Source organism: Lissotriton vulgaris, chromosome 1_1 (genome assembly GCF_964263255.1).
Source record: "Lissotriton vulgaris chromosome 1_1, aLisVul1.2, whole genome shotgun sequence".
Lineage (NCBI taxonomy): Eukaryota > Metazoa > Chordata > Amphibia > Caudata > Salamandridae > Lissotriton > Lissotriton vulgaris.
This window is the reverse complement of record NC_141685.1, coordinates 392,206,812-392,350,990: the sequence shown is the minus strand read 5'-3', so window position 1 is coordinate 392,350,990 and position 144,179 is coordinate 392,206,812. Positions and strand designations below refer to the sequence as shown.

Sequence of the window (144,179 nt, the reverse complement as noted above, 5' to 3'; positions counted from 1 at the left end):
TGAACACCCCACCCTTCCCTCGCTGAACTTGACGGCATGGCTACTGAATTCCTACAATGTGGGCTTCTAGGACTTCCACAGGAGTACATGAATATATTTAAGAGAATCAAAAAGACTGTCCACTCGGTGCTGCTCTGCATTCAAATAGCATTCAGGGGCAAGAGGAGGTAATGTTACCATATCTCCTACACTTGATCAATTCAGGTTTGCAGTTTGCTTCCATCAAAGTACACCTTGCAGCCATTACGGCGTACAGAAAGTCACCTTTCCAACCATTGTTCTTCAAGTTTCCAGTGGTTAAGGATTTCTTGTAAGGGTTAATGAAAGTCTTCCCACCAGTTTGTTCCCATTCCCCTCCCTGGGAACTCAACCTGGTTCAATCTAAACTCATGGGTCTCCTTTTTGAACTGATACACAGAACAACCCTACAGCCTCTTACCCTTTGAAGCTGCTTTCTTAGTAGCGATCACCTCTGTTCGCAGAGTAAGCGAAATCCAAGACCTCTGTTTTAAAGAGCCTTACACAGTCTTTCACAGCAGCAGGGTAGTGATGAGAACTCACCCTGCGTTTTTGCCTAAGGTAGTGTCTGACTTTCACATTAATCAGACCCTTTCACTACCCACGTTTTTCCCCAAATCCCACCACACCACCTGAAAGGTCGCTGCATTCTTTAGTCCTTAAAAGTCTGGAAAATCTACTTAGATAGGTCTAGGGCCCTGAGGAAATCTGATCATTTGTTTGTTAATTGTGGTTCCATTAGAATAGGATTTCCAGCTTCAAAATGATCAATCTCCAGATGGATAGTTTCTTGTATCAAACTAGCTTACCAATTGGCCAACAAATTCCTTTCGGTTACAGCCAAAGCCCACTCCACAAGGGGATAGGCAGCTACTGTGGCCCTGCTTCATAATGTTCCCATCTCTGAGATCTGCAAGGCAGCCACTTGAAGATCTGTTCAGATGTTCATGAGACACTACAGTCTTGATTTGGAGACCAAAGCTGATTTCCAAGTAGGCCAGGCCTCTTTGAGGAATTAGTTTCAATGCTGAAAACAGCAGCTCATGATTCCTTGTCATTTGTCTAAAAGGTATGGGGTGGCCTTGGTACTCAATTTAGTGCTTATGACTATTAATGAGGCTCCCCTGGAAGAGAAAGATAAGTAACTTGTAATCCTAATTCTCTTCCAGGGGTATCCTCATCAAAGTCTTAAGCAACCCGCCCACCTCTCCAGAAAAATGATCAAGCAATAATTCATCTCTATGTAACCTGATCTTCGGATCACCGTAAAGAACAACTTACCTAACTGTCATCCCCGAGGCATGATGGGAGGCAAGGGGTCATGGTTGCCTTAAAGGAACTGTGCCGGTTCTTTTGTTTTTAGGTCTCGTGACCTATCAATGCACATGCGCATTGATAGAGAAGCGAGACTATAGCGCTTTAAACAAACTTTACCTAACTGGCGATTTGGTGCTGTGCCCGTGCGCTTTGACCTAAAATGCGCTTGCACAGCATCAAATTGCCAGCCATCTGTTGCCCAGCTTGGTGCCGCTTCACCTCCTGAGCAACAATATGGTGTACAGAGTTCCCCCAGGAGAGCTTAAGAAATCTGGCTCAACCTGTAATTCTCTCTCATGAGATCTAGACAAGGGGTGAAGAGATGGTCTCAAGTGTGCAGTGTAGACCCATATTCCAGAATGAAAAGGTACCTCACACAGGCTATCAACAGGACCACAACTGTAGCCCCAGTCGATAGTTGTCCAGCCTCATCATCGGTGCCTTGCTCCTTCGGCGGGCTGGCGGTGCAATGCCCGTCGGGCAGCGTTGAAAGCTGCACTTTTAGTGGAGATCTTTAATTCTGGGCCAGCGGGTGTGTGCGTGTGAGGGGCCAAAGGGAGTGTAATAGTGAGCGTGGTGGTGAAGTCCAGACCTTGGTTTCCTGTGGGAGGGGTAGGTGCAGAGCAGCTTGCCTGCAGCGACGCTAGAGGGCTCCCTCATCTCGCTGCTGGCCCCACTTGGATGGCCCGTGAGGTTTCTAGGAGGAAACATTAGGGTTCCAGAAGGTCCCCTCTGTGGAACCATTACGATACGACACTACTTCAGGTCGTATACTGGTGTCCTGATAAATTTTTAAGGAACCGAGTAATTTATGAGCACCCAGGTCCTGATGAATCGCCCTTAGGGCGTGAAACATGTTGACCACTTCTTGCACACAAAGGGTTGAATACGGGTTGGTTCCATTACTTGCCACCCCTTAGTACCCCTTTCCTTTTTACTGAAGCAGGAAGCCTGACCAATAAATTGTTCACCAACAGGACTTCCCTGACTTCTTTTAACTTCACCACCACGCTCACTATTACACTCCCTTTGGCCCCTCACACGCACACACCCGCTGGCCCAGAATTAAAGATCTCCACTAAAAGTGCAGCTTTCAACGCTGCCCGACGGGCATTGCACCGCCAGCCCGCCGAAGGAGCAAGGCACCGATGATGAGGCTGGACAACTATCGACTGGGGCTACAGTTGTGGTCCTGTTGATAGCCTGTGTGAGGTACCTTTTCATTCTGGAATATGGGTCTACACTGCACACTTGAGACCATCTCTTCACCCCTTGTCTAGATCTCATGAGAGAGAATTACAGGTTGAGCCAGATTTCTTAAGCTCTCCTGGGGGAACTCTGTACACCATATTGTTGCTCATTGTTGTTAGGACGAGTGCATTGGACCCCCTTAAAAATTGTCCTACCTCCTTTCCCCTTCTTTTGATATCGCCGCTTCACCTCCTGCCAGATCAAAGGCTTTCACGGCCGGCCGGCCGTGCTTTCAGTTTCACGGGCGGCCTGCCGTGTAAAGTGCACTTTTTATTTACGATGCCCACCATACAGCCTTCTTGAGCTGTTCTTTTGATGAATGAATGTGGTTGCTTTGATTTCAATTTTTAGTCACTGAATGTGCGCTGCAGTGGATTTCTTTAGCTTAAAAGAATTGTTAAGTTATTGGTCTTTGTCAGTAATGCTCCGTTTCTTTTTGCACAATATATGCAGTTTGCAGAAGCACTATTTTTTGGGCAATGTGTTTTCTTTTTCACCAGCTTTCTTATTTGTCTTTTCATGCTCTTTATTTAGTTGTGTTGGTGACTTTTTATTAATCGGCTGTAGAATGTGCTGTATTCACACAGCTAAGTGGATAGTCTTATTTATTTCTAAATGATCATGGCTGGTTAAGGTTGCGAGTCAGCACAAAAGAAATCATTATTTTATATTGTATAATCCGCACTTGATGCATGCGGGTTCAATGTAATCCAACACCTCACCCACCACCACATCCACACCCACCACCACACCCACCACCACATCCACCACATCCACCACCACATCCAACACATCCACTGCATCCACCATCACCACTGCATCCACCACCACCGCATCCACCACCGCATCCACCACCGCATCCACCACCACCACATACACCACCACACCCACCAACACTTTAACCACACCCACCACCACTACATCCACCACCACTACATCCACCACCCCATCCACCACTACATCCACCACTGCATCCACCATCACCACTGCATCCACCATCACCACTGCATCCACCACCACCACATCCACAGCATCCACCACCACATCTACCATCACCACCACATCCACCACCACATCCACCATCACATCCACTATCACCTCCACATCCACCATGACATCCACCGCCACATCCACCACCACATCCACCACATACACCGCATCCACACCCACCACATACACCGCATCCACATCCACCACCACCACCACATCCACCACCACATCCAACACCACACCCACCACCACCACATCCACCACCACATACAACACATCCACCACCACCACCACCACAACCGCATCCACCACCACCACCACATCCAACACCTCATCCACCACCACATCCACCACACCCACCACCACTACATCCACCACACCCACCACCACTACGTCCACCACACCCACCACCACTACATCCACCACCCCATCCACCACCACCACTGCATCCACCACCCCATCCACCACCACCACTGCATCCACCACCACCACCGCATCCACCACCACTGCATCCACCACCACCATCACCACCACGATCCCCACCATCACCTCATCCACCATCACCTCCACATCCACCATGACATCCACCACCACATCCACCACATCCACCACCACCACCACATCCACCACCACATCTAACACGTCCACCACCACTTCCACCACCACCACATCCACCACAGCATCCACCACCACATCCACCACCACCACCGCATCCACCACCACATCCACATACACCACCACATACACCACCACATCCACCACCACATCCACCACCACATACACCACCACATCCACCATAACCTCGACATCCACCATGTTATGTTATGTTATTAAAAATTTATAAAGCGCACATACGCCCGAGGGCTTCTTGGCGCTGGAAAGATAAAAAACATAACAAGGGGTAAATCTGCCGGACGCGTTATTTTAAGTAAGCTTTTGTGAAAAGGTGAGTCTTGAATGCCTTTCTGAAGGCGAGAAGATCTTTACTCTGTCTAAGGGCTAGTGGCAGAGAATTCCATAGGGTGGCTGCTAGGAAATGGAAACTACTGCCACCTTGTCGTTTTTTCTTAAAGCGAGGGACTTCAAGAAGGTCTTTGTAGGCAGATCTTAGGTTCCGTGAGGGAGCATATCTACTAATCAGCTGTCTGATGAATAGAGGTCCCTTGCCTTGCAGAGCCTTAAAGATAATGCACCCGGCTTTGAATTCGGCTCTTTGAGCCACGGGTAGCCAGTGCAGGCTCTCTAGGTCTGATTTAATTGATTCCCATTTGGGAACTTTGCAAATCAGCCTGGCGGCCTGATTCTGCAAGTACTGCAGTCTTTTGAGTTGGCCTACAGGTAGGCCTAGGTAAAGGCTGTTTGAGAAGTCAATGTGGGAGAGGACCAGGGCCATGACTACCTGGATTAAGGCGGAGGGAGTGAGAAAATGGGCGATTTTCCTGATTTTCCTAAGTTGGAAAAATCCAGAAGAGACCACGGTTCCAATTTGAGATTTTAACGAAAGGTCCTCGTTAATGGTTATCCCCAGACTTTTTACAGTGAGAGATTTCTTGGGGGGGAGGCCCATATCAGACGGCCAGAAGTTAGGGCTCCAGCTGATTTCGCTCTTGCCGGGCAGGATCAGCTCAGTTTTCCCTGGGTTTAGTTTGAGGTGATTTGAGGACATCCAGCTCTGGATAAGAGTCATCGTGGCTTGAAAGTCCTCCACCGCGTTAGGGGAGTTGAGAACAAAGACGAGCTGTAAGTCATCTGCATAATTGTATTGCAGTGACTTTGTGCTTTCTCAGGGCAAAGAGAAGGGGCCGCATGTACAGGATAACAAGGGTGATAGTGACGAGCCCTGGGGCACCCCACAGAAGGACTTGACTTTGGCGGCAGAGAAGGAGCCCAAGCGGACAGACTGGGTACGTTCAGAGATGAACGATTTCAACCAGGCTAGGGCGGAGTCTCTGAGACCCGCCTGTTCGACACGGTTGATCAGAATGGAATAGTCAACCGTGTCGAATGCAGCGGACAAGTCAAGGAGTACTAGGGCTTGATGTAGATTGTTGTCAGCGTTGGACCTCAAGGTGTTCTGGACGGCCAAAATTACAGCCTCAGTGGAGTGACCAGGCCGGAAACCTGCTTGGTTGGGTTGGAGATATCCCGTTTCCTCCACGAAATTAGAGAGGCAGTTGGTGACATGCGCCTCCAGCATTTTCGATAGGAAAGGCAGCAAGGATATGGGCCGATAGTTCGTGAGGTCTAGCGGATCGATACCAGGCTTCTTGGTGAGGGGAATCAATAAGGCCTGTTTGAAGCTGCTAGGTACTGTTCCTGAGGTAAGAGAATCGTTGAGCAGGGGTATCATGCTGTTGGGCATAGCTCGACCAATTTCTTTCATAATTTGGGGGGGGCATCCACTGCCACATCTACCACCACACCCACCACCACTACATCCACCACCTCATCCACCACCACTGCATCCACCATCACCACCGCATCCACCACCACCACATCCACCACATCCACCACCACATCCACCATCACCTGCACATCCACCATGACATCCACCATGACATCCACCTCCACCGCATCCACCTCCACCGCATCCACCTCCACCGCATCCACCTCCACCGCATCCAGCACCACCACAACCACCACCACAGCATCCACCACCACAGCATCCACCACCACAGCATCCACCACATCCACCACCACCACAGCATCCACCACATCCACCACCACCACATCCACCGCATCCACCACCACATCCACCATCACCACCACCTCCACATCCACCATGACCTCCACCTCCACATCCACCACCACATCCGCATACACCGCATCCACCACCACCACATCCACATCCACCGCATCCACCACCACCACCACATCCACCACATAAAACACATCCACCACCACCGCATCCACCACCACCGCATCCACCACCGCATCCACCACCACATCCACCACCGCCACCACATCCACCACCACACGCATCCACCACATCCACCACCACATCCACCACCACATCCACCAACACTTTAACTACACCCACCACCACCACTACATCCACCACCCCATCCACCACCACTGCATCCACCATAACCACCGCATCCACCACCACCACATCCACCACCACCACATCCACCCCACCCACCACACCCAGCACCACTACATCCACCACCCCATCCACCACCACCACCCCATCCACCACCACCACTGCATCCACCACCACCACCACATCCACCACCACATCCAACACCACACCCACCACCACATCCACCACCTCATCCACCACCACATCCACCACACCCACCACCACTACATCCACCACCCCATCCACCACCACCACTGCATCCACCACCACCACCGCATCCACCACCACTGCATCCACCACCACATCCACCATCACCTCCACATCCACCATGACATCCACCACCACATCCACCACATCCACCACATCCACCACCACCACCACATCCACCACCACCACCACATCCACCACCACATCTAACATGTCCACCACCACTTCCACCACCACCACATCCACCACCGCATCCACCACCACCACATCCACCACCACCACCGCATCCACCACCACATCCACATACACCACCACATCCACCACCACATACACCACCACATCCACCATAACCTCCACATCCACCATGACATCCACTGCCACATCTACCACCACATCCACAACACCCACCACCACTACATCCACCACCCCATCCACCACCACCACCACTGCATCCACCATCACCACCGCATCCACCACCACCACATCCACCACATCCACCACCACATCCACCATCACCTGCACATCCACCATGACATCCACCGCCACATCCACCACCACATCCACCTCCACCGCATCCACCTCCACCGCATCCACCTCCACCGCATCCACCTCCACCGCATCCACCTCCACCGCATCCAGCACCACCGCATCCAGCACCACCGCATCCAGCACCACCGCATCCAGCACCACCGCAACCACCACCACAGCATCCACCACCACAGCATCCACCACCACAGCATCCACCACCACCACATCCACCACCACCACATCCACCGTATCCACCACCACATCCACCATCACCACCACCACCTCCACATCCACCATGACATCCACCTCCACATCCACCACCACATCCGCATACACCGCATCCACCACCACATCCGCATACACCGCATCCACCACCACCACCACATCCACCGCATCCACCACCACCACCACATCCACCACCACATCCAACACATCCACCACCACCACCACATCCACCACCACATCCAACACATCCACCACAGCATCCACCACCACATCCACCACCACCGCATCCACCACCACCGCATCCACCTCCGCATCCACCACCACCACATCCACCACCGCCACCACATCCACCACCACACGCATCCACCACATCCACCACCACATCCACCAACACTTTAACCACACCCACCACCACCACATCCACCACACCCACCACCACTACATCCACCACACCCACCACCACTACATCCACCACCCCATCCACCACCACCACCACCACCCCATCCACCACCACTGCATCCACCATCACCACCGCATCCACCACCACCACATCCACCACCACCACATCCACCACACCCAGCACCACTACATCCACCACCCCATCCACCACCACCACCCCATCCACCACCACCACTGCAGCCACCACCACCAACACCCCATCCACCACCACCACTGCATCCACCACCACCCCCGCATCCACCACCACCACATCCACTGCATCCACCGTCACCACATCCACCACCACATCCACCATCACCTCCACATCCACCATGACATCCACCGCCACATCCACCGCCACATCCACCACATCCACCGCCACCGCATCCACCACCACACCACCACCACCACCACCACATCCACCACCACCACATTCACCACCACATCTAACACCTCCACCACCACTTCCACCACCACCCCATCCACCACCACCACCACCCCATCCACCACCACCACATCCACCGCATCCACCACCGCATCCACCATCACCACCACATCCACCACCACATCCACCACCACATCCACCACCACCTCCACATCCACCATGACATCCACCGCCACATCCACCACATCCACCACCACCACATCCACCACCACCACCACCACCACATCCACCACCACCACCACCACATCCACCACCACCACCACATCTACCACCACTTTCACCACATCCACCACCACCACATCCACCACCACATCCAACACATCCACCACCACATCCACCACCACATCCACCACCACATCCACCATGACATCCACCGCCACATCCACCGCATCCACCACCACCACCACCACCACCACCACATCTACCACCACTTTCACCACATCCACCACATCCACCACCACATCCAACACATCCACCACCACTTCCACCACCACCACTTCCACCACCACTTCCACCACCACATCCACCACCGCATCCACCACCACCACCGCATCCACCAACACCACATCCACCACCGCATCCACCAACACCACATCCACCACCACACCCACCACCACCACATCCACCACCACCACATCCACCACCACCACCACATCCACCACCACATCCAACACATCCACCACCACTTTCACCACATCCACCACCACCACCACATCCACCACCACTTTCACCACATCCACCACCACCACCACATCCACCACCACCACATCCACCACTGCATCCACCACCACCACATCCACCAACACCACATCCACCACATCCACCACCACACCCACCACCACCACATCCACCACCACATCCAACACATCCACCACCACTTCCACCACCACCGCATCCACCACCACCACCACATCCACCACCACCGCATCCACCACCACCACATCCACCACCACCGCATCCACCACCACCGCATCCACCACCACCGCATCCACCGCATCCACCACCACCGCATCCACCACCACATCTACCACCGCCACCACATCCACCACCACACGCATCCACCACATCCACCACCACATCCACCACCACATCCACCAACACTTTAACCACACCCACCACCACCACTACATCCACCACCCCATCCACCACCACTACCACTACATCCACCACCCCATCCACCACCACCACCACCCCATCCACCATCACTGCATCCACCATCACCACCGCATCCACCACCACCACATCCACCACACCCACCACACCCAGCACCACTACATCCACCACCCCATCCACCACCACCACCCCATCCACCACCACTGCATCCACCACCACCACCACATCCACCACCACATCCACCACCACATCCACCACCACATCCAACACCACACCCACCACCACCACATCCACCACCTCATCCACCACCACATCCACCACACCCACCATCCCTACATCCACCACACCCACCATCACTACATCCACCACACCCACCACCACTACATCCACCACCCCATCCACCACCACTACATCCACCACCCCATCAACCACCACCACTGCATCCACCACCACCACCGCATCCACCACCACTGCATCCACCACCACCATCCCCACCACCATCCCCACCACCACCACCTCCACATCCACCATGACATCCACCACCACATCCACCACATCCACCACTACCACCACATCCACCACCACCACCACATCCACCACCACATCTAACACGTCCACCACCACTTCCACCACCACCACATTCACCACCGCATCCACCACCACCACCACATCCACCACCACCACCGCATCCACCACCACATCCACATACACCACCACATACACCACCACATACACCACCACATCCACCACCACATACACCACCACATCCACCATAACCTCCACATCCACCATGACATCCACTGCCACATCTACCACCACACCCACCACCACCACATCCACAACACCCACCACCACTACATCCACCACCCCATCCATCACCACCACCACCCCATCCACCACCACTGCATCCACCATCACCACCGCATCCACCACCACCACATCCACCACCACATCCACCATCACCTGCACATCCACCATGACATCCACCCCCACATCCACCACCACATCCACCTCCACCGCATCCAGCACCACCGCATCCAGCACCACCGCATCCAGCACCACCGCATCCAGCACCACCGCATCCACCACCACCGCATCCACCACCACCGCAACCACCACCACAGCATCCACCACCACAGCATCCACCACCACAGCATCCACCACCACCACATTCACCACCACCACATCCGCCGCATCCACCACCACATCCACCATCACCACCACCACCTCCATATCCACCATGACATCCACCTCCACATCCACCACCACATCAGCATACACCGCATCCACCACCACCACATCCACTGCATCCACCACCACCACCACATCCAACACATCCACCACCACCGCATCCACCACCGCATCCACCACCACCGCATCCACCACCGCATCCACCACCACCACCACATCCACCACCGCCACCACATCCACCACCACACGCATCCACCACATCCACCACCACATCCACCACCACATCCACCAACACTTTAACCACACCCACCACCACCACATCCACCACACCCACCACCACTACATCCACCACCCCATCCACCACCACCACCACCCCATCCACCACCACTGCATCCACCATCACCACCGCATCCACCACCACCCCACCCACCACACCCAGTACCACTACATCCACCACCCCATCCACCACCACCACCACCACTGCATCCACCACCACCAACACCCCATCCACCACCACCACTGCATCCACCCCCACCACCACCGCATCCACCACCACCACATCCACTGCATCCACCGTCACCACATCCACCACCACATCCACCATCACCTCCACATCCACCATGACATCCACCGCCACATCCACCACATCCACCGCCACCGCATCCACCACCACCACCACATCCACCACCACCACCACATCCACCACCACCACATCCACCGCCACCACATCCACCACCACCACCACATCCACCACCACCACATTCACCACCACATCTAACACGTCCACCACCACTTCCACTACCACTACATCCACCACCGCATCCACCAACACCGCATCAACCACCACCACATCCACCAACACTTTAACCACACCCACCACCTCCACATCCACCACACCCACCACCACTACATCCACCACCCCATCCACCACCACCACCACCCCATCCCCCACCACCACCACCACCCCATCCACCACCACAGCATCCACCACCGCATCCACCACCGCATCCACCACCGCATCCACCATCACCACCACATCCACCACCACATCCACCACCACATCCACCACCACATCCACCACCACATCCACCACCACATCCACCACCACCTCCACATCCACCATGACATCCACCGCCACATCCACCACCACCACCACATCCACCACCACATCCACCACCACCACCACATCCACCACCACCACCACATCTACCACCACTTTCACCACATCCACCACCACCACATCCACCACCACATCCACCACCACATCCACCACCACATCCACCACCACATCCAACACATCCACCACCACATCCACCACCACATCCACCACCACATCCACCACCACATCCACCACCACATCCACCACCACATCCACCATGACATCCACCATGACATCCACCATGACATCCACCGCCACATCCACCGCCACATCCACCACCACCACCACATCTACCACCACTTTCACCACATCCACCACCACCACATCCACCACCACCACATCCACCACCACCACATCCACCACCACTTCCACCACCATCGCATCCACCACCACCACTTCCACCACCACATCCACCACCACATCCACCACCACCACCGCATCCACCAACACCACATCCACCACCGCATCCACCAACACCACATCCACCACCACACCCACCACCACCACACCCACCACCACCACACCCACCACCACCACACCACCACACCCACCACCACATCCACCACCACATCCAACACATCCACCACCACTTTCACCACATCCACCACCACCACATCCACCACCACATCCAACACATCCACCACCACCACATCCACCACCACATCCAACACATCCACCACCACTTCCACTGCATCCACCACCACCACATCCATCACCTCATCCACCACCACCACATCCACCAACACCACATCCACCACCACTGCATCCACCACCACCACCGCATCCACCACCACCACCGCATCCACCACCACCGCATCCACCACCACCGCATCCACCACCACCGCATCCACCACCACCGCATCCACCACCACCGCATCCACCAACACCGCATCCACCAACACCACATGACCACCACCACCACCACATCCACCACCACCACCACCACCGCATCCACCACCACCACATCCACCACTGCATCCACTACCACATCCACCACCACCATATCCCCCAGATCCACCACCACCACATCTATATGTGTGTGTGTGTGTGTGTGTGTGTGTGGCTGTGTGTGTGTGTTTAGGTGCAAATGCAATGTTCTTGGATTTTCATCACAATAAAATACACTGAACATAATCTTCACAAAAGTTATTTACAAACGTTTTACGTATTGCCATTATAAATTACAATAACTTTTATTTAAGTATTAATTATTTACATAATTAAAAGCCATTGTAATTTGTAATATCAATACATCTAAGTCACGTAAATACAACACACATTGCATTACAAATGCTATAGGTGTCACATTTGCGAAAGTTAAAACTATTGACATTGTAACTGACAAAGCTATTAATTTTGCTATTTTCAAAACCAACACATAAATAAAAAAAGTGTCATTTACAATACCAATCGCTCAAACTTTCCTAATACGAGACCTATTGCATTTCCAATGCTTGTTTCTTCTGTTATGTTTTCAGTGCAGCCTATGAGCTAATAATGCCTATCCTTTTCCATTGCAGTTTGTACTGTTCAATAAAGGGAGAATGGATTGTCTCTTTGCTTACTTTTTGTTTATTTCTATAATTAAGATTAAGAGAGTTGAAAGCATATATATATATTTATTGAAACAAATGGAATTTATAGAAGCATTGTCCAGCCTTTTTGGTGAAGTCTGCATTTTTTAGTTATGGAAAAATAATATATATATGTTGTTGTATGTATGTATATATATATATATATATATATATATATATATATATATATATGGTTATATATGTTTTTTAATGTACTCAGGGATCCCCGCACATGGGCGTGAATATTCAGTGCCTATGACTTTGATGAGAATACCCCTGGAAGAGAACCAGGATTACAGGTAAGTAACTTATCCTTTTTTTAAATCACGTATAACATGTTTTATTGCGATAAGCAAGTTACTTAACTGGGTGACAAGCAGCTAAACAGCAGAAAGCTTCAGATGGCAAGTGTGAACCTTAATTCACATTTGCTATAGTACGTACACATATAAAGATGAATTCATACTTTAGATAGCATGCTCACTTATGCGTATTAATTTCTATTTTGCGAATTAGTATCTAAAACAGTATGTGTCCAGATAAACATGAATATATTTTAGGTACACAAGCCGTGCTTGGGATGTCTTCCTGTTTTCAAGTGCCTCTCCGAGCTGTTCCCCAGGCCAGCCTTTGTGCAGAGTGGCACTCCCCACAGCAGGCTCCAACTAGAGTACCCACAACAAAGGCAAAAAGAGGTATGAACTGTCTGCACCTGGCTATGACCAGCTGTGGGGAAAAAGAGACAAAAAATACCCTTCTCACTCTGAAGCCCTGCCCTTCACCCCGCTATCTACCAAGTGGCCGTGCTTCAGGAAAGCTGATTGGCAGGCCCTCTCAACAAAAGGATCTAATGAAATTTCTATAGAAGCTTCGTCTCTACTTCAGTGTCTAGTTTTCCTCCCTCTCACTTCCCTCCTGGTACACTTCCAGTGTCTGGGAAAACAACCTTACCCCTATTTTGTGAGGCCAAAATGGAACCCGCAGGCCTTTATTACTGTACATCACTTATACACAAAATACATATACCTCACTGGCCACAAACAAGCATAGCATATACTTAGGAATGTAGCTCTAGGTACCTTTCACATCATTGATTGCTCTGCTGTGCCATAGAAACAACCTGGAATGCGACTAGGGAACAAAACAAGGTAGAAATCTGACTGCGCATTGGCGAGATGCTTTCAGCCAGTGTCAAATAAGAATATATGATGTTACCACGAATACAAGTTCCACGCATGGCAATACCACGCGAATTTTAGTTCGCAAGTGGCTTTACCACGCTGGAATTTGCAACGATGGATTACGCCACGCATTTTAACTTCCATTAAACACAAATAATAAAGATTATTTTCTTACCTGACACCTTCCTGTCTTTCACCAGCAGCCCGTACTTCCATCCACCATCGAAACAAGCGTCAAAACACGTCTGCCAAAATTAAAAAAGGACTGCTGTTTTGACGTAACGGCACGTCTTTGGGGGAGGCACTTTCCTTTTACCTCGTTGGTCCTGAAGTGCGTTTTTTTTTATTTAATTGATCCGCTCCTTTGTTTATTTTTGGGGGGGAGACCCCCCCAGCCCCCCCAGCCCCTCCCCCAGCCAACCCCCGCCAACCCCCCAATCCCCCTAGCCAGAACGTATATGCGTGGCAAAGACTGGCGTTGAAGGCATACGCGTGGAAAAGACGTTTGCGAGGTAAGTGCCTCGTAGTAAACGTCACGCGTAGAAAAGCCTTCGTTGAAAATGATGTTTCCCGTCAAATAACACCTTTTTAGCGAGTGAGTGAAACTGCCTTTAAAACAGAGAATAGTGTGGATAGATCGTTAAATTAGACTTTTCTTTAAAAAGTGGTCTGCTTCACCTCCCCTTGTGCAGTATACAGATCCTGTACCAAGCGTACGACTATGTTTTAAAGGGCTGCCCTAGGCTTGGCACACAGCAAGCTCAGGCTCCTAATGTTTAAATGATGAGCACACTCAAACGTGCATGTTTAAGCGGTCTGCTCATGAAAAACTGTAGTGTTTTTTTATTTCTACAGTTTACATCATCAGATTATTTGCAATTCCAGAGAACTGACTCCCCAATACTCCGAAACCCTCCTCTTGATGCCTCTTTCTTTCTTCAGTGACTCCTCTTATCTTTCATCCTCTGCATGCATTCTATTCTATGCATTATTATAGCATCCTCTCAGTTTCATACCTGTCTACCTTGATGACACCTCATTTCATAGATCACAACTTCTTTAAAACTCCTATTCCTCCACCTAACACTACCAAATCTCAGCCAGCCTATTACACCAACCATTCACCTGAAACCACCTAGCCACTACTAATGAACTCACTTAACGGGTTTTAAAATAATAACTCTTGATCAATCTCATCCTCGTAATAATTACTTTTGATGTGTCTGCCCCCTGAAGACAGGATCAAACCAGTAGGAAGTAATAAATGCTTGCCCCAATATCCCATACTTAGGGTTTCCATCTATTTCACCGGCCCTACTGGTAAGTAAGGCATCAAGGCTGGTGCTGGAAATTAAGAAATGCCACAATATATTGGCTGAAGTAGTCAAGTGTTTATGGGGGGCGTTGGAGATTTGAACCTGGGAATTTATATCTTTGGATAACGGTAGGTTTGCGTTGAATCCGCAAGTCTACATTACAAGGCAGGATTTGAAATCATAAATGTAACTGTAATTGCATTTATATAGTGATTATTAACCCTGAGAAGGCACTGAAGAGCTTTACTGTGGGTAGCACACTACTCCATAACTTAAGTATTACGAAGTAGCCAGAAGGAATTTCAGTAAGTTTTTCTTGTATATAAGCAACAGCCCTTAGGCCACCACAAAACCTTCACAGCACTCTGTCCCAACGGTCACATTCCACAATACAGAAGGCTGGGAGTGTACCATGGAAATTGGGGAGGATGGAAGGGAGAAAAGAAGGGAAGAGGGTAAAATAAGATGAAATACAGTATTTACAAATTACAACACTTATCCTCCTTCCCCATAACCCAGAGGAGAAAGGAAATGTAAATATATTTCCACAATGGAAACATCGAAAAACCTCTGTTAACAAAGAACAATGTGAGCAAAAATAAATAGGATAAAAGGAAAATGACAAGAAACACTCAATGCTTAACATAATCCTCACACCATGCAGGATATTTACGCACCCGGTCACTGCGACGGATGGTATTGAGTTGAATGTAACTGAGCACCCCCCTTTTTTTGCAACTAGCAACACATGGAGACAACCTATCCATGCTCCATGTCCTGCCATCCTCCAAGGTTACATTTCCCCTCACCTTAACAATTTCCGTGAGCTTAGAAATCTGTGAACTCTCTTTCGTCCTAAAGTCAGTAAGTTTGACATATACCTTTTCACCAACTCCCCGCTTGCCTCTTTTAACACCATGTTTTTGATCATACCATCCCTTATAATTTTGTTGATGGTGTTTTACACAGCAACTCATTTCCTCAGTACACACCCACTTTGGTTCGCCTCCTCGCAACCAATTGGGATTTAATTTATTGCCCGGTAACCTACCTTTAAGCGCTAGAAAAGTATAGATGCCTGTGACTGAATTGGAGGTGTGTGATATGACCAAAGCATGTTCTGAAGAGCCTTATCTACATATCCTCCAAACATGTGAGCTAGCTGGATACATTCTTTAATCATACGATTAACGCGCTCCGCTAAACCATTTGCTCTTGGGCAATATAGAGCCGTCCTCAGATGATGTACCGACAATTTTTCCAAATATTCTTGCATTTCCACAAAAGTAAACTGTACTTCATTATCAGTACTAGTGGTACTGGAACACCCTCTAGTGAATGCATAAGTCAAAAAGTTTATCAATGACAACGTATTGATCCTGTTCACCACCCTGGTCATGATCCGATGAGAACGGTAGTCCACAAGCACCAACATGAACTTTCCATCCCAAATAGAAATTCTAAGAGGACCGATTATGTCCAACCCAAGCTTTTCCCAAGGTTTGATTGGGATGCTCACTGGGGACAAAGGAGCCGCCTTTGTGACTTTAGATTTGTCACTCATAGCACAGATTAAATAATCTCTGACCATCACTTCCACCATTCTGTCTATGCCCAGAAACCAATAAGAAGTTCTAACCTTGAATTTAGTAAGGCTCCTACCCAAATGCCCCTCATGAGCTAACTCTAAGATTGTACTCTACAAATCTTTAGGATGTACCAGTTTGCCCCCACACATGACTGTCATTAGCAATATTCAATCGCCCAAAAATCTTTGAGTTTCATCTAGACCACCAGGCTTATTGGGCCACCCCATAACAATCTTTTACTTTACCTTCTTCAGGGAAGAATAATTGACCAAACTAATTTCCCATTCCTCCTTGGAGAGTCCAAGAGAGTCCACCAGTAGCACCAACTCTGTTGTGACCTCACTCTCCATCCCTACTTCATCACAGTCATCTGGATAAGCAATCAGCAACGAAATCCGTAGTACCAGAATCATACTCCACTCTGATAATTGACCAAACTAATTTCCCATTCCTCCTTGGAGAGTCCAGGAGAGTCCACCAGTAGCAACAACTCTGTTGTAACCTAACTCTCCATCCCTACTTCATCACAGAGTCATCTGGATAAGCAATCAGCAACTAAATCCGTAGTACCAGGATCATACTCCACTCTGATAATTAACCAAACTAATTTCCCATTCCTTCTTGGAGAGTCCAGGAGAGTCCACCAGTAGCAACAACTCTGTTGTGACCTCACTCTCCATCCCTACTTCATCACAGTCATCTGGATAAGCAATCAGCAACTAAATCTGTAGTACCAGGATCATACTCCACTCGTAAATTTTACCCTTACAAACCCAATAAGCCACCTGCTTATGCAAGGAGTGGTGTTATCTCTGCCGTTAGTAGAGAATATATAAACCAGGGGTTTTTGGTTAGTGCAAACAATAAATTGTAAACCCCAAAGGAAAAACCTAAAATGAGAAATGGCCCATGCACACGCAAGAACGTCACGTTCCACAGTGGATAATTACACTTAACCTTCTTGATTGCCCTAGAGGCAAACACCACTATTTTTCCTTGCCACAATCAGGGTGAGAGACATCCCAACACCTTTACTGCTAGCATCTTTGGTTAACACTGTCCTGCGCTTCATGTCGAAATTGCCTAATGATGGAACATCAGTTATTGCTTTTATTGTAAGTTAAAAGTACTGCTGGCAGTCTTCATTCCAACCAAAGGGTAAACCTTTCTATAACAAATTCCTCAATGGAGTGAAAATGTCCGCAAAATATTTCACAAATTTTGTCATATATCCCACCAATCCAAGGAAAGATTTCACTTCTTCCTTGTTCACAGGTGTCGGTGCCTCTCTTACCGCCTTTACTTGACCCCCTGTTTAGAAATCGGGATCCCTAAATAATCCACTGAATCAACATCAATTTTATATTTGTCCCTTTTTACCTTTAAGCCTGCCTCCTTAAGTGCAAGACTTGTTTCAGGATGACATTGTGTTGAGTAGTTGAGGACCCATAAATCAGGATATCATCCTGAATACACAGTACGTTTGGTATTGCCTTGAGTATTTATATCATAATTCTCTGAAATACTGCAGCTGCCGATGCAAGACCAAACGGCATTCTGCTGTCCCTAAAAGTTCCAAATGGTGTAATGAATGAGACGTAAGTGATTTAGACTCAGGATGCAGCTCTATCTGGTGATATGCAGAGGAGAGGTCAATCACACTAAAGTGTTCTGCATCACCAATCTCATTCAGCCTCTCACTTATTCTTGGGAGAGGGAACCTGTCCACCCAAATATTTGCGTTGAGATCCCTCAAATCAACACACAAATGGATGCCCCTCCCCCATGATTTCTGAGTGACTACAGTTGGAGATAACCATAACAAAGTTTCTATTGGTTCAATTATACCTTGGTTCGCTAATTTGTCAAGTTCTTCTTTGAGAGGATCATGAATCAGAAGAGGAATGGGTCTCACCTCATGCACAATAGGTACTGCATTATCTTTGACCCTGATTTTGTGTTGAAACTTCTTCAAATGGGCAATATTCTCATTGAATACCTCTGGAAAGTCTTCACATACATCCAAACTGTTACTGTTTTCCTCAATTGCTAAAACTTGTTCTGCACTATTAGGATCTAGCCTAATTCCAAATTATTTCTGATGTGCCCAACCCAACAGGATTGGACCCTTCCGTGCCAGATAAATCTTTCCTAAGGTTGTACAGCCTTTGTATGATATTTGCATGTCTTAACATTCCCACAAGGGGTATAGGATCTGTATTGTATCCTCCTGGAATGACATCAGCTTTTTAGATGTTGTGGCATTTCCCCCTGAACTTTTCCATGAAAAGATAACAATTGAATAACGTGTAAGGTGAACACGAATCCGCATACACTCTGAGGTCTAGCCCATCTAAACCTATTTCGCACGTTGGGTGGTTATTTCCAGACTCTACAATGTTATCCTTAATTTGAAATATATATATTTGTTGACACTTTCACTCTCATCAACCGCCATATGTAAATTTTTCCTTTCAGACTTCAGACTTTTACACAACCTGTCAAAACGCCCCCTCTAATTGCATTCTCTACAAATGACAGCATGAGCGGGAACATTTACATTGTTAGCCAAAACGCTCTGTCTGGACACACAACGAGCAAAGAGGACCCTGATAGGCAAATATAGCTGTGCCCATCAGCGTGAAGAATGCCACTTTAAGAAATCACAGGCTTACCCAGTTGCGTGCGTGCGTTGGCCAACAGCCGCCGTGAGCACTACATTGGTAGTGATGCACACGTCCGTTGGCCGACGCGGCCACGCCCAATCAGTAGAACTCCTGCACCGCGGCAAAATTTGCGCCTTGGTTAAGGAGTTAATTCGCGTTGCCTGTCAGCTTGAAAGCGCTCAGTCAGGACACCCAAAACGAACGACACCGGCCTCTGAACGTTGGAGAGAGAGCAGTCAGCGCGATGAAGCGCAGAGCGAGCACGAAGTAAACTCCAAAGAAATTACTGCTCCACAGTTGTTGAACGCTCAGCTCGTATATGAAATGGCGCTGTCTAAAATGCTAGTGATGAACAGAAAACGTGGCCACAGTCAATAGCACGCCTTCGTGAATCCACCGAGCCAAGCTAGTTTTGCCTTTTTAACAACTCATACTAATCGGCTGTGCCTGACTGATAAAATGCACTAAACTGGCACACAAGGTAAAGTAACCAGCATGCAAAGACAGCTGTGCCAGTCTGTGAAGACTGAATAATGTCTGCCCAGTAATTAAAAAATATTTTGGGCTTCCATATCAAAAATAACTAAGGTGGACCTGTGTTGGAAGGTGGGTCTGACCATCTGAGCCGCCCAGATGTTTTGCTTTTTTGAACACCTATTTGTTGAGTTTTGAATGTAGGAGATCCTCATAAGTTGGGACTCGCCACAGTGAACTCATGATGAAAGAGACTGCATGTGGATTTTACTGGTGTCCCCTGGTTTGACTAGGCCGCTGCGCTGCAGCTGGAGTAAGTGGCACCAGGCTGGTTACATGCAGACACATGTGTAAATGTGTGTGCAGACATGTAGGGGCTGCGCAGGGGAGATTCCTGGCGTGCGCAGCCAAGGAGCAGGTGCAGATAGACTGGTGTGGCAGGAGTTATGCAGAGCTGTGTGGTGACATGGACTAGGCTTTATACAGTGGGAAGAAAAATGTCAGGGAAAGTCCGTGTGGTTTACTGTTTTTCACTTCATTATTCTATGAGGATGAGAGCACATGGGCTAGTTTCACTTTCCTAGGGCTTACAAGTTCCAGACATGCACCAAAGTCCACTGTAACTTATGTGAGAAGAAGTATTCTGCAGAGTCCAAAGTCATATTTGTACTGCTTTTGGGTCATCCAGAAATGTCATATTTCTCTGAGTCCGCTCATATCCAGGGCCTGGCTGGGGGCTGACCCTGGCATGCTGGATTTATGACCTTCCTTCCAAGGGTGAAGGCCTCCTCTCCAAGAAGCGAAGATGGGTGGAACTCCTGGCTAATCCATCGGCAGCTGTCACCTGATGCCAGGCACCAAGCTGCACTGGGGAGAAGGCAGGATGGGGGAAGGGGCTTTCAGAGTCCATGCAGTGGGAGACCCCTGGACGACGCCATCTTGAACCAACCCAGAGGCCTGGGCAGGAAGGAGGGAGCAGGGGCAGAGAAGTGATGTGTCTCTGCGTGATAGGGCAAACAGAGACTTCCTGCCAGCCCCCTCCCCAATTCTTTAAAAGACAGGAAGAGGAGCTCTCTCTGGGGTGTGGTCTACTGAGGAAGGCTGGTGCTGGAGCCTGGCGCCATGGGCAGCTGAAAGGAAGAACCTCCAGACTGGCCCAGGACCCTGCCTGGCACCACAGGTGAAGACCAGGACCAGTGAGCAGAAGCCAGGGCCTCTGCGCAGAGAGAAGTTAGTCCCAGGAGGAGAGCAAGGTGAAAGGCTGGCGCAGGGAGCCAGTGAAGTCTGCTCCCTGCTGAGTTCACGCCCTTGCAGACCAATAGGGCGAAGGAAAGTGCTTCCAGTGGCTTGGGAGCGCCATCAGGAGCAAGAAGAGGCCAGAATAGACCAGATCGATCGCCATGGAGCCAAGATAAGCCCCCCAGAAGGTAGGCAACCTTTGACCTCTGGAAGGACCGACAACGAAACGTGTGGGGCTCCGCCGCCGGTCCTTGATGTGACCCCAGGGTGGGTCAGATCCCAGGGGCTGCCCCCCAACATGAAGAAAAGCCAGGGAGCTCTGTTGCGCTCCACATGAAGGTGGCCAAGCGGGGAGCCAGGAGCCCACCCTGGCGATATGGGAGGGGGGGCGGACAGCGCCATCGTGCCTCCCGCAAGGAAGCCTGTAGGGGCCCGGGACCCAAATCCAGGCCCCGATGTGGAGTAGCAAAGCCGGGGAGCGCTGCCGTGCTCCCCGTAAAGATAGCGAGGGGCCCGGGACCCCATCACCCAGCCCCTATGTGAAGGCGGGGGACGGGGTGTGCCGTCGCACTTCCCCGAGGACCCACTGGGCCGAAGATAAGACGGGGAGCGCAGTTGCGCTCCCCTTGAAGAATGCTCCTGCGGGCTGGGATCCCAACTCCGGGCCCCGAAGACCGACTCTGAAGTCGGGGAGCATCATTGTGCTCCACGTCAAGACCTCCACGGGGAGGGGCCCTGGACCCCGACTCCGGGCCCCAGTGGGTCGTGCTGCACTCCCCTGTGGCTGGAGGAAGGTGGGTGGTGTGCCGTCGCACTCGCCCGGGGTCCGGCGGGACCGAGGAGAATCTCTGGGCCTGCCCACCGGAGCGGGCAGACCAGAAGCGAAGTGTCGGCTCCCTCGGCAGCAGGCGGGGGTGCTGGCCGAGTGGGGAGCCGGCGGGAGCCACTGGGGGTTGGCTTCCCGAGTGGCTCTCCAGCGAGCCTGCGGTACGGGGTTCCCGGGTGGGACCTGGAACCCAAAGAGGAAAAAGTGAAGGTGGCAAGGGCCCAGGTGGGACCGAGCCCCCGAAAATAAGCAGAACAGCCAGGGGTGGGCTCCCTGAGCCGTATCACTGACCTGGGGGTCCGGGTGAGACCGGACCCTCCAACGAAGGAGCTGGAGGCCAACAGCAGTGATCGCGGTTCTCCCCGAAGCAGCATAGTAGCCGCTACTATAATATGTACTGGGCTGAGGAGAAGCACCCCATAATGCCTTGCAGGCCCGGATCGGCCTGCAATGGGAAGCAGGTTTTTCTTGGCTTGTGGTGGCCCCAGAAGGATAGAATCACCGCAAGATGCGTGCAAAGGTGCAGGGGAGCTGCAGGAGCAATGCAGTCTTCCCCCAGCAAGAAGAGAAACAGTCCCCCCCAGCCCTCCCTAAGTCTCTGGGGGCTCTGAAGAACTAATCCCTCGAGGGCTCAGCTAGCATTTAATCACCTCCTGGGCTGAAACTTTTGTTTTACAGCTGGGGGTGTATTGAGAAGTGCATCAAGGGGTTAAGGGCTGAGTTGGGGGTGTCTGGAGAAGGGCTTCCTCTGGTGGTGAAGAGGTGTAATTGCACCAGAAAAACATTGACTAACATTTTTTTAGAGGGACTAAAAGTCACATGTGTTATGTGAAGTACCTGTGTAAGGTGATGTCATAAGCCAAATGGGGTTGTGTTGCTAGACATTCCTGCTAGGGTGTATGGCTGTATATGCTTAATTCTGGGATTTCATCAGTGATGCCTTTTAGAGGTTGTAATTGCAATGAATTATAAATGTTATCGTCTAAAAAGTACCTCATTTTTAAGGGATGCCTATACATGTATTCTTGCTGCTGCGTTAGGTGAAGAAGAACCCGGACTTTTAGCCCCTAAGATGTAGAGGTGTATACTTCATGGTAGGTATGGGATGCTCAGCCAGCATTATGTGTCAACAGGGCAGGTGTGCCTATTTTAAATGCTGGTTGTGGTAATGGGGTGGGTCGCCACACGGATGGTGCCAGTGTGCAGGGCCCTCTCTCCAGGTTATGTTCAACTAACCTCATTAGGGGGCAAGATGATGTGCATACATGGAAGTGGTGGTGCTAGACCCCACCCCCCTTCGGGAGAGGTGGAAATGTTACGTAATGTTACAAAATAATTCCAACAGCTTATGTGTATTCGTAAATTGGTGCACAGTATTGAGTAGTGTGTGTGTTTAAGTAGAGACTGGACAATTAATTATTGAGTTATTTCTGCGTACCTGTAAATAGTGATTACTAGCCCACACCACCTCCCTTGAGTAAGCCTTAGACTGCTCTGCAACACTACTCCCTGAGAGTCATGCGCTACACTAGGGTGTATGGTTCCCAGTGAAGGACAAATGTGATATGTTATTTGTGCAGGCCTTACAGATACTGCCTCGTTTTCCAAAAACCTGCATGACAATGCGGTAAGAGTAACGTAGTTAAGTTACACAAAATAATGAACTTGTCGCGCCTCACCTCAGTCGCACAGGTTGTGTGACTGCAGGATAACCAGAATAGATAAGAAAATTAGGAATCCCAGCACTTGAATTACACCTCATCAGACTTGATAACACAGCGTAACGTCTGTAAGCATTTGATTGATACTGCTTGCTGGAATTTCATGCTGGATCTTCACGCTGTTGGTGACAAACTTCACCTGGGGAAAGGGCTGGTCAAGCTGGTCCCCACCAGCGATCGACACAATGTATTACAAAGTAGCCAGAAGGAATTTCAGTAAGCTTTTATTGTACATAAGCAACATCCCTTTGGTGTCCACAACAGGTCAAATCCTTCACTGCGTGGAAGGGAAGAAAAGGGAAGAGGGTAACAAGTTAAAATACAGAATTTACAAATGACAACTCCAAGTTTAGAAGTAAACCCATTGGTTATTGTGATTAGCCATGTGCTCACAAGAAAAAAATGCACTAATTTACTCCAGTTACTTTGTGAGAGATGAAGATTTCAGGTCTCCAATTTAGAAGTTAGCATCCATGGGGAAAGACGTCTAAAATTGTCCTCTGTCTGCCAAATTTGAGGGCATGGAGATGAAAGCAAGTTATCCTCGATGCTGTATGCGAGATTTGATAGCGGTATACTTATAATTAACTTCAAAATATCGCGATGGATCCAGGAATATTGTGGCTAAATATTTCAAACGCGAATATTCCCGTTTTTAGGTCTCGCGCCTAGGTTGGCAGCGCGCAGAGCTGCTCGCGCAGGGAGAGATTTTTTGGGGTAGAGGGAATTTAGGAGAAGGACTTTTGCTCCCACCCATGCTTTCTATTGGGCAATGTCAATATTTATGTTAAACCCTGGCTTCTTATTACTGTTTAGCGGTTTTTGTTATCGCCCTATAGCTTTTTTGGACACGCCCTTGGAACACCGAGTCTACGGCGTCTCTGCATGTGACTACATTTCTTATCAGTCCCGCTGTTTACATGCACCAGTCGGCTCTCTGATTGGGCCTCTATTACAATCACGCTGCCTTCACACCGATATTACTGTCCCTCCTCCCCGCTGCAGTGAGGGAGCGCCATACGAGGGGGACTCCCAGGGACAGGGGGCCGTGCGTGTGCCCTCCTTTCTCGGCGTGTTAATTTTTTAATTAATTAGCCGAACGATTTGCGCGCTGGCCGCTTTTACTATTGTGGTCCTCTGATTTCTGCCTGCCGTGTATTGCCGCGAGGCAGGGACAGCCCATGGGTGCACAGGGAGCAGCAGAGCTGCAGCAGCCAGGCCAGCTAAGCAGGCGCACAAGGTAACTCCATGTCTTCAGGTCCCCCTGCACAGCACCTCGATTCCTTAGGACGGCGGCTGCGGTACGGTGACTATCGCACACTGTGACCTTGGTGACTTCAGGTCTTCAGCCCCCCCTGCACAGTGCCTCTATTCAAGGCTTCATGCAGCGTGAGGCTGCGCTGTGCTTAGGACAGAGGCTGCTGTAACTGTCGCACACTGTGACCTTTTGACAGGGTGTGGTGTGTGCCACGAAGCCGAAAGTGGTCATCAGCGCTTGAAGTGCAGGTGTGTGTAGGAGGGGACACGTCTGAGACAACGGAACTCTGGGAATGGCGTCACTTCCTCATTCTTTCCAGGTTTCTCTCCATTGTGTCGATACTCCTCCCCCCCGGCTCTCGGGCCTGTCCAGTCCCATGCTCTCTGCACTCAGCAGTCTCTTGTATGTAAGATGTCACTGGGTGTCTTCTATTGTCTCTCTAATTCCCCTCTAACTGCCTGTCTTCTTTCTGTCCCTCGGTTTCTTTTGTTTTTCTACGTACCGGTTTTTAAATAGCACCAGTGCAGCGCTAAACAACATGGTTTTTGCACCCTCCTAGCTGTCTCATGCTATCTAACACTATCTTTTGCTCTCTACCCTGTTTACCCCTTTTGTCTCTTGCCCCTGTACACCAGCAGGTAACATTAGCCCCATAGCCTCCGCAATGCGGAGGTCCCACAACCTTCAGGGGGCCCTCTCCAGCATTTTGCAGGGGCAGCAGGCCGTTGAACTGAAAGCTACGGACAGGGTCCAGAAAGTGGGTAGCCCCCTCACCTTTCGTTAAGCCGCTGCTCTGCCCGCTGCTCACTACCCCTCTGTCCCTCATCCCAGCCCATGCTCTATGTATCCTGTCCAGTCTCTCACTGACTTACTAAAAATATAGAAATAGCATAATTGTATTGTAATTGCATTTATATAGCCATAGCTTTATTATACAGTTGATATTAAAAATTATAATATGATCTAGTTAGTCAAGAAGCAGCGATCTTTTAGGTGTCTGTATTGGTGGACATTGTTAGAAGGTGTTTTCATGGTGAGGCATGATGTGGTCTTCTCTGTGTGCTATTGTCATGCGCTGTTCAAGCATCAGCTTAGAAGTGACTACTTAATTGTATTTCAGTGCCTGTTTATCCTACCGCCCCATTAGTTCTGCTCCACAGCCTCTCTCCCGCCCGTCACTCTCCACCCTTGTTGCACTATAACAGATAGCGAAAGTAAGCGGCAGCACCTCTTAAACAGAGCACTGTACCCCATGGTACCGTGGTCCCAGCACGGGCTGACCCAGAGCCTGATATAAAATACAGTTATTTCAATGCAGGCTAAAACCTAAAGTCTCAAACAATACCATGCACTTGTTTTCAGTTGCTATTGTGAAATATGGGGGTCTTACAGCTTAGGTGGAGCTCGTTTTCACCCTTGCACCATGTGTAGCTCTCCCGACCTCATTCCCTCCAACCCTCCCAGTGCTCCTTTCACACGTGGCCCCTCTAAAGTTGGTTACTAGACACAACATAGCTTGACATAGCCTGCACTATTCGAACAGGCCTCTGCCCCGGGCGAGCTGCAGAGCCTCGGGGTCACTTCTTCACTGCCTGTTGCTAGACAGGCCCCTTCAGTGGCCTAGACCCTGTTTACTGCTCCCACAGTGAGTGGGGGCGGGGTAGCCAGCCTCCGCTGCTGTTGGACCCACCACCATCCACACACAACCAACATGCACACTAACCTGCTGTTCTTTTTCTGCGTTGGAGCCACACATTACGCCTTGCATGAACAGTGACACGTGGAATCATATCTCGCTCCCAGCACACAGTGTGCTCCTGGGCATACATCACTTCTTCACCACTGCTAAGTGTCTATCAGAGTCTGTTCCCTTCGTCTTCACACCCCTCCCCCCTTGCGTACCATCCCACAAAGTCCACAACCACCCCAAAACATCTCAACCGGAATCCGCCCCAGTTCATCTCTCTCTGAGCCTGTCTCTGCTATCCCAGAACTCACAATCATGCTCCCCTCCCCATCAGTCTTTCCCGCTCCCCTCCCAACCTTAGGCCCTCTGTTCATCCCTTCCCCTCCTCCTGCAAAACTTTCGGAAACTTTCAGTGAGTTTTTATTCCCTCCTGCTTTTGGTCTAGCCCCTCCCAGCTCTGTCCATCAACCTTCCTACGCCCTACTGCCACAGTCATGGCTTATTGCAAAACTAGCCACCTCTTTCTTCATTGCACTCTCAATTCCATCATGCTGTCGGCCTGGTTCACCCTTGCACTATCTGCCCTCTCTTGCCTTCGGTGCCTTTCAGTTACTTTGTGAATAGAGAGAGGAACCCCTTGAAGTAGACAAGGGAATTAGGGTGTTATGCCTAAATCAAACAAAATGATTCCCTTGGGTCGTGTACAGGAGAAGCTAAAATTTTAGCTATAACACAGTTAAGTTTAAACACACCAGCTAAAAGAATAATCAAAATTTAAGGTACATAACAATTTATTGAAACAATACAAAACATACAATTACACTTGGGAAAAATGTTTAAAAAAACGGTTAAAATACTGTATAATTTTGTGACCAGCACAAAATGAGGGACAGACAAAACTCAATTGTAAAACATACAAATTGGAAATTACAAAGCGTACATTCACAGTTAGTGTTTCAACATCCCCTGGTGTTATAACCTCACAATCGTATATACACCGGGGAGGAAAAGCATGAATTGTACAAAGACTTGCGTCGACGCGTTTCGGTGGTTGTGCGTATTATTGTGTGCCACCTTTGTCAAGACTATTGTTTCGTTGTCTGTCGTGTTACTGGATCCTTATTGATGTCCTATAATAGATATACATACAATTAATTATCTAATATTAAATTAAAAAGAACTCTGTATAGTGGTATAACAGTAATTCAAAGGTACATTGTCTATCATATTAAGAAACAGTATTGTATTGTGATTCTATTTATACATGACTTATACATTCTATGACTTCAAAATTGTCTCTACATGCAAGCTCGCAAAAACACAGAGTAACTCAATTGTGGAGCTTGGTCCTGTTATCATCACTGGAAAGTCTCTGAAAAACCTGGGTTTTGACAAGATTTTGCAAACTGTTAGCCTAATGGGCACTAGCTGGGCGGGGACAGATACTGACAAGGACTCATATCCCAATATCTGAGGAAAAATAAGCCTGTTGGATACTAGGCATCTAACTCTCTAGGTTTTCGCTAAAGATGATATATGGTTGGTACAATATAGGGAGAGACATCAGGTATGAATCTACCTGCTATGTCTGTCCTATTGAGGTTCACTGAAACTATTTAAAAAGTATAAGAACTGCGAATTGAATTTCCTTGTTCAAGTTTTGTTGTTACCTGTATAATCAGGTTGGATTCCTAGTTGTATAGAGGAGATGAAAATATTTTCAGGATGAAGGAGCTGTTCTTGTTGGGCGGTTACCATCTAGAGGGAAAAGCATATGAACCGCTAGTTTGAGTAGGGGTTTGGATTACATCCTGTGTCTTTCTTATTTCTTTTGGCCTTATTGTTTGACGTACCTGTAGGTTTCTTATGCGTATCCTATCCTATAGTTATTTGGAAGAGATGAAAATACTTTCAGGCTGAAGGAGCTGTTGTTGTTGGGTGTTTAATCACCCAACAACAACAGCTCCTTCAGCCTGAAAGTATTTTCACGTCAAACAATAAGGCCAAAAGAAATAAGAAAGACACAGGATGTAATCCAAACCCCTACTCAAACTAGCGGTTCATATGCTTTTCCCTCTAGATGGTAACCGCCCAACAAGAACAGCTCCTTCATCCTGAAAATATTTTCATCTCCTCTATACAACTAGGAATCCAACCTGATTATACAGGTAACAACAAAACTTGAACAAGGAAATTCAATTCGCAGTTCTTATACTTTTTAAATAGTTTCAGTGAACCTCAATAGGACAGACATAGCAGGTAGATTCATACCTGATGTCTCTCCCTATATTGTACCAACCATATATCATCTTTAGCGAAAACCTAGAGAGTTAGATGCCTAGTATCCAACAGGCTTATTTTTCCTCAGATATTGGGATAGGAGTCCTTGTCAGTATCTGTCCCCGCCCAGCTAGTGCCCATTAGGCTAACAGTTTGCAAAATCTTGTCAAAACCCAGGTTTTTCAGAGACTTTCCAGTGATGATAACAGGACCAAGCTCCCACAATTGAGTTACTCTGTGTTTTTGCGAGCTTGCATGTAGAGACAATTTTGAAGTCATAGAATGTATAAGTCATGTATAAATAGAATCACAATACAATACTGTTTCCTAATATGATAGACAATGTACCTTTGAATTACTGTTATACCACTATACAGAGTTCTTTTTAATTTAATATTAGATAATTAATTGTATGTATATCTATTATAGGACATCAATAAGGATCCAGTAACACGACAGACAACGAAATAATAGTCTTGACAAAGGTGGCACACAATAATACGCACAACCACCGAAACGCGTCGACGCAAGTCTTTGTACAATTCATGCTTTTCCTCCCCGGTGTATATACGATTGTGAGGTTATAACACCAGGGGATGTTGAAACACTAACTGTGAATGTACGCTTTGTAATTTCCAATTTGTATGTTTTACAATTGAGTTTTGTCTGTCCCTCATTTTGTGCTGGTCACAAAATTATACAGTATTTTAACCGTTTTTTTAACATTTTTCCCAAGTGTAATTGTATGTTTTTTATTGTTTCAATAAATTGTTATGTACCTTAAATTTTGATTATTCTTTTAGCTGGTGTGTTTAAACTTAACTGTGTTATAGCTAAAATGTTAGCTTCTCCTGTACACGACCCAAGGGAATCATTTTGTTTGCCTTTCAGTTACTCTCAATGTCACAGTCATGTTCCCTCACTTACTAGCTGTCTCTTGCACACCCTCACTCTGGCTGTCTCTTATATACCTTCAGACTGTCTCTCACTTACATTCTGGCTGATTGTTTCCTCTCTCTGCCTTTCTGTCTCCCTTCCTTCACGCTGCATCTCTCTTGCTTGCAAGCTGACAGTCTCTTATGTGTCCTCTCATGACTGCCTTCTCTGAGTTTTTTCCCCTCACCCTACCAGTCTCTCCCTTGCCCTTGGTGCTTGTCAATTGCTCTCTCGCTCTGTAACTCCTGCTCCCTCTTTCACTAGCCATCACTTGTTTTGCTATGCGTGCATGGAGTTTCACTGTTCTTCATTTCATTTTGGTTCATTCAGATACCTTTCTTTGCATAGCATTCTCCGTGTCAAAAGTACATATAGTTTTGTCTATAAGTATTGTGTAGTGTTTATGTGTTCAGTCAGAACTCCTTTTTCGATCTCTTCCTAAATAACGCGTTCATACAGACATGGTTGCATTTAAAAAAGAAAAATAACTTGCCAGTGATTGCAGTCGGGTGAAGCAGCGCAGCCTTAGACCACATCAGTCAGTTAAATGTGAAAGACTACTTTAAAGAAACTGCTGCAACAACTTCAGACAACCCTTGGTAGTTTGCCTTGCTAACAAGCATTAACTCCGTTCTCACTAGACATTACACTACATAGTCAGCTGCCTCACTTCACTTGTTCAAACCACACACAACCTTTCTTCACTCATCTACACAATTCAGTGCATACTGAATCTCTAAATAACAATGCATTTTACTATTATAAAAGGCATTGCCATTTACAATGCCAATAGCTCAAAATCTCGCAATTGCAAGATCTATTGCATTGTAAATGCTTGATTATTTTTAGGTTTATATACCGCAAACTCGACACGAAGGTATTGGAGTACTTTACAAGCGCACCGGTTACGTTACACAAGGACACATTAATTAGGTCTCGCCTACGAAGCGCGCATGCGCTGCTTAGGCAAAAGACCTTAAGCTATCGGTTCGGCTTTTCAGCCAAAAACGTGCATGCGTTCCATTGCCTTCAATGGCAACATGTGCACATTGCGGGAGCGAGCTTGACACCATATGTTTGTAATTAACTTACAAATACATAGTGACCCTGGCTCGCTCTCGCAAAGGAAACGCTTTGTGTGCCTCCCACTTTGTAAACCCGCGGCAGTTCCGAGGAGCTGTCAGGATTGCGAAGGTCAAGAAGAAACTTCCCTTAGGTGTAATAGGGGTCACTCAATCTCGCTTACGCATTTAAAAAAAAGAAAATTCTAACCTGGAATGAGACATGGAGATTAAGTATCTCCAAGATGGCCGCCGCCTCCAACGAGTTATCTCTCTAGTCATTGTACCACTCTCTGTGTTCTATGAGGAGCGCTAAGTTTGGAATGTTGGCGCACTTCACTGAATCCATGAGTGGATTGAGACGTGTTTGAGAGAGTTTCCCGCAGTTAGTTAGTTAGGTCTCTTAGTTTTTCCTCGTCCTCGTTCCGTTGGGTTTTTCCCCTGTCGGAATAGACTCTGTTGTCAAGCAACTCTCCGACGCTCAGGTTGAAGAACGTGTGTTTTTTTACTTAACTTCCTACAGCGTTCCTCATTCGGCACAAGCGCAATAGTTATTTTGAAGTCCTTGCGTGTGACCGCTCTTCAGCCAGCAAGTCCGAAGAGTCTCACAGTGTATCGCAGCCTAAGAAGTGCGCAGAAAGATCGTTTTCAAGGCGAACTCCATTCAGTGCAGTCACAGGTGCGAGCAGGAGCTCCAACTCAGAGCTAATTGACTTATTATTGATTCGAGGCATGTGGGCTGCTGAATTCATATCTGTGCATAGATCGCCGCCTAGTGTTGGGTCCGGATGATTGCACATTGTTGTCCTGGAAGAGTCTTCGAAGTATCACAAGATAGGTGGCTCCTCCCCTCGACTACAGTGCTCATGGGCATCGACTCCATCCCCAGATTGTTTTTTTCTGCCATTGGGTTCAGAGGCATATTTGTTAACTCAAGTTCGGAATTGATAAAAAACTTTCTTTTTGGTCAAAAGACCTTTAGTATATCGTCGATATTGTCTTGCGATTGGTGCCTAGTTCTGTTCCTGCTCAGTTCCCGAGCCGGACATCCAGAGGAGCCGCGTGGCTTTTCGGCACTGAAGGCCCGGTCGACGCCAGAGGCCTTATCCACGAACCATCATGGAACAGAGCCCGTTCAAGAGGTGTCACGTGTGCAACTCGAAATATCCTCACATCGACGTCCACCCGGTGTGCAACAAATGCCTGTTGCCGGATCACGATGAAGCCAGCTGTATGGCTTGTTCTAGTTTCCGCTCCAAGAAGACGATTCGACTTCGACGCGCTGCGCGTAAGGAGGCCCAGCAGACGGCACCTGATCCGGTGAACATTTTCGATGCCGAGGAGGATGAGGGAGTCGAGCAGGAAGTTCGAGAGAACCTGTCTGATCCTGCATCGGAGATCGACTCCAGCTATGACGCTGATATTGAAATGGTCGATAATGAAGACGTCGTCAACGAGGTAGGAGACGACGATGGGGCCTTTGGGGCCGTGGAAGATAGCTCGAGCGAAGAGCTGGGCCCTACCGTTGGTACGGGGGCCGATACGCTTGATAAGGCTCAGGTCGAGGGATCGCCACATGGCCTTACCCAAGATCTTACACTGGGTTCTACAGCCTCGCCTCAAGGCCCGGCTTCGGACACTTCTAAGGAGCCACGGGTTGACCGATCGAAACCGAAAGAGAAAGCATTGATGTCTACGCAACCGAAAGCACTGGAGGCAAAATCGAAACCGAAAGTGCGTATTGCTTTGGTCGGCTCGAAGTCCTCTGAACTATCGGCACCGACGAAGCATAAAGGTGTTATCGACCCGTGAGGTCGCTAAAGGGTGTCGAGCCGAAGACTGGGACACCGAAAAAACTGGTCAAGGTCGTCGACCCGAAAAAATCGTCGCCGAAGGCCGTCGACACAGACAAAGGACTCGGAGCTCAGAAGGTTCTCGATCCTACCTGTCGAGCAGACAAGGCTAAGAGAGGTACGAATTTCGAGTCCACGCCTGGCGGTGGCTCAAAGGAACCCGTCGAGTCGACACAGCCGTCCGCCTCCTTCTCGAAACAGGTGTCTGAATCGCTGAAACTAATTAAGGAGAAGGCTTCAACTGTCGGACCGAAGGATACTCCACAAACGAAGCCTGCCATTAAACCTAAAAAATCGTCGGCGCCCATCCAGTTCACGCTGCCGCCGAAAGTGGTACCTAAGGCCTTCGCCCCTAAGACTGCCGTCGAAGCGTCCAAGAAGGTATCCACGGGGCCGAAGCCCACAACTGCGGTATTGGTCACGAAGCATCGACAACCTCCGCTTGTAGAGCAGTCGGAACAATTCATCGACGCCGACACGGGTAGACTTTCAATTTACAAACGAAAGATCGCCCCGGAACAGCCTATGGAGTCATACAAAATTCCATTGAAAAAGAAGAAGGATTCGACTACATCACCCGTTCTTGTCGAACCTGTATCACCACATGGCCAAGACACTGCTCCTATCTCGCCAATTTACTCAGATGTGGAGACAGGGGAAGGTGACCATAAGGAGTACAATTATCCTATAGACACTGATCCTGAAGATCACAATGAACCCTGGGCAGACGCTGCTGACCCAGGAGATCCACACACTGCCCCGGACAGTCATGTGTATGCTGTAAAAACCTCGCCTACTGAAGACTTGGCGGCGTTTAATGCACTTATTGAAAGGGCAGCCAAAAATCATGATGTCCAGCTCCATGCAGACCCTATTGAAGTGGATTTTTTGTTTGACACCTTTTCCACCTCAGAGAGAACTGTCAAGACTCTGCCAATGCTAAAGGGTGTCTTAAAACATGCTGGAGACATTTTTAAAGAGCCCACGAGGGCCAGGGTGATAAACCCCAGAATTGAGAAAAAGTACAAACCGGCACCTGTGGACCCTACCTACATCAAGGGACAGTTGCCGTTGGACTCTCTGGTTGTTCCCAATGCCCGGAAGAAGGCAAACTCGCAAACAACGGGTGATGCTCCTCTTCCTGACAAAGAATCTAAAGTGCTAGAAGCATCAGGGAAAAGGGTGGCAGCTCAAGCGGCCAATATCTGGCACATTTCCAACACTAAGGCACTCTTAGCCAGATATGACAGGGCCCATTACGATACACTTGAGACCCTGTTACAACACTTGCCAGATGAATATAAGGAGGCAGCAGAGATGCTCATACAGGAAGGAAAGCTTATTTCAAATGCCTCTATCAAGTGTGCACTGGAAGCAGCAGACACAGCGGCCAGAGCCATTAACACAAGTGTGATGTTACGGCGACATGCCTGGCTGAGAATCTCCGGTTTCAAGCCAGAGATACAGACCACCATACTAAATCAGCCTGTAAACCCTGATCACTTATTTGGACCAGAGGTGGACACCACCTTGGAAAAGATCAAAAAGGACACTGAGACTGCAAAGTCTATGGGGGCTCTCCAGTCGCAGCAGTTCAGAGGTGGTTCTTTTCGTCGCTCAAATAATAGAGGAGTTTCCAGAGGCCAGCGGTCCCAGCAAACACAGTACAATAAAGGTGGCGCGCAAACCACCTACACCAAACAAGGTAGAGGTGGCTATCGTGGAAACAGCGCCAAGGGCAGAGGTCATGGAAACAACAGCTCCCGATCCTCCGCCACTAACAAACAGTGATGTCTTGTGACTGCCCCCCGACCATACAACACCGGTCGGGGGGAGACTACAACAGTTCCTGCCGGTCTGGAAATTCATCACCACAGACAGGTGGGTCGGGAAGCTTATCCAGTACGGTTATTGTCTGGAGTTAACATCCACTCCACCCAACATACCCCCAAGACACCGTCCTATGTCCACAGAGCATTTGCACTTATTGCAGCAGGAGGTACTCGTCATGCTGCAAAAAGGAGCAATCGAGCTCGTGCCTGTGGAAGAAAGAGGTACAGGAGTCTACTCGCTGTACTTCTTGATACCAAAAAAGGACGGGTCCCTCAGACCCATACTGGACCTCAGACCCCTAAACCAGTACATTCTATCAGAACACTTTCACATGCTAGCAGGTTCTACCACTACTCAGTCATTGAGGATCCTCACAACATTGGATCTGAAAGATGCATATTTTCATATTCCGCTACACCCGTCACACAGAAAATACCTCAGGTTCACCATTCAAAATCAGCATTACCAATTCAAGGTCCTCCCTTTCGGAGTGATGCGGCACCCAGGGTGTTTACAAAGTGCCTGGCGACAGTGGCTGCACACCTACAGAGACAGAACGTTCACGTCTACCCTTATCTGGATGACTGGCTTATCCAAGCAAAGTCGGCCGAGCAGTGTGCCGCCCACATGTCCCACACCATTCACCTTCTTCACGATCTGGTATTCTCACTGAATTATCCAAAGTCCCACCTTCAACCCGCCCACGTACGGCAGTATCTGGGCGCGACAATAGATACTCTGTCAGTCAAAGCACAGCCAAATTCAGTGAGGATCAACAGCATTCAATTGCTGATACAAAAATTCAGACCGCAACACTCGCTTCCGGCACGAGTGTTCATGCAGTTGATAGGCATGATGGCCTCCTGCATCAACATAGTCCTGCACGCGAGACTACACATGCGTCCGCTTCAGGAGTGCTTCGCACGTCAGTGGAATCAGGCTCACAGACAGTTGAAAGACCTACTGTTGGTGACCGGTCGTGCATACAACTCTCTGCATTGGTGGAATCCACAAAACCTTTGCAGGGGCCGACCGTTCCAGGAGCCTGTGCCACAGATCATTCTGACAACGGATGCATCTCTCCAGGGATGGGGAGCTCATGTGCTCCACTACACAGTGCAGGGACTATGGACAACGCAGCAAAAGAAGATGCACATCAACCTTCTAGAACTGATGGCTATCTTCATGGCGATGAAAGCATTCAAAGTACATCTGTGCAACAAGGTTGTGGTGATCCGGACGGAAAACATGACGGCCATGTACTACATTCAGAAGCAGGGAGGTACACACTCTCCACAGTTGTCTCATCTGGCTCAGAGCATGTGGAAGTGGGCCATTCAGAGAAACATCTTCCTCATGGCGGAACACCTCCCGGGCAAGGACAATCAGATGGCAGGCTTGCTCAGCAGGTACAGCCAACAAATGCATGAGTGGGAGATACATCCATCAGTACTCCACCTGTACTTCCAGCAGTGGGGTCATCCAGAGATAGACCTGTTCGCCACAAAGGAAAACGCCAAATGCCAAAGCTTTGCCGCCAGGTTTCCACACCCACAGTCGCAGGGCAATGCAATATGGATGAACTGGTCAGGCAGATTTGCGTACGCTTTTCCCCCAGCACCTCTAATACCGCTGGTGGCACGCAAGCTGAAGCAACACTCGATGACACTCATCCTGGTTGCTCCGACGTGGGCACGCCAACCATGGTACACGTACGTTTCTAGAACTATCCGTGGTACCGCATCAAAGGCTGCACCTCACACCCAGGCTTTTGACGCAGAGCCATGGCGACATTCAGCATCCAGATCCGCAACAGCTCAACCTGGCGATCTGGCTCCTGAGGTCTTAGAATTTGGCTACCTCAACTTGCCTCCCGACTGTATGGATATCATAAGAGAGGCAAGAAAGCTCACCACCAGAGCATGCTATGCGACAAAATGGAAGCGGTTTGTCATTTATTGTGCAGACCACAACATCAACCCGCTAGACGCATCTACTCACAACATCATTTACTATCTGTTACATCTATACAAATGCAATCTGGCCTATGCTTCCATTCGTATACATTTGTCCGGCATAGCAGCTTATCTACAAAACAGGCAGCATCTCTCACTTTTCAGAGTGCCTGCCATTAAAGCCTTTCTGGAAGGACTCAAACGAGTCATTCCTCCCCGGACCCCACCAGCTCCTGAATGGAACCTAAATGTGGTCCTCACCAGACTAATGGGTCCATCTTTTGAGCCTCTACACTCATGCGAGATTCAGTTCTTGACGTGAAAAGTGGCTTAACTGATAGCGATCACATCGCTGCGACGCGTTAGTGAACTCCAGGCACTAACTATCCAAGAGCCATTCATACAGATTCACTCCAACAGGGTGGTGCTTCGCACTAACCCTAAGTTTCTTCCTAAAGTGGTTTCACAGTTCCATATCATTCAGACTATAGCCTGTGTTCTTCCAAAATCCTGGGTCAGTGGCGGAGAGAATGCTCCACACACTAGACGTCAAGAGAGCTTTAATGTACTACACAGATAGGACCAAGGATTTTCGGAAAACAAAACAACTGTTTGTTGCCTTTTCGCCACAACACAAAGGCAACCCCACTTCCAAAGCAGGTATAGCCAGGTGGCTCGTTAAGTGCATTCAAATTTGCTATCAAAAAGCCAAGCGCACATTAACGGTTCCCCCACGGGCCCACTCCACACAAAAGTTGGGGGCCTCCATGGCTTTCCTTGGAAATATTCCTTTAGAAGACATATGTAGAGCAGCCACATGGTCTACCACACACACATTTACTAAACACTACTGTGTAGATGTGCAATCCAAACAGCAGGCAGCTGTAGGGCAGGCTGTTCTAAAAACACTTTTTCAAACTGCTGCAGCTGGCACAGGCGGCTGCCGCTAATGGAGGGACTGCAATGTATTCTATGCACAGATATGAATTCAGCAGCCCACATGCCTCGAACCGAATATGCTACTTACCAGTATGCATCTGTTATTGGCATGTAGGGCTGCTGACATTCATATCGCCCGCCCTCCTCCCCGGCGCCTGTAGCGGTTGCAGCACTCAGAATTACTCTTAGCATGGTCATCACTCACGGTGTTACACTCCATCTTTGCCACAATGGCTAAAAACAATCTGGGGATGGAGTCGATGCCCATGTGTTTGAGTTTGAGTTTGAGTTTAAAAATTGTTTTATATAGCGCTCTTACACCAGCGGTTTCATGGCGCTGTAACTGGCAGATCTCCACAATAGACAAGGAAGGGAGGTCAGGTAACAGAGGATTAAATGAAAATTTTGCTGAAGAAGTAGGCTTTAAGTTTCTTTCGAAACTGGGAATATGGGGTTAGGGATCTGAGATCAAGGGGTAATGAGTTCCAAAGGGTTGGGGCAAGAGTCGCAAATTTTGAGCCCCCCACTTTTTCCGGCGAAACCGGGGAACTATCAGGAGGGATTGGGAAGAAGATCGGAGCTCCCTAGTTGGCAAGTAGGGGATAATCTCCGAAGAAATAAATGCAGGGGCCATACCCAATCGAGCCTGGTAAGTGATAGATGCAAGCTTGAATTGGATACGTTCCCGAACCGGAAGCCAATGTAAAAGTTTCAGAAGGGGGGTGACATGTGAGGATTTAGGAAGGTTAAAGACCAGCCGAGCCGCCTGGTTTTGGATCATCTGCAACCGCCTGAGACTATATGCAGGTATACCTGCATATAGGGCGTTGCCATAATCCAGGCGGGAGATGACCATCGCAAGGACGATCAACTTCAAGGCCTCAAAGGTGAAAAATCGAGAGACCTTGCGGATGGTGCGAAGAGACAGAAAAGAGGAAGAAACCACAGAACTAACCTGGGAGTGAAGGGTAAGGTGAGAGTTGAGTTTAATACCAAGGGTTTTGACCGAAGTAGAGGGGACCGGAGAGGGACCAAGGGAAGGGGGCCAAAAGAGTGAAGACCAGGGACTAGAACAACCACCCGTCAACACCAACTCGGTCTTATCAGGGTTGAGTTTCAGGTGGTTGAAATCCATCCAGTCCCTGATGAAAATCATAGTGGACTGGAAATTAGAGATAGAGGCAGAAGAAGAAGACAGATTGAAGACAAGTTGGAGGTCATCCGCATAGTTGTATACGGAGACCTCCATTTGTTGTAAAGAAAAAATGAGGGGAGAAATGTAAAGATTAAACAGAAGAGGTGAAAGGGAGGAGCCTTGGGGGACCCCGCACAGAACTTTCCGAAAGTCCGCAGTGAAGTCACCCAGGCGAACTGCCTGGGTGCGGTCCCTCAGGAAGGAGGACAACCAAACCAGGGCCGTACCCCCGATCCCCGCCGCCGCGACACGGGAAAGTAAGATGGTATGATCCACCGTGTCGAAGGCGGCAGAGAGATCGAGGAGGACCAGAGCCTGGAATTGATTGGTGTCCCTCCCCTCCCTGAGGTTGTCAAGGACCGAAAGGACTACGGACTCCGTAGAGTGTGCGGGGCGAAAACCAGCCTGGCGGGCAGCCAGTACCCCATTTTCTTCCACAAAGGTGCTCAGAGACCTGGTGACATGGCGCTCGAGCACCTTAGCCAAAAATGGTAGGAGAGAAATGGGGCGAAAGTTGGCTGGGATCGAGGGGTCTGCACCAGGTTTTTTTAAAATGGGTAAAATGATAGCTGATTTCAAGGGGTTGGGAACAACCCCCTGAGAGAGTGAACTGTTTAGTAAGTGAAGGGGAGGATCAGGGCAAGAAATGTAAATGTGACGAAGTATTTGAGCGGGACAGGTGTCAAGGGGAGAGCCAGATTTTACAAGGGGGATTAAGGATGTAAAGGATTCCTTGGTCAGAAGGGGGAGAGAGTTTAATTGTCCTTGGGAAGGAGGGCACTGAGGATCAACAAAAGACGGGGAAGGTGCAGGGATATTAGCTTTAATGGCAGCAATTTTATCAATGAAAAAGCTGTTCAGAGAGTGACAAAGGGCAAGGGAAGGAGAGGGCTTAAGAGAGGTACGATCTGAAAAGGCTAGGTTCTGAACAATCGAGAACATTTCCCTAGATTGGTTCTCGGCTGTGAGGATCTTGGAGGAGAAATAGGCTGTTTTAGCGGCCAAGATGGCATTCTTATATTGAGCTAATAGAGTGGTAAAATCAGCTCTTAAGATGGGACAATAGTTTCTCCTCCAGGCCCTCTCAGCACGGCGTACCGATAATTTGATGGTTTTCAGGTCATCGGTAAACCACAGGTTGGCATCTTTCTCCCGCTTGGAGGTCAGACGTTTCAAGGGGGCAATGGACTCACTGGCTGAGGAGAGCCATTGTTCAATGCTGTTAACCTGAGCCGAGGTGGAAAGCCCGTGTAAGACGGGATAGGAAGCACTTAAAAGAGCTGATAAGTTCGCCGGGTCAACTCTACTCCACGAGCGGACCCAGACATTTTTAGGAAGGGGGGCCCTAACTGGAGAACTGATAGGAAGAACAAAAGAAATCAGGTGATGATCAGACCAAGTGCAAGGAGAAATAAGAAGGGAGTCGACAGGGCAGTTCAAGGACCAAATCTGGTCCAAGATATGCCCCTTGACGTGAGTTGGGGAAGATACGTGAGAAACAAAATTAAGAGATAAAAGTGTGTCTGAAAACTCTCTAGAAGATGAACACTCTGCTGGGTCGGAGGGCCAAAAATTAAAATCACCCAGTAATAACACCGAAGAGTTATTGACCGAGAGGGTGGCTAACACCTCCTGGAAATCAGGGAGAAATCGTAGAGGCGACTGGGGCGGTCGATAAATGAGAAGACAGGTGAGAGGGGGGGATGTGGACGTGGTTCGAATAGCAAGATACTCTGTGGTGGCAATATCGGGGAGAGAGAGCAGTTGAAATGGAAGATCAGAACGGGCAATGACCGCGACGCCACCCCCCGTTCTGCCGGATGAACGATCGGCCCGAAGTGCATAGTAGGGGGCGGGCAATGTAGCTAGCAAGGTGGGTAGGGAGTCATCACAGAACCATGTCTCGGTTAAAAGGAGATCTGGTGCATGATGATCTAACAACACTGATAGTTCATGTGAATGAGCCACCGCCGATCTGGTATTCAGATAATACGCCTTAAGGGTCTTAACTGGGGCAGTATTGACGGCTTCTGTGGAAGGGGGGACCGGAATAGGAGAAGTGAATGAACAGGAACAGTGAGAAGGAGGGGATAAATCTAGCTGGGATATCCGTGAGTGTGTGGAGGCAGATAGAACCCACGGACCCTGTAGCCTGTGAAGCTGGGAGGAAGTGTAAGAAATGATTTGGGCAGGGTATTGTGCCCCTAACCCCGGTCGGCCGCGGACGGGCGCAGACGGGCTTAACTTAGGCGCAACTTCGGCGCATGTGCACTGTAGTCCAGGGCAGGAGCCACCTATCTCATGATACTTCGAAGACTCTTCCAGGACAGCAATGTGCAATCATCCGGACCCAACACTAGGCGGCGATCTATGCACAGATATGAATGTCAGCAGCCCTACATGCCAAGAACAGATGCATACTGGTAAGTAGCATATTCATTATTAGCAATCCAGAACAATAAGTGGCTGTGTAAATTAAGGAAAGGTGTGTTTTTGATATTCTCCTAGAAATAGAGCCAAATGCCATCAGCATCTCAACAAAAAGAGGAAGCCAGTTAAAAAGGTTTAGAAGAGTTCCTTGCGGCTCTTGGTAGGTATTGGAGGGTTTAGGATAAAAGCAGAATGTATAGTTAGGACTAGATAATGAATGTGCAGAGAATATTTATCTGTCTATGTTAGTTCTTACCAGAAGCAAGTGAGCAGTAAGGAGGCAGTCTTCTTAGAAAAAGAGTAGAGAAGACAATTAGAAGAGGAGCTAAAATCCAAGAGTACATTGGTAAGTGACTTATAGAAAACACGAATAGATGAAGGAGCGAGCAGAATAAGGGTTTAATACTGTTATTGTTGTTTAGTTTCTAGAGACCAGATGTCCACAGCATTTGTCTTGCTGAGGAGAAGGAATAGAAACAATTAATCTTGGCAGTCTCTTCTCTCTTTTAATATTTTATCCACTCCCCCTTCCTCCTTGAGGAGATATCTTGGAACACGTTAAATAAAGGTGTTTTGAGCCTCTTCTGTGGGGGCATTGGGAATAAGCATCATTCTTTTCCTGCGCAAGTATTGGGAGTTACAATCTAACAGGCGCGCGCACTTGTTGCTGCCAGTGCTGGCTTGAAGAAATGTAACTATGTCCTGCTCTCAGTGGTGATTGTGATCCAGTCTTTGATGCCAGTTGTGCTACACATATTCTCAAATTAGGGTGACGTAATGTTCGTTTGTCCCTCTACACTGGCCTTTCCTTTTAGGATCGATTATCTTCCATAGTCTTTCACTCACTCACCCAGCGCATTCTAACCCTCAGCCTGTTTATATCACGCTTTGCCCATCACTCTCATCTTGCCTTTGCTTTGCTCCGTGTGTCTGCAACACGTTCTCAGCAGTCAGTTCATCTCACCACAATCGTGACTTTGACTTTCTCCTCTGATCCTGTAGTGCTCGTTTCTGCTGTGTTTGCACGCATTTCTTGCTCTCTGTGCATGCGTCCCTCTCCTTCGGCCCCTCAGTCCATGCTGTCTCTGCCTCCCCTTGTCTGCAGAGGGCCCTTATTTTGGCTGCCTGTTTGTCTCTCGTTATCATCGCGGCCTGTCTTGTCTTGTGTCACTCTCTCCAGCCTCCCTTGAATCTCTTGTTTTCCCCTCTCTATCCCGTCTCTTCACTCCATGTGACCCTTCACTTGTCCTGCGTGTGCACCCATCACTCGGAGACTCCTCATTGTCAGCTCCCTAACAACCCTCCTCCCGTCTGTGCCTTGTTTATTGTTGTTAACGCTTTGCCTTCCTCTTTGCGCTCGCCCATTCTCTCCCCTCCGATTATGCCTTCAGAACACCACAAAAACATTATAATGTGACTGTTCAGAATCATTTCCCCCCCCCCCCCCCCCCCCCCCCCCATCTTCAATGATCTTTAGGGACCCTCCTTTTGTTATTGCAACTCATCAGTGTTTGGTTTTAAATCTCAGGCTTTTCTTTTGTGTTAGATGTTCATCCGCACAGAGATTTGTTTTATTTTGCCTTCTTGACACTATGCATGGAATTCAGCCAGGCAGTTTAACTTCTTCTCTGAAGGCAGCAGGGCTTTGCTTACTATTTTCCTCCTCTATCCTGTCAGTGCCTAGGTTTGCATTTCTAGTCACTCATTTTCATATGGAAATGTTCCGGGCTCACCCTTAGCTGTTCTTCTGGCTGAAAAGTGGACCCTCATTGATGCAGTAATTTCAGGTGCGGCAAGAACCATGATAGGGCTCAACACATGAAAATTCTAAACAAGAGAATGGCTTGATGAGCAGAAGACTTCCTTTCGCCCACAAAATCAAGACCACTCGCATTTCTTTATAGCATAAAAGGCCACTTTATTCAGGATATATGAATTCCCATCAGATAACCGTTTATTATTATTATAATATGTAATTTGGCAATTGAAAACGAAACCATTTGTCATCTTAACTTTTTAACTATAAATATGAATTCAGACCGAAACCATCAATATATTTTTTCTTGTATTCCAAACTGAAATGAACTTCCCCAACATTTTCTTTACATCCTTCCCCTCAATTGTTCTCTATAAGTTCCCCTAGCCCCCAACTAATGACAGGAGAAGCCCGCTCTAGACTTTTTCTCCCCGAGATTTTGCCACCCAGGAAAACCAAAGAGTTTTCCTGGCCCCACCCTCTACCTAATCTGAAGCGATTCACAATTTAGAATTACACCACAAATTGACTTGTAGCTCCTGAGCCAGCATATCCCTGATTTCCATTAAATAATAAGCTATGCCTAAGTGCGACAAATGTACTCCGTCGTCTCTGAAAAGGTGACCTTCGGTGCTTGTGATATTCTCATGCACAATACATTGGATCTGCACCACTGTACAAAATACCCTCATTGACTTATTCAACTTTCTCCTTGCTTTCTCTACTGCAGCATGACATCTGGCCTTTCTCCAAGATTGTCTGTAAATGAATTCAGTCCAGATGAGGCGAGTGGTCGGCCAATTGGTTTTCAAAACCGCTAAATCTAATTGCATCTTTTTGATGAGCGTTAGGCCAGATAAGTCCATCAAATCATTTTCTCCTAGATGGATTAATGAGATAATCCGGGCAACCTCGTACATGAAACATATTTGTTAGCGTTGGGAACAAATCAGCCCATTTCATACCTCCTTTGCCTTTCCACACCAATTCATGCTGGGAGCTGGGAATACCAAGAGATCCGTAAATCTGTTTCTCCGCAAAAAGAGCTGCCCATTTTACAAAAGAATGACCTACCATCCACGTTTGCTTTTTAAATTTCGATGTAACTCCCCGAACATTACCTAAATAAGAAAATGGAAATTAACCTACTGCCAAACAATTTACGATTGTCAATGCATATTATTTGCGTACATATCTTTTTTAACAACTGGATTTCCATCTGCCAATAAGTTTCAATACGTCCAGTCCCAGTCCCAACCTAGCTGCCTCTGTAGCCACCCCTATTCTGAATGAATGCGTGGCAAAATTTTGCGGGTTCTCTCCTAAGAACGTTAAGGCTCTTCGCAATACTGCTAAGAATTGTGCACTCGTTATTTTGTTCCCGTTCTCGTGAATGAAAATGTGGCCTTGCTGAAAAGAGCTTGAAGAAGAAAATTGTACCCATTCCTGCACTGGGCAGCAATGCGCTATCCCGCTGTCATTCAGAAAAACCCATATACCCCTACCCAACTGATCAGTTTTGGACCTCCTAACCCATATACCTAGTTTGTGCTCAAAAACTGAAATCTCTTGCTGCATAAACCCCGATCTCTCCCCAAACCCAAAACTTCTGACACCCTGAATGCACCAAACAACATCCAAATCATAGCCAATCTAAAACGCCCTAATTTCCAAACATCATAACAAAATAACGCCAGCTGCTCTAACAACTGTTGTAGTAGTTCAAAAGTAATGAGGGCCCTTAGCCGTTGAAAATTAACTGTCCTCTTCTTGAGTCCCCTCAACATTTTCCTAACTAAAATAGTATATACTGGATCAAAACCCCACAACAATTGTCCATAAAATGACAAACTCGCCAATTTCCCTGCAATGGTTGTGTGAGATAAACCCTTATCTATTAACATTAGAACAAAGTCACAAATATTTACACTCTCCTTTTCTGCTGACCCTGTCCCACTTAAAACCTGTTTATAGTGTAAAAATTCTTCCCATGCTTGTACATAACTTCGTCTAGTCGAAGGGACAATGGACTGCTCGACTAGCTGTACGATCCTCATTCCCCTAGGGCCCAAAGGTTGTGTGGCACCCTCGTTTTGCTGACATCTGCCCCCGGCGCCAATTCTCGAACTTCTGCCAATGAGAGCGGGAAAGGGCGTCAGCAATGGAATTGTTAACTCCAGGGACATGCTTAGCTTTGAAAATCATATTGAACTGCAAACTCAACAGCATGAACATCCTCAGCAATTGTAAAACTTTCACGTCTTTGGCTTTCTGGTTATTCACTAAATTTACCACTGCTGTATTATCAACGTGAAATAAGATAGATCTATTTTGGAATTCATGACCCCATGCCAACAGAGCAACAATCAAAGGAAACAGCTCCAAGAAGGCAATACTGCGGCCTTGATTCTTCCAATGCACCGGCCAGCTTTCGGCACACCACCTCCCTTCCCAGAATACTCTGAAACCACTTGATCCAGCAGCGTCAGAATAAATTTGTACTTGCCAAACGAAATCCTCATCTATGAATTGCAACGGTATTCTGTTGAAACTTTCCAGGACACACAACCACACTCTCAAATCCTCCTTAATTGCCTTAGTCATGCGAACTCTATGGTGTGGGAGAGAAGTACCTGATAACGCCATGCCTAACCGCCTACAAAATGTCCTCCCTGCTCTCACTACCCTACACGCAAAGTTCAAATAGCCTAACAAGCGCTGTATTTGTCTCAACGCAATTTTCCGTGCACTAGGACCAATAGCAAAAATTACCTGATTTCTAGTATCTTACCCTCTGGGAGGCGCGCTGTCATCTTCAGCGTATCAATCTCAATGCCTAGAAAGTCATTATCGGGCCAGGCCCCTCTGTCTTGTCAGGAGCCAATGGGACCCCCAAAGATTCTGTCAGTGCCTGGAATTGAGTGAGTGCCTCCTTGCAATGGCCCGACTGAGCTTTCCCAACAAAAAGGAAATCATCTAAATAATGACAGCTGACGCCTTTGGCACACACTTGAGAAAATACCCACTGAATGAACGTACTAAACATCTCAAAAAGCGCACATGAAGCCGCACAGCCCATTGGTAAAACTCTGTCCACGTAGTATTGGCCTTGAAAAAACATACCCAGCAGTTCAAAATCAGAAGGGTGTATTGGTAGTAAACGGAAAGCAGATTGGATGTCGCATTTAGCCATCTCTGCCCCGTCTCCCATCCACGTCACTAACGTAATCGCTTCGTCTACTGTGGTGTAAGACACTGAAGTATCAATTGCCGAGATGAAATCGTTAATGGAGCCCCCTTCTGGCCAGGACAGATGTTGTATCATCCTATACTCTCCTTTTGTCTTTTTTGGAATGACACCTAGTGGGGACACCCTTAAATTTGGTAAAGGACAGTGCTGAAAGGGGCCCGCTATCCTGCCTTCCTTGATTTCTGCGTCTAACTTACGATGAACCACCTCTGGTAACTCTTCAGCAGAATGTAAATTGTCAGCCCACCTACGATGACGGGGGCCCTGATATCCAAGCTTAAAGCCTTCATGGAACCCCCCAAACAATCTAGCCGCTGTGTCAGTATCTGGATACATGTCTAACCAAGGCGTCAAACTTGGCAATCTAACTGGTGTATGCGCCTTTTGGAAAAGCATGGAAAGGGGCGCCTCTTCCCCTATATGCCCAGTCTTTCTGTTCGTTAAATCTTTGTTGGTCACTGAATCTTTGGCCGCCAAAACCTCCTGCCGGGGAACCACACTGCATGAGTGGATGACTTCCTCCACACTGCGAACATTCGTGTTTAAAGCAGGACAATTGTCTACTACACATCCCTCTATTATAGTTCCAACAGGCCCCCGTCCCAGAGCTGAAACCCCTTCCCCATGCACCCGCCCCAGATTGAGTGGGACGCCAAAGAAAGGGCCGGTAAGGCACTGGCAAACCGCTTGCCATGTGTGTCGTTGCCAATGGGTGAGAAGTGGACATCCATTGGAGCCAAAGTTCCGAGTCCACGTCCCCCCACAGCTTCTCAGCGCATATACTAATACGAGCTCTAAATTCTTCGTCATAGTTCAACCATGATTATCCCCCAAAAATGCAGCTGCCCTTTCCTGACTATATCCATGTATTTATAGAGGGCAACTGACCTCTCAGGATATTTCTCACAATAAATACTTGCATATATCAGGAAAGCCGAGGTCCAGTTTTCAATGGTACGAGGAACCCTGGGATGTCGCGCTAACTCCCATTCCTCTTCTTTTGAATCCTCTTTAGCTTGCACATCCCGGTGTAGTAACTTGAAAACGTCAACAAACTCATGGTTCCATATCCTCTGTTTGGTTTTGTCTGATAAGTGCGTCCCCAAGGGCATCGCAAGACCCATGTAAGGAAGCCTTCGTTTAACATTAAGGGACACTGTCTTATCAGAAACTTCGTCTTGTGCCCGCCCTTCTTCTAAAATAGCTGACCTATTCTGTGACTCTCCTGTACCCATTACGCTAAGCGGTGTCAGAACTCTCGGTGATACAGACCCGTCTACCAACCCACTCTCCCCACCTTCAATCTCCTCAACAGGTTTTACACTAGGTCAAATTCTTTCATTCCCCCTTTTTCCTTGCATCTCATCCCACGCTGCCCACCAATGAGGCTTACCGTGAGGTAACTGTTCCACTCTTTGCTGTAACTCTGTTCGAGACATCCGCTCTTGATAATCTCTCGGTGTTAGTTCTGTATTAGAAGAGTCCGCACTTGACTTCTGAAACGATAAAAAAGATTTTTGTGTTGCCCCCTCCCCCCCTTTTTCCCCTTTTGCTTTATATACCATACCTGAAACTGTTTGTTTAGGAACATTTATGCTATGAAAATTATCCCTGCCCCGTAGCGACAGCCCATCCTGCTCTTTTGTACCCTGTCTAAACTTGTACCGCATCTCACTAGTACTGGGACATACTCCGTCCCCTACCCCGCCATCAAAGGTTGTCCAAGCCGAGCCAGAACTCCGCTCCAGAGGTCTGCCCGACCGCACAAAATCCGCTCTAGATTCGCTACTATTGACATAATCAAGCTCCTCAATGGACGGTGATACATTAGAGGTAGCCGCTTGAACAGATGGTACAGTAAAAAAAAAACACCCATCTGCGCGTCAGAAAGGTCGCGAGAACCTTCCTTTGTAATTTTTTCCTTCTGTCGTGTTGTCACCAGCAGAGTTTGGGTGCTCAACCCATACCCACTGTCCTTCCTGGCTCCTGTTCTGGGTGTCGCTCATGTCCTACGTTGTAGACGGTGGCAGGCGAGCGCGTGGGAATAAATAATCTGTATCCCATCTCCTTACCGCCGAGCATGAACGAACTGTGTCTCTTCCTTACCCAATTCCTTCGTAATCTCCTCCTTCCTCCTCACTGTCTGATTCTAAGTCAACCTCCAAGTCACTTGTACCCTGTGGCTCTAGACCTACGTACATCTGTGTATGTGCACGGGGTCCCCCCTTTTTTGCCAATGGTTGGCACCCTACTCCTGACTCTATGGTTTCCTCAATCCCGCTCCTGTCCAGTGGCATGTTACTCCGTGTCCTGGAAAGGGGCACCTCCTTAATAGGCTGTGCCACAAACTCTTCTCCCTCCTCGCTGTCGCTGGAATAAGCCACAAATGAACCTTCTCGCCCCCTTTCTATAAAAGTCTTACTCATGGCGCTTGACCTGTTATCCTGACAAGAATTGTCAAATCCCTGCGGAAGGCGCTTTAATGGGGGTTATGTAGGCATACCTGGGACCCCCCAGCCCGCTTTGGGTGACTACCAGTTTCTTCACAGCCTTTTCCTTCCCTTTTCTCTTGATGGCTGCCCTCTTTTTAATTACTGGAACCTGCGCACTCTCATCAGCAAAGTCATGTATGTCATCCTCCAGACTCACCGCTTTCTGAGGTGTGAGGGAAATGCCCCTGCGCATAACCAAGAAGTTCCCTGTTGCGCCAAGTCTTGCTGTCCCTTCAGCGCCTGTGCTCAACGAGCGCGCTCTCCTGCCTCCTTTTTTGACATGCACTGACTGACAAGCTGCTATCTCAGACTTCACCCCTTTTGCCACTTTCCGCTGTGGAGTACGTTTGGGAGGGAGCATCTCCTGACGGGCAGCCTGCGTCAGCATGTCCCTCTCCCCTCCTGTTAAATGACTCTCAAAGCTGCCACCAGCTGCTCACTCATATTCATGCTGGCGAAAAATCTCTGTATTTATGGCAACCTCTGCCCCCTATTATCTCGAAGAAACGACCTTGTGGGGCTGATTTCGCTTGAGGTGAAAACCTCGCCGTCTTTTCCCTTCCTGCGCCTCAGCCTACGCCTAATCTCCTCACAGACTCGCGTGCGCTAAACTTCCCGAACGCTCCCTTCCTATCTCGCGCATGGACTGTTCCATGTGCGGGAACACCCCATGGGGAGACAGCTCGCGCCGCTCCCCCTGAGGGCCCATAACAGAAATAGTTCACAGAGGTGGATTTGAGTACATCAGATAACTTTTTTTTTAATTTCTCTTCCTGGCCCTGTCCCCCCACCCCCTCCTGCCACTCCCCACCCCCCCCCCCCCCTCCACACAGACACTTTTCATGATGCAAACAATGCAGATGATAAGGCTATAATTAGCAGAGACAAGTGATTCATTTAGAGCCTGTAAGCACATATGGATGGGTGCGGTCATTTGCACTTGCATCCAAGCATTGGCATAGCCATTAGGTCTTGCCTTTGGGACCTTATAAGTGTTATCCAGCACAATATTCTTGGTGCAACAACATCAAGTGTTGCAAGGCTAAACACTTATAAGGTCCAAAAGGCAAGACCTATTGGCTATGCCAGTGCTTGTTTTTTTGGTATGCACAGGAATATTAAGTGATTTGCCCAGAATCCCAGGATGTGGACGCGACTCCGAGGCTTGAACTTGGCTTCTCAGCTCCACAATCGGACATCTAGCCGCATACCATATCCTCTCCCCATACAAGCCACAAAGTATTAGTAGCCTGATAATGTCTACCCTCTGATAAACATGCGGCACCAGTGCCCTCGCTAAAGTCTTCTATAACATGTGTCTGCCCGTTTTTTTACTGTAAAAAATAAATCACAGAACTAACATTGTCTTATTCGCGCCCCTGTATTTGAATGACCGTAGAAGAATTCCACTTCAAGATGGCTGCCAAAGAAAGGTACTCGCTCGCAGGCTTTTAACACGAACCTCCCACTCTGTGACAGCAGCACGGTGGGATTGATTGACTAGAGGAGTGTAGAGAAACAGCCACAGATAGTGAATCAGAGAACAGGAGAAGAGGTGTGCTGGGGTGCAGTAGCATTTCTAACAGTAGAGTTATACCGGCGCGAGGGTAGAAGAGGATCACACAGAAGTAGGCTGAAAACAGTCATCTGGCCATGGTGGTAAGAACTGGTGCACGTCCTCTTCAAGTTCTTTTTGTGGTTTTACGTCAAGTGCCCTCATGTCTTGTATTTACTTTTCAGCTACTTTTAACTTTTAATACCAGCACGTTGAGTGCTCGAATGTTGCACCCGTACACATTTTTCCCTGATTGCAACGTGCAAAAATGCAGGCAACAAAGCCCGAAGCGGTGGAGCTGTCACACATCACGTTGCTGTATGGCGGGCGTTGCATTGATAACAGCTGCGTTTTATTGCATTTAGTACATACTTTGCTTTGTATGAGATGTGACCTTTAGGTGTGCTTGCTCTGTTGAAATCTATTGCCTGTGTTGAGCAGTATTGCTATATACTTTTCGGTTGAGACCATGTGACTATGTTTCTTAGTGCTAATAGTCCTGTCACTCCTTATGGTGGCAATTTGGCAACTATTTTTAGCCTATTTGCCAGTGATGGATTTTGACCAGGTGGCTTGCATGGTGGAAACACTTTTTGCCTCAAAATTGTGGTGGCAGCTCTTGAATGTGCCAAGGGTTGATAGCGCTTGAATTTGAGTGTAGTGACAGCTCTTGCTCGCGTGTATTTATGTTATTGTAGTGGCTGTTCTGCATATGCGTTATGTTTATGCTAGTTCTCTATGTGCATTGTAGTTACAGCTCTTGCGTGTTTTTTCTTAACCCGCATGTTTGGACGAGAACTCGTGTACGAGCTTGTTATGGAGTCTGCTTTTTCCTCTGTGCACTATGAAGAGAACACTGTACTGTTTGTCTTTTGTTGATAGCTCTAACCACTGTGGTGATGTGACAGGTCATGCCAGTGAGTGTACATTGTGGGGACAGGTGTTACCTTCTTGTTGTATCAGCACAATTAGTATGACCTCAAATAGGGCAGATACTCACATGTCGCCCCTTTGTTGCTTGCTCCTTGTGTAGCACGAGTGATGTGGGGCCCAATGCTATCAAGGAAAATTGCACCCCCCCTCTGTGCTAGAAACACATCCTTAATTGGAGTGCTGTGCCCCTCCGCACACTATTGCCCCAGTACTGCTGCACTAATAGTACTTATGGCTCCTTTAATAAATATGAGTCTCCATTTCTTAACACCCACAGGGCATTTCTCTGAGGAAGTGGGGAAGCTGTCTCTGTCCATTTGTAAACGAAAATATTAGAGCCCAAACAGGACCCCCTTCTCAGGGCCATCTGTTTGATACTATGCATTGATTTTACTCCTACCACTTTTTCCTGGGCTATTTCTCGTAGACCCTAGGGGTTTGGATGATTGTAGCAATGCCATGCAAGAATTAGAAGTGTGGCATGTAGTCATGGTCATGGCCACATGTGGAATGTAGAATGTGTAAGGTTAGAAACGTTGGTTGTCATTTGCAGTTGTGGAGAGGAAGAGCAGCGAAGAAGTAGCTGCTCTGATACATAAAGAATAAATAATTGTAATCTCTATTTGAGGCTCTCTGTCGTTATGATCAGGGCTCAGAATAAAGTCAAGTCAAGTTAGAATTTATATAGCGAACTACTCACCCAGAGGGTCTCAAGGTGCTTGAGGGAGGGGGGGAGCTTTACTTGTCAAATATCCAAGTTTTAAGTTGTTTCCTGAAGGAGAGGTGGTTCTGTGTGAGGCGGAGGTGGGTGGGGAGGGAATTCCAGGTCTTGGCCGCTAAGTAGGAGAAGGATCTTCCTCCCATGGTGGATCTTTGGATGCGTGGAATTGCGGCGAGGGCTTGATTGGATGATCGGAGTTGGCGGGTGGGGGTGTAGAAGGACAGGCGCGTGTTGAGGTATTCGGGCCCTAAGACGTAGAGGGCTAGAATATGACCCTTCTGGCCTCCTCCCTACTACCACTTTGACATACCTGAAAGGAAATCTACTTGTAAACAGAGGTCACAGTTGGCTTAGTGTATGGGGACTAAGGTTCTAATTTGTTGACAAAAACAGCTCTCATACTTTAGACACACTTTTTATCATATACACTAAATCATTGTGCGGCAGCCTATCTTATACTGTTTGTAATACCATTTTTAAATAATAACTTACATATTCACAGTGCTTTCTGTTACATGCTGGGACCTCATTGCACTATAAAAATCACTAGTCACTATTCTAAACTGCGCCAACCAGGATTCAATTCTGTCACTCTGGTCTTGCACGCAGACATCTGCAGTGATTGTTTAACCAATAGACATTTCATAATGTAAAAGAGTGCATTTATCACCAATTACTTTACTTTGCGTTGAATTTTTTTATTAAAGATGTGTGCCTTATATTATATCTAGTTGTTTTGAAAGTGAAAAAAGCAACAAAATACTTCTAGAATATTTTTTTGTTTTTAGCATGTCTCTGACCCTGCTACTACCACAGGCCTCAGGTTCACAGTTGTCATACTTTCATATGCAATTCAGCCCCTTAATGTAAATGAAACGCAAAATATAAACAGGGTTGTGCTAACACGCCATCTTCACTTACAATACTTACTGATTTGTGCCCCACCACGGACTCCTAGAGAAGCGTGCCCCCAGTTTGAAGACTTCTGATCTAGTGTGTTATGTTGTTGAGCCATAGGACTTTGCTATTTGATTTTCTGAAAGCTCTTGTTCTAGCTTTTGTCTTTGTGCATGCTGTGTTGATATCACACAATCAAGGTTTACTTAAATAGGGACTTTATCTTATGTTAAGGGGGTGACATGTTGATATCAGCGCCGACCCACTCTGATCGGAAATAGAAAGATGACTACACCTACATATTAACTATATTCCTACATCCTATTTGCTCCTATTCTCTTCCTGATGACATTCTCAAATATGTTAAATCCTGCACATCACCTTACTCCTAGTCATGTAGTTTCCTTGCTCCGCCATACCCACTCTCAGTACCTTGGCCTTTGTACTCGTTCACACCCCTCAGGCCTCCCTCACTCATCTACAAGCTTTTACCATCACCAAGGTCATTCTTACTAATCCACATGCTTCCATTCCACCCTTACCACCACTTAGCTGGCACCCATTCGTTATCTCAATATCGCTGGTTTGCCTCTACATATACTTCACTCCTTTCATTTATACACTTTATCCTACCTCCCCATGCTTTCAGTGACCTAAACACCAGTCAGACCATTCATACTGCATATTGAACATCATTCTTACATCTGTCACCTATCCGCACATCACTATCACTATGGCTTCCTTTTTTTTCTCTTGTATAGTCCCACCTCATCAGGCCATTTCAGCCCCCTATATTTAAACACCATCATTTTGGTGACACTTTATAGATGCTCCCCACTCAGCACCCACCTACCACTCCCATCACTTCATATTTTAACTTGGCTTCCTTTCTACATCTACACTATAAGCACCGCTTGATATTCTTACTTGCTCTCATGCCCTCCCTTGTACAATAAAAAATAACTGATCTTTTATTTTCAGAAAATCGGGTTGCAGTTTAAAGCAACATTGGAACATGTCACAAATGTACGACCTCTTGGAGACGATTTTCGTTGGTTCCTAAAGGTAGGCACAGTCTTTAAAAAAATAGAAATGGCACAGTGGGAAAACAAAGACGAAAATTGCAAAGCACGTTCAAAATATCTTTGCGCTCTGTACTGGACCTAATTTCTTCTGCTGAACAGAGGAGGGGGCATGGGGAAAACATCTAAAGAACAAATATATTTGGCAAACGATAAAATGATAAGGATGAGTGACTCCGATGACAAACAGTTTATTGAGTTTGTACTAAAAAGTTTTCTGAAAATAATTTAGTCAGGTAAAGCTGAGTGTCCCTTAACCCCTTCGACGCTCATGGCGAGCTCAGCTCGTCATGAGGTACACCTCTCGTACACTCATGACGAGCTGAGCTTGTCATGAACGCATAGGTTTCCGTTTGCGGTCAGCGCACCGCGGAAATCTGCACCGCACCGATGGTGTTAAGACAGACTGTTCATTGCTTATTCTTCTATTTATATCGCACCATGAAAAATTGCGTGAAAAGCAGTAGGTAGGCGTATACAGTTTTGCGTTTCACTCTGAAGAGATTTTAAAATGTCTTTCAGAAGCCAAAAACGGATGCACATGGTATTCTACTGAATAATAGTAATGCGTTTCAGTCTTTGATTTTGTTGTTTATAAAAAGTGATGGATGGAACGCTTGAAATAAGCTCAGCGACTGGGAATCACTTTGGGCCTCGTTCCAGTACATCATTATTTTGCACACCTTGCCACCCCAGTTTGGACCTAGCCATATGCAAATCAGGCTTGACCATGCTCCAGTGGGAACAATCCAGTCCAAACTTCCAGGCCAGGTCATCCCTGAACTGGAACACAAGCAACCCAGGACCAGTTTCACCCTGATTGGGGCTCATCAGCCAGGTGTAGCTTGGTTCCAGTGACACAGTGTGCATAGGACCCACATCTGGGCATACCCGTCCCACTTAGGGCGACACACTGACATATGGAAACCGTGATGGATGAAACGCTTGAAATAATCTCAGCCACTGATTCTTCTTCATATTATTTCCATTCTCTCCACTGTAAGCTGTTGCTTGGTCTTGTGTGAAGAGCTCTGTCACCCTCTGCATATAGTCCACGCTATAAACAACAAATAAAATAAAAATACGTATCATTGCATCTGAAGAAGGAAACACGTGCTTAGTTTACTGTTCATAAAATGGAAAAACGGATGCAACAAAGGGGAGGGAAACGGTTGTTAAATCTTATGAAAATATGAGTAAGGTTGTGAATTCTTCTATAGGTTGAAAAACTAGTGTAGGATCCCTATATCTATCCATATCGATCATGGAATCCTGACTATCCTCTGATGGAACATCGCTGATGTCCAGCACAATTTATAGTTCAGTAATCTCCCTGATTTCTTTAGTCACTTTTAAATGATCACATCGCATAAAATTTGGAAGCTGAGGAAGCCAGTCTGAGAGAACTAGTATATTATCAAATCCCAATATTCAAACTGTAAGGAGGACACACAATAGGTTGATTAATGACTGCAGCTCTAAAGTGGGCTGACTGGCTCTTGGAAGCAGCTGGGCCAATCTTTACGCACCACTTGTTTGCTTGTACTAAGAAACAAGTTGGGGTCTACAAAGTAGGCTATATTTTGAGTAGCTGTACGGGCCCCACAACCTAGGTTTTATTAGGCTGCATTGAAATAAGCTACAAGGGTTCTCAACTATGTAATGAATGAATTACCTGACAGACTAATTGTAAGGTTCCTGAGGTGTGAGCCGGGAACAGCAATTTAAAAAAAATTGTAATTTGTGTGTTGCTACTTTTAAAAGTATTCCCTAAGAACTTCCTACCTTTTGCTTACGTGTGCGCTCACTGCGTTGAAGCTGGGGCTATAGCAGCCGATTAAACGCTGCAATAGATAACTATCACCGCCATCTTGGGTGAGTCAGAGGGCGAGCAGACTAATTGCTCGGCCCTCCCACCCTGACCACTATAAAAAGCCCATTTACTCGGCAGCCTCCTTACCTGACAGACTAATTGTAAGGTTCCTGAGGCGTGAGCCGGGAACAGCTATTTTTAGCGGTTTTTAAAAAATTGTAATTTGTGTGTTGCTACTTTTAAAAGTATTCCCTGAGCACTTCCTACCTTTGCTTACGCGTGCGCTCACCGCGTTGAAGCTGGGGCTATAGCAGCCGATTTAACGCTGCAATAGATAACGATCACCGCTATCTTGGGTGAGTCAGAGGGCGAGCAGACTAATTGCTCGGCCCTCCCACCCTGACCACTATAAAATGGTACCCCCTCCCTGGAAGCGCAGCGGGCGCGCCGCCTGCTCGCCAAAGGCAAGCCTGTCTGCGCCCGTCCGAGCCTGTCCCGAGCCTAGGGCCACCCCCCCTGGTCCACAGACATCTCGTCTTTCACACTCCGGTATCTACTTCGATGCTGGCTATTTGAAATCACTTAACATCAATAACACCCATTGCGCCTCAACAAATTTCATACTCTCAATTATGCCCCATATACCTGTCCCCATTGTGCATTTCATATTATGGACCCCCCCCCACTTAACAGCTCCAGCTATTCCACCTCACAACAAATCTCCCAACACCATCAAACTAGCCCTTCTAAATGTTGGATCACTTCCGAAACACAGGTATGAGATTGCACACTTTATTGAAAGCTGGAACTTGGACATCCTGCTACTCACCGAAACCTGGGGAGGCCAGGCATCCAACCCTGATTTCACCTCAGCCACTCCGGAGTGTTTCTCTACCATTAGACTCGGCAGATCGCTTAAAAAAGGGGGCGGGATAGCGATTATATATCGCAACACTTTTCGTCTACGCGCAGAACCCTTAAAAATTAATACTTGTGAGGCCCTGAATTTCACTTTTGTTACTCCTTACTCCAGTTCCTTTAGAGGCATTCTGCTCTATCGCCCCCCAGGTCTTCGCTCTACTTTTTTATCCTCCCTGAGTCACCTTTTAGAGCCAATACCTGGAGAAAATACCTTTACCATCTTAGGTGATTTTAATTTTCACCTAGAGATGAAGGAGGACCCTGACACTCACTCCCTCCTCAGTGAAATGAACGTAGCAGGCCTCACCCAATTTGTCCACTCCTCCACGCACTCAGCAGAACACACGTTAGATGGAATTTTTTCCAATCTGAACTCTTTGACTATAGAGAATATAATACCACTTACATGGACAGATCATTCCGCTGTCTGCTTCAATATTCTCCCTATTACCCCATCCTTCATGAAACCTTGTAAACCTAACACTTTTAAATCATGGAAAAATATCAATATTCCCGAATTTAGTAATAAGTTAGGCCCCTTGAAAGAAATTGACACCTCTGATCCAGAAAACACGGCCATTCACTATACCACATGCATTAAGATTGCAACCGACACTTCTGTTCCCATAAAAAAAATCTCTGCCAATAGACTGTCAAACTCTGCCCCTTGGTTTACTGAGGCCCTTAGATTAGAAAAACAAAGCTGCAGACGACAAGAACGCAAGTGGCGAAATAACTATGACCCCCATGAAAAAAGTTGTTACAAAGCGAAGTTAAAGAACTACAAACTATCGATCATCACTCAGGAAAGCATTTTTTTAACAATCAAATTGAATCAGCCCAAGATTCAATTAAACAACTTTTTCAGGTCGTCTCCCACTTTCCGGCCACAACAAATCCTCTACCACAGAAGCGTCTCAACCTATGTGCAATGCACTTTCTACTTACTTCCAAGAAAAGGTCTGTGACATTTATTCCAATTTTGATAAACTCACTAATGATACACAGCAGGCTCACGCCATACCTAAATCCACACCCTCCAATTCTCCCAAATTTTCTTTCAATCACATTTCGCCTGAGCTAGTTCACAAACTTATGATGACCAGTAACTCTGGCTCACCCAATGATCCCTGTCCACCTTTAGTTTTTAAAATGGTCCCAGAGACTATCTCAACTGTTCTTGCAGATATTTTTAATGCCATGATTACATCATGCACCTACCCTACCATATGGAAAAAGACAGTAATTAAGCCACTGCTCAAAAAACCCACCTTAGATCCCTCCAAAGTCACTAGTTACAGACCCATAGCATGTATTCCCTACCCATCTAAGACCATTGAAAAAATTATGAACATTCAACTATCTGAATACATAGATGTTAACAACTGCTTAGATGCTTCCCAATTCGGATTCAGGAAGGGACACGGCACGGAAACGGCATTAATAAAAGCTTCAGATGAGATAAGAATGATCCTAGAATGATCCTCGATAAAGGAGGTGCCGCGGTGCTCATACTGCTTGATCTTTCCGCGGCTTTCGACACGGTCGATCACTCCATTCTTATCGACCGTGTCAGAAAAGCCGGAATCTCACCAAATGCCGTCTCACTTCTTGCATCCTTCTTGACAGACCAAGAGCAATTGGTTTCCATGGGCGCATTCTCCTCTGACTCCTTTTCATTACCTTGTGGAGTCCCCCAGGGATCCTCACTGAGTCCAACACTTTTTAACATCTATGCGGAACACGATGAGGATTTGCTAGCTGGAGCCCGCTGTGGAACCGATCGGTGTCAGTGGTTTGCCTTCTGGACACCAGGACCAGGATCGCTGCAGACGCCTGAGGCATAACGGACCTGCCCGCCTGTGATTGCTGCCGAGCCCCCGGTGTCACACTGGGAGCTGTGCACATCGCCCCGACAGCTGAGATCAGGAGCGGACCAGGACCAGGATCGCTGCAGGCGTCTTAAGCCCAACGGAGCCCCCACTGTGGAACGGTCAGGGAAGGCGCCCCACGGTAGTGGAGACAGAGGAGATCGGGGGCACTAACGGAGAACAGCTCTGGCCAGCCCTCCCCAAGTCGGAGGATACTCTCCCTCTGCCCGGAGTTTCTTTTGCACGTAGAGTGCTGCGAGCTGAGCCCTGCGCCTCGCAGCGACGCCGGAGGAGACGGACAGCACAGGTGGCAGGCGGAATCAACCCTGCACTTATAATCTTTTTTGCTGTTCTGCAGATCGGGGGCACTAACGGAGAACAGCTCTGGCCAGCCCTCCCCAAGTCTGAGGATAGTCACCCGCTCCCCGGAGTTTCCTTTGCACATAGAGCTACTCTTCCCCCCCCCCCCCCCCCGCCCCCCCCTCCCGACCGCCCTGCAGCAGAGGAGTCCTGGCGGTCTGTAGGGCTGAGAGGGGCTTGGGCCGTTGGATGTTGCACCGGGAGCCCTACAGTCCTCGCGGAGGTCACGGGAGGCTGTGGACGCCCCACCCGCCACGCAGGGGTAACATAATCGCGCACAGCGGTCCCGTGAGAGCTAAGCACCGCTTAGACGAGGAATTGAGAAAAGTTATGTGCTTGTACATTATCAAAACCCCATCGTTTAAAATGGCGGGAGCCCAAAATTCAAAAACTAAAGCAATAAATCACCTTCTGTGGCCACGAGGCTCCTCAAGATAAGGCTCCCTCGAGCATGAAAGTGAAACTGCCCTCCCGGATCACAGAAGAACAGCAATAAACAGAGGACTAATGTTTCTTCCCCCTCTATGTAGCGGCCATTTTGACCAGTCTATTTCTCTCGGGCCACCATCTTGGACTAGTCAATTTCACTGAACTACTAACTAATTCACTATATATAAACTGACACTAAGACCTCACCACTTTAGACTAAGCTCAACTACTGTACTCTGACACACACTTATCTGTGTCTTGTAACCGACTGTTGGCAGGTGTATTCTGATGTTTATTTCTATATTTTTATATTTTACCTATAGATCTATATTTTATAAGAACTATTCCTCCAATTGTACTCTGCACTACTCTACACAATTCTGCAATCTGCACCCATTTCTCACTCTTATCTCCTGTAATTCACCGACTGCTACCCCATATAGTGTAGGTTGATATTTTTATCAAATCTACTCCTCCAAGTATACTCTGCACTACTTTGCACAATGCTGCAACTTACACCCACTTATCACTTTTCTCTCATGTAATTTACGGACTGCTAATCTCATAAGTGCCTGCCTATTTTTGCAGTCTTCTACCTCAACTTGTATCTTGTACTTTGCTACTTACAATCAGCTTGTGTATTTAAACACTCGTGTGACTAAGTGCCTGCATTTAGTGCAACATTATACCTCTATCTGTATTGTGTACATTTTCGTTTTTGTATATGTGCACATTTCTCACTTTTCTTCACTGTCAATGTACCGAGCGCTACCTCAAATTGTCCTGGCGAACAACTAGTATTAATATTGCTCGATATGCACCGTTTGACACCATTTATATTTTTATATATTTTTTTTTATATGTACCGAGCGCTACCTCAAACTGTTCTGGCGAATAGCTAGTATTAATATTGCTCGATATGCACCGTTTGACACCATTTATATTTTTATATTCTTGTATATTTCGTTACATTGTGTAAGCTACGTTACATTAGTGTACACTGTGTAAGCTACACCCATTCACACTGTTTATCTTTGGTTGGCACAGATTGCTACCTCTTTATCTTGATTATTTTGACTATCTTGTTACTCAATAGTGGCATTCGTGTACCACGTAATTTACTGTCGACATAGTGCTTTACTCAGATTGTTACCCCTATATGTGGGCTATTTTTGTTACTCACTAAGGACACTTGTGTACCATGTAACCTACTGTCTGCACTGTTCTTTGCGCATGTGTCACACTATCAGCTACCCTCCCACACCCACTTTTACCGCCACACTCACCTACACATATACCGCCATCCCAGCTTGGAGCCCATCGGCAAGCACACATATAAAATCAACTACCCATCCGCACTCACCAAAAAAGCCGCTAAACGCTTTAAACACAACTTCCTGAGGTCTCACCCTGAAATCCCCTTTGTTGACACCTACTTCTCACCAGTCAATGGATCCCTTAACATCGATATCATCTTCCACACCTCACGCAGAGCTCAATGGAGAGAAACGTTCCTCTCCCTACTCACTGTCTCCACCACCAGGAAATCCGCTCACTGCTTAACTCTCTCCATCACACCTTCTCAACTCTTCCTAGGCAGAACCACTATTACTATCTACAATAACGGGATTGTCCTAATTCAATCCACAGACAGGAACCTGGAACTACTAGACAACCTGTTCCCCACTTTCAAAGAGAACCTCTCCAACCATTGGACCTCCACTCACATCCCCTCCAGTATTATCACCCCAGACCTCACAGCCCCCAGCGATAACTCTTATTACTTAGCTCAGCACCAGAACGACATGCACCTCACCTCCTCCCCCAACACACCAGTCACTCACCCACCTGCTGCAACCACCCCACACTCCGCAATCACAGACATAAATAACCTCCCATCACACACCAGCCGACCCCACACTCCCACCCCGGTGACCCCCTCTCATAATACTCCCACCCATCCTCTCCCCCTGACACCATAGACTCCATAGACCCCGCCCCCACCCCTCTAACCTATTTCAGCACCAGATCGACACACATAGCGACAAATCCCACACCCTGCCCCCCCCCTCTCTCAGCCCCCACTTCCACACGCTAACTAATCATGCAGAGCACACCTCATCTACTATCTTAACTCCCCCGCCCCACGACAGGACCATCTCCAACCTCAACTCCCCCCCCCACTCTCAGCCCTCACTTCCCGTCAGACTCCCCTTTCACCACCATCAGACACTCCACTTCCACCCCGCTCTCTCCGCCTGCCATGAATCCCCGCCTCCACGCCTCCAACCTCCTCCATACTTCATCCACTCCCATCGACCCCGTACCCTCTCTCCCTAACACCAACCCGCACGACGACAACACGGAGCCCTGCATGAACACTAACCCTCCCCCTCACCCGCACGCTAAGTCCCAGGTCATCCACCCAACCATGACTTCCACCCTCAGCACTAATACTCATCCCACGCTAGACAAGATTATGTCCTTCCTCCTACAACTCAAAGAAGAAATTCACACCATCAAGGAAGACATGCACACCATCAAAGAGTTGCTCACCACACCCGCTAGATTCGCCTCACCGCACCACCACCCCCCTCTCGACCTGCTACCCTCCCGTCCCGAAGACGCTCCTAAGCCACGTCCCTCACACCGGACCGCGATCCATGCCCACAATCGCAACAAGCACAACCGCCGCACTCACTGGACCGCGATCCCCGCCCACAATCGCAACAACCGCCCCCTTCGTACATGCAACCCTCTCTCGGACCTCGACACCCTCTCCCTCCTCCGCTCCTACGACCAAGCTCCCCTAAACCTCACAACTGCCTCGCACTTCCCCATCCCCACAATACACTCAAATCCCCGTAGATCCTCCACTCTCAACAACAGAACATCTGTCCCGAATAACCTTAGAAAAGCCCCCCTCTCTCTAGTACCCTCATCCTCTCCAGACACACCCCGTCTCAAATGCACTCTCCTAAACTGCAGATCGGCCTCTAAACACTCCTCCGCCATCGCTGATCTCATCCTAAGATTGGACCTTGACCTTATCATCCTGACTGAAACCTGGTTAACCGAATCCTCTACACCTATAATGGACATTCTGGTTCCCCCTAACTACCACATCATTAGGCTTGACAGGTCTGGCAAGATAGGTTTGGAATCGCATGCATATACAGGAACAGCCTTTCTGTTCTGACAGTTTCCGTGCCGCCCCTACCCTCCCCAACTTCCTACGAATACATCTGCCTCGATATCATCAGTGATGGCAAACCAATATGCTCTCTCCATGGCATTTACCACCCTCCCAGAGACCACCTCATCTTCGCCCAACAAATGATGGACCTGATTTCAACCAACGCAGGACGACAGCTCACCCAAATATACCTGGGTGACTTCAACCTCCATTGGAACGATCTTAACGATGCGGTGGTAAATAGTCTTAAAAGCTTCCTCAGCGCACTGGACCTCACACAATTATGTAACAGCCCGACCCACGAGAAAGGCTCTATCCTCGACCTTATCATCGCCAAAGAGGGCGCTACTCAACTTGAGACTATTCAACCCTGTGACTGGTCAGACCATCATATTGTTACATTCCACATCAATGAAAAAGTCAAACACAATACGGTTCAACCCACCAGAACTAAAGTCTGGAAAAGAGACCCGAAAAAACTCAACCCATCATCCTTACCCCCGAACAGTCGCGACCTCCTACTCCCCCCTACTGGCGTTACAGATGTCCAATCCCTGACTGACCACTATCTTAGCGCCGTGACCTCAATAATTAATGAGGCTGCTCCCATGCAGCTAAAAAGAGTCTCCGCTAAAATCTCCAACCCATGGTACGACGGGAGTCTCAATGAAGATAGACGAGCCATGAGATTGGCAGAGCGCACCTGGAGGACAGCTCCCTCTGCACTACACCTGAAAATCCTGAAGTAAAAGAGAAACGCCTACTTCAGGAAAATAAAGCGCTCAAAAGCAAACTTCTTCAGCCTCCATCTCGACCAAGCAAAAAATCGCCATAGAAAACTCTTTGAGTTAATCAGAACACAAGCCAAGGAACAACCCCAACCTCTCAGTACCTTGCACGAAGCACCCTCCTGTGAAGACTTCGCCACTTTCTTTACCCAAAAAACTGACAACATAAAGAATGATCTCCGCGCTGACGCAAGACTCCACAACACACTCGACTGCATAACACCCACCGAACCTAAAAACAATGCAACATGGTCAACCTTTGAGACCTACTCCGAAGAAGAAATAGGCAAACTGCTCAACACCTTGAAACCTTCCAATCACCTCACGGATCCCCTCCCTGCTAACGCTGTCAAAGATTTCATCCCACTGCTCCTTCCTCTCTGGACTAAAATCATCAACAGCTCGCTCCAAGAAGGAACCATCCCTGACTCCCTCAAAGTTGGACAAGTCACACCTTTGCTAAAGAAACCTACTGCCGACCCTTCCGACCTAAACAACTACCGTCCCATTACCAATATTCCCACTCTCGCCAAATTATTGGAAAAATGCGTTCAACTACAACTGACTAAACATATCGACCTGTTTGATCTCCTCAACCCGCATCAATCAGGCTTCCGGGCAGGACACAGCACTGAAACTGCTATGACTCACATAATTGACGACGCCCTTCAAATCCTAGATCAAGGTGATACCTGCCTTCTCATCCTGCTTGATCTCTCTTCGGCATTCGACACTGTCAAACATGAGAAGTTACTCGATCTTCTGAGCACAAGAATGGGTCTTTCTGGGACTGTTCTCAAGTGGTTCACCTCCTTTTTACACAACAGGTCGCAGAAATTCAAGAGTAACAACCTGATGTCCTCTCCAATACCTGTGTCGTTAGGCGTCCCCCAAGGATCTTCCCTATCACCAACCCTGTTCAACCTAGTTATGGAACCTCTCACCACCTTGCTTCAAGCATCCAATGTACTTTTTCACATGTACGCAGATGACACCCAACTATATCTCAAATTACAATCCCCCAACGACATTTTACTACTGAACTCTATGATTAGAAGCACCCAATCCTGGCTTGCTGATAATCATCTCAAACTCAATGCTCTGAAAACAGAATTCCTGCTGATCGCACCTCCCGCGAAGATCCCCATCACGCAAACCTGGCTTAAACAGTTAACGGCACTCAATGCCGAACCCATCATAGTGGACTCAGCGAAATCTTTAGGCATAACCCTCGACTCCAACCTTAACATGCAGCAGCATATCAGCAAGGCCACTAAGGGAGCGAACTTCCAAATCAATACACTGAGGAAACTTAAACCCTTCCTACTAGCCAAAGACTTCCAAACTGCAGTACAAGCTTTAGTAATCCCGCGAATTGAATACGGCAGCACCGCCCTCTGCGGTCTCCCGTTAACCAGCACTGCACCCCTAAGAGCCTCTCTAAACGCTGCAGCCAGACTCATCGCTGGATCAAAAAAACACTTGCACATCACACCTGATCCGAAAACGCTGGACTGGCTGCCATTTGAAGCCAGAATACATTTGAAAATCGCCTGCATGACACACAAGGCTCTACATCTGAGCTCTCCCGGATACCTCACTCAGAAGCTGTCAATCTCTGGCGGCTCTAGAAACACTAGAGGCACAGACAATCTTCTGCTAAAACCTCGAAGATTCCGGAAGGTAAAAACCTATAAACGCTCTTTCTCAGGAATGGCACCCAGGATTTGGAACTCACTCCCTCCTGAAACCAGGCTCATCTCCTCCTTCACACTTTTTAAGAAAGAAGTAAAAGCTATTTTTATGGCCAAATACACTTGACCTATTAGCTTGGATTTGGAAAGACCCTACTCTGACCTGTATTACTTTGTTTGAACTCTATGACTATGTATTTCACCTTGAGCCATTTTGAGTTGGAGTAACACCGCGTCTATGTATTTCACCTGAATTATTGTCGATACTAACTATCTACGCACACATTTAACTCGCAGTTCGAACTATATGAATATGTATCTTACCTGTATTATTGATGCTACTGACTATCTATGCACACATTTAACTGTTATACTTGTATTATTGATGTGCTGTACTACTTATGTGTAACCCCACTATCTTGCTGGCATTCCCAGCCGTGTAAAGCGCTCTGATATCTGCAAAGATCCTGTTCGCGCTATATAAAACTTTCAAAATAAATAAATAAAAATAAATAAATATGTGGCGAACTTGGCGAGGGTCATTAAAGCTCATCATCTAGCAGTAACATCGTACGCAGACGACACGCAGCTTGTCCTGGCCATTAACAACGGAATGGAAGTTGCCACCAACTTCCAAAAAGGAATGCTTGCCATATGTAATTGGATGAACTCAAACTGTCTGAAGCTTAACTCAGATAAAACCTAGGTGATGGTGTTTGGGAAACTCATTCCTACATGGTCTTCTACCTGGTGGCCCCAAGACCTTGGCCCTCCAACTAACCCTGGCACCAAGGTTAGAAACCTAGGCGTAGTCTTTGACAATAAACTCTCATACACTCATCAAGCCAGTTCAATAGTTTCTGCCTCTTTTTTCACACTCAAAATGATTAAAAAACTTCAACCTTACCTTCCCTCAAACACCATAATCACCTTGATCTCAACATTACTAATGTCCCGAGTTGACTACTGCAACGCCCTCATGCTTAATGCTCAAGAACAAGTAGTCAATAAACTCCAGCTGGTCCAAAACGCAGCTGCAAGACTTGTCACAGGCACACCCAAGTTCAAACCCATCTCCAACATCATCCGCAAACTCCATTGGCTACCGGTCAGACAACTAATTAAATTTAAAGCCCTGTGTATAGCTTTTAAAAGCATTCATGAAAAAGCGCCATCCTTTCTTAAAGATGCCCTTTGCCCTTACCGACCATCACGCACTCTCAGATCTGCTGATGCTAACCTTCTGAAGGTAGTAAAAACCAAGAAGGCTACTTGAGGAGATAGATCCTTTGCAGTAGCCACAGCTAAATTATGGAACACCTTGCCTTGTCACCTCAAGAACATTCCTACACTAACCTCATTCAGGAAGCAGCTAAAGACTTGGCTATTTAATCACTAGACTCCATCAATGTTCTTAGATCTGAACCTTCAGTTCTTTCTGTCAAGCGCCAAGACACCCTTGGGTAATCGTGCGCTCAATAAATTGTATAAATAAATAAATAAAATGAATAACCGCACACGTTTTCATTGAGTCTATTAAAAATGTAGTGGATTAAGTACAAAATATGAAGTTGACATAATTTAATGTGCAAGGTACATAACTGAATCTCATGTCACTACATATTTAGTTACCCACCTGGGAGTAGACCTACTGTACTTGTTTTAGTTGTTTAATCTGAATAAGCTCAATGGAAAAGAAAGAGTTAGACAGGTGATGGGCTTCTCTGGCCACTGATCGTAATTATTGTTAACCAGGTCCTCATTACTCTGATTTAGTTTTGTAACACACGTGGATAAATATATTAATACTTGCTAAGAATAACTGGAATAGAGGTTTCTAATGCTGATTCCTAGTTTCTGTACAGTGTTATGTAGTCTTGCATTTTATGTAAACAGGTTTTTCAGCAATTCCTGTTGGTTGTATGATAGTCATTCGTGAGAGTACTATTGAGCAGACGACTCTGAAGTTGGCTTTTGCTGAATTACTCTGATGTCCCAGTAATTCAGGAACTTAGGTGAAAAGAAATGAAGCGGAGTCAGTTACAAAGAGAGAGGGTGGGAAGATGGTGACCCTGACAAAATAGGGGAATAGCTGTGACAACAAAGGGGTAGAGGCCAAGAGCCACAATATAGACTCTTGTAACCTGGGTGGAACCTTCTGTGCAGTTAGTGCTTAAAGAAACTATTTTTGCTCAGTTACCTGGGGCCTCTATTGGACTGTGGATTTCAGTGAACCAAACTTATTTCCTCATCAATGAGAGCTACGCATCAGCGGAGAACCTCGAGCCAAATGGTGAGCCACCAAGATTCACAACAGTGTGTGGCCCTGAGGGGCTAAAGTCAAGCCTAGGAGAGCCTGGAGTAACACAAAGAGAATGTCCGGTGTAACTAAAAGAGGCTGGTTCTAGGAGTCTGATGAGGCGACCAGCAAAGACCATAGTACCCTGAGCAGCTCACTCAAGGAAATGAAACACAGCAATCATGACTGGAAAACAAACACCAATTAATTTTATTGATTAGTTGTAATTACTATTCCACTAGTGTTAGGCCCTAATATGTAATAGAAGGATGTTTTGTAATTTCATTTTCCGTTCAAGGCCTATGATGGTTCTTATATAAAGAGGTCATATATAGAGCTCAGGAGACAAGAAATAATATTTTTTATATAGAGTTGAACCATGGAAAGGGCAGTGCCTGTAGATCTGCAGTTGTGTGGTTAAATTTTAATAAACAAAAGGAAGCTACACCAAAACTTCGCACACGGACATTTGTTTTTTTGTTCGTTTTTTAAACAGTTTTATTATTTCCTACAGACAAACAACCTCTACAGCCAATTAAAAGCATCAAAAATAAGCATACTCGATTGGTAGTTTCTAATAGGCTCCGAATCAAGAATGAAACCCATTTAGCGATGCTCACATATTGATCAACACAGACCTCCCAGAATCGACTCATAGACGATGCATTCCTGTCTTGTCACCATCCCCATTCAGCACTTTGTCATCCGTTCTCCTTTTAGTCTTGAGGATCTCTTCAGCCACAAGCCAATACCCTGCATCCTGTTTCCCAAACTCAGGAGAGGTGGGAGTTCAAACCTTTGTAGCTATGCATCATTATTCACTTCCTTGGCCGCGGGGCCATGGATTGTAAGCAAGTGTTCCTTTTTTAGGTCTTGCCTCTCAATGCGCATGCGCATTCAGCGAGACTATAGGGACTTAAATAAGCTTTACCTAGACTGGCGATTTGATGCTGTGCCCGTGCGCTTTTAGGTCAATGCGCAAGCGCATTGACCTAAAATGCGCGTGCACATCATCAAATCGCTATCTGTTCCCCAGCAGCACTCCTTCCACACCTTTTGAAGTGAAGCTTAGCTTCACTTCAAAGGCCCCTGCTGCTTCACACCCTCATCGCCGCTCTCCCCGCTCGGCCCCCTCCCCTGCCCGCCGTGTCACATTTCTCCTCCCCTTCGCTGCCTTACCTCCGTCTTGTTTTATTTTTTTTACCCGGTCCGCCCCCTCCTCTGCCCGCCGTGTCGCATTTCTCCTCCCCCTCCCCTTCTCTGTCTTCCCTCCGTCTTGTTTCATGTGGATTTGCCTCTAAGTCTGGACGTTATGTGTTTGAGATGTGTAGGTAGTAACACCCTCTGTTATTACAATTGGTGCAGAGCTCAGACACGGCTGGCCCTGCCTCGTAACGTGCTGCGTTTGTCCAGTGTGATTGTTTCTTATTGACACCGTCTGTGTTGCCAGGCATTGCTAGAGGCGCTCTGTGAAGACGGAGGTTTCTTAGGAGACGAGTCCCCGTCAGGGCAGGCAGGAGCCTGGATGTTATATTCAGTGCTTGCTTTTAAATCCAGAGGGGGCGAGAATGGGCGCGAGAGAGCAAATACTCAGTGCATTTATAGCAAAGACTTAGTGCATTTAAGTGATTTATATCTAGACTAATCTGTTCTCTTTGGTTTCTTTCTGCGCCTGCACGTAATGATCAGCAGAGTTACAATAATTCATCTTTCTGCTCTTTTCTGAAAAACATTTTGGTTGGAGCTTCGCAGTATTATGTTGTAATTGTTAAAAATTCACGGCTTAACTAATGTGCTTACTTTATCTCGGGCTGAAACACTTAAAGTTTGTCTCAGCCTTTCTAATGAGCTCCCTGCCAGAAACCTGGCCGGCAGCCAAGCTTTAACTTCTAGTCGATGGTTTCTGTACCCGTTTCACTTTCACGAACTGTACATGCCTTTGTGCATGTTGCTTGTCTCTTATACATGCTATAGTATATTCCCTTACAGATCGGGTATTAAGTTTTTTTTTTTTTTTTAATTGAACATTGTTTTCAGAAATGGAAAGATGCGTCCAGTAGTCCTTCGCATACAAAGTTGTTATCTTGAGCAGTGATAAAAACAGGATTGCTGTAATTTAAGTACTGCGCATTTCTCCCATTACCGGCCGCTGGCGCTCTGAAGTAACAATTTAATAAAACTATCAAATAACATTCTTCACAAAACTGCCACATTTACAAGCATTGTCAAAGCCATTAGTTCTGGCGATAAGATCCCAACTTCGATGTGTTCTAGGCTTGGTTGCACCCCATGTTATTTTATACTCTGGAACTGTACCATCCTTGCACGAGACGACCTTACCTCCATCGCCCGGCCGCCACCACCACCGCTCCCCTTGATCTTCTTTCTCCCCTTCCTGCCTCATCCAACATGGCGGCAAAGGGCACTACTGGAAGTTAAAGATACAGGCACTTCCTGCCCACCCTAGACGGCACCTAGTTAGAGGTTAAGCCATATTAGATTGAACTTTGTTTTTACTAAATAAAACAATATTTACATACTTTTCTCAACAGTTAGTAGTTCTGCAATGCCTAAAGTAAGTAGTTCTGTGAATCTAATTAAATTCCTATTTATGTTCAAAATGTACATTTAAAAAATATTTATAAAAAGAAACACCAATTTAATTGTCACTATAGGATAATAAATACGTGGAATGTAGTACAATTCGAACAAGGCCTTCATAGGTGAATTAAACAATATATCACTATTTTTAAATGAGTTACCTGCAGTTCTGGTGTATGTTTTTGGGTAAACCTTTGTAATCGACAAAGCGACAAGAAATACGTCGGCCAACTAGAACCAACCGCACATCCTGCTTGAATTTGCAGTTGTCCTTCTTCCTTTTCCATGGTTCTCTTTGTAAAGTGAATTGGGCAGTGGTTGTTGCTTTAATGCAGTAAAGGATCTGTGTCGCGAGCCGTGGTAAGAGCGGCTTTGGATCAGTAGATATTTTCTACTAGAAGGGGGAGCGTTTCAGTGAAAGAAACAGACGGTGTACCAGTACATATTTGAGGATTAACCCGAGCGGTAGACACTCCCAGAGGTGACACCAGGTTCTCTGGTTGTGTTGAAGGCTCTGGGGAAGTAATCAACAACCACAACCATGTTTATTTTGAATGTATTGCATTACACGGACTTCAGACTCACCTGCACTTGTGATGGCTTACTTCATCCCATAGTTGTAACGTGTGTGCTTGTTTTTTATTATGCATCAAGCTCCTAAACCAAACGTGCCTTCCTGTTATTTCATGGTGCTGGAGTCGATAACATGGTTCTCACTCTCTACTCCTCTGTCCCACTCCCTGCTCTCCTCTCTCTCTCTCTCTCTCTCTCTCTCTCTCTCTCTCTCTCTCTCCACTCCCTCTCTCTCCCTCTCTCTCTCCACTCCCTCTCTCTCCCTCTCTCTCTCCACTCCCTCTCCTCTACCTCCTTCCCTCTCTTCCTCCCTCTCTCTCCCTCCCCTCACTCTCTCCCTCTCCCTCTCCTCTCCGTCTACCTGTCTCTCACCCTCTCCTTCTCACTCTCTCCTTCTCACTCTCCTCTCTCCCCCTCTCTCTCCTCTCTCCCTCTCTTTACCTTCCCCCGGCTCTCCTTTTTCTCCCCATCTCCCCCTCTGCTTGCTCTCCTCTCTCTCCCTCCCTCCCCTCTCTCTCCCCTCTGTCCTTCGCTCTCGTCCTCCCTCTCTCTTCTTACCCTCCCTCTCTCCCTCTACCCTCTCTCCCTTTTCCTCTCTCCCTTTGCCTCACTTCCCTCTACCCTCTCTCCCTTTCCCTCTCTTCGGTCTCCGCCTCTCTCCCCGTCTCCGCCTCTCTCCCAGTCTCCCTCTCTCTCTCCTCTCTCCCCCTCTCTCTCTGCTCTCTCCCCCTCTCTCTCTGCTCTCTCCCCCTCTCTCTCTGCTCTCTCCCCCTCTCTCTCTCCTCTCTCTCTCCTCTCTCCCTCTCTTTACCCTCTCCCTCTCCCTGCTCTCCTTTTTCTCCCTCTCCCCATCTCCCACTCAGCACCACCACAGCATAACTCTGCACCACCACAGCATCACTGGTTCAAATATGTTCTTTCAATGTTTCAAGCTGTTTTCAAGCTTTATTACGATGTTAATATTCCACTTCTGTTCTTGGATTTTCGTCACAATAAAAAACACTGAACATAATCTTCACAAAAGTTATTTAGAAAAGTTTTAGCTATTGACATTACTAATTAAATAAATCATTTAAGTATTAATTATTAAAAAAATTAAAAGCCATTGTTATTTGTAATATCAATACATCTAAGTCACGTAAATACAAAACATGTTGCATTACAAATGCTATAGGTGTCACGTTTGCAAAAGTTATGACTATTGGCATTGTAAATGACAAAGCTAGTAACTTAGCTATTTTAAAAAAACAACACATAAATAAAAAAAATAGTCATTTAGAAGACCAATAGCTCTAACTTTCCTAATGCGAGACCTATTGCATTTCCAATGCTTGTTGTTATCTAGGGTGATGAAATAAAAGAACCACTGAAACGCTGAACCAACACATTTTTCTATGTATGGAATGGACTCTGCAACAAGGAAATTGCAAAGTTTTTAAAGAGATGTTTAAAAAAAATTGTATAGGACGGTAAAAGCATGTTAGTAGTTGTTTATACAAAAGTGAATGTTGATAATTAGTTTGGTTTTAGGGACCAGATATCGAACTAGACAAATCATTTGATTGTAATTTTTAATAAATGTTAACAAAATAATTATCCTGTATTTTTATGTGTATTTTATGAAATCAATATATTTCAATATATTATAACTGTCAGATACTTATCATTTGTTTGTGAGGACTTGGTTCAGTGGATACTACTTATGGTTATCATTAAAAGACGGTACAGAAGGGAACTTTTGTTGTCTCAAACCCTATTCAATAAATCACTCTTTGCAGATGCTCTACTTCTGACTCTTCCCCACGTACTCTGGACTCCAGCCTCGCCCCTCCCTTCAGTTCTTTTCATCCCCTCCCAAGCCCCGCACTATCTCTGCACTTCAATCCTCTCTCAACTCTGAGTACAATGTGCTTAGCCACTCTTCTCATCCTCTTCCGCTCAGAATGTGAAGAGACAGCTAGCTCCAAGCTTGATCATGACACCCTCAGCCTCAACTCATAAATTGGTCACCCCCTCCATGTAGCATCTCCTTACCAGCTACTTTCCCTTCCGTAATGGACTCTCCACAAACACTGGTTGAATCACAACCTCTGTCCCTGCTTTGGCTCCCTAAATAGGAAGCTCTAGCAGTCACTTTCCAGACTTCTTCCCTATCTCGGTGAACACCCACCGCTCTCAAAATCTTTTTCATGTATGAAAAACTAAGCTCTCTTCTATCAGAAGAAAAATCGTTCTCATCCTCTTGTCTACTCCTCAATAGTACTGCGACGGCTCTTTAAGGCAGTTTCACCTCTCACCTACATTCTCTGTCATTCTCCTATTCTGTTATCAAACACGGCATAATCCCTCGAGGTCTGCTCAAAATCTCTTCAAGTGCTATCTGACGCTGAACTAAGAGATCTGATTCTTTGTCCTAAAACTTTCTACACTCAATTGAACTTTCGTAAACTCTGTCCCACATCCCAGTCATCAAAAGAAAGAGATGCTCTACAAATTGACCCACTTAGAAATAACACTTAATTTAACATCCTCGTGCAGATTCTGATTGCTTTTACCCAATTACTATAATTGATTATTCTTCCATTCAGTTGATATCTGCTCAATCATAGACCAGCAGTCAAACAACAAATTGAAACTGCAGAAACTGTCCAGATTTATAACCTTCAATTTTCCTCATCTAATCAAACATTTTCGACCCTTTTAATTCTGCACTTTTTTACTTTTACATTTCTTACTTGTTTTAAAAAATATATCTTGGGATCTTTGCACGACAACTGTTATTAACCTGGGTTCCCCGACTAGTTAGAACATTTAAATATTAGCAGATTAATAATGTATTTATACATTAATAACTAAAGAACGGTTTTCAATTGAAAATATAAAAATGCTCTGTTAATGTAAATTAACTTGATTCATGGGAGCAGCTCAAGTACAGCAAACATAATCTTGTATGGACAATTGGTGGCCTCAACTGAAACACTGGTTGGTGCTGACAAAAAAGAGCCTGAATTAGGAGTAAAAATAGACCATGATGTACTAGACTCTTGAGTCTAGAATATTGTTTTGTCTTTTAGAAATTAAATCAAGTTTTGAATATCTCCAAACCTCCCATTAAAATTTAGATATTGATATATTGTTGCTTTACAAAGTTACATATTTCATCATTTTGGTATTCATGTGATATATTCTTGTTTCTGTATTTTGTGTATGGTTTTGAGTTTAGTTTCAAATAGTAGAAATTGCTTAGGTCGGGCTCCCATGCCTCCTGTAGTGATTCAGGGGGCGTCTACAGAAGTCAAACCTTTTAAGAACCGCTGTCCTAAAACATTTTTGGGATACTTGAGGAAGGTAGAGACCACACAAATCAACTATCATTACACATTTGAATATTATGTTTAAGTCTCTAATGGCACACATTACTAGAAGGATGAAAGATTGAGTTACCAGTAAACATTTTGGTGTCCTCAGATTGCTAACGTACGACCTTAACCCACGCAGCCAATTTACCAATCTATATATGCTGACTAAATGTACAAGTTGAAAGTTACAGTGGCTACTGCGGGGACTTGTTTAGAACATGCTGGTCCCAGGTTACAGTGCTAGTCCTTGTTCTGGATGCATCCACTTCAGAAATCTGTGTTTGACCACTTGGTCACAGGTTTGAAGGCTGAAGCTCACTCTGCCTTGTATTCTTCTGAGGTTGATGAGATCAGTATGACTGAGTCAGAGAGCGAACATTTGTTGTTCAATGCCAAGATGCCCCCCATGGTGAACATGGGCTCTGTAAATACATATGTCAGTTTATGCTGTTACAATAGTCAGGTGGTTAATGCACTTACAGCAGAGACCTTGAAGTAGTTGACGCGTTGCATCTTTATATCATCAAAAAACAGTTAATGTGCCTGCTACAGAGCACAAGCATATCTGATCGTAGTAAGTTAGGTCAATGGTTTCATGTTTCTGTTGAGGAGGTCCTGGTATAACTTTTATATATTATGTTATATGCTAACTGCAAAGTTTTTCACGCCCCCTACAAGGCTACGAGCCTTTGCATCTCAACCTTTCAGTCTTTCAATTTCAGTAAAAGGAGCACCATTCAATAGAGTTGTGCATAACACCTATTAAGGCATTCTAAACCAAGTCCGAAAGTGGAGTGCAATATTGTTGACCATTTCTGAACCTCGCACCTGCCCCAAAATAACATGAATTGGGAGAGGCACGCAGTATTTGGACTTTCTTTGTCTTATTTTACCAAATCTCATTCCTGGGAGATGAAGTGTGATGGCTCTTAATGCCACTCTGCATTACCGTCTGGGTGTTGTATGATGCCAGCATCTGAGTGTCCTCTCACTGTCTCAATAGAGAACAAGCACCCCTCTTGCCTCGCCTCCTTCGTCACGGGGAGGGGCTGGCAGGGTTAAGGCACAAGCCTACAATGCTATATGTACTCAGTATGTCACCTGCCCCTGAAATAAGTAAGGGAAAAAAGTATCCTTGGTTTGGACAGACAAAAGCAAGAGCTTCCCTCCCTCAAGGTCAGAATTGTCAGTTAGCCAACTCAACCCAATGAGGATGCACTGTCTCCCTCCAAAGGAATACCCGCATCCCTATGATGCCACAAAAAGTCAGCCTGGTGGCAGTTGTTAATTAGTTCCAATTAAAGTTGTAGAGATGGCTGCAAAGTACTTTTTTTTTTTTTTTTTAATTTTTTATTGAACCTTTATTAGTCATGCAATCAAGTACAGGTACGGGCCTACAACCTTCTCGGCCGGCCGCGAAACAGGGTAAAAATATAGCAATCAATACGGAGAGTCAGATCAGTTCAAAAGCCGGAACGATATGTATATCAGGAGACAACACGTGGGCATACGGTCAGGTCCAAAGTCAGGATTACAGAGGTTCATTTTTTAAGATAGAGAACTAAAGAAGTGCCATACAATCACACGTGGTCCTACAACACGGCGCGCAAATCAGGATATCCACAATTAATATAAATACAGACGAAGTAGTGGGGTTAAGGCACACAAATCAGGAGAGACGTTGGCACAAATCCGGTGGAGAGCAAACCCCAACCCCACCCCTCAAAGCAATACACGTTACAGGAACCACGAATGAAGACGACACTATAAAAAGGACAAAAAGACTAAAGGGCCATGGAAACAAAGAACAGACAAACCCCGCCCACCTACCCCAACCCTGCACACCCGCGGAAGGCCAAGGCCTATCCCCCCAGCCGCGTGCCTTTTGCCCTAATGGAACCCGAAATTTAGAAAAGGAAAAGAGAAAAGACAAGAAGCATAGATGGAGGAGGGCCCTCAAAGTCGCCGCCCGGCCTCGCCCATCACCCCTGCACGTGGGGAAAGTCCAAAAGCAAAATGGAGTATCACGGAGAACGTCAAGTACCAAGTACATCAATAATACAGTCCCAATGTAAACACACCCAAAGCACCGTCCGTTAACGTGAGGGCCACCGAAACCTAAAATGCATCACCCCTGGCCTCGTCTAGCAACGGAACCACCCAATAATCCCTTGTCAATTGATGTACAGTACTTTTTGGAGGATCTGGAGGATCCGAGCGAATCAGGCCCGAGTAATACCAAAAAAGGGTCAGCAGCTCGAGTCCATCCAGACGTGTGCAGCTGAAGTCCACGGGCGGCAATACCAAGGCCGCGGGTGTCACAAAGTCCAAGCACAGTAATACCATCCATGAAGAGGAAATCTCACTGTCCGGCAAATGCCGCGGTGTTGTTGGGGCGGCCCGAAAAGAAGAACAGCAGCGCGTCCTGAAGCTCAAGTTAGGCATGTGCCCCGAAGAGGCACTCACGTGTACTTCCTCCCTGGACAGGGCGGAAGAAGCAACCAGGTCTCTCGGCAGTTCCCAAAACCCAGGCGGGTCCAGAGGCCTCCCCAAAGAAGTAGACATGGGGACAGCGGCACTCCATTGAAATCGGACTACGTCCTTACAGGGCGGTGAAACAGCAATGGCGGCCATTCTTTGATCCAGGTCACAGGCATTGCAAATCAGGGACTCTCGTAGATCAGTTCGGGCGGCCAACACATCTTTGGGTGTGGGCTCCATTGTGCGCCGCCAGCATCCCATCTCCGTGCCTACGGCAGCCGTCCGATCGGGACATGGTCCGTGGTGGGGGGTGTCAGCCGCCATCTTTGTCAATTTGCCCCGTCCCTCTGCACCTCACTGTAGGGACCGGCCCCAGCACGGGGCGCCGCTAAATGTACGCCCTGAACACAAAGTTATGAGGCGGGTTCCCCAGGGAGAGTCACCAAAAGGCTAAACAAAAGACCCTACCACTCCCTGGGGGCTGCCCGCCTGTCTCGGGGGCGATCCTTGGTTATGTCCGGGCGCGGAGTCCGAAGAGGGGGGCCAGGAGCCACACACCCCCCTCGACTCCAGTATGCCTCTCAGGCCCTCAGGGCTCTTCGACAAGGGACCGGGCTGATGCTGCCTTCAGCGGCACTCCAAGACAACGGCACCCTCCGACCGACACCTCACCACCAGAGGCGGCCGCTGTTGTTGCAGTCGCGGCCGGCTGCCCGTTGCAATCGACACCCCGGCTTCGTCACCGCACGGGCCGCTGAGCAATGGATGGGGAATTCTCCGGATTCACAGCACGCAGGAGTCTCAGGAGCAGGTGGTAAGTGAACGCTCTCCTTCTAACATCCAAATACACCTTTGTAGTTCAGAACGAACAGCAGGATGGGCGTGCAGGGAGAGAGGGCTCACGGTGCCGAGCGGCTATGCGGCCATTTCGGATGCAGGCTTGGCTCCTCCCCTGCAAAGTACTTTTTGAGCGCCCACTAAGCATGAGTGCCCGCATGCAGGGAGGGGCAAGTGAGTCCATTAAAATATGTTGTTTATTAACAGCTGTGGTGGTGTGGCTCAAGGGGGCTGGCAAGGCCCCCTTGGCTACCAACATTGGGATGCCACTGGTCCTCCACACACTGTTCCTGTCAGTTGGATCTTGGAGTTATCTTTCCCGTTTGGGGCTTGCTCCTCTACTTTCTTGGCATTTCAGATTCCTGAAGTTCAGTTTAATAACAACGGACAGGGGTTTCCAGCAACCAAAGTTTGGTTTTATCCCTTAATGAGGACAGCCTTCATGGAATGTTGTGTCGCTGGAACTCATCTCACCCCCCTCCCACGCCCCACCCCAAAATGGTGTGAGATGTCTCCTCAAAGGTCAGACAACAATGCTAGTTACTGGAATGATGTGGCCCCTATTTATCCTGCTTAGGAGGTATAGATTGCAAGCTTGTCAGCCACAGTGCACTTATTTTCAAAAGTACACAATTCTCCAAGAAAATACAACTTGATTTTTGCCCTTGTCTTAGTAGGCTTTTTACAGCTGTACTCATGGGTCCGAGCAGGGCAGAGCTGGTCCTGTTCAGGATGTGTACACAAGTTGGCTGGTGCGGCCAGAGAGCCTCCTGGCTCTCACCTGCTTAAAAGAGAGACTGGTAAAGATTGTCAGGGTAGTGCCAGAAGTATGGCTCCAACAGACTTTGTGGACAAAAAGGCTTGTATCCTTGAGTGTAATTCACCGTCCTCACCACCAGTCACCTCATAGCCTGATATGAGAAGGCTGTTGCCATCTCCATCGTGGTTGGGAGTGCACTTAGAATATACTCTGAAGTGAAGCAGGTTTCAGAGAGCAATGTCAGCATGAAATGTTCTTTAAGGTTAATCAGAGGCTGTAATCACAGCCCTCTCTGTCATCAAGGAGGAGATGGGTTTCAGTGTAAAAACTGCAAGTGATTAGTAAATTGGTGCAGCCACCAAACATGTGGCCGCTTGATAGATGTCATTTTGAGTATCCACAGCTGCCCAGCGGTTCTTTGCAAGGCTTCTTTCTATCTTGCAGCCGGTCTATGGCAGCTGTAATATGCAGGCTACCATTTCCTTCAGCTTTGAGATCCTCACCTTACATATGTGATAGCGAGACGCGAATTACCCCAGATATGTAGAATGGATTGACTGCGGTGTCCACATGCCAGATGATGTTCTATATGTACAAGTAATCATTCTGTCAATGTCTTGGCATGCAGCAAGTGTTATTTATATTTTTAGTTTTCCAGCTTAGGGTCTAAATTTTTGATTAAAAAAAACTGTGCTATTGAACTTAAAGCCTTCACAAAGTGGTTGTCGAAACGGAATTGGCGGCAATACTTTTTTTGTTGTTGTTCGTTTTATGCAAGCATGTTGCTGAACCACAAATATACACAGTTCTACTAGTGGCTAGGTTTGATTGCTTTGCGTCTGTATTGCTTTATATCTATTCCACTTTTAAAAACATTGGCGGGTCTCCTGTCCCTTCAGCTAGTACTATTGATAAATTGCCCGCTACATATTTCTTCTGATTTTAATTAAAAGTTTCTCCTTAACTAACATAGTTAAATGTTTTATAACACAAACATTATAATACCTGCTTGTAGAGGGAGATTCTTTCATAGCATCAGAGTGCCTGCCCAGACGACGGAGCTAGGTAATGCTCTGAATACTGATTTAGGGCGGTATATTGCACCACTTTATTTAAACAGATGCTCTCCTCTGACTACCTGTAAACTACAGGACCGAACCCACAACACCTTCCCTTATGGCAGAGGTCTTCAAACTTTTGTAGGTTGAGCCCCACCATCTCAATTTTTTTAGATGTTGGGCCCCCCCACGACCTGACAGAAATTTCTGGAATCGACCACCACGTGCATATCACGGGTCACATCCGACAAATAATGTTGCTAAATCTGTTTGCAGCTCTGCGGCTTGCGCGTTAGTTCTGTTACAATGTAATTGTAGTATTCAAGTTAGACACACTTCCAGGCCGGGCTGACACACGTAGCCAGTGACCCCCCATGCACGCATTTACCCTGCACACACTTTCCTTGTGGTGACTTCCTAGCTGGTATTCACCATGCACGCACTCACCCTGCACACACTCTCCCTGCAGTGGCTTGTGGCTAGGGTACCTAGATGGTGACCCCGTCTGCACACACTTTTCTTGCAGGGACTTCCTAAATGGGTGTGGTGACTTCCTAGCTGGTGACCCCCATACACGCACTCCCCCTGCACACACTTTGTTGCAGTGACTTTCTGCAAGAAGCCTCTCTATGCACAATCTCACTGACACACTCCAGCTGATACGTCTGCACAATGGTTCCCGGTGCACATATTTCTCTGAAGACATGCGCCTTGCACGCACTTTCCATGAGGGGGTGTCACAGCGCTATATGTACCACTAGCGCGTTTTCAGGGCCCCCGGTGACGTATCACGCACTGCTGGCAGGCAGTTGTTCTCAGACACTACTTGCACTCACTGTCCACTCACAATCACGCTGCACACACCTTCACCGAGCAGCCCCTCATCGCTGCACACAGTCCGCCACCAGACAGTCATTACAATACTGGTTCACCCTCTCTTTGCTTCCCCACCACCTGCACCGATGCAACCTTCTTCACACGGTGATTCCATACACTCGCTATCACCCATGCACACATCCACTCACCCCACAGCGACTTGTTGCAGTGTGCGCCCTATTCACACCTCAGCCACACGTGTGCACACACAGTCCCGGTAGACAGGGACTTCCCCCCCCCATGCAAACTCACTCCTTTCAAGATCTCACTGTGACGGCTCACTACCAGATGCGTACCTCTGATCACTCCCCAAGTTACATCTTCAAACAGTTGCACGCTGCCCGGCCTCCCTCCGTGGGGCATCCAATCTCACACTCAAAGTGCCCCCGTTTACACACTTATCACACTCCTTTTGTTGTTAGCCACTGCCATGGCACTCCTCACTCTGGGTGTGCCCCCAGCTTCACTCTCATCAATGCCCTAGATGAAGTCTGCAGCGATCCCCTCTCGTGCACAGCTCCCAGACACACGTCAGTGCCCTTCTCACACCAGCAATGTCCTCTCTCCACCCTTGCAGCGCATCCCTTACCCCCTGCATCCTCCGTCCCCGAACCCCTTAGTACCCTTCTCACCCCTAAATACTGCTTGTCTACTACAGTGCCCTTTCGCTCCCTCTTCAGCACATCAGTTACCCCCACCAGGGCCTCTCTCGCTATAGCAGTGCAGCTTTCACACCACCTGAAGTTCTTTCTCACCTCCAGCAGAGCCCCTCTCACCCTTTAGAAGTGCCACTCTCATCCCCAGCAGCACCCCTCACAGTGTCCTTTCACTCCCCGAAGCGCCCCTCACACCCTTCCAGCGTCCCTCACACCCTCGCAGCGCCCATCAGACCATCGCAGCGCCCATCACACTCACGCAGCGCCGCTCTCACACCAGCTACAGTTCTCTCACCCCTCGCAGCGCACTCTCACCCTTAGCAGCACCCCTCTCAAGCTTCAAAGCCATCGCTGATGCATATTTATCTTATGCAACTAACAACCATTGACAAAGACAATTGTCCTGGCTTGTAGTAGATGTAATGTTACATGTATATGGATGGAAGGATGAAGCAGCAAAATACCAGTGGGGCGACACACTATACCGGGCATGGATTTTCAGTTAGGGGTTTTAAGTCACACCCTTCATTACATCGACCATGCCCCTCTGGGAGCCCCCAAAAGTTTTTTCATTCTACTTAAAGCCCTTCCTCCGGTATGGTGACTTCCTGCTGAACAGGGAGAACAAGTTCACTCAGGCCATCATAACTGCCAACTTGAACAACCTGCATCGGCAAAAGGCAATAGGTTTCGACTATATGAAATCTATAGGGTTTGGCAATTTTCTTTTTTTTACATATTGCATAGCAGTTGAGCTTCTGTGAAACCTGGCTTAATATAAAAAAAAGTGCTATGATGCGTGCACCATTGACTGTGTCATAGTGTTTTTTTTATCATAAGCTATGTTGTGCAGCAGCTCTAGTGCTGTGTAATATGTAAAACAATTGAAAGCCATAGATTTTGTAAAGGTGTAACCTGCTGGCTTTGCCAGTGCTTGTTACCAGAGGAGACTTCCTGCCTCCCACTGCAGCTGAAGCATTTCAGCTCCAGCAATTAACCCCCTCCTGGGACGGTGAACTCTTAGCAATTAGCAGACAAAAGCACGGCACAGCGCGCCCAGTGATTTCCCCTCCCTCCCCCTTCCACACCCTCTGTCACCGGAGTTCGTTAATGAAAAGAAATTCCCATTTGAAATGGGTAAATACTTGCCACGTGGAGATCAGTGTTAAGGACAACAAAAGTAAGATGTTAGGGTCGAGTGCGCGCCCCCCCTGGGATTGTGTCGCGCCCCCCTGGGGGGGCGGCCCCACAGTTTGAAGAACTCTGCCTTATGGAATCTACTCCTATTCTACATTCTATCGACTCAAGCACATACATCACTAAACTACTGGGATCTGTATATTTTATGAATGGATTAGTAGGGTATTTTGTATTGTTTAAAGTGAGTCATTCCTAAATATTCGGTTACTTCACTTTTTTCAAAATCTTAATACTTATTTATTAAACTTTTCCTGGAGTGGCATTTTGTTTTTTAATCTGGTCTCCTAGTATTGGGTTGACTATCGTCTTTTTTTTGTGGCAGCCCAAAAGTAATTGATGGTAAGAAAGTGGATCATCTGAAACAATCTTCTCTTATAAAAAAAAAAAAAACAATGTGTATGAATACAGGAAGGGATGCAGCCACTTGTGTTTTTTGTAAATTGTTTAATGTTCAACTTGCTTGCTGTCTTCCCCAATATTTCACATAATTCCTATGAAGATTCTTATGCTAGCATCTATTAAAGTCTTCATTTCACTTTGTTCAAAGGATTGTGTTGGTTTTTATTCTAGTTCAAATGTGGAAATTGTAACGAGGTCTCTGAAAGATGGCAATATATTACCTTAATGGTAAGTGTCGACAGCTTTATCACTTTTATCACTGCATATTTTGCAAGTAGACATTTTGTTTAGTTCTGCTAGTATGCTCTAACAGCACAGATGTCCGATAGATCTGGGTTTTCGCTCTGCCCCATCAGTCATCTGCTTTCTTCGAGCAGCCTCTTCCAGTCATTTGCTTAAGACTTTGTCACTCGCATCTTGGATCAGCTTACAGGCCAAAGCCTAAAGAACTCCATTTTTAACTAATGCCTTTAGATTTATGGGTGACTATTGTCTGCCTCCAGCAGCTTGCAGTGCAGTGCATGGGAGATGACTCCTTGTTGATGCCCCTATCTTTTTCTTTTCATGCGTCTGCTCTTTCTGCTCCGTCCCATCCATCCCTCTTCCCCTGTGTGTAAGCTCCTTGTCGCTCCCTCCCAGTTCTTCTGTTTTGTCCTGAGTGGCAGCTCCTCATTTCTCTTGTTCTCCCTCTTCTGGCACCACTCATCCTTCCCTCTTTCCTATGTGGAACCTTCTGGCATCCTCTCATTAGCTCACCAGGATTGGTTTATTTCTTCACCCCATGGCAACCGAGCCATCATGGCTTCTTATCTCCTAGAAGCAGAATCAGAACTGTATTGAAAGCTCGCTTGCCTTCAGTAAACGTCTTTGTATCTAGATGAAATTATAGTTTGGTTGAAACAGAGCCTTGAACATAGTCCTTCGTTTCTTTCTATGGCATAGAAGCGAAACAATAATTGTATAATGAAGGCTCCCTTGTCATCCAACCTTCATTTCATATAAAAATAAAAACACTGTAAAGAAGGCAAGAGAGCTGTCAAAGTAGTCTGACTTTTGCTTCTTAACTTTGTCTTCCCATAATGTGCTAAGATTGTGTCTGCATGTGGTAGCGCTTTAGCTCAGACCAGTTGGCTATTGAACCGATAGCAGCCCAACACTTGTGCCACGTCTACATTCCGTGCTGTCACTATCATGCCTTTTCTCCAGTTTGAGATCGAATGGCAACAATAGTTGCCATCCTTAAATAGTCTTAAAACCACACTTGCACTGAGCTCAGGGATAAGCTTTTCACTTGGGTGCTTGTAAGACTGTCCCCTTCTTATCGTTCATTATAATTCAAATTCACATTAATGTGGGTCATAAACAGCTCTCCCTATCAGACTGCTCTGTCTACCTCTCGCTGAAGAGAAATTGCTATGGGCATAAACCCAAAACTGCATTAATCCGTCCTCCTCTCTTGAAATGGCATTCTTGGAAAAAGAAACAAGTTAAAAAAAAAAACAAGCATCAGAGAGCATAAAAGGAGACACAGCCTGGCGGCCGTGAAACTGGAAGTACGGCCGGCCGGCCATGAATAATTAGGGGATGAGAGCGCACGCTGAGAAGCTTGTGGGAGGGAGGCTGGGCTGCCTTTTATGTGCTAATGCGAGGCAGGCAGGCAGGCGGCTGGTGGCATTGTGCACGCGCTTTTTAGGGCTTGCGCTTGCGCAATGACCTAAAAAGCGCACATGCACTGCATGGAATCGCCAGTGGTTAAACTCTGGATAAGCCACTATAGAGCTACGCCAGCTATGCGCAAGCGTATCAGCAGGCGAGCCCTAAAAAACAGGATAATATAAGAGAGCAAAATTTATCATCTTTCCTAAATGGCAAACTTTGCACTTCTACTAGTAAATTGTATCGTATATCCCGTCAGCCTTTTCAGTATTTGTGTTTTAAAAAATATGATGTGCATAACATGACTGTGTTTTTGTTGTTAGGACAGCGTCCCTCTCAAGGGAGGTAGAGGAAGCGCGAGCATGGTGCAGAAGTGCAAGCTGTGTGCTAGAGAAAATTCCATAGGTAGGTCATTGATTTATTTTGTGATTTATTTGAAAATCTAGAGTTAAAATAATTGTGTGCAGTGTGGATTGTCTCTGGTGGCAAGCTCTTTATCTGTGTGGCTACAAGCCTTAGCTAGCGAAATAGAACTCAACATGATACCGTAAGCTGACAACTGTTAGGGGTGATTGCTTTGTCCACTAGCCATTGTTGTCTTCAGTTATGTTCTATACGGAAGCTCAAGTCAAAACACAAAAAGAAGAGTATTGCTACACATCTTTCTGTTCTTTCCGCACTCCAGTTCAACACTCATTTTTATTCTTTGATTTCTCCAACCTCTATAAAACTGCTGAACTAAGGAGTGTTCTGGGTGAATGTAGTATTTTTCCATGCTACCATGGCCTTCAAAATAGTTCAGCAATACTGCCAGTTAATGGAATATCCCTTTTACCTAACTTGATCTGTTTGTTTGCTAAATCAGGAGTTTCTAATTCGCCACTCTCACTGATCATATTAAGCCATTGTACAAGAAATACAAGCATTTGTAAATCTAAAATGCAATAATTTATTTTTCTAGGTTGACTGCAGCTGTGCACCATACTTCTTGCCTATGATCGTCAAGAAATGCATTACTGCATGCAGCTAAGAAATATTTATTTACGTCCCGATGAAGTCTTTAGTGACTCTCTAAGAATTTGTCTCTATGAAAGCTTTTTGCACAAAAGTTTTTTGCAGTCGGTACTGCTGCTTGCTCTTCTTTCTTCACATCATTTATGCATATGGACTAATCCTTTCTTGCAACTCTGCTTCCCAGGGTGTCGTAACTGTGTCTAGGCGTGTAGAGGATCTTTAGATGTTTATTGGTAGTTAGTTACAGATCATCCAGTCAAATCCAATACAAGACGCCACCAGAAGCAGGCAGCATACTGCTCAGACCTTCTCAACTGACATCTCTGGCTCCCAACGTTCTGTAGCACATTATCTAATGAACATTCCACTGGCAGAGCAAGAGATAGCATGAATACATAAAAGCCAGGATATAACATATCCCCTTTCCTTCCATATATAAAGCAGTATTGAATGAAAACAGAAAAAAAACATGTTAGAGAAAATAGAAAGAGTAAATATAAACAGATAGAAAGGCAAACAGTGAGAATACCATCCTCCTTTCCAACACAACAACAGTAACGAAAAGAGAAGACTCCAACGACTACCTCAAGATATACTTGCTGGCCAGGCATGTATAAAAAGAGGCAAGTCATACCAGACACTAACAAAGAGTAGGAGAAGAAAACCTACAATGAACAAAAAAACACAACGGTAAGAGAAAAACAGAGAAAAACAAAGAGGAATAGAATCCAGAATCCATAGATGACGCCAGTAAGAGATTTCAAAAGGAAAACTGGGCTGTAACAGGAAATAGTGAGACAATTAAAATAAATCACTCATACTTCCCATAAATTAAAATCTCAATATAATAAATGATGACGTTGAATACCAATTGAAGGTTGTAAACAAAACAAATTAAACTTGAGAATATCACCAAATGGTATTCAGACCAAATACCCTGTGTGAAGGTAATATTGTTCTAAACATGTGGTGAATGGGTGCACACTGTGCACTGAACTGATAAGACCAATCCCATTATAATACACCACGTTAAAATATTGTGCACTGTTGTGAAGGGACTAAAACCAAACGACACACCCTAAGAAGGGTAAAACATAAAACTGTTGGGCACTGTTGTGAAGGGAATACCCAGAACGACACACCGTGTATAGAAGTCCAATGTCGTACATGGCAGTGATGAGACTGTGCCCCATACTACACACCTTAAGTGGAGGTCATTTGTTGTGCACTAAATGGGAATGTAACCCATGTGAAACACCTCACGTAGAGGCAAAAATGTTGTGCACGGTAGGGATGGGACTGTAACCCATGTGACACATCTCCTGTAGAGACAAAAAAAAATGTGTACCGTAGAGATGGGAATGTAACCCAAACAACAAGAGTGCCAAAATAGGTAAAAATGTTATGCACCGTAGAGCAGGGACTGTAACCCATGACACACCTGGTATAGAGGTCCAATGTCGTACACTGCAGTGATGGGATTGAGACCCATACTACACACCTCAAGTGGAGGTCATTTGTTGTGCACTAAATGGGAATGCAACCCATGTGAAACACCTCATGTAGAGGCAAAAATGTTGTGCACAGTAGGGATGGGACTGTACAATCCTATCCTAGTCGCCAAAAATTATAGTAACTGTGTCCAGACGTGTAGAGGATCTTTAGATATTTATTGGTAGTTAGTTACAGGTCATCCAGTTAAATCCAATACAAGGGCTGAGCAGCCAGCATGCTGCTCAGCCCTTCTGAACTGACATCTCTGGCTCCTAAAATTCTGTAGCACATCATATAATGAACATTCCACTGGCAGAGCAAGAGATAACATGAATACATAAAAGCCTGGATATAACACAGGGCATAGTAGACAAAGCCCTCTAATGGTATCCCTTGAGAAATAATTTCCCGTTTTGGCTTTTACTTCCACCTTTATGCCAATAATACAAGATATTATTCTCTTTGCCGCCTTTTATGCTTTCACAGCCCACTTTACAAACAAAATAAACGACTGCCTTATGATCTTCCAGCGCTGGAAGGTGCTCCTAACCCTGTTGCTTAGCTCGTAAAAAAACGAGGATGATTTGCTTTCCTGCAAACTTTTTGATATGTAATAAAAGTAGGATTCAGAATGCTAACCCTATCCTGTGACTTAGGCATGTGCATCTCCACCCAGAAATATTGGATCACCATATTTTCCAGAATGGTGAGTCTGTGTCTAACTTACCTTAAAGTAAAGCTCTTCAGTGTATTTTGTTTGGTGTTGATAACACTCTTCAGGTGGATAATATTGTATGAAAATCAGTTGTAAGGCTTTTTCAAGACTCACTTTAGCTATACCGTGGATTTAACTGACCTCACTAGCCCAAATGAATTGTGGGGTACAGTTATTGACTATTATTAGCTAAGAACACAGTTTCTGGCTATGGTTAAGTGTGGAATTGTGTGTGTTTTCAAGTTTTTAGCCTTTGAGCTCATTTTGACTTGCTCTTTCTTCCAGTCTCTGATGATGTTGAATTGCACATGTTACTCAAATTCAAAATGAACTACCTTAATGTCTTGCATTGCGCTGACCATGTATTAGTCTCAATTAAAAAAATATTAATCTCCGGACTGGAATACTTTTACATTAAAAAATCAGTCCACTGTTTCTGTTCCACACTGTCAGATCATAAACACCCTGGTAATAAATGAAACTGGTTTGGACAAAGTCTTGAACTTGGCCACCAGGACTCTCATCAACCTCCAGAGGCATAAATCTACGTTTTCACTAGACACTAAGCTAGATGGCTCTTGCCCCTACACATGCCCACCCCACCAGGACCCTGCTAATACCCACTCCAACATCCTTCCCTACCTTGTCACTGTTGTAAAAATGTATATACTAGAGACATTTTGACATTCAAATTGGAAATGTCTCATCTATCATCCCACCTCTCATTTATGACGCAGAATATTTTTGTTTGACTGAACGATTCATTTCCAATAGTTTTTTTGCCGCTTTATAATTATGTTCAACAGATCTATAGAAAGGCTGATCAAGCGAAAAAATACAAATCCAATTGAAATTCCAATCCAATTTTTTCAGCATAAATAATTACTGCACTATGAGCAGTCCTGGAAAGTGAGTTCGTAGTCATTGTGTCCTTGAGCGTGTTAGCAGCCCCTGTACTGCTGCATCACATACCGCGTCATTTTTCTAGAGTAGCATTCAAAGCTACTTTGATGATGCACTTGATTGTAAGGAGTTATGCAGTGTTGACATTCCCCTTCGAAGAATACATGGTCAAATTTAGGAGCGTCCTTACTGACCAGAATAGATACATTTTTATCAAACCCTTTCTTTGCCCATCAGCCAGCACAGCGTGATGTAGGATTATCACGGATCTGTGAAGTTGTAATCTTTCTATAGAGTTGCTTTAGTAGGAGTGGAAATTGGCATGCCCCAGGACCTCCCAAACCCAGTGACCTTAGGCCTACAATTGCCAGGCCTAATGATCTTAATAATGGGGGCTTTATCCTTAAACATGCTGCTATAACTTTGCATGGTTATCAGACTTGCCTGTGACTTTCAAAGAGAGGACCAATATGTCTTGTATAACTCCTGTTGATAGGCCAATGATATGCTAACAGGACGAGACAGTCTATATGATTATTGACCCTTTCATTTATCCAACACTGCTTATGCCTCCATCTTTTGAACTACAGCATGACCTATAGTCACAAGGAACATTTTTACGAGTCTTGATACATATAGGCTCTATATAATACCAGAGTAGACAAGTGTCTGCCTAAAACGTACCCGATTTAAATATATATTGTTACTCATGTACCTATTTGAAGCCACTGTCTGATCGAACTGTGTGTCTTCCGCCAACCAATCCCAAGCCACTATGATGTTTATAATCATCCACCATTTCAGCTTACTAGTGTTAAGCATCTCAGGTATTCTAAAGCTAGAGTTAACACAATCGTAACCTGTGGCACACATCTATGGCACACTCCTACTACACATACCAGCAGCATGACGTTACAGCAGGCCTAATCATTAACCTGTCGTATACAGAGTAAGTGTACCTCGTAGACCGTAGCAAAATATTTTTCCTAATAACTTGTAAATATTTGTGCAGTTATTAAGTATTGAAGTAAGTTGTCATCTATCGTTCTGAAGCAGTCCAACTTACAAACATACATCATCAAACTGAATTAGGACACTCTCCATATTCCTGCTCAGAGATTGCAGCCATTCGTGTGTAGAAAATAGACAAATTGCATGATTCATATGTTTCCATGTACATTTTGCACACGTAGAATGTGTCTAAAGTGTGCAAGGAAATCGTTCTCAGTTACTGAAATGCTTCCTTTGCACTCAATTGCAAGCGTAATGTGTGCCTTTTGCAACCCAAAACATTTTTGTTTTGTACATCTTCAATATTGGCTCTAGTTTGTTATCTATACCTATATCTCTGAGCGTTCAGTCTGTTCCAGTAGTTTGGTGTTTTTTGCTTATTTCATTTTCAAAAACCTTTATTAAAGGCAATCAATGATAAACATAGCGTAATGCCTACAACCGTGGCCGGGCCGGCAGCGTAGAGACTGACAGAGGCATTAGGGAAATCAGCATAGGAATACACAGCAAGTCGCCTACAACCACTTCGGGCCGGCTGCGTAGAGTCAAACATTGCACGCAGGCTAAACAAGCTGCAGAAGGGCCTTTCAGCTGAGCGAGGCATCGGATTATGTAGTATAGTCAGGGATATGTAAGTTCAGTGTTCAGGGGCCCCAGGAAGGTGCAATCAAGAGTGAGGGGCCGAGAAGCGTGGGCATACCCCAACTGGTGTATCTGCCCCAAGGCATCCCTTGATAGGCTTGTTAGCCCACTGTGTCAGATGTACTATTACGTTAGAATGCGTGTGTGCTCTTATGGCAAGGGTGGCATTAAGGAAAAGAGAAAAACAAGTGACATAATTTAACAGGCGGTACGAGCTGCGGTGTGGTATGTGGCTTGGGACGTCCAGTGTGTTCCGTGCACTAAAATGTATGGACGGGGAAATCAGTGTCCAGTGCATCTGGAACCATTCGTGGAGGCTGAGCGAAGGTACCGATCAATCGTTGGGAAAGAGTTGAAGGGCCCTCGGACTCGCCGGCTAAAGCAAGTGAACTCAATGCGCATTAAGTAAGAAATCTGTGGCTGCCAGATGCGTTGGAATTTTTTTTCAGTGTTTGCAATATTATGAGAGTCTCTCCAATACGTGGCAAACTTTGACAAACCATTGCGCCACTGAGGGGGGCGAGGTTTGTTTCCATGTACACACTATAAGCTGGCGCGCTGCTAGGAGTAAGTGGCTTATGAGGGCCCAGTCCGCCCCGGTCATTGCCACCAGTATAGAGGGGCGTATACCTAGTATTACCATGTGTTGCAAATGTGGGATCGGGTACCCCACGACCCCTTTAATGTGTCCCAGGACCTCCTTCCAAAAGGTGGTTATCACCTCAGAAGACCACCATATGTGGTATCGAGTGCCTTCCTCCTTCCCACAACGCCAGCAGAGGTTGGGGGCTGTGCGGTATATAGTAGCAAGACGAGAAGGTGTGTGGTACCATTGGAGCATTCGCTTATATGCGGTTTCATGGGAGGTAAGGTTACGATACGTTTTGGGGATGTATGGCAGGACATCCCCAAACACAGGGATAAGTTATGTATCCCTCTGTTTGGGAGAGATGCCTCCGGGGGGCGTCCTGCCAGGCGGTCTGAGATATTTATGTGCACGCATCGGGGTCGAGTGCTGCAGCACCTGATAGGTTTTAGAAATTAGCCCCGGGGTGTCCTCAAAGGTCCGTACCAGTTTCTCAAATAGGGCGAGGGGGCGTGTTGCCGCCGTATGGAGCTCTGGGCAGAGAACCAGTGCCTTAGTTGCATGTACTGATGTTGCGCTGTGCGGGGCAGCTCATATTCGGAGTGGCATGTATCAGATGTGTTAATGCCATCCCCTGCAAATAAGTCGCAAATTGTTCGACATTCCCTAGCGCTCCATCTACTGAACGCCTGTGTTGAGAGGCCCTGGCGGAATTCCGGATTACGTGTGATAGGGCTGTCCCGGGACGGAAAAGAAGTCAGCCCAATTTAAACCGCATTTTTTTCTCAGATCTCAAGGACTGTTTTGGTGTGTGCCGCGACATATTTACTTCGAGTTTGGGCATGTTTAGGCAGCCAAGCAAGGTCCCACAATGGCCGGCATGCAACCGCACGATCCATGTGGAACCAATGCTTCTCAGTTTGGTGGTTTTTTAACACTGTAAAATTTTCGACTGGTTGCCAGTCGTCCTTTTCCATATCCACCAAATGACATAGTAGTGGAAACTCCAAATCAGTAACAATGTATAGATAAATGTGCCCTGTCTATCAAGCTGCAAGCCTTTTCATTTGCCGCCTCAGTAGCAGTGGCTTTGCATGGAGACTAACTGCAATATACGCAGCAATATTATAGTGGTAGTTTGTTTATTTTTTTGTTCAAATACACCTCCTTGTTAAAGGTGTCTTGTCATAGTCCAGTGAGTTTAAGCTAGCCAAAACATCAGTGAACATTGAAGAACTGGTAGCCCTTTTCCAACCTCTGGAGGAACTACACCAACTTTAGCGATAAAACGGCTAGCCCCATTGCTGTTAAATCAACTGTTGTGCATTTGTTTAACACTAGTGAGGATTTTTTGAGCATTACAGCAGCTATAGATCACTGCTCATTTTCAGAGGCCACTACCAACGCTGGTCTTGGTGTCACATGTTCTCCCCCTTAAAAGCTCCATAGGACTCGCCGAAGGAAGAGTGGCCACAATACAATGCCACATATACCTCAAAGGATTGACTCAAGAACAGTGGCCACAGCAAAAAGTAATTAAAAGAGGAAACCCGGACTAGTGTACGAATCCTCAATGGATTAATAAATTCACTCTACAAACCTGTGTTTGGCCTCAGGTTCCAAGCTTTGATATTCTCTGGGCTCACTCAGCCTTTAGTCCCTAGAAGATCTATAGAATGAGTAGCATTAAACTGGTAGCAACAAACCTCCACCATTCAGTACAAAGTGCCGCACTCTTTGATGAGAGAGGAATCTTATTGGAGCAGGCTGACAGAGCAATGCCGTCTCTTCCAAATGCAAAGATCAGTTTCAATGCATTAGATAATTTGATGATTTTTGTTTGTACTAAAACTTCTTTTTAGGAGATTAGATAAGGTGCAACTCTTAATCGCAGATCTACAACATAGCTAGAATTTTCATCATAGGATTGTCTTTATACCCCTTATAACCGTTTGCATTTACGCATGGCCTCAATTAATGCCTCTCTAAAGCATAGTGCAAGTGCACAAGGAGTTAAGTGGCTACAGGTGCAAGCAGGTGGATGGAGTAAGGGGGCCAGTTGTGGAAACATTCTAAGTGGCAAAGGACATATCTTGGAAACAAAACTGTAAAAGGCTTTGGTGAAGCTTATCGTAGGGAGAAACAGGACCTCTGAGCCTTCGTGTACTGGAAGACATTCTTGGGTTTTTATACTTTTATTCATTTGTTGCACTACTGTAGGCATAAAAGCATCATCCTTTTGATCCTGTCTGATAGTCTAATATGTGTATCTGCGATTGTTTTGTGAAATTAATTCAATCCAGTTGAAGAGTTGTGGTCATTGTGACCATTTGGTAATCAAGACTTGGTGTTATGAGACCCAACAAGTGAAATGAGTGAGCTGTGACGCACAATGAGACTCAGCCAATAACTACTAGAGTTCTGCAAACCCCTTTCTCAGGATCCTGTTACTACTCCCTAAGGAATGATATGAGCAGTGGATGGAAGTGTAGAAGAGGCATCTTCTATTATATTGGTATATCAACATACTTACTTGTGTGTGTCTATTTTTTCTTATAGATATCTTAAGACAGACCATGAAGCCCTACAATGTAAGTCACTTTTGAAACCTTAAACGCAGCGCTTCAGTAGGATCAAAACGGTATTGCTTTAGGTTAGCGTTTTACATGGATCATTCTAATGGGTAATTTGGGAACATAGATGCTGTTCAGTGAGAGAAAAGTTTAAAATAGTTGTCTTTGTACATTACTTTTGCATTAATAATAAGCTCATTTGCATACAAGGTTAAATAGATGGGGCTTATGTAGAAAACATCTGCTTAGCTGCTTGCCTACATATATATGAAACGAAATGAAAATAAAATTTGTAAAGCGCTACAGTTGCCCTCAGGCGTCCAGGCGCTGTGACTAAACAGGATTGCCCTCAGACGAATAAACAAGGATTCTGGTTATTGAAACAAAAAAGTTTTAAGTTGCTTCCGAAAACTGGTTAAGTTGGAATGGCTTCTCATGTACAAGGGAAGGGAGTTCCATAATCCTGATACATTATACGAGAAGGAGCGTCCTCCTGCTCTGGCTTTAAAGATTCTAGGAGTCTTAGCCAGAAATGCAGACGAGGAACGAAGCGCCTTATTGGGAAGATAAGGAGAAATCAAAGAGTGGTTGATTTCTGCTCCCATTTTCCAAAAAGCCTGATGGGCGATACACAGAGATTTGAACTTTACTCTGTCCTTGACAGGCAGCCAGTGCAACGTTCTTAACCCAGCTTTCATATCATGTGAGTATTTATTTATAATCTAAAATGGTCATTGCCTCCTAGAATTTTTCTCATTAAAATGTAAGTGGACTAAAATGAAGTAGGAGACCCTATTTTGCCCAGATCGCACGTGTCTTTCAAATATGAATTAACATGGAAGAAACATTTTTATTTTAATCTATGGTTTCAAGTTACCAAATGAGAGCAGATGAGGCATGTTCTGCACTTACCAAAATCCCCTGTGTTCTCTCTACGTCTGCATGGTAATTATATAACGAAGAAAGACTGTACTGGTAGATAATTTAAAATGTAATTCGTTTGAGGAGTAGAATAATCTATAAAGGATAAAACCTGGGTTCTGCGTATTTTCTAGGTGGAACTGATCTTAATCAGTTGAAAAAAATCTGTGTTTAATCATTATTGTGGATCATGATGTAGGCTAAAGAATTGAAAATGTATTTTTGTGACAAATAGCGTTGTTTTGGCTAATGAATAATAATTGATGCTACACTGTATTTAGCAAACACAACATATGATTGTTTTGCTTTGAATATATATCAGTGTCTGCATGGCAGGGATCGTTATTTGATATGTAAACATTTAAATACAATCTCAATTTTACTTTTTAGGCTGAAGACAATGAAAGATTTAAGACTATTGTCGAGTTTGAATGTCGGGGCCTAGAACCAATTGACTTCCAGCCACAGGTAGGTTCTTCTTGGAAGCATAAAGGTTATTGTGTGTGCTGCTTCATTTTGGAATGGACAGTTGCTCTATAGTAATGTTTTTTAATTCATTACTCACTTGAACTAGATTTGAACAGCAATACCTCATAATTAAATGTATCTGAGGGGCACATGTACGACCTTTTAATTGACACAAACAAAGATTATGCCCTTTTGTGACCACTTAAACGGCATTTGCAATGTCCCAACCCAGTTTTGCGAGTCGGTAACCAATTACCGACTTGCAAAATAGGGATTGTGATTGCCAAGGGCATCCCTTCCTAATAGCAAGTCGCAAGGGCAAGTACGATTGTTTCGCGATCGGAATGCGGTCGCAAAACAATCGCCTACTTCAGGTAGGTGGTAAGCAGTTGTAAACGGGAAGGGGTCCCAAAGGGACCCCTTCCTATTTGTGGCTTGCAGTGAAAATATATTTAAGAGCAGGCACTTCAAAAATGAAACAGAGACGTTTTATTTTTATTTTGGAAACACTTTCTATTTTCCTTTAAGGAAAACGTGCTGCATTTTTTAAAAAAAGTTGCTGTATTTAAAAGCAAACACAAACATGGTGGTTTGCTGTCACCAGCAGGCCACCATCCTTGTGTTATTGCCTATTCACAATGGGTCACAGATTACAACCTCCCTCATGAATATTGATGAGGCAGGTCATTTGCGACCCAATTGGGAATTGCTAATGTGTCTGAGACACATTTAGTACATTTCATTTTGTACTTTAAATTATATACTCCAAGATTGGTTACCCACTAAATATGAGTAGTAATTCTCAATACCCAAATGTTTTATTGTACTGCTACTCTAATAAGAAACATACTTTTTCCTATTTGCACTATCATGAGAAATGATTTACTAAACACATTTTATTAGTACTGTGCAAGTTGCAAAAAAATCATGCTTCTTATTCCGGTGAAAGGGCATACCTTCTTTCCTAAAGTCACTGGTGTCACAAATATTTATTTTTTGGGAGAGGAATGGGAAGCACCATAGTGATAAGGACAATGGCCCTAGTAATTTAAAGAATTGTTTAAAGGACAGTTGTGAAGAGAAGGTAAGCTTACTGTTGGACTTGGACCTTTTTGGCTAAAGTTTCTTAAACTTTTTGCCTTCCTCCTAGACCTTTTTTTGACATTATGTTGCCGACTTAGATGCTTTGGGCACTTTGCCACTGCTGATCAGTGTCAAAGTGTTCCCTGCATAAAGTGTTATGGTAATTGGTTGTCTATAACTGGTATGTTTGCCTTACTAGTAAAGTCCCTAGTAAAGTACACTATGTGTGCCAGGGCTGGTAATGCAAATGCTACTAGTGGGCCTGCAGCACTAATTGTGCCACCCACACAAGTAGCCCTAAGAAGATATCTCAGGCCTGCCACTGCAGTGCCTGCGCGCAGTTTAACTGCCTTGTTGTCCTAGCAAGTGCACCCACTTGCCAGGCCTTACCTTCCCTTTTATTGCACATCACACACTCCTATAGTAGGCCCAAGGTACCCCCTGGGCAGGGTGTAGTGTATGTGAAAGGTAGGACATGTACTGAGGTGTGTACCATGTCCTAACAGTGAATTACTGCCAAATTCGTTTTCACTGTTGCAAGGCCTTCTTGCCCATAGGACAGAATCGGGAATGCTGTGTTTCATGTTTCCAGCATATCTTGCCATAGGCTTAATATGGAGGGATGGAGTTCAGTGTGCCTGAACTCAGAATTTAATAACACATCTTTTTGTGAAGATGGTTTTTGAATTGTGTTTTTAGAAACCACACTTTTAGAAGTGGCTGGTTTCTTAACTATCCTGTGTGCCTCTACCTGTCAAAGGAGGAGGTTGTGCACTGGCAGGAAGACACCCATGTCTGGTTTGGACGGGGTCGGAGCCCCCTGAACACAAAGACTTCAAAGACATTTAGGGGTATAAATGTAAGAGCTGAAACCCCTGAACTCAAGACTGAAATCCGTACTGAAAAAGGATTGAAACTACTTTGTGTTCAAGAGGAACCTTTGCCAAAGAAGAACAGCTGAAGAATCTGAAGAGAAGGACTGCCCTTGCTGCGTGTTCTAGGGCTGGCCTGCAGTTTGCTGATTTTACTAAGGAGAGGTCAATGGACTTTGCTGTGTCCCCCTGTTTGTGAGGACTTTGCTGTGTCCTGAAGTAACTTGTCTCCAAGTGCCCGAGGAGAGCTGGTCCCCTGTTGTGGAAACTCAGGAACATAAACATTTCCAAATGTGTCTCAGCGACGCTGTGTACCTGTGCTTTTTCCACGCCCGAGACTGATATGTGGTCTGTGGTGCTGTTTACAAGGCGTTCTCGTGACCGCATTGCCCCTGCAGTGTGAAACATCGTCCGCGCTGCTGAATTGCTGTTTGTGGCCCGAGCGGTAAGCGTAACTGAGGCTGTGAATAAAGATCGCCGCCACCGGCCCGAGCTGCAACGTGCTAAAGTATTTCTTGAAGCTAGGGAAGTTACAAGGTGAAAGGGATTGTGATCGTTGTTCGTCGGAAGGAATCTGCTCAAGATCGTCAAGGAAGGAGAAGGCAGCGTCGTAACCCGTCCAGCTACAGCATCGCCTAGCAACAGAGCTGCAACGTGATCGGGAGTGCCAAGCACAAAGTCCGAAGAGCAGAGAGAGAGAGCGAGGCAGCGCACCCCACAGGTAAGGCTAGGACTCCGGTCGGGAGCCGCAAGCGTGTGTGGCTTCGGGAGGCGTGCAGGAGGAGTACAGGAGTGCTTCACTCTCTCTCCCGCTGCACCACGTTGGACGTGCTGAGTCCCTGAGCGGCCCGTACCTGTCCAGCAGTACCGGGGCCGCCCCTTTAAGCTTACGACCATTGTCTCTGCAGTTGGGGCCTAGTGGGGCCCGAGTTGACCGTGGAGATTGGCTAACTGCATTATTCTTGCATTACGAACTGCCTGATTCTTGCATTACAAACTGCATTATTCTTGCATTACGAACTGCTTGATTTTTGCATTAAGGACGGTCTTATTACCACATTACGAACTGCATAGCATTGCATTAGGACTGCATTAGAGATTGTGAATTGCTCATTGTTAACGCCAGAACCTACAAGTGATTGCTGGCCTAATGACCGGCCAAGTGAAATATTACAAATACGCATATGTTGGATTTCTATCATTTGGTCTCATCGTATTTATTTTTATAAAGATACCTCTATTTTTATGAAACCAGTGTGGTGTCCATTTGGGGTGTTATCACTGTGTTACTGGGAGTGTTGTTGCAAAATACTTTACACATTGCCTTGGAGATAAGCCTGGCTGCTCGTGCCAAGCTACCAGGGGTGAGCAGGGCTTATCTCAGAGTGTGTCCCTCCTTACCCTGAATAGAAGCAAGAGTCCCTATTTGGACTAAGGTACCTACCTCAGCCAACTAGAGACCCCCAGTTCTAACACTTACCTTCCAGATAGAGGTTGTCAACAAGGATGTGCAAGATGCATTTTAATGCACTTTTTATAAATTTTGGTTTTTGAAGTATTTTATCATATAATTAGAAAATGCATTTTTAAAAATAATATATCTATATTACATTTTATATATTTTGATACTATGGGTAAAAACACATATGGCTTACAGTAACCTCACACTGTTGTAGAGTAAGGAAGTCCTAGATAGTACAGTCACATGAGAACAATCAGCCACCGGGTCCATGTACATTGGGAACTTACTACATATTCGACAAAACCCCAGTCTCAGTTGGGCCAAAATGCTCGATCCAGCAAAGACAAAACACTTGCCAGGAGATGGTTTAAAGCATGATGTTTATTTCCGTGTGTCATGTCTGTGTACAGTGCAACAGATGTTACAAGTGCATTAACATTCAAACTCAAGCTTTATCAAGTAACAATGAATTAATACCCACCACCCAACCCGTGAATGTGTGATCAGTGCCCCATCCAAGAGAACACCAGTTCCAGTGAATATATGAATATTCAGTACTATGCCTCACAACAGATGCCAAAGTCTCTCTCATCATACCCCCAAGGACATCCTAGAAGCAGGTTCCAACACCTGGCCATCTAGTGTACCAACTGAGGTAAGGGGCCCAGCAGAGATTACCAAGAGGGGACAAGCCCTGCCTAAACATCATCTCCCAGAGAAAAGGCTAATCGCTCAAGGGGGGGAAGTCGTCCGTACCGGCCTCAAGTTGTTCCAGGTAAGTGTCCCAGTGGATCCACTCCCTCTCACCAAGTGTGTAATCGCTTGTGCACCGATAGCTCAGCAAGTGCCCAACGGAGCATGTCTGCCCTCCAGCATTTCAGTGGTGGCGCCACGGTTGACTTCCAAGCCATAGTAACACTGTTGAGCTAAGATGAGCACAAAGTTCTGGAATCTCAACAAACCCTTGTTCTTCTTGGTGATACGTCCCATATCAAGCAAGTATCTAAGTGGGTCCAGCGCTAACAAATTATTTGTCACTGCTGATACCACCTGCAACACCTGTTCCTAAAAAAGGCAAATTAATATGCAGAACTACACCATGTGAAGGAAGTCGGCATCAGTGGATCTGCACCTCAGACATACGTTAAAAGCACAGCATGTTGCTCATCCTGTGTGGGGTGAGATTTGCACGATGCAGGAAGTGAAATTGTATTAGTCAAAACTGTGCGTTTCATGTCCCCTGTTTGACCGATTACAAGCATTGGTCCCACTGTTAGTCTGTGATATCAGTTCAACCACCAATTTCCACCAATGTCGTAACCTTGCATGTTCTGCAGTTGGTCTCCTCCACAACACATAGTATTGATGTGTGATGGCCCTCGTAGCGTTCCCACCCCCTGTTAAAGCCACTTCAACAAGTGGCCTTGTGGGGTTTGCTCTTAATCGGATCCCCAGGTCTTACGCATCACAGAGTGCAGGGCCGAATACAATAAGAACTGCTTTGGACCTAGTCCATGATCTAACGCCAAAACTTTGAAGTCACAAAAACCGTCCTTGGACACCACATCTGCAAAAAATTGTGATTCCTGACGCTTCCCAATCCCGAATCAGATGCGTGGTCCTTAAGCCTACGCATTCTGTCATGACCCAAATAGGTACACTGGGTGCATTGGGCATACGGTGCTGCCTATCTCCGACATATCGTTTCCAGACGTATACCGCTGTACGTAGCGGTACACTATCCATGTCCTGAGGAGGGGTAGTGTCAAAAAGCCTATGCAATAATGGTCTCCCCGCCAGCTCATCCAAAATACCCGCGCATTCCAGAGACTGTTCTGCTGCAATCCGCATCGGCCACTGCAGATGTGCTGCAGCATTGTACGATTCGTATTCCGGAGCTCTGAGGCCACCTTCATCAAGGAAGCAAATAGTTTATGTAGAGCAACCCATCCCCTGTCATTGTCCCAAATCAATTCTGTCAACACCATTATTAGATCTAGGTAGAAGGCCCTATGGATAATCAATGGTAGGGCTATAAAAAAAATAGCATGTTAGCAATGGCTAACCTGCCCATTTGGGAGAAGGGTAGTTTGGCCAAAAAAGGGAGGGAGAGGCGAATTGCAGTCACCACGTTCCCTAGGTTCCCCTTTAGCAAATCATGCGGGTCATAGTACACCTGCACTCTCAGATAGCTAATGGAGTAAGTAGGAGGCTGGCTTAGTATATGGTGCACAATTCTTTAAGTGATGCACCTTGCACTAATCCAGACAACCCTTATGGTGATTTTAGTGTTCTTTGATAACTTTTGGTAGCTGTGGAGAGCAGCCTTCAGTGAAGGAGTGTAAAACTGCTTTTTTTGACCAGTTCAATATGTACTGTAGATTAGATGAAAAAGAAACCACACAGTTTTGGCGGAAATAAGTATTTATTTCAACACACTGTCACATTAGTATATATCCTACCCGGAGATATCCACACAATACGCAAGAATACTTCAAAAGTAATCAGGTAAGTAGCACAAATACAGTGGTCTCCGGGGGAGACCCAACCATATATTAAGAAGGTGCAGTGCGAACTGCATCGGAGGACAGGAATAGGCCCAGTAGATGCAGAGGAGCCAGGGACCACCCAAGTTAAGTACCCTGGAACCCTACGGAGGGTGTGTGAAGAGTGGAAACACAGCAGCGTGCTCAATAGAAGTCAATGGAGACGTTGCGGTTACAGTTTTAGAGAAGGACCCTGCCTGGAGGACCCTGAAGAAATCCTTTGGAAGACCGAAGATTGGAGAGCCACTCCACCCGTGGATGCCCCAGGAACCAGGTTACCTGCACCACCAGGGAATCCGGGTGCATAGGGGTGAAGTGACGTCAGAAGTTGCCGTAGACAGCAATAGGAGACTTCCAAGAAACTGCCTCTGGAGAAGACTGCGAAGGAGTCCAGTGGAACCCAAAAGTGGATTCTAGAAGCAAAGGACCTGCAAGCAGAGGGAACCGAGTCTATACCACTCGGAGGAGCCCAGGAGACACAGAGACACAATGCTCACTGATGTCATGAGATTCTGAAAAGTCAACGGTGACCTTGTGCATGAGCTGTCCCACATCTGATGTTGATGTCTAGGTGGTCAGTGTCTAGCAGGAGCACCAACAAGCCTTGGTAGCTGCAACCAGCATGGCAGACGAAAAAGGAACAACATTGGGACCAGCAAGGTCCAAGGGACTTACTCAACAGCAGGAGAGTCAAAGCAAGCCATGGCAAGCAGGGGAGCCTACTGAAGCAAGAGAAGACCCTTGAGATTCATGACTGAAATAATACTTCTACAGATCAAGCCGGATCGAGGGAGGGATAACCCTGACCATAAGATGACTAACATTGTATATGTTTTATTGTAGACTTGTTCATTGCTGCATGTGGAACCTGGTCTCATTTTGTATGTGGTCACAAATGCTTAACTTACAACGCCTCTGAGATAAAGCCTTGCTGCTCGTGCCAAGCTACCAAGGGGGTGAGCAGGGGTTATTTTAGGAGTGTAATCCCCTTATACTGACTAGAGGAGAGGGTCCCTATTTGTCACAAGTACCTACCTGTGCCAACTAGAGACCCCCATTTCTAGCAGGAACCCGTTGGTACCTGGAACCCTCCCTCGGGCAATCTAGGTGATCGCCTCATGTACCTCTTTCAATATGAGTGTACTATCTAATTCCTGGGCCTGGAGGGGATCAACGGAAGAAGTATAGACATGTGTCAAATATGTAGTAAGCCCATCTGGCTGTATCTCCGCGAACTGTCTGTACAGTCCCCGGTAAGAATTCTCAAAATTCCCCCTGGATAGCCTCCTGCGTGTTTAGTAATTGCCCTGACTGCAGTTGGATAGAGGTGATAGGAAATCTGGGGGATTCCGAACGTAGAAGCCACATCAGTAGGTGACTCGCCTTATCACCATGTTCGTGTTGTTGCTGTGTGTATACCTTAAAGTCAAATTTGGACAACCCACAGACTGGCCAATAGCCAGTATTACTTTTGCAAGGCAGGGAGAGCCACAAAAATGGTAACGGTCTGTTGGACATGTGCGCTCCAACTCTCCCAAGCGACCCTCCATCGCAGTCACCTCTTCATTTAGCTCCCTACACACCCCATACGTTGTTTTCATGCATAAGCCACATAACACACCTTTGAATGCATCCCATACGCCCAAAGTATTATGTTCGTTGTCTTGGAAATAAGCATCAATGCCCACACCAGTCTGAGATAGAAATCCATTGTCTGCCACGAAATCAGTTTGTAAGCACCAAGTGGGAATCCTCGGTCTGGATCTCCCCAACTCAGTGAAACCAATAAGGGTCTTGCCCAAGAACTTTGCTCGTGTGCATAGTGTAATCATCGCGAAAAGGAACAAAGTCCATATCAAGTCTGGAATGTAGCTTGTGTACCATCGAGTAATGTGAATATTCCCTGTTGTTTTGGTGCCAAATGTCCCCTACTGGTGTTCGTGAGCCCATGTTTTCAGGTGTTGTGAAACAGAGCAAGGGTATGCCCCTGGATGGGTGTTTGGGTCAGATAAGGTGTGGATTGCTCTGCAGTTGGGGTGTAAACCGCTACCAGTGTTAAGGATATTCCATCAAGCATCCTTCCACCACGACAAAGCAGCCCTCAGGGTTGATCTTTGTGTGTGATATTGTGAAGGGCACACATGCCCCCCCCCCCTCCCCCCCCCCCATCCACACACACCTTGCATAACTAGAATATGTGGTACCATAGACCCTGTCTCACCATCCTCTACCCAGTCTAGCGAGTTCCAGAGATGTAAGGTGTGTCTCCTGGAAACAGTCAAAGTGGGCCCCACGTCTCTTTAGGTAAGCATGTGGTGCTTAGCATAGGAACCCATAACTCTCATATTCCTCCTAAGGAACGTGTATTCTGGCACTCTCATGACAAAGTGTAATTATAAACGTGCACACACCCCAAAACCGAAGCCATTCCGATAAATCTAGCACCCAGCACCTCACAAACTTGTTCCCAATCCCCAGCATTGTCTTGAAATCCCTTCCCCAGTCCATTGCTCAACAGGCCAGAAACCCCACAACTTGTGTGAACCAAATCATGAGTCAATGCAGCAGATCGTAGGAAGAAATACGTGACCATCATGGAATGTTACTGTAAGAAAATCACTCCGCATGTCCTGTAGCCCAGAACAAAGGCAAGCCATTTCCCTCCCCGCTGTCCTCTTCAAAAAGGCTCTCCCATTTGAAAAGCAGAACAACCAATCCAGTGGACTCTAACAGAAATAAGAAAAGGATATGAGCACAAGAGAGTCAAGTCAGCCAATGTAATCAGCAGTCATCGGAGTAACCACAGGACTCTCCTACAGTGCATTTGGTAAGTCATCTAGCATGGACAGACAGCCCGCAGTGTCTATGATACCTGGACTGCCCCCTAGGCTAGGGGACCCAGCCTGAATCAATGTGGCCACCACGTGTGTCCTCTATTGTGCGGCGTGGTCTCAGGAGGGGCAGGAGCGGTATTTACGATTGGAGCAAAATCGGTTCTGAGCAGGTTGCCAACTGTCTTCTGCGTACCGTCAGTCCAATAAATTGTGCTCCCCTTTGGACTTCTTGTTCATTATAGTGCATATTGTGGCCTATAATTATTGATGTTGTTATTTTCCCTGCCAAGGACCGTTGTCTTTAGCCCCTTTGGACGACAGCCAGTCCCATGCTGAAGGATCTTATTGTGGTCCCGGTAATTGAACATGAGGTCCACCATGGGACATGAAGGCGCTCCCAGTGACCGTGGTCAGGCCGGTACTTGATGAGCTGAAAAGAACGTAGACGTCCTACCTCCCAGGACTGTGTGTGTCAGCCATTGTTCTAGATACAGGTCCATGCTCAGACCTTCAATCTTATCGGGCAGGCCAACCACCCAGATGTTGTTCCATCTCGACCGCCCCTCTGCATCTTCGGCCCTTCGCTTCAATATGCACACCTCTCACTGCAAAACAGCCAGTGCAGCCTGCGTGTCTGATACGGGTTGCATCTCTTTTATGGTCACATCGTGAGTGGTTTATCTGGTCTTCAGATTATTGTGTTCCTCACACATGTGGCCCATATAGGCAATCAAATTGTCTAGTTTAGGTTTCAGTGTTGCTTTTAAGCCTTGAACGGTACAAAAGGGGGTGGTGATGGACGGAGCATCTGACTCAATCAAACACTCACACCCAGTCAAAAGTTCTGGGTTTAATCCATCACCGTTCTTTAGCCCACTCTGCCACCCCAGTTCAGACATGGCTATATGCAAATCAGTCTGACCCTCTGCCTTATGGGAACAGTCTAGCCCGAACTGCCAGCCATGTCTTCCCTGGACCGGAAACAAGCTTCCGAGGACCGGTTTCTGGCATTTCAGCCGTCTTCAGCCCGGCTTGCTTGAATCCAGTGGCAAAGTGAGCAAGAGACTCACGTCTGAGCATACCCTGCCACACTCATGGCGGCCAAAAGCTGTACAAAAGGGGGTGGTGATGGACGGAGCATCTGAATCAATCAAACACTCACACCCAGTCAACAGATCTGGGTTTAATCCATCACCGTTCTTTAGCCCACTCTGCCACCCCAGTTCAGACATGGCTTTATGAAAATCAGTCTGACCCATGTCTGAACTGGGGTGGCAGAGTGGGCTAAAGAACGGTGATGGATTAAACCCAGATCTTTTGACTGGGTGTGAGTGTTTGATTGATTCAGATGCTCCGTCCGTCACCACCCCCTTTTGTACCGCTTTAAGCCTTGAACAGCTGCTTACAGTTCTGCAAACTTGGCATTAGTGTCCTGTAACACATGATCAGCACTGGGGGGCAGCCTTGTCAGGGGTGACCCCAACTCGGATAAGGCGGGAGCCTGTGGGGCATCCCCAGGCTTGGAGCCTTTAGGGGGCACCATAATGACAGAAAAGGTGGTGACATGCACAGGTATTCCCCTCCACACCGTGGTAGCAGTACGAAACGGGTGTTTCAGAGGTGCCCCATCAAATGCAGTCCAGTAATAAACAAGTGCTTCTCCCACAAGCGGCTCCCCGAAGAAGGAGACCTCACCTATGGCATAGTTGGGCACAGATTTCCAGCCATCTGTGGGATGGACTGGTACCTCCTAAACCTCGTAGGACGAGATGGACCTTATAAGGTAATGAAGGGGGGGGGGAGCAGGTGACAAAGCAATGACAGAGTCACAGTCTCTTTGGTCACCCAGCAGCACCTGCAAATGCCCAGACCTAATGTCAGACCTAATGTCCACCCCGAAAGGGGGGGCTTACCGACCGATGTAAGGAATGTCCCTCAAACAATGAGGCAGATCATGCCCAGATCATGGTAGGTATTTCAGACTGGGGAGGGGCTGGGCAGCACTACTCCGTCGATTAAATGGCCTTCGATGGAGGTCCTTGTTCTGCACTCTTAATCCCCTGAGCTGTCGATCCTGGAGCAGACACTCACTCAATCGCTCATTGCATCCTGCTTGGCCCAGACGGGCCTCACTGCCCCATTGATGGTAGCGTGAGTCTGATCAAAAACCAGAGGGCTGAGTAGAAGCCAGTCCAGCTGCCCAGATCAAGATACCTCTTCCAGGGGCAATCTGGTATTGCAGGCTTCCCCATACTCCAGACCATAGCACTACAGGTCTCTCTGGAGCTCAAAGCCACCCTTGGACGTCTGGGCCTTCGATAGTACTCCCGGTGCAGCCTGTAAATTGAAGGCTGTGACCTGCAGCTCGTGGTCTCCAGTGTCGCTGCTACCTCGCTTTGGCTTGGATTGTCTCTCCAAAGGGCTCCAGGTGGAAGTCAAAAGCAGTGCGGTGGGTGTAGGATGCCGGCAATTTCCCAGGAGAAAGGTGGAGCAGGATGGAGCTCATGTTTATGTGACCTGTCCCGCCATCATCTTGGCCATGCCCCCTAATTGGAAAATGCATTTGAAGGTTTTCCTACAAAAGAAAACTTTCAAAAGAAGTAAATTAGTGTTTGGTAGACAGCAATTTTTAGATACACATTTGTAAGTTTGATTTAGGGTTCTACTGCCAGAAACGTGTCCTAAAATAGAATGAATAAAATGGAATGAATAACTCATCTGTTGGAACCAGCTGCAAGACAAAACATATGAAAAGCCACATTTGAAAACCACCAAAGCTTAATAATCTCCAGCAGTACTCTTGTTGGCAACTTCATCTTTCCTTATGCCCTCTTTTGTGCATTTTGGCTCTTTTTTTTTTTTAGCTGGACCTTAGTGGGGTTTCAACTTAGACTCTTGTACACCTTCTTTGCAGCTGTTGCTTCCTTAGCATAGTTTCTTTCCCACACCTTCTCAAGTCTTTGTGCTCACCCTCTATTCTTACATACCAGTCTCTCCAAGTTCATGCAGTTTTTGAAACACCTTGTACAGTGTCACAGTTGGTGTTTTATCTTCCTAGTTTATCTTTCTTTGCCAATAAAAAAGTCAGAACTAGGAAAAGCATTAAGAAATATTTGGCTGCAATATCTGCCCTGATTACCCCAAAATATTTTTCATAGTATGAGTCTACTGACCTCCCTTACCACCTTAGAAATGCAATAATTTACTTCTAGTATTCTCAAATCTTGAAGCAAATCCAGATCATCTGATATAATTGTACCCTTTTTAGCATCAGGTCAAGTAAATCAGTCAAAGTAGGTATGACTTCCTCTGATACGACTCTTCAAAAAAATTATTCCAAACCATAAAATTGACCCCCCCCACACCCCAATGATAAGCTGCTTCCATTATCAAGTAAATGTTTACATTTCATTAATAAACTGTCCTTCAGATAGTATGTTGTCGCTAATATGAACTTCTAATACCAAAGGAAATATTAGCCACAAAATGTTATACATTTCTCGTAATAAGTATGACTACCCATGGCCCCAAAATATGTTTCACATTGTACATAAGGTAGGCACATAGTCTTCTCTGAATACAAATCTGAATGTGTACAAACCAAACAGGAGGTCCCTATGGGTAAATCTGATGTTCTGCTCCTTTTCCCAGGAGCATTTTAGCTTAATAATGATGGCCAGAACTGCACTTCTAATTAATTTTTTCCCCTTCTTTTTCAGGCCGGTTTTGCAGCTGAAGGTGCTGAATCTGGCACGCCTTTCCATGAAATTAATTTGGAAGAGAAGGTATTGTGCTATTTTGGCAATGTTTATTCTAATTTGAGCAGGTGTAACTCGCCACAGTTCAGTTGTATGTGTTTTCAATGGAAAACATATCTTAAGAAAGTAGTTCTCACTATTTTGTTTTTGTTTTCGTCAAGTCCTTATTATTAATTTTTCGTCAAGGATGGCTTTCACCAGGTTGATGAAAACAACTTTGCTAAAGTATTTATTTTGGAAAAATGCATGTCTTCTGGTTTAGTTTAGTTGTTTTTAAATGGGAGGGGGTGGAACCCGCTTACCTTTTCCCTTTGCTCCCCATCATGATTTTTTCACCCACCCCCTTCCATTTAAGTGCCTTGCGCTCCTCCACTTGTTCCTTGTTCCTTTCCCCTCCACTCTGTTTTTTTTTTTTCTAAACCCTACTTTTAATCTCTTTATGCCTTCAACACTACACCTCACCTATCTTCCCACACCCTTTTAATTCCTACCTGAGACGCATTCTCCTTTTTGTATTTAATAAAATACTGATCTACCTTTCCCATAAAAAAGAGTTTACTGTTTTTGTGTTAAAGGTATTCTATCATTTTGCCATTCCTCCAAATTCAAGTTTCATTAGCCTGATTTCGACAGGATGACTTTCTTCATTTTGGAAAATCGTCATAATGAAAGAATATCTCACAAATCATTTTTAATACGGAACCTTTTTTCTATGCAATTGTTGTTCTGTTTGACTCTTTTAATAGTTAAGCGCTCTTAGTTATGTTTACTTTTAAGCTAAGGCAAAAAGTAGACCTCATCTTTGGCTAGCAGAGAAAGCCTTCACAAATATGGATGTAATTTGTTAAAGAATAATCGGTCATAAATGTATGTTTATTGTAAATTATTTAAAGGTCAGATGTAGGCAGTAGGTATAGTTTTAAGGTGAGTATAACTTAGTTTTAGGTTGAGAATAATTATTAAAATCTATTTTGCACAATGGATTATGGTTAATATAAAGTGCAGGGTTAGGATATTTTTTAAATTAATGTGTTAGTGTTCGGTCTAAATGAATATCTAAATTAATTTAAATATCTTTGCCAATAAGGATTATCGTTCGGCTTAAAGTTAGGTGAAGGATATTAGCTGACCCTGTGTAGTGTTTCATAGGGCAAGCAGGGCTATTGGGCCACAACCACATTGGTTGCAGTTTGCATTTCATATCCTGGGTACTGCCCCGCTATGGCTCTGCAAACTCAGGCAAGGACAGCCTGTCTGCACTCAACTCGTAGGGTGGTGAGGGCAAGCACTCACAGTCTACCTGAGCAGTGTAATATAGGGAGAAGAGACTCTGAACACATCCGTTAAACAACAAACACACTAACATACTATAAAGCCCAGTGTTTGTCTTAGAAAAAGAGAAGTCATTTAATAGCAGAGGAAAACGAAACAATTCACACAGTAATGGGGGTTGAGCGGCAGGGTTCTACAACACTACAAGCTCAAGAAGTTCCTGTAGCTCCCGCAATAACCACAGTGGCTACAACCTCCATCCGGCTACTACATTCCGGCAGTCTCTCTGTTGCTCAACATGGCCTTGTACTTCCATTCCATACGAACGTGGCTCATGGACAGGCATTATATCTGTCAGAAGATACAGGGCTCCAGTGGTAGTGGCCCCGCCTCTTGGCTCTCATCGCTAAAGCATGCAGCATGGCACACCTTTGTCAGCAGTTGCCCATCTTCAGCAGTTGCTTAATCAGGCAACGGTGGGTCTTCTGCTACTGTGGTGATGACAGTTGTGGTGTTGGCAGTAGCAGTAGAGGTCCCTGGGGTTGCAACAGCGATGCTAGATGGTGCACTTACTTAGGGGTTATTTTCACTTCATGCAGTTCTCCACATGAACTATGCAGGGAGGCTGGGTGACTGCTCTCAGCTTGGGTCGGTGCTGGTCGCTCTCCAGAACACAAGCTGCCTTCTTCTCCGTGCTCTACACAACGGAAACACGGCTGGGCTTTTACTCCTGAACAGTCACTCCTGCAGAGCCAAGCACTCTCCATCCCTCTAGGAGTAGGCAGGCTTCTAGATGCTAGGCATACCTACAGCTATGGTTGGTGCCCAGAGTGATATGGCGCTGAGTGAAAGTTTCTATTGAATCTGTCCAGGTCTGAGCTGTTGAGCCGGGGCTTGTTGTTCTTGTCCAGTTGCAGGAATTGTATTTTGTTGGGTTTGAGTTTCAGGGAAGTGTTGGACACATCTGGATGAGGTTCTGACACGGTTTGAGGTGTTGGATGTCTGAAGTAGAGGAGGTTTTAAAGTAAAGTTGTGTGCCGCTGGCTTATTTTGGACATTTGTTGCTGTTATCACAGAGAAGAGTCCCAGGGAACAGGATCGAGCCCTGAGATACTCTACAGGTAATAGGTAGTTTGTGGGACTTGGAGGTGCTCATGTGAATGAACAGTTGTTGGTTGAGTAGGTAAGAGGAAAACGGTGAAAGACTTTGCTATAGAATCCCATGTGAGACTTCAAGGTGTGGATGAGGGTGGGATAGCCAAGAATGTCTAAGGTACTACAGTGGTGTGGCAATATTTAAAAACAGAGGTCCTCTATTGGACAAAGCGGAACACATGGACTTCTTTTGAACCATGCTCGGCTTCAGTCAAAGTCTGTTTTCATTTCCAGAACTTCAGGAGTCAGATAGACCTCTTTTGAAGTTGTCTCTTCGGATGATTTAAAAAAAAAAAATGTTTAGGCATTCTTGGGCAATACGGCTTAAGTCCTTGACTTGACTTTGCCAGTCGCAGAGTTTGAATCAAACACTTTAACAGAAATCCTCCAGTCTGGCACTTCCATGTCGAAACCCCTGTTGGCGTTTATTGAGGCACTGTTAAAACTCTTGTCTGTCTGCTTGGGTTAGTCTGCTTCTCGGCAGGCGGTCCACTGTCAAGTTGCGTGTTGTCATCACGTGGCTCAAGAAACCTGAAATTTCTGTCTTCTCTTCTGTGGCTGTGGGTTCTTGTTTTCTGTCAGGAATTAATGCATGGCTTTCCTCTCCTCACCAGCAGACAGATTCTCAGATTGAGATGGTAGGAAGAAGTTGCTTTCTTCAGGGAGCCTGACTCTTTGTTCATTCAACACCATGTGCCTGTTTGCGCTTTAGTCCCATACCCTCTGTAAGATGTCACAGATGGTGGTTCCTCTTTTACTGCACTGTGTGATAAGACACTTTGCAGAAACAGTTTGAGGTGGGCTAGGGGTTGCTTAACAATTGTTTATGTATGGTCCCAACACCATGGACTTGGTGGCCAGGTTTATGGGTTCTCCTGTGTCCTTTAGTAGGTATCCATGGGTGCACTCCTTGGACATTCCTGTTAGGCTAACCAGGCAAATATGCTGGATAAGGCCTTTAACACATACAGATTTCTCTAGGCTCAGATGGAATTACACAGAGACCTGCCCATACCTGGTCTTAGAGCTTGGAGTCTTCCATGCATATGTTCCATTGGAGCATGTGAGGTTCAAACCTTTACAGGGTTACTGCCTTTTTAAAGCATCTTTACCTTTTGCTTGTGTCTATGAAAGGTGTGGTACATTAGTGGTGGATACTGAGACCTAAAGTAGATGTTTTTTCTTTATCCTCCCCAACTGTAAGGTTATTTTAATCCTTCCTTATAAAGGGGTATGTCCCTGCAGAGAGGGAGGGTCCCTTTTTCCGATGCTGTGCCAATATGGGCCCCTGGGATCTTTGACCTGTGTATAGGGATTTGTCCTTTCTTGTAGGAACCCATGTGCAAAGTGCATTTTCTTTATAGCTGCATGGGGACCTGTGGCTACAAGTGGCTAATTTGAAATGGAGCCCTTCTCTCTGTGGGAGGGTCTAGCATAGTTCCTGAGACATGTGCTTGTCTTTGACTGGTGTTATATGTCTGTGCTTTGACTATGTAATTGGCTTAAGTCTTCCTGGCGGATGACCACATTTTGGTTCTGTTTTAAGTTTTGATTTAGCTTTTCTTGAGGACAGAGAAGTGTTAAATGATAGAACAACGTAGACACGCCTCTTTTTGTCCTCAAAACCGCAAACTTGCTCCAAAAAACAAAACTGGGAAACTCTTAAAGATAAAGACAAAAAATATTCATGATATAATATCATGAGATCTGCAGGTGAAAAATATCAAGTTCATCCTTACAGAAGACCCCCATCTATAGAAAAGACTTTAGCTGCATTGAAACCAAGTGCATTCATGACTGGATTGTCCTTGTAATCGAAAGTACATGGTCCTTGTAATCGAAAGTGCACAGCGAATCTGCCAGAGAGAGTTCTCTGAGATTCTGAAATTTGAAGATGAATAAAGGACAACATTCTCTCTGAAGAAAAAGAACTACTAGCCAAGATTAATAAGCAAATTGGGCAATCCAGACAGTTCATGCAAAACCAGAAACTCCTGAAATTTGAGAAGGATAAACAAACTTTTAAAATTGAATCACTATATGCAAAACCTTAGTGAACACTGGCATAAAAACGTGGAAGAGCTGGAAGATGAGGATTGGCAGGAAGACCTTGGCTCCCCGAAAGAAGTGGCCATCTCTTTGAAACTATGATTAATCCAACGTAGAATTCAACTAAGATCCTACCTTTCTACTGCTACGTTGGTTAAAATGGGAAGGGAGACTACCACACTATGTCAACGGCTACGTGGACAGGAAGGCACATTTTATCACCTCTTACGAGAATGTCCGGAGATCAGGTTATACTGGGAGTCTGGGGTGAACATAATAAAGCGGGTATGTGGGGCAGACTTCCAGCCTGAGCCAAAACGGTGTCTCCTTAACATATGGGAGGCAACTGATTTGAGTCGCAAAGACCAAATATGGGTAACACTAGGAATGGTGATCGTGAAGCGCAATATAGCTAGATATTGGGGGGCACAAGCTGCACCAACTCCTGAGAAGTGGGGGAGAGATATGGATTGTTGCCTACAGTGGTGAAATCTGCCCTGGCCCCTCTGTTCGCAGGGTAGTCCGGGGAAATAACATTAAGGACAATTCAGATGGCGAAATAGTGGGGATGCATTAATTTTACGACTGAACTCTGTGCACTGCATTGTGACCTAAACTGTGGAAATGCATGACTGCTATGTTAAAATGATTGTATCCTAACCTACTGTATTTTTCTCATAATAAAAAAGATATTAAAAAAATGTAATCACTATAGTCACAATTGAAGAACAGCCTTTATACAAGACTAGACGCACACAGATCATTAACAGATTTCTAATAGTGCTCCAAACAATGGTTTGAACGAAGTCCCTACCTTAGATTAAGAAGTTCTATCTGCCATCAAAGAACTTGAAAGAGAGTCAAGATACTTCAAACCTAATCGCACAACTTCACAATTGAAAGCCATTCCATAGTTAAAAAACAATAAATATATTGTCCAGTGTTGGAAGATGGATTTATTGGTAGGATAAGCATGCACCTACCACTAGCAATAAGGTCACTAACTCAAAGTAACGTCCAGTCAAGGTCTTAATACATTAGCCCATAACTCAACCCTTGGCAGCTGGCTGCGAGGCAGGTTTAACTTAGGAGACAGGTGTGTAAATCAATTAAAAACACCAATATAGTAAATAAGTAAGACACAGCACACAATAAAATCCACACCCAATTCACAAAAATAGGAAATGCATTTCAGCTTAAAATGACATAACAGCGACAAAAATACAATATAGGGAAACGGAGATATGAATTTTTAAAGAATAAACACTTTCTAGTGCTTAAAAACATATAGCGCCAACTTGGGACATCTGATCACACTTGACCAGTACAAAGTCCAAGTTAGAGGCTGGCAGCGATAGATCACTGGTCAGATACACTAAGCGGGAGGCCTCGGTGAAAACTTTACCTTCGCACTTAAAAAACGTTTCTGGAGGATTTTCTTTCATCATCGAGTGAGTCTCCTCTTCAGGCCAGGATATACGTAGACGACGGCAGTTTGGCTCAGCGCGAGGCCTCGGTGAAATCCTGGAAGAATTGAGCTCAGGAGCTTTCAGCAGGACGAATGTGAAATCCAGGCCAGGTTGCTGTTTGACGTTGGCTGCTTGACTCTTGTTGACGGGTCTATCACGGAATGAAGCTTTTTTTAAAGTTGCTCCAAACTTCTGGAACTTCTTCCTGAAGTTCCTCTTGTGGGTTCATAGTGCCCAAAACACAAATCCAAGGGTCTAAAATCTCTGAGATGGTTCTTGGAGATTTGGGACTACAATTCCCACTATGCACCTGAATTAAGTCTGCTGGACGCACTCCAGGCTGGGGACGTCTTGGAGGAGATGGTGCAGGTGAGCTCAGTTTACCTGCAGTTTTCACGGAGTCCACTCCTTAATCCTTTTGAAGTAAGGGAAAGTCCTCAGGGCTCTCGTCCAAAGTGTGCAGCAGGAGCAGTCCTTCAGAGTGCAATCCTTTGGGGTGCAGGGCAGGCCTTTTTCCACTTGTAGTTTCAGGCAGCAGCACTGAGTTGCTGTGCAGCTCTCACATATGTATCCAGTGGTTTGCGGCAACAAGCAGGGGGCACCCCTGGCCAATAGTGTACAGGGTAGCACCCGAAAGCATGACCGCTTCCTCCAAAGTGTGGCATATTCTTGTCCCAAACAGCACTGTACTTTTAAATTCAAGATGGAGAAATTCTGTCCTTCGGAGTAAGAGCTAGCGAAGCCAACCTACTGGTGTGGCTCATTTCCCTTAACACTCCGTTTCCACTCCACAAATTCCATTCCTGGGGCTCCCTTCTGGCTGGGGGGTACAGGAAGAGGAGTTAGGCCTGGCTGGCATTACTTACAGCCCTGCTCTCTTTGAATACCAGTTTCTTACCCAACCTCCTTCATAGCCTGGTCTTTGCAGCTGCAAAGCTACCCCCACTAGGTAACTTCTGTCTCTATGCAAGCCACTTAGCACCTTATCAAAGCAGTATGGCTAAGCCTTTTAAGAGCCGGCCAATCAGGAGAGGCTTCTAGAAGGCTCACAGAAAAGAAAGTTCTATAACTTATTTTCTTTGTTAGCTATGAGATATTCAACAGTGGCAATTTGTTGGATTTATCATTACCAGTCTTATAAGTCCTTGAAATATCATTTTATCTCACTCCTGTCAATAGTTACATTGTATTACAGGATAACCATGTTAGCCTATGGAGCACTAAAATGCTACAATGATAGAAAAAAGAAATTGGTAGTTTTACCATCACCAGGGCCTATAAAACATCTTTTAAAATGTCCCTGCTTATTTGTTCGTGGCACCTGGCCTTGGGGGCCCCTAAGGCAAATCTTAGGGGTGACTCGTATGTACAAATAAGGTAGTTTAATACTTTATAAGTACCTTTAAATCTAAACTCGAATTTGCATGCAGTTTCAATTTAAAAGCAGCTTGCAGAGCGTGGCTGACTTTTAAATTGACAGTGGGTAACACAGCAGTGCACTCTTAAGTGTCTCAAAGCTTCTGGGCCTCTAAACCTATATGCCTTACTATATACTATGGTCTTACAAGTAGGTTGTCTGTGCCAATTGTAATTACATCTAATTACCATATACCTTTTTCATCAGAAAACTGATACCAAATTACCACGTACCTTTTTAATCCGAGCACTAGCCCTGGGCCTGGTTAACAGAGCCCAGAGCGCAGTCAGTCACCACCAGTATCAGCCAAAAAGGGGAGTGATCAGGGCAAAAAGGATGACTTTTTCACATCCACGATTCAGAAAAGGGGGTGGTGATGAGTATACCCTGCCACACCTATAGTGGCCAAAAACGATTCAGAAAAGGGGGTGGTGATGAACAGAGTGTCATAAGCGTGGAAGGGTATACTCAGATGTGAGTCCCTAGCTCATTGCACCATCAGGATTCAAGCAAGCCGGGCCGAAGACGGCTGAAATGCCAGAAACCGGTAGCTTGTTTCCTTCCCAGTTTAAGAATTGGCTTGGTAGTTTGCTCTGCCCTGTTCCCATGATGCACTGGGCCAGGGTTAAGAATAATTTGCATGTAGCCAAGTTCTGAGCTGGGATGGTGCAGTGAGCTAATAAATGGTGATGGATCAAGCCCTGATCTTTGGACTGGGTAAGAGTGGTCTGCTTAATTCAGACACTCTATTCATCACCACCCCCTTTTCTGAATCATTTTTGTCCACCATAAGCGTGGAAGGGTATACTCAGATGTGAGTCCCTAGCTCATTGCACCATCAGGATTCAAGCAAGCCGGCCGAAGACTGCTGAAATGCCAGAAACCGGTCCCCGGTAGCTTGTTTCCTTCCCAGTATAAGAATTGGCTTGGTAGTTTGCTCTGCCCTGTTCCCATGATGCACTGGGCCAGGGTCAGACTAATTTGCATGTAGCCAAGTTCTGAGCTGGGATGGTGCAGTGAGCTAAAAAACGGTGATGGATCAAGCCCTGATCTTTGGACTGGGTAAGAGTGGTCTGCTTAATTCAGACACTCTATTCATCACCACCCCCTTTTCTGAATCATTTTTGTCCACCATAAGCGTGGAAGGGTATACTCAGATGTGAGTCCCTAGCTCATTGCACCATCAGGATTCAAGCAAGCCGGGCCGAAGACGGCTGAAATGCCAGAAACCGGTCCCCGGTAGCTTGTTTCCTTCCCAGTATAAGAATTGGCTTGGTAGTTTGGTCTGCCCTGTTCCCATGATGCACTGGGCCAGGGTCAGACTAATTTGCATGTAGCCAAGTTCTGAGCTGGGATGGTGCAGTGAGCTAAAAAACGGTGATGGATCAAGCCCTGATCTTTGGACTGGGTAAGAGTGGTCTGCTTAATTCAGACACTCTATTCATCACCACCCCCTTTTCTGGATCATTTTTCACATCCAATCAGCTGATATGGGTGGATCAATAATGATCCAGATCAAAGAAGTCCTCCTAAATTAAAGCTACTATCAAGTTAATAGCCCAGAATAGTACCAAAGGTGAGGGAAGACCCCTCAGACCAACTTGAGGAGAACATAACAGCTTAGTTCCAGGAGGGCTTCGATGAAGAGCAGATTGGATATGTAGATTTCGACTCCTACTAGAACAGCCATCCTACATGTATTACCTAAAATGCACAAGGACGCCAGGAACCACCCGGACAGACCAATTGGGACTCCCTTGAGCCTGTTAAAAATACATCATTAAAATCCTCAAACCATTTGCCACCTCTGTCAAATTCTATATCAAAATACCTGATGTCATAAAAAATATTAGAAGGAAAACCTTTCAATTGTACAATGGTGACATTTTGGCATAGATTACAAAGCGTTCACGCAAATTTGCTGCGCGGCACCGCGTGAACTGGAGAGAGTAGATAAACGCCATATCTTCATGGAAATGGTGCAGTTCTGGTCTCTCCACCCACTGATGCACATTGTACAGCCATGCACCAATGCGTGCCCTCTTTCTCCATAGTGCAAGGGTGTCTGCATAGTTATTGTGCAGGTAAGGATCACTTCCTGCATTGCAGTCCATTACTATTTGTAATAGACCAACGCAAACGCGATGCAAAACCTTTGGAAATCTGAGCCTTTGTTATCTCACTGTACACTAATGCCCCACAAGATGAAGCCTTGAAGTTTACCTAGAAAGGTATTAAAGACCACACTGGTTACCAACACAGTTTATAGTCCACTTCTCAAGAATTGCTTTCAACAGCATCTACTTCCATTTTGATGGTGAATTCTAGTTACAAGTGAAAGGCAACGTCATGGGCTGGTTTTTGCCCGTTTTTTTGCCCCTGAAGCAGTAAGTTTGTACATGGTTTACTTTAAAGTGCATTTCATTTTTGCTAATAATCATTGCAAGAGCAACATTACCGACTGGCGCAGTTATATAGACGTCTTTTGTATTTGGATAGGGACAATGGTAGAACTGAATGGCGGTTTCTGCTGTCGGAATGTTTTTTTCACAGACCAGATGTACAACATGACCAACACAAAAATAACTTCTTGGATATTATGGTAAGAAACCGGACAACATAGCTCATAATGTCTTAATACATCAAACCTACAGCCAGAAAAATTGCATTACGATACAACAGATTCCATCCAGGAAATCTCCAGGATAATCCCCCATATCAACAATTCTTAAGAATGTCTCAATTGCACAACTAAAGAGGATTGTTTTGAATGGCCACACTCTTAATTTTGCTGGAAGCCAGAGGCTGTTCGCAAATGTTACTAAAAAAATAATCCAAAGGAACATGATTTTAACCTCAAATCTCCCATTGAGAAAAGAACATAAAAGCAACAACTCTGTATTACCATACTCAGTCCAAGTACCAACCAATAAAAAAAAAATATTAACAAAAACTGGCACAAATTGTCTACACTCAGCTGCCAATTGGAGACGCCACTCTGCTGTGTAAAAATAAAACATTCCCTTAAGAATCGACTACTGAAACCTTACATCGAACCTGAGGTGGCAACTCAGAATGATTTAAGAGAAATTTGAAGGCAGCAAACTTTTCTAAGACTTCATAGATGTGGAGAATGCACTGTTTGTCAAAAGACATTGAGTGCACACAATTAACAGGTGACCCAAGACTGTACAACACAAGTTTTCAAATTGCAAAACTAAGAATGTTGTCTGCAGTATATTTGCCCTGCAGTCAATTATACATTGAGAAAACCAATCAAGAAGTATGCAAACGGATCAGTCAATATAAGTCCAGAATACTTTGCTTAAAGATGACATCCCTTCTGGTTAAACGCTTCAGAGTATTCACACGAGTTTCAACTCAAGTTAATGGTACTTGACGTTAAAATCGTTGGCGAATGTGTGAAAAAAATACTTTTGAAGAGAGAAGTCACCCTCATCCTCATATTCGACACAAAAACACAGAACTGAACAAGATGACTGAATTACAGAACAAATAACCAAAGTCTTTCATGACAGGATTCAACATTTTGGGCTCCCAAAGGTCTCTATCCTGACCAATATGTGGCCACCACAGTCTTTCCTCCAAAGGACCATCATTTTCCACCTCCCGATCATCATGCATTTTTTTTAAACCCTTTTAATATTTCTATGTTGGTGTCCCCCCTCAACTCTCTAATCCACCCTCAACACACCAAAATATTTTTGCCCACTAGGTAAACACTGAATTTGTGTGCACTACGTTTTGCCAAACCTTAAGAAGAGGCTCTGAATGCCAGATCTGTACCCCTACCTTATCTCAGCCGTGCAAACACAGCACAATTTGAGCACAGTATTCATTCATCCACTTTAGCCAAGTACTATAACGTTTAAGAATCTTCTGCCAACTTTATCCAGAGAACAATGCATTCATGTTTCTGCTGCTTTTCCAATTCCTTAGTTGTACTGGTCTACCCATCCTTTTGTATTGCATAAGTTTCTTATTTTAACACATTTTTGTAGTTGTTATAATTAAAGTGAGTTAATTTTACTTCATGTGATAAATGGATTGGAAACTACATCTCCCAACTGCACTACCCGATGCATGATACTGTGGCGCTCCCTGAGCGGCGCAAGACGTGGCACCATTGACAGGAGACTGCCTTGTTTCAGCTTCCATGACTATGACATACAACCCAGGAATAGCAGCCCCAATGCACCATCTGGAAGGCCCAATGCCTCCGTTGACCAGTGAGCAGTACTGAGGACAGACAGCGATGCGTGTATATTTTCTCTTATACATTTCATACAAAAGTGTTTTAAGTTCAAATATTTTTGCTTCTTGTAAGCTTGTACCATTGTAAGTAATAATGGTAATGAATTACTAGGACAATTGTTTTTAAATAAAAAGCCTGACTGCAGAACAACTGAAATTTTTTTTTGTTCTTTTACTAAAATCAACACCAACTCATTCTAGAGAGGTATCACTTCTGTTACTTTATGAGCACTGGTGTCCAGCATTCCCTGGCCTCGGTGACCCAACCCCTTATTGTGACTGAACCTCGGAGGAATTACTCCCATGTCCACCTTCTACATCACCTATTGGTATTTCTGTTACTCATTGGTTCATGTTCTCTTATGATCGATTGTGCTTCTATGCTGGTTTAATGGCCATCTCGCCTCTAATGGTTTGTTGAGATGTTAATTGCCTTGTTGATCTGGTGAATTCAGCTTCAGCATTCTCCTTCTTTCCTCTACAGGTATAGTATGAGTGAGTTTACATGCAAGTCCAAAGGCCAGTAGAGGTGGGCGGAATTTGCATAGTCGCGCTACGCAAAACTACGCGAAACAGTAAAAAAATCACTGCGCAACAAGCGGAATTGCTTGTTCCACCCGTTCGCAATGCTGTTTTCTGTTTGAAAACGTTGTTTGTGTGCTCGGGGAGAAATATCTCACGAACACACATTTTGAAAGCGCGAACAAGCAAAAAATTCCATTAAGCCGCAGATTGCAGAATTTTTGGCTATTCCGCGTTCTCCGTGGAACGCAAAATTACCCAAATTCCGCAAGCGGAACGGAATTTACCGCCCAGGCCAAAAGGACAGTCGTAATGGAAATGCACATTCGGGTTGGTTAGATGGTCACTAATATGGCCGGTCTTGTCAGTTATCCATCTTGCATCGATAGAATCTTTTTTTGCTAAAACTCAGTCTTTGTGAAGGGCATTCCAAAATCAGAGTCTTTCCTTCACTATAAAAGAGTGCATCTTTGCAAGTATGTCTCTTATTCTGTCATTTTTCTCTTTCTCCTCCCAGTCACTGCACTCATTCTATCTTTTTTTTTTTACCAAGGCATTTCTTCTTCGACCATCTGGTTTTTACATATCCATCCACGTCGTCTGTCTCATCCATGTTTTGTATGTCCTGAGATTTTTCCTCCAGCGTCAGTGCTTTCTTCTCCAGTTTTAGGATGGTTTGGTCTGTGCTTGATATTCTTTTTGTATAATATCATAAACTGATACTTTGCTAACCGCTGTTCTCTCTCTCTCTCTCTTTTGGACTATAGGTTGCATTTCACTTCCATGATGGCCTTTTTCAGCCCCTACATTTTGCTCAATGCCTTGCCTCAGATTTTTGTGCATGACTTTTATAAAGTCCAACAAATCAGGTTTTGTTAGCCGGACACCCTTTTTTGTTTTGTTAGCCTTATGAGCGTGTTCTTCTCATTGAATTGATCCTTCTCCATATTTCTTACTATGAACATTCTTTTTCTTCCCCCTCGTTGAGCAGAATGGATAGGGACCTTTCTTGGCTACTACCAACTCTTTTTAGTTAACCCTGTCAACCTTTGGAGTCTCATAACTGTATCCTTGCCATTTTTGATCTCATTGAGGCCTGCCTTCATCTTTCCTTCCACTGCTAGCTTATGTGGACCAGGTCAGTTCCAGTCCTGCCACCGATTCCAAACTGCTGATCTGTCTGATGGCACTTTTTGTCGACCTACAAACCGGGACTTCAATGACTCATCAACAACCAGTTGTCACTGGCTTTACAGAATAGTACGTCACTGTACTATTCTTCCTCACGCATGCTGGGTTTCACTCAAGTCTCTCCTGGGGACCTCTGGTGTTATGTTTCATATAGGTACCCCAATATAGGCTCAGGTAGTCACCCAACCTTTCACCTATATTCTCACCTACTATTACACTGCATAACGGTTCTTAGTACTGACCTCTTACCTAGTTACAGTAATGCCTAAAGATGACATTGGGTTTCCTCTGAAAAGCTTAAGCCACATTCATTATGCATGAGGATATTTGGAATTACCAATGAAGGTGTGTAGGACTCGCACTGCCCAATAGACCTTCTGTCTAATGGTTGTAATGGTCTGTAGCGTGCAGCTGGGGTATCGCTGTCTGTTCCACACAGCGTAAGACGAACCCGGACTATTGCAAAGCTACCCCTATTGAGGGATAGCACCCCTGTGCACTGCTGACGGAAACTCAAAGGTTTTATGTTCAATTTTCCAGTTCAAATAAAGTTTTTTGAATTCAACAGTATTATTTCGATTCCAAGTTTCTTTAATGCATCAACATATTATTTTCGTGGCTCTCTGCTGGAGTTAGTCTGAGTCAGCAGTGCACCTGGGTGCTATCCCTCAATAGGGTAGCTTTGCAATAGTCCGGATATTTGGAATTGCAGCAGGACAGCAGGTCTAACCTCTCCTGCATAACTATGTACAAGGGTCATTCCTTTCGTCATCCTAGTCCGACATGCAAAAACAAGGTATATCCCCAGGGGGTAACACTTGGTATATATGCATCATCTCTTGCTGAGATAGAGGACAAAAGGACTTACATGCCTACACACTGACGTGAGACGATGACACTCCTGCACGCAGACACTCTAGCTCGCAGTGGTCTGACATCCCTTGTGGTGTGTCCATCTCTAGACCAAGACGGGCTTCCACAGTCTCTCACTTCAAGTAATGGGTTTGACTTTATTCTACAGGGGTTCTTGGTTTTACATCCACATACATGCTAGATACACTTGGGTACATCTAGTTAGGGTTGCATCGTAGGAGTACGCTTTTTACTGTCATGTATTTTATATACTTGCCTGTTTTCATTGTTTTAGCACGATGGTAGAAATCTACCATCCCTTTACTCTGTTAGTGCTTGCGATGAGGGCTGTGGTTTCGTCTGAACCCGGACTGGGACGGGTCCAAGATGTTGTTGTCTTCCAGGTGGCGGGCCAGTTGCATGTTGACGATTTTCTCGATGACCTTCGCCGGGAACGGGAAAAGGGAGATGGGCCGGAAGTTCTTGAGGTCCTTGGGGTCCGCCTTGGGCTTCTTGAGGAGGGCGTTGATTTCGGCGTTCTTCCAGCTTTCCGGGAATGTCACTGTTTCGAAGGAGATGTTGATGACCTTCCGTAGTTTGGGTGCGTTGGCAGCGTCTGCTTTGTTGAATACGTGGTGTGGGCACGGGTCTGACGGAGATCCTGAGTGGATGGAGTTCATGGCCTTGCGTGTCTCGTCATCGTTGACTTTGGCCCAGGAGGTCAGGCGGTTGGCGCTGGTGGTGTTCACAGGGAAGGTGGGGTCTGGCGTAGTCTGGGCGATCATGGCGTTGAAGCTGTCGTGGATGTAAGCGATCTTGCGGTGGAAGATGGCTAGTGAGTTGCACAGTTCTTGTGAGGGCGGTATGTCGTTGACGCTGGGGTTGGAGAGTTGCTTTACAATGCTGAAAAGCTCTTTGCTGTCGTGTGCGTTGTTATCCAGCCGGTCTTTGAAGGAGTATCTCTTGGCTATTCTGATGAGGTGGTGATGTCTGCGAGTGGCGTCCTTGTGGGCTGTGTGGTTGTTGGAGTGCGTTCGTGGGGCCATATCTTCTCCAGTCTCCCTAAGTCTACGGCCCAGCAACTCTGGATGTATCCTACTCCCTGCCCCACCCACTTTGTTATGCGGCAGAGGCCATACTCTAGCAAGGAAAAGCTGTTGTAGAGGCATTCATCCAATGCAGACGTAGTAGGCAGGAATATTCAGAGTCCAAGTTTAATGTAAAGCAGGAACCACATGCCAGGGCGACTCAACAACTCCAACCACAAGTAACTGAATCAGAACCCAGTATGTCATAGGCCCCACATTCCCCAGCACAACATAACACAAAAGGTAAAAGGTAAAGACAGGCTAAGAACACAGTATAACAAAAGTCCTTCTGATTAATTGACACTCACTAGTGTGGCATGCTTCATCATCGGTTCGCACCCTGGTGATCTTCATCCATGGTGCTCTGCACCTCTAAGGAGGGAGCTCTTAATATTGTGCATAGAGGAAAAGGAAAGAAATTAGACTTGTCTACAGGAATATTTATATAATAATTGTTTGTTTGCAGCTCCTTGAACAAGATTCGGGGTCTCAAAAGCACACACTGTCATGTTTTTAGAACACCCTCACCCCACCGGTTAAACCCATCGATGGAGAATGCAGAGAAAGAAACACAATGATTTTCCTTCCCCTTTTTTCTGTACAAAACCCTAATCTTTGACTGGTTTTGATTGGCATGTTAAATTCTATTCTGGGATTATGTTGATCTGGTAGGAGGTCGTCTTGGACACCATTTACTTTCAGTCTCTTAATACGGGTGCTACATGGTCACACTTGGGCAGCAGATAACTGTATCTCTGCACTCCATATGTTTAAATCTCTATTCATAAGCAGTATACAAGACCAAACATCCCATGTGTACTAAATATGACACCTCACTGGAAACACCAATGCAGAAAATCATTCGGAAGATTTCATTCTATTTAATGTTTGGTAACAGTGATCCACTCTAGACATCATAATTCACTTGACTCACAGTAACCTGTATCCATTTAGTCACATTCAGACTGTATTTATACAATTAGTGCATGACAATCCATTTAATACAACTGCAGGGTGGCAGAAGATGATGGCAGCCGACACATCTTGCGTTACAACCGTAACTTCTTCAAGGCTTAAATCTGAGAGTATGAACTCCCAAAAACGGCGTAGTCCACCCGAAAGTCAAAGCTATTTAGGGTACTTAAAGGCATTCAAAAAAGATTGGGTAAAATCTTTAAAGGAACTGGTGTGTTCTTCCTCTATTCCAATATTATTAGGTGCTACAAATCCCCATAGCGTCCTTATTTTCACACAATAAAAGGGATAAATGACTTATTTTCTGATCTGCCGTGTTCCTTGTCGGAATTCGAATGCCAAATCGTCTGTCTGAGGCAGCAGCAGGCAGAAACCCACCGGACACCTCTGGTATGTGCTACCAACCATCCTTGTCTTTTCTGAGCCCAAAGCTGTGCCAGTCTCGGCACACTCATGCCACCATGTTACCAGCTTTCTTGAGGCATCCTTCCTCTCCACTCCTGACTTTTTTGCTTTTTTTCCCTCATCAGAGGCAGTGCCTTCTGCTCCAGCCCCCTGGACAGAGAGGGCACATAGGGTGCAGTTCTAGACGTAGGAGGGAAGTAGGGCCTTTTGATCAGGGTGCCAGTCAATACTGCCCTGAAACTTCCCATTTCATCATTTTTTTCCTCATTTATCTGTATTTTATTTTAAATATAATTTCAGTTATATGGTAACCGGATAGACTCTTCTGAATTGTCAAATACAATATATGTTGAATCATGTCTACCATTTTGGTTACTTTCAAAAGAGATGCTTGCCTAGCAGTAGTAGTCCTGCCATGCTCTAGTAAGATTCACCACGTATATGTGTATTGTATGGAAAAAAGGACCTTTTCCAAAGTGGCATTATAGTTCTAACACTACTTCTGTTCTCTCTGCTGGGATGTAGTTAATGATGTCTACATTTGACTACTTCATAACGTTAGTTGCCAAAATGAGGCTCAAATCAATTAGCTGCATGCATATACATATTAATAAAACCTCCTATCTATATATGTATATTGATAAGAGCTTTTGTTTTCTCAAAAACTGCAAGAAATGGGCAGAATTGTTGTAACTACCTAGTCATCACAGACGCTGATATAAGTTCCCTATAGGCCCCACTGTAATTCTCACCTATGTTAGCCTAACTGAGTATGTTGTAGGCCTAATTTCTTTGCACACATTACACACAACATGTTTGGTTTTGTGCCACGATATTATTCTATAAATACATTGCACATGTTTTATTATTCAGTAGTTCTTCCTGGGACTCAGTCTGAACATGTCGTACAAGGTCCAAGAACAAAAGCCCTGCTTTTCTCTGTGGCCGGTCACTAACACATAGACATAAATAGGAAACCCAGCTGCTGTTTTTGAGAATGGCATTCCTTATCACATAAACCAAGACTTGCCATTTTGAAAACAGAGAGATTTCTTGCAGAGAAAAGGTCCCGAAACGGGCGGGCTGCGCAATCCGAGAAGTAGACCAACTACAAGTGCCAGATATGGGGTCCGCTACTAATCCCAGAGATCTGATATATCACTGTGCTCACATAGTGAGGGTTGGCTTAGGCAGATTTTTTATTTGCCATGAGAGTGTTTTTCATTGTATACAGTTTATTAGTCATGCTACTCACACTTCTAACTTGCATGTTTTTTAATTGCAGCGCAGTTGCTTCATGATAGAGCAATATAGTTTCAATAAATATTGTAACCTTTCTTCGGATCTCTTTACTGTTTATTTTGAACGTGCATGAGTGAAAGAAGGAAATATGATGATGCGTTACCATGGCTCCCTGGGAGGGGCTAGAGTGTTATGTTCTGGGGTGTCAATTTACCTGTTACTCTAGGAAGGTTAGGCAGGTGTGGCAGGATGAGCTAGTTGGATTTTGGCCCATAGGTACTGATGTGGTATGGTGACTAACTTCCTACTTACTGGTAGTCTGTGATCCCAGGCATAGTTCTGTTCCTAAACAGAATCCCTGCAACAACGCAAAAGGCTCCCTGCAGATGAAAGTGTAGCGAAGAACTGCTTGCCAGTGATACATTTGTGAAGTGTATGACATTTTGTAGGATTCATTGATGTGTTCACGATCTGTGTTCTTTAAACTAGTAAGGTCTGAAAATTAAGACTTATGTTGAATTCCGAGAAATTCGTCCATTTTGTATCCTTCGACTGTTTTATTTGTCTAATATGTTCACATATGAATCTGTTATAGTTAATCCATTTACATTTCTGATGGTGCCTTTTTCATTGCAGGATTGGATGGACTACGATGAAAAAATAAAGGAATCTGTTGGAATATACGATGTAACCCATCAGTTTGTTAAATGCTGACATTTCTATTTTTTTGTTCAAATTCTGAGTTTTATGTGTTACAGAACATGTACAATGTTTTTGACCAATGGCGACACATCAACAAAAATACTATCTAACAAACATAAGATCTTTTGCAATCATTGTGATCATCTTTACACTAGGTTTTACCTTACCCCTATAAATCAGTATGACCCCCCCCTTCGTGGAGAATGCAGTTCCTATTTTAGACCATTAGGATTTGATCTCTACACCTACTGCCATTTTTTAATTTAAGGCATTACGTGCCATTGTACTTTTCGTTTTGTGCCTGGTAGTGTGTGCCTTAAAGCCATGTTTTTGGTGAAAGGGTATAAAATAACTTTTAATTCTGATTAGTCATTCACAATAACTCTCACCCTCAACATTTTTTACTTATTGAGAACTACCTGAAAATACTTCCATGTTGCTCGTATTCCTGTAACTGATATAGTACTTTTCACCCATGTTGCTATTCACTATGTCTACTCATACCTCGAAGTGTATGCAGAGGAAATATAATATTAACATGTGCAGTCCTTTTGTAGCATAAAATAAACGTGTTCACTTTTCAAAAGTATATTTCGTTTTGAGATTGTAAATTGGTTTGTGCACCACTACGCAGTTATTCATTGGTCAAAGTATAAAAACATTTAAATTTTCAAAAAAAGACAGAACCAGATATTGGCAACATTTTCCACAGCATTATTTCCACATTTCCCAAAATGCTTTCCAAAACTCGTAAAGAAAGAATAATATGCTTAATATGTTACAGATTGTAGGGGAGAGTTGAACAGTAGATTAGAAGAGGAAATCTTTAGAGTCTGTAGGAAATGTAGAGTTGATCATAACATTTTGTAGAATAGGGGTAGCACCTCAGGTGGAGGGAAATGTATCTAGGGAACAGTGGAATTTTCTAGTGCCTCATGAGAGCAGTGCATTGTCACATCAGCTCTTGGCACGTCAGCTCTTGTGCAGCACCTTGTGGATGATGAGTGGGGTTCCGACACCTTCACTTGGGGAATGAGTAGTATTAATTATCTGCTCACTTGACATAATTTATACATATTTTGAATCCTGTATTAGTTCAACCTGTTCTTGATGGAAATAACTTTGATTATACTGGAAAACTCAAATCTTTGATTATTCCAGTATTGTTAGTTCATTCTTTGCGGTTATGAAAGACACCACCATAGCCATTTTACTTTGAGCCTGTAGTATGGGTTGTGTCATTTGATTGAATCAACAAATTCCCACGGAGAAAAGATTGCATGCAAAAGGTTGAAACGGATATGACTTTTGTATACATACAGTTTTACCACACATGGCTAATATGAAGCAGCAGTAACATTTTGTGATTTCAAAAGTGTTCACAATCTGCACCTATTGGGTATTTTGGCAATAAGGCTTCATGGGCTTAAGCGCTCCTTATGGAACAAATTGAGAAAATAAACTCAAGCATAGCATGTATATTAGGGGGGTCTGAAAAAGGATTTTTAAACAGCAGGAGCATCAGGGTCTCTACTTTTGTATTACTCACTTCGTCAGGACAGCCCCTGCATCTTTACCTATTTAGCTCCCAGCACCTTGTATCAAAGGTCGTAAGCCGGATATCTCCGGTTTTAGCCTCTTCCTCGTCATGTGACCATCACATGATCGGTAGGTCTGTGAGAGAACTACAAATGTTTGGGGAATTGTACTTGTAGGATATTGATTCCTTGGTGGGATGTGAATCAGTGTCTTCTTTGTCACGTAGATTAATAGCCAGTATTTTAGGCTTGGATACATAGTTGCAATTACATCGTAAATTACAGGTTTTTGTTTCTTGAACAGAAAACAACTTCCTTTTCTTTGTCATGTGATCTCCTTATGAGCTACTACCCTTGTGGGGATTGTAGTTCTTTCTCGGATATGGTTTAAATCCATCCTATTGAGTACTGTGCTCGTGTTGGTACCTGTGTAATGTAGTTCTACACTTAAGAACAATCTGTGTTGTTGTCATGCATGATCTATTGTATATCTTATAGGATTCCCCCCACAGTATTTAATCATTCAGTTCTTTATGCTGTGTGGATAATTTATAAATCCACTGCCGTTCTTTTTCATAAAGAACTGGATCTTCTGTTTGGCCACCTATTTGATTGGCCTGAACAATGACATCCCCTGGGGTGAATTGGGCAACTGATAATCCCTGTCCTATTTCAACCTGAGTGTTCATGCTCAGCATAAACCCTCTTTGGGGTACGCCCCTTAGCTTCATGCCCCATTAGAAATTGGCGCCTCTGTAGCCATGTTCGGAGTCGACACCTGTCAACTTCCCGCACGCCCCCCCTCTTTCCCCTACAGTCTGCATTCAGCTACATTGAGAATCAGCATCTCTGACGCCGTTCAAAGATGGCAGCCACTTTTGTCTCTCCTCTCTGAAAGCACTCAGCACACTGCTACCCTCCTCTGTGCGCCCCCCCCCCGCCCACACTCTTCCTGCTCCCCTTTTAATGCAGTCTTTCACCAGCACTCTCTGTGGCCGGTACCACTGATACCCAACCTTGATAACTGACACCAAATTCCACCTCAAGATGACGGCCGCCTTGTTTCACTGCTCGCATGTGGGTTTACATCCCATCTCTTGCTGGGCTATCCTAGCGCAGCACCTACAGTCAATTTTCTGTTTTTGCTCCAGTATAAAGTCAGCCCTGACCCACCCAACCCCCCCCCCCCCCACGTCGTGATTATTGCATCACTACATCTGAGTGCCACCTGCTTGTTTTGAATATGTGTCTTTCATGCTACTTTGCACCTACAAGGATATGCACTTTGGCATGAATGTATCCCACCACTTTATTTTCATTAAGGATGTAAACAGAAAACACCCTTCTTGTATCTCCATTGCTTAATTTTTGTACTTCTGTAATTTTCTTTGTTGTTCTTTTGTAGGTCTTGTTTTAGATGTCTCCAGGCATAATTTACTGTGAGGATTTGGTTGTTTGATTGGCGTACATTTTGCTAATGCTGCATACGTTTTCCCCAACCACAAGAAGAATTGTTAAGATTGATAGCAACACTTGAGGCGAGAAACATGTTGACCTACTCACACACACACAATATTTTATGAGCTGGATAGGACCATTACTTCCACATTCAGCCACCCATTGCCTTTTAATCATAACAAGACAACCCAGCTATTAAATGTAATTGGGTATCTCTTAGCTATTTTTAAAACCACAAATCCACATTACACCATTCTCCAGCTAGAGCACCTCCACCCTGCACCACATATTGGCATCTCTTGCTCAAAAGATCTCTGGCAAAGAGCCCCCTCGAGGGTGGCATGACATCGCCAGCCGAACGGGTAGCTGCCCGATGATGAAACATGACACCCACACAGATGAGTGAGGGTTATTGCTTCTGAGCAATCAGATCCCCTGATCTGTTGTCCTAGTTTACCTGACCTAGATCCTCCCTTTCTTCTGTCCCCCTATGACTGCATACCTTTTGTATTGCATAGTTTCCTATGGAGCCTGTATGCTGGAACTTTATGCGCTCCTAGTTCCCCTCTACATTTATCTGCATGAAATGTGAAATATCTACAGATTGCTTGCATTCTCCCCCAAAAAGAGACAATCCAGTTCAGGTTGAGACCAGAGATACCAATGTCAACAAGTCTAGAGACCAAAATAGTGTGAACAGTGGTCTCAAAGGATACTGATAAATCCATTAAAATCAAAGCTGCCACTCTTCCATTGTTCACGTTTATATGCAGGTCATCCAGGACAGAGACCACAACCAATACTGTCCTTTTGTCTAGACCAAAACCTGCTTGGTTATGGCTAAGTAATGACTTATTGGATTCAATTAAACTCAAGAGTTGGACTAATATATGTTTTGCTAGGATTTTTGCATTGAAATGGAGGAAGTGATATAGGATAATTGCCCAAGACTTCAGGATCTAAAGAAGGTTTGGGTTTTATTTAGTAGCTGTTTGACTTTGACTACTGCAACTTCTCTAATGTAGCAACACATCGAGATAATGATTTGTTGAATATTCAAATAAAGCTATTGGGAATCAAGGTGATCAGCCTCTTCAGTCACTATGTAGGATAAATATAGTCAGGGAAGCTCAGTGCTCAAATGAATTCACATAGCTAAAAGTGATTCCGCAGTGACCGTTTGAAGGCAGTCGAATCTCCTGGTTTGATCTGTCAAAGAAGTATCTAGATTCAGGCCGGTGAGGAGGCCGAAATTAGCCAATTTAAAATCTTTAAACAGAGATTTAGATTTTATAGTCTAGGAGGGAGACTGTATTTTCACCAAGATATTGTGAATGGTGAAATTCTTGAACTGGATATATCCAGACTGTAAAATTCCGATCTGAAAGAGACAATTAGTGATAGACTCCTTACCTTGTGAATTACCCCCAGGCATCAGACTGGATCTGGAGAATTTTTTCAACAGCAGCGCTGCTGCGTGTCGAAAGGTGGCGTCGGTCGGCTCTGCGTTTGTGGTCGCCGGGATGAAGTTGCAGCAGCTACTTAAACGCCGCCCTCTCATGTGAATGTCAGTTCTTTCTTTTTCTGTGCCAGCCAGCGCAGATCCGGAGAGAGCAGTACCTCCAGTCACTTTTTTACTGACTTTTTTGATCGACTTTTGTCGACACCGTTTTGAGTCCTTGACTCCTGGTGCGCCTAGGGATGCCCGGTTTCAAGGCTTGCGGCTCCTGCCGACAGTTGATGTCTTTGACGGATCGGCACCGCATGTGCCTGTTGTGCCTGGAACATGACCACTTTTTCAAGTTATGTTCCAACTGCCAGACCCTGAATCCGAAGTCTTTGCAGGAGCAGTCCCTAAAGCTTCTCGAGGCCCGGCAGTTGGCTCCACGCTGTTTGAGGTCCTGGTCGCAAGCCACCACCACTAGTCCTCTACGAAGTCTTTGCACTCCTCAGGTAAGTCGAAGCACAAGAAGAAGTTGAAGAAGCATTGTCGCTCTTCGACCTCTTCCGTCTGTCGACCGGCGCGACGAGGGATGCAGGTGGTGCCTCTCCTGCGGCTCCGTGCGCGGAGCCTGAAGGGTCGACTCAGAGTTTCCCTCATTTTCCGGAACCCGGAGCGACCCCTGCCCAGCTTCGGAGTTTCTACGAAGCGATGCATACCATCTTTGGGTAGCCAGACTCTGCAGGCGCGACATCAGGCCCCGCGGACTGGGCTGGGGGCTGTGGGCTTTCGATGCCGGTGACTATGGCCTCGGCGCCACAGAGTCCCCTTGGATCCGGATCTGCGCCGGTCGATGCCATAACACCGGCGCCGATTCCACCAGCACCACGTCCGCAGCCGGTTGTGTCCCCAGCCGGCATCAACCCCGGCCTCTGCCCCAACATAGACACGGAGCCGGACCGACGTTGACCGGATCCGGCGCCGACGTGTACTTTTGTACCCCTGTTCTACCCTGGTTCTTTCAGGCAAGATTGGCAACCAGAGTAGAGTGAGGAGGACTGGGAGGAGTCTGGGGACCTTTCAACTGACTAGTTGGATTACGACTCGGACTGGAGTGAGGTGCTGGGGGAAGCCAGTTGTCTGGATACCTCCCCAGACCATGGCATGTTGTCTTTTTTTACGGTGGCTACGGTGGAGGGAGTGTCTTACGCAGTAGTGTTGCGTAGGGCGGCCAAGGCTCCCAACCTCGAGCTACCTATGGTGGCAGTCAGGACTAACATCCTGACAGAGGTGCTTCAACCGGCAGCAAGCTCTTCGGAGCCCCTGCTGTCGTTTAATGAAGCCATAACCAACATCCTTTTGGGCACCTGGTCCAGGCCCAACACATGGGCTACTGGAAATAGGATGATTACCCAACGCCACCTCCCGGCCCCAGGTGACCCCACTTTTCTCTCCCAACACCTCACCCGAGAGCTTGGTGGTCCAAGCCTTAACGTCCACCTGATAGGGAATCCAAAAACCTGGACCACCTTGGTAAGAAGATGTTTTCTTCCTCCAGCTTGGGGCTACGGTCAGTAAACACCGTATGTCTGTTGGGCCGCTACACCCACTCTGTGTGGATACGGTAGCGCAGGTGCTCCCCAGTACCCGGATGAGGCCCGGGCCGTGCTCTCCCTTGCAGTCACCGAGGGGAGAGATGCAGCCAAGTTTACCATCCAATGTGGGCTGGACACTGCTGACTCGCTAGGCAGGATGATTTCAACATCAGTAGCCCTTCGACGCTACGCCTGGCTGAGGTCGACTGGCTTTTACAGGGATGTCCAAGCTACCCTTATGGACATGCCCTTTGATGGCCGTCACCTGTTCTGCAACAAAGCAGACACCGCGCTAGAGCGCTTCAAGGACTCTCGGGCTACGGCCAAGTCCTTGGGCCTCTCCACCCACCCTGAGCAGTCTGCTTTTTGCCCATTTCGTGGCTACGGAAGGAGTGTCCTGCCTCCTTCCGCCCAGAGCCACTGGCTGGCGCAAGCTGTTCAGCCTGGGCGGCCGGGGACATGGGACCCACCGGTGTGGTTCTAGGGGTAAGCAAGCGGGCCAGTCCACCACCGCCCCCTCTGCAGCAGCCTCCAAACCCTCCTAGTCTGACCTTTCAGGGCCACCAATCGCCAGTGGTCGGCAGGATTCCCCATCACCTCCCACACTGGCGCATCATCACGTTGGACAGGTGGGTTTTGCAAATAGTCTGAAGGGGCTACTCCCTTCACTTCGAGACTACCCCCACAGCCATGACACCTCAGTACCATTGCATGTCGGCGGATCATCTGGCCCTTCTCCAACAGGAAGTTACGGCTCTTTTGGCCAAGGAAGCCATCGAGTCAGTTCCTGCCCCAGAAGTAGGTTGTGGTTGCTATTCCCACTACTTTCTGGTGCCCATGAAGGACAAAAGCCTGCGTCCTATCTTGGATCTCAGGGACGTCAACCGCTTCCTCCGGAAGGAGAAGTTCAAAATGTTGACGCTACCTCCGGTCCTTTCTGCTCTCGACCCTGGATGGTAGCGTTGGACTTGCAGGACGCCTATTTTCACATCCCATCCTGTTGGCCCACCAGCGCTACTTGAGGTTCATGGTAGACCATGAGCACTTTGTTTACCGTGCTCCCCTTTGGTCTCACCAGCGCCCCTCGGTTGTTCACAAAGCTGATGGCAGTTGTCGCAGCTTATCTGCGCAGATCAGGGGTTTCAGTTACCCCTATTTCAATGCCCCAAGCTGTCATCTCCCACCTCCAGACCACGGCGGACCTCCTGCATTCCCTGGGGTTCTCTATCAATGTGCCGAAGTCATGCCTGACTCCCTCTCAGAAGCTCCTCTTCATCAGAGCGGTTCTGGATACAACACAGTTTTGGGTCTATCCTTCGGAGCAGCAAGTCTGGTATATTCAGGCTATGATTCCGATCTTTCAGCCTCCATCCCGGGTTTCAGTGAGGGTGACTCTGCAGCTACTGGGCCTGATGGCTTCCTGCATCCTCCTGGTGGATCATGCTAGATGGCATTCGTGGGATCTGCAGTGGCACCTGAAGTTCCAGTGGGCACAGCATCAGGGGAACCTGTCTGATTGCGTACAGATATCGGAGGGCATGTTTGCTAACAAACCAGGATTGGGTCAACAGCAGACGCCTCTCCCTTCCCCAACCAGAGTTCACAGTGGTGACCGATGCATCACTTCTCGGATGAGGTGGCCATATGGGAGAGGCGTAGATAAGAGGCCTCTGGTTTCCGGCAGGGTCCGGGCTCCACATCAACCTTCTGGACCTTCGGGCGATTAGTCTTCCACTTAAAGCATTCCTTCCCTCTGTACGGGGAATAGTAGTGCAGGTGCTCACGGACAACACCACCGCCATGTGGTACTGCCACAAACAGGGCCGGGTGGGGTTGTGGACCCTATGTCAAGAGGCTCTCCATTTCTGGACATGGCTGGAACATCTGGGCATATCCTTGGTGGTTCAACACCTGGCACGTTCTCTGAACGCCAGGGCGGGCAAACTCAGCCGCAGGTGCAAGCTGGATCATGAATGGCATCTTCACTCGGAGGTGGCGCAAGGTCTCTTTCAGCAATGGGGAGAGCCTTTATTAGATCTATTTGCCACAGAAGAGAACGCGCTATGTCAGCAATTCTGCATGTTGGAGTTTCCAAGTCTGGACTCGCTCTGCGACGCTTTTTGTCATGAGTGGAGTTGGGGTCTTCCATACGCCTTTCCGCCTATACCACTTATACCACTTCTGCCCAGAGTGCTGAAGAAGATCATGCGCGACGGGCCCAAGTCATCCTGGTGGCACCTGATTGGGCACGAAGAGTTTGGTATCCCGAGCTGTTACACATGGCCATCGATCCTCCAATCTGACTGCCTCTTTGGGAGGATCTTCTGTCACAGCAGCGGGGGACGGTCCTCCACCTAAACCTGTCCAGTCTCCACCTCCTTGCTTGGAGATTGAGCGGCAACAGTTGACGGCCTTTGACCTTCCTCCCGAAGTCTGTGATGTTATCTTGGCAGCCAGGCATCCCTCCACTAAGACGGTATACGCCTGCAGATGGAAAACATTTGTGGCGTGGTGCACAACAAATGCTGTGGATCCCCTTTCTGCCCCGCTTTCTGAGGTTCTCTTGTTCCTCCTTTCTTTGGCCCAGCAGGGCTCTGCTCTGGGCACTCTAAAAGGGTTACCGCTCTGCCATTTCAGCCTTCCTTAGGCTTCCTGATCAGCCTTCTCTTTTCAAGTCCCCTGTTGTAAATCGCTTCCTTGAGGACATTACTCATCTTTTTCCCTTCGTAATTCCCCAGTGAGACTTGAACCTAGTTCTAACCTATATTATGTGCGCTCCCTTTTAGCCGCTACATAACTGTCCTCTTAGGCTTCTGACCTTAAAGACTGATTTTCTGGTTGCCATCACCTCTACGCGCAGGGTGCGTGAGCTCCAAGTTTTGTTTTTAAAACCTCCTTTTCTGGCTGTTCATCTGGTCAAGGTTGTCCTTCGAACTCGTCCATCCTTTCATCCAAAAGTGGTTACTTCTTTCCACATTGGTAAGACCATCACTTTACCCACCTTCTTTCCGCCTCCGCATCCTTCTAAGAAAGAAGAGAGGCTCCACCTTTGTGCCCAAGTGCACTTTGTGACTTAATGGTTTCACCCACTCCCTTATATGCCCCACTTGGCGATAGAGCCCAGCTGATGCTTATCTTGGGACGTGCTCTCCGAGCACGAAACTAGACACAGAGATGGCCTGTACCATGGCGGTGTAGCAGGGGCTGACAAGGCAGCTCGGGGTACCTATGTTTTACTCCCAGCTGCTGTGACTTTCCCTCTAACTCCTTCTTCCAGTCACACAAGAGGCGATATGCTGCCAGATATTTCACAGATTCCGTATGCACACCTGGGGGGACCTCTAGAAGGAAGGCAACCTCCTAAACGGGGAGGAATTATTTGGAAATAATGCTCTAACCACAATGGAGACATTCCTATACGTTCTAATGAGACACAATATCAAGACTGCCACTCCTGGTTTCCAGAGTGAGCCCCCTACACTTGCCCCTGCATACCCTTCACACGTAGTCTCACAGCTATATCGCTGTACCCAGACAGAACAGGCTGGGGTGGTGGGTGGGTCCCAATCGGGATGACAGGCGGAACTGGGGACTACCCTGTGACAAACAATGGACCTATTGCTGCCAACAGACCGGAAATAGAATGGCTAGTAGTCACTATAAATTCTTACATTGTGTCTACTACACTCCAGCTAGGTTACACCAATATCGCTTGTGAGCGAATGCCAACTGTGACAGACTTGGGGCAGAAGACGCTGAGGGGCATATGTACCAAGAAGTGGTGGAGTGAGGAGTTAGCCGCCATGGCTTAATGCCTCAGTCCGCCACTTCAGAAATGCAAGGCTGTACCATATTTTCGAGAATATGATGCAGCCTTGCATTTCCACCTGCGCTGGCGCTACGCTTAGCAGCCTAGCGCCAATGCAGGCACCCTTGCACCATAGTGCAAGTGTGTCTGCGTGCAGGGGAAGATTGTTTATGTTCAGGAAGGTCTCCCTTCCTGCACATAAACAATCTTTAAATGCTGTTTTGTCCCTTCTTTGTGTGCTGCTTAGTGTCAAGACAGCGGAACGTCCTACGGAGCACTGCCAGTCTCTTTTCCAGACAAATAATTGGAAACGCTGGAATTGGAACAGTCTGGTCCGTGAGGACCGTTGTAGGATCGCTATTACTGTGCTGAACCGTTCTTTGGACCTCTGTGAAACAACAGTAGCTATTCAGTAGTTTTCTTCTTGATGTCGGACAGACCATTTTAATGAACTTGACTACATTCTTAAATCGCTCATGTAGTCCTCTAAGGGTCATTCAACACTTGACTTTACCGTCCTAAAGATGTTCTAACAGATGTCTTCATTATCTAGACCGAAACGTCGACAACTACACCTATTTTCTCCCTGATTTATTCACCTGAGGATTTGTTTTCTGTTTGATCAGTTACAATTTCCTGTTGTATATATTGTTTGGAATAGGTGTCCACATTAGTGATAATGAGATGCTTGTAACAACAAATCACTTGTAAATCTCAGACACTGTGTTGATTTATATTGTTATATGTAATAGTTTTTTGTATCCTCTAAAAAGTTTTTCATTATAAATGTACGTCTTTGAAAATCTACACACATGTAAAATTATCTGTAGCAGATTTGTTCAAACTGGAATACATTAATTAAAACTTTTAAATAACTCAATGTGAGCTACTAGATAGAGCTTGCGACCATTGTCTGCTTATTAGATCTTAAATTGTGCAAAAGAAAGACAATCGCTTGTAGGCACGTTTACCGGCTAATACACTAATTGCCCGGGCCTCCAAGAGTTCATTGGGTCTCCCACTCTTCCTTGTATTAATAAAAGTAAGGTGCATCCCTGCGTTAAAAAAATGTCTGAGTGCGGCGTTACCAATTTTGGCGTAAAACCGCGATCTGACATTTAATTGTAAATAGCCCCCTCAGTGTCTTCTGGAGAAAGTGGGTTTTCTCAACTACCTCTCACTACTCCAACTGAGATGCCTGTGGCTTGCTGCATGGTCCCTTGCATTTTCAATGCACCCTTAGGTACCGCCATGCCCCCCCCCTTTTTAGGTCGAGCCTTTAACAATGCGCATGTGCTGTTTTGGCAAAGACTTCATTTAGGGGGTTTCAAAACTAACCTAAGAATCTCACATGCATGTGCTTTTTGTGTTGGTCCACGCTATTGGCCTTTGCGTGCGTCTTTTAATAAAGACAGCATGCAATTGGCCAAAGGCGGGCGCGTTGCTCCGCCTATGGCCTATTATTTATTTATTTATTTATTTATACGTTTATATAGCGCTAGAATCACTCCTACAGGAGTATCTCTGCGCTTTTGACCAGGGATCAGCAGCATATTAACAGTGAGGGGATGAGTTAGACTTCATTTTTAAAAAGAGCTGTTTTTAAAAGTTTGCGGAAAGTCAGATGTTCTTTACATTGCCTTAATGCCAAAGGTAACTTGTTCCACAACTTAGGGCCAGTAACAGACAAGGCTCTGCCTCCATGTCTTACTTTTTTTATGTGGGGGACCACCAGAAGGAGATTACTACTAGATCTAAGAGACCGTACTGGAGCATAAGGAATAAATTTCCGTTCCAGATAGATAGGTCCCTCTGAGTTTAGACATTTGTGGATCAAACAACATATTTTAAATTTGACCCTCTGTCGTATTGGAAGCCAGTGTAGGCGGTTCAGAAGAGGTTTAGAAGCAGTTCTCGGAGGGGCATTCAGAACTAGGCGAGCCGCCGTGTTCTGGATCACCTGCAGCTTATCCAACACACCCTCATTGGCTGATAAAAGTAAACCGTTACAGTAGTCAATCCGACTGAGGATCAACGCTTGAACAAGCGTTTTCCTTACTGCGTCGGGTAAAAGCGGGAAGACCTTACGGAGAAGTCCAATGGTGTGGAAGCAGATCCCTGATATGTAATTGGTGTGCTGTTTAAATGACAGGTCATGATCGAGTCTGACTCCCAGATTCTTCACAACCTGTTTAGGTTCAGGGACTGCTCCAAGCTCCGACGGCCACCATTCGGGTGTCCAGAGTATTTTCGCGTCTCCAAATAACATGATCTCAGTCTTGGTGACATTGCATTGGAGGTAGTTTGTAGCCATCCATTTTGCCACCTCTTTCATGCCTGTCAAAAAGGAGTTTCTGACCTCAGTGGTGAGAGTTTTGAAGGGGAACAGGAGCTGTGTGTCATTAGCGTAAGATATGGGAATAAAGCCATATCTACGCAAAACTCCTGCCAGGGGTGCCACATAGATATTAAAGAGAGTAGGGCTCAAGCATGAGCCCTGTGGCACCCCTTTAGATATCTCTGTTTCCACTGAGCGGTATGCACCCATGGTGACTCTCTGGGTGCGGCCGGTCAGAAAACTCTTTAGCCAGTCAAGAGCCTTGTTCTGGATGCCAGCGTTCGACAACCGTTGCGTCAGGATGGTATGAGACACGGTGTCGAGCGCTGCTGATAGATCTAATAGCACCAGGATGACTGAAAGGCCCTTGTCCTGGTAGGCATGGAGATCATCAGTAACAGACAAGAGAGTGGATTCTGTACTGTACTTGGGGCGGAAACCCGATTGGGATTCATCCAGGGCTTTTACCAGTTCCACATGTGCTGATAGGTGGTGGTTAACATGTTTCTCTATAATTTTTCCCACAAAAGGTAACAGGGAAATGGGCCTAAGATTCGTCAGGTCAGACCACAATAGGGCAGTATTCTTCCTTATGGGTCTGACAAGCGCCCTTTTCCAATTTTTGGGGACAGCACCTGAGATGAGTGAAATATTTACCAGTTCACAGATCGTTGGACATAGAAGTTCATTAAGTGTGGGCATTAGTTTGGCAGGTATAGTATCCTCAGGACTACCGCTTTTAATTTGTTTTAAAAGATCCGATGTTCCTTTCAAGGATATCGGGGGAAAGACATCCAGGGAATGTGTAGCAGGTGTGCATTCTACAGGATCAAGGGGAGATTCTGTAGTGGTCAATGAGGCTTGGTTGGTCAAGATAATTTTTTCATAAATTGTGTTGATCTTATTAGTGAAGAAACATGAAGTGTCTTCACACAGTTGTTGAGAAGTCATATCAGGGGCTTCGCAAGCTTGAGGTTTGACAAAAGTCTGTAAGATCTGAAAGAGAACTCTTGGAGAGTTTCCGGCCTCTTGTATTTGGGATGCAATGTAAGATTTCCTAGCACCACGGATTTCTTTGTGATATGAAGATAGAGCACACCAATATTTTTCCTTATCCTCCACAAGATGCGAGGTTCTCCATCTCTTTTCCAATTTTCTAGCCCCTTGTTTCAAGGTTCTCAAGTGATCAGAAAACCAAACTTCATGTTTTTCCCAGGCTTAGATTTAAAAGTCTTTACAGGAGCAATTTTGTCGATGACTTTCCTAGTTTCTCCTTCGAATTTAGCAAGGGCAGTATCAATATTGTCCGAAGGTAGAAAACTAGGAGGGATGAATTTCTCTCTAAAAGTAGAAGGGGTAACTTTATGCCACTGTCTCCGGGTACCGGGTAGGGTGTTAGAGTGGGACAGATTGGGTGCCTGAAGAGGGGTGGTAAATTCCACAATGAAGTGGTCAGTCCAGGTCACCTGAGTGGCGGGTGGGCATGATGCAAGCTGGACATTAGCGAACACTAAATCCAAAGTGTGGCCTGCTCGATGAGTAGGTCCACTATTTCTCAATAATAGACCCAGAGAGGATAGATCTGTTAATAGTGTTTGCGCCTCATTACAATCTGGAATTTCAGCGTGAACGTTAAAATCACCAACTAAAATGAACTCCTTGTCATTAATGATGTAAGGAGCCAATAGTTCGAGTAAAATATTAGTAAAATTCCTGTAAGGACCTGGGGGCCTATAAACTAAGGCGCCTCTATAGTGTCCTTTAGGAGATACCTGAATTTTAAAAATCATTATTTCGATTTCCGCGGAACTAAGTTCCTCTAAAATAGTGACTCTCAGATCTTCTTTGTAAATCACCGCGATTCCACCACCAATTTTGATCGGGCGGTCCAATCTCAGTATTTTATAGCTGCAAGGGATAGCGAGAGTTATATCCGGGGTGCAATGTGGTTTAAGCCACGTTTCTGTCAGATAACACACTTCCGGTTGGTAAGAAGATATCATATCCCAAACTTCAGTGGTATGCTTAGAAAGGGATCTGACATTACACAGGATATTTTTCCTCCCCGGCGAAGGGGTATTAATAACTGGCATAGGCATAGTTGCCCTGATACAAGGGTTATACATATTGATAGGCCTAGTCCCTTCAGTAGAAAATTGGGATTGACAAATCCGACATGAAAATGGGCCTTCTACCTGTATCTGGCACATGCAGGCAGCGCCTAATGGTCGTAAGTTCTTTAGGCAGCGCAGTGTCTTGGGGGAGTATATTGTATGTCTTGGAAGATTATGTAATAACAGACCAGGATCAGCCATGGGGTCAATTACCTGCACAGCCGCCATGTGGTTTCAATTATCGTGCACAGACACGGGCGCAATAATTGAAACCAGATGTCTCGCTGTGGCGCGCGCGCACCACTCTCGGCTTGTTCTTTTTTGGATCCATTTCACAGGGAAGCAACTAAATATAAGAAGGAAAGAGAGGTTCTGAACCTTTTCATTAAGTCACTGTTTCTCCACGGAAAGGTTGCGCTCCTACCTTGGTTGCTCACATGGTCCAACTGGAGGTCAAGATTAATGCTTTCAAGCATCACCAGATAACACTGAAAATTGTTATTTTGCCATGGTGCGCGATTGACTCTCCCCGGGCGGAGCCCACCCGCTTCCTGTCAGCCCCCTCGTCAGGCGTGCTTGATTCCTCTCCCGCAGCCTCTTCCTCCCTGCCTCTGTGTGATCCGCGCTGTATTTTTTTCCCCTCGCAGAATCTGCCTGGAGAGTCTTTAATGTGCGCAACAAAGGTAGGGTGATATATGCAATAAAGCCCAAGGGAGAACAGACAACCTAGTAATGTTTGTGTCAAAACTTAACAGACATCCCTGCTTTTCATGTCGGTGTTTTTAGCACATGTCTCAGACTATTTATGGCCTGGAAAACACAAAAGCAGAAGAGGAAACAAGAATGCAATTTGGGTTTTTCTTTTCGGCCTGTTATATGAGATATGGGCTATGTGTGCCTGAGGAAGTGCAATTATTAGTAAAACTGCAGCCTCAATGGAGGGGAGAGTCGGAGAAACAGTGCTCACTGGGGTGAGTCGGGGCATCAATAGTAATATTTCTAAAAAATGGGGTTAACTTCAATATTTCTGAACAAGGAATGTAATAAACAGCTCTTCTTTGCTGCCTGTTTTCTGTCTTGGGAACTTCACCATTTCTGACATATCCTAACTTGTGGCTGGAAAAAAGCGGCAGGGGTTGCCAGGAGTTTCTTAAGGCTTCTTTGCACAAACCATTCGCAGGACAAGCAGAGCTGCGAAATTGGACACTGCCAGCATGCGTGGCCACTGCAAGTAAGGCTGATTTTTTTATTAGTTAATGTTTTTTTTGGCCTTGCACACTTGTAATGCACAATGGCTGGTCCGGTGGCTCTCCTCGCTTCAGGCCCCCCTCTCGCTCCACACCCCCTCCAGCTCCACACACCCCCTCCGCCTGGTTGAACACTTGTTAATGCTACATGTAGAAATTGGCTCTGGGATGGCCTTCTTCAGCCACTGGCAATTGTTTTGTGCATATGTGAGGGAGTTAATTGGAAACCGATATCGCGTGCTGGCCCTAGTGAACACTTCACTTTCGCCGTGGACCAGGCCACGTGTGCCACGCTTGGCCGTCCATCTTGTGGCCATTTCGAAGACTGCCCAGGACCACCGAGAGATGATACATGGGATAAATTCAGCACGGTCACGCGCACTTGGAACCTCCACTGCCACTGAAACTTAACTCGCGCCGTCCCCCCAATATAGGCTCACAGCCCCGAACTGCATGCAAATAAGTCATCCCGCCTAAAAAGGAAGCCGAGGCTGGGGCATGTGCACCGGATGCTTATAAGGTACGCTAATTACCGCTATTTGTGGTCACTGTCTGATTGATGTCTTTCCGTGAGGCAAGCTTCCTTATTTGCTGGCATGGTGGGCCACTTGCCTCCAGAGCCATTAATAATTAATCGGCCCCTTCCCGCCAGGTGCTGCCCCTGCTCCCTCGCTCTTCGCCGGCAGGAGTAAGAGCTCCAGCCCAGCTCTTGCCTCCCCCGCCGTGGGGTGGAGAGCAGTGGATGAGCAATGATAGTGCCGTCGCTTGAAGCCACTCCGATATTGTAAGCGAAAACAAAATGGGCGAAACCCCAAAGGTCTTTTCAATCACAGCTCTCCGAGAAGTCTTCTTTTTGTGTACTGCACATTAATCTATGATGAGATGCTAAATTGAATACCACAAACTCCCTTGCAGTAATTATTAAAAAGACAGTCATTAAATACCTTCCATTCACGTGATCAATTAATGCACCGATCTTGTTTGATCTACCACAGTTTATATCACAACAGAGCCCGTCGCCTAATTCTGCGGTGCGCCAACCTTCCCGCGCAACTAAACATCCGTCGCTGGGCAGGACCGGTACCCCTCGGCCCAGTACACATGCCCACTTCAATGCTGGACCGCGCCATTCTGCAGTACGGGGCCTCTCAGCTCCTGTACTGAGTAAAGCTGACTTTTCTTACTCTCGGTCCGGACATCCCAATCTGCTCTTAGGGGCCTATCCATGTTCACAGATTCTCTTCCCTAGAAAAAAACACGAAAATGGCATAGGTTGCCGAGAGTGCGCAGTGCTACTTTACTATATCATAATCCTAAATGTGAATGAGCGTGCACTGTACTGCACAGTGTGCCTCTCCTCTTTTATATGCTTAGAATCACACTGTGCGTCGGAGAAGAGTGGGCAATGAGGCCGTCAGACATCGACGCCCTTTAGTTCAGCTTATCGTAGATGTGGATTATCATTTGTGGGCTTTCCTGTGTTTCGGACGCATCTCTCCTCGTCTCCACCTGCGCCTATTTCATTCCAAGATGGAAGACTTCGGTGTGGTTACCAGACGTGATTTTCCAGATGTGATTTCTCGCAAATGTAAATATAGAGCCCTTTCTACCAGAAGTTAGAAGAGGACAGATTGTCAGGCAGGTGTAATGTACTACACAATATTCTACTGTAAAGTAAAGAACAACTCACTCTGACAAGTCACCAGTGAGCAGGGAAAGAGGGTACGTGCTAGGACCTATGCAATGCATTGCAACAGGTCTCGCAATTGCGAGAGTTTGAGCTGTTGGGGGGGAGGGGGGAAGGGGGGAGAGGGGAAGGGGGGAGAGGGGAAGGGGGGAGAGGGGAAGGGGAAGGGGGGAGGGAGGGGGGAAGGGGTGTGGAGGAGGGGGGAAGGGGGGTGGAGGAGGGGGGGAAAGGGGGTGGAGGAGGGGGGAAGGGGGGGGAAGGGGGGATGAGGGGGGGAAGGGGGGGGAAGGGGGATGAGGGGGGATGAGGGGGGGAAGGGGGGATGAGGGGGGAAGGGGGGATGAAGGGGGGGATGAGGAGGGGGAAGGGGGTGGAGGAGGGGGAAGGGGGGGGGCGTTGCCGGGAGACTGGGCTTTCACTTCCGGGGCGAGAGTAGCAGAGCTCTCTGGGGGCAAGCAGTGCAAGCGGAGTGCTCACTGGGGTGCTCGCTGACTCTGGCAATCCATGCAACAGACTACGAATACGACTACTTGCACAAGTGTCAACGCGCCTACAGTGAGAATCTCAAAGCAGTGGAAGCAAGCACTCCAGCAACCAAAGAAATATATATTTGGCGATATTCTAAAGGAGTGGATTACTTTGGTGTGTCTGTACGAATAAAGCCCTCGGAAGAGAAGGAAATAAGCAAGCGAGAGGTCCAACAAGATAACAGCAAGTATCAGCCCATGAGCAAGGTGGGGGGGGGGGGGGGGGGAAGGGGTTTTCAGTGGATTTGGCACCTACACTGATTCTGGCACACACACGGCCATTTAGGGTATTGAGGACCCCAGAGAAGAGATTGATAGAAGGGACAAGAAGGTCGCTGACACATCAGTTACACCTCTAAGTAGATACACCCAGTGGGAGCAGAAGGAGGGAATAGATCCCCAAATAGAACAGAGAAAATTTACAAGATCTTGCTATAGCC

The 144,179-nt window shown here is 46.1% G+C and overlaps 1 protein-coding gene across 2 annotated transcripts; it reads left to right on the top strand.

Annotated features, from left to right (window-relative positions):
* The first annotated feature begins 50,963 nt into the window (after window positions 1-50,963).
* CZIB (CXXC motif containing zinc binding protein) lies at window positions 50,964-126,573 on the top strand. 2 transcript variants are annotated; one of them, XM_086952460.1, is made up of 8 exons: window positions 50,964-51,134; window positions 54,563-54,646; window positions 83,006-83,062; window positions 84,814-84,895; window positions 93,415-93,446; window positions 94,740-94,817; window positions 107,334-107,399; window positions 125,921-126,573. In XM_086952460.1, exons 1-8 carry the CDS (start codon window positions 51,129-51,131, stop codon window positions 125,996-125,998), a joined length of 483 nt encoding a protein of 160 aa, XP_086808586.1. In that variant the 5' UTR covers window positions 50,964-51,128; the 3' UTR covers window positions 125,999-126,573. The 2 variants fall into 2 exon arrangements, with proteins under 2 accessions (XP_086808586.1, XP_086808591.1); XM_086952465.1 differs by lacking the exon at window positions 54,563-54,646 and having other exon boundaries at window positions 50,974-51,134.
* The last annotated feature ends 17,606 nt before the right edge of the window (window positions 126,574-144,179 follow it).

Excerpts from the sequence above, each read along its gene's own strand:
- CZIB (XM_086952460.1), top strand. Across the intron at positions 83,063-84,813 it reads GGCAATATATTACCTTAATG|GACAGCGTCCCTCTCAAGGG; the intron begins GTAAGTGTCGAC and ends TTTTGTTGTTAG. Across the intron at positions 93,447-94,739 it reads AGACCATGAAGCCCTACAAT|GCTGAAGACAATGAAAGATT; the intron begins GTAAGTCACTTT and ends TTTACTTTTTAG.